This window comes from Mytilus edulis, chromosome 13 (genome assembly GCF_963676685.1).
Source record: "Mytilus edulis chromosome 13, xbMytEdul2.2, whole genome shotgun sequence".
NCBI lineage: Eukaryota > Metazoa > Mollusca > Bivalvia > Mytilida > Mytilidae > Mytilus > Mytilus edulis.
The window spans coordinates 8527412-8649307 of NC_092356.1; the positions used below are offsets into that span (position 1 = coordinate 8527412).

A 121896-nucleotide genomic window follows, 5' to 3' on the forward strand; every position below is an offset into this window, starting at 1 on the left:
GATTACACACAGTCAATGCATTGTCTGTGCTTCCCAGATACAGTCTGTATGCATTTTCTTTGTTGTAAATTAAATTAAGTTTATGTATTGTACGTCGTTCTTAGTCTTTATACATTGTTTATATGCTTTGACTATGAGTCTAAGATACTTCTATTGTCGGTATATCTTAGATTTAGTCGGTTAACACTGTCTATGGATCAGAGACACAGTATGTATGCATTGTAAGTTGTTCCAAGTTGAAATAAAAGTCTGTATGTTTTGCCTGTTACTGCAAGATAAAGTGTGTGCACTGCCTGTGGCTCTTATATACAGTCTGTATGCATTTTCTGTATGCTTTATCTATGGGTCTAATTTTTAGATTCAGTCTGTATACAAACTGTATCTCTGACCCATATACAGTGTCCAAAAAAACTCTGTTTTAAGATCTCTAACCCATATACAGTGTGAAAATGATCGTTGGTTCTAAGATGCATTTTGTTTGATTGGCTGAATGCTTAGTATATATTGGTTTCGATATATGGTCTGTATGTATTGTATGGATCTTATATATTTGTATTTTTTTCCATCTGATGAGTAAGCCTTTTTCAACTGATTTTTATAGTTCGTTCTTATGTTGTACTGTTACATCAAAGTCCCAGGTTTTTGGAGGTTTGGGATCCCGCTAACATGTTTAACCCCGCCACATTCTGTATGTATGTGCCTGTCCCAAGTTAGGAGACTGTAATTCAGTGGTTGTCGTTTGTTTATATGTTACATATTTGTTTTTCGTTCATTTTTTGTATATAAATTAGGTCGTTAGTTTTTTCGTTTAAATTGTTTCACATTGTCATTTCGGGACTTGTTATAGATGACTATGCGGTATGGGCTGTGCTCATTGTTGAAGGCCGTACGGTGACCTATAGTTGTTAATTTCTGTGCCATTTTGGTCTCTTGTGGAGAGTTGTCAGTAGTGTTTGTGGGACAGAATGAACCCATAAAGGTGGAAGTCGGACGCTGACGCTATATTTGGACCTGGGTGTGAACGCCGACGCCATATTTGGGCCTTAACGCGGACGCCATGGTCGACCATGAAATCGGGACGCGAATTTGAGGTTGGACCGTATGATTCGGACATCGAGACACCGACGTCATATTTGGGCTTTAAACTTGGACGCTATACCTTAATGTTGCATCAGACTACCCTTTAAAGTGACGTCATACCCTTAAAAGTGGACGGTATATTCTCGAAAATGGACGAGAATTTGTCTTTGATAAACGCTTACCCAACCCCTAGGTAATAAGTCTGTGATAATTCTGAAAAGAATCTTCTACCTCTTAAATAATTAACTGCTTATAATTCCATTCTCAATTTTATTATAACAACTGTAAGAATTCTCCAAGATATACTATTTATATTAATCAGAAAAACTGTCACTCAATGCAGTAGGCGGAACTTTTCCCGTGTAAAGAGAATTGGATTAAAATGTTTGATATCAATACATAAAATATTTGTCTTTATCTTTTTAATTTTTGGATTTCTCATCTTATTAACATGACAATCGTGAAACATTCAGTAGTATTGCTTTCTACGGAAGCCCATTTAGGACCTCCCAAAAATATAAAATTATTTGAATTCGAAATCACGAATTTAAATTGTTATCTCGAATTTTATAATTCGTTTTAACAGATTAAATTTGTGATAATGAATTGGTGAAAATCGTTTTAACAGATCTTGTAATTCGTTATTAAGAATTAAATTCCTTATCACAATTTTTTGTAATTTGTGATAACGATAAATTCGTTATAACGATTTTATCGTTATAACGAATTGTAGAATTTGTTTAAACTGATTAAATTTGTGATAACGAATTTGTGGAATTCGTTATCACAGTTTTTATTGTAATTGGTAATTTCAGATTAAAATTCATTATCACAGATTTTTAGCTCACATGGCACACAGAATAAAGAGAGCTTTCTTCCTCACTCTGCACCTATCGCTGTTTATTACTTTTACAAAAATCTTCTTCATTAAAACCTTTTTGACAAAGTGAAACAAACTTGACCGCAATCAATTTAGTTTTAACGCATTTTACACTATACCTAGAAATTTTTGTCGTGTAAACGGGTGGGTTTATTAGCCAGTGACCCAGTTTACACACCGAAACTCTCCGGGGGAAAATATGTCTAATTCTCATATTTCTTGACCGAAATATTTTTATTTTTTATTTTCTACCAAAGTTTTTTTAAGCGGTGAATATCATTAGTGTGTGTACCTGGATACATTTTACACAGATGCAACGGAAATAGTTTCGCCAACATGGTTTATCGAAATGTAAACCTAGGGATGAAAATCTTAGGTATTACACTTCGATTAACCATGTTGCCGAAACTAATTCTTTTGCTTCTGTGTAAAATATATTAATTGGCGATACACACGAAGGAAATCGCCTGTCTGAGAAGACTTTAAATTAAGAAAAAGGAATACAAATGTTACTGTCACGAATTATGGGTATCAAACACATTTTTTATGCCCCCGCCGCTAGGCGTGGGAGAAGTTTAGTCTAGCCCTTGTCCGTCAGTCCAGTCCGTTTGTCGGGTACGTTCCCAGAAATGGTTTCCGTTTGCCTCAACCAAATGTTATAAATTCAACTTATACACTATGCCAATTACTAAAACACACAGATAAAATTTGAAATTGAAGGGCGTCTCTTTTATAGTTCGTGAGTTATGCCCCTTTACAAATGGTCAAAGACGTAGTGTTTATTCTGTAATTTCGGCTCTCTACATTTAGTTTGCCTCAACCAAATGTTATTGAATTAATACACAATGTTTATTAACACAAAACACTGAGTCTGATGATCAAGTTTGAAATTGGGTGACGTCACTTTTACCGTTCTGAACTTGTGCCCATTCAGCGCTAATTTACAAAAACAAAACAAAACCAACAAACAACCAAATTAAGTGTCCAATCAATTTTGCTAATTTTTAAAATAGAAATCGTTAAAACTAAATTGCTCGTGGTCAAGTTTGTTTAACTTTGACCAAAAGGTTTCAGTAAAGAGAAAAAAGCTAACTTAACCATGTGTGCCAGGTGAGGTAGTTCAAATTTAGGTGAAAATGTTTTTAATCTGGAATCACAAATTACATTAAAAAAAAATGTGATAACAAATTCCACAAATTCGTTATCACGAATTTAATCCGTAATAACCATTTATACAATTCGTTATAACGATTTTAATTCGGTATCACACATTACAAAAAATTGTGATAACGAATTTAATTCGTAATAATTCGTAACGAATTACAAAATCTGATATAACGATTTCCAACAATTCTTTCTCACAAATTTAAGCTGTTATAACGAATTATAAAATTCGTAATAACGATTTAAATTCGTGATATTGAATTCAAATTATATTTGTGGGAGGTCCTATGGGCGTCCGTAGCTTTCCGACTTATTTGAACCACTTAATTAATATCCTATGGTCCTGTTTAACATGACATCTCAAATAATTAGATTAAGAGATAAAGCACATGTGGTGATTAAAAATAAGTATCTTTATACACTTTCTTTCAATAACATGTTTACAGGTGTACACTTTTTTATTTGGTTCTAATTAACGGACACCAATTATAAAAATATAGTCTGTGACATTAAATAATTATCTTTATCTTTTAGATAAGAATGACAACCGTAAACATTGAGTAGTATTGCATTCCAACTCATTTCAACCACATATAATTACTATCATATGATTAGGATTTCAACCCAAATGATTAACTAAAACCACGTCTGGTCATTTAAAATTGTTTCTCATTTAACATAATCTTGCCACGGTAACCAGGAATGAATTTGAAAATTCCACGGTCGTAGTTGGTTTTTATCTTCAAAAATACACGGATAATATATTTAATCAATCAATATTTATATACAAGGAGTTTGGATTGGGTTTATAGAATAGAGAATAATGGACGAAAAAATAAATAAAGAATGATATGGGCGAGAAAAATAAAGAATAAAGAAATATGACCAAAATAAATATAAAGAATAGTGAAATAGGGACTGGTAAAATATATCGAATAGAGAAATATACGGCTGCTTTAATATAAGGAATTAAAAATTATGGGATGTTAAACTAAAAAAAAATTATAAAGGAATACAAACAAATACGACTGTTACAGTATATAATTACAGTAGCATTTTTGTTTGTTTGTGCACGTGCAAGAATTATGTCCGTGCAGAGAAACAAGAACCGGTTTGAACCGGTATAAATGAGATGATTCTGGCTCTGTAGGTGGACGGCTCTTAGCATACGGTCCAATCAAACAAGTTTTATGTCTATATAGTCCTTAACATAAAATTATGATGAAGATTACTAAATGCTTAAGGAAGAAAGATGATCAGGAGGATTCATTAATTATACAGAAACACAAAAAATTGTATTGACTATAAAAATTATTTCAACCGTATAGAAGATAAATTAGTCTACTGTACTTATACACAACACATTTTAGCCTATTACAAGGCAAAATTTATGTTCCTATCCAATATTCCCTTTATCCCGCGGAGTGGCCTCTTTTACAAGACCTATACCTATTGTATTTATGGTTAACGTGTTCTAAACATTCATGAATTATTTGCCACTGGACGTTAAGCAATCAATTACTATTTCCGTTTATTTCCTTAAATACTGCTTTGAGTATAACAAAGCTGTAAGAGAGATACTAAAGGTTTCACTGGAATTAACACTATGGACGAATTTTGTTTATTTATTAATAGCGAAAACTCGCTTTCATCCATCGTTTGAAAATAACGTACGTGGCAATTTCAAAGTGCGCCTTGCAAAACGCTATACGTTGGATGGATCGTGGGCATGTGCATTGAAGGTGTCGTTCATACCGGAATTAGAAGCCTAAACGAGACGTATGTACTTCTGTTCCGATTTCGTGCACCAGTCGTACGTTAGGGAAAATCTCTCCATATTCTCCAGTCGATACGATTAAATGAAGATATCACGGACGTGACGTTTGGGAAACCAGTCTATTTCACGGTAACAGGAATGAATTGTATCACATCGAATTTGTTTTGAGATACGATCATCTTCAAATATGTCGTCTAAAAGATGACTATGTATTTCTCTTGCTATATTTTCGAAGGAAGTGAAGTAAATCTATAAGAGGAAACTACTCACTGTCATTTAGGAAATTACGAGTATGTTTAATTGCAATATTTGCTGTAAAGTGTATGTGTGGCCGCACGATCTTCAAAGACATATAAGGAGTAAGCATTCTTCCGATGAGCCACTATACCACCCAGGTGTTACCCAGCAGCAGCAAAAGCAGTAACAGCAGCAGCAGAAAAAGAAGCAGCAGCAGCAAAAGCAGCAGCAGAAGGCTTTCGTGTTTAGACACCCTTTCACCATGATTGTGTCCGGTCCAACCTCCTGCGATAAAACTTATTTTATTTGTTTCAACACATAAAAAAACTGTGAAGTCCTAGTCCAGACAGGATCGTTTGGTTGTATAAAAGGTGGCAACCTCTTTACGAGGAAATACAACGAACATGCAGTGCTTCCACGCGTTGAATTCATTCGTGGAATTCCTTTTGATCTCGAAAGGGACGATTTTTTCGATCCCAACATTCGAAACATGATCCTATTAGATGACCTCATGTCGACATCTGACAAAGACTCCAGAATAAACGATTTGTTTACGGAAGGGTGTCACCATAGGAATTTATCGGTCGTCGTTTTTTATCAGAATTTATACTTTGGCAAAGACCCCACCCAGAGACGAAACTGTCATTATCTCATTCTCTTTAATAACCCCATTGATCGACAGCCCATCGTGACTCTTGGCCTACAGATGTATCCTTCTCGAGGGGACTTCTTTCTCCGGAAATATGAAGAGGCAAAGAGGACACCTTTCGGGTACTTTCTTGTTGACCTAAAAGCTAGAACCCCAGAAGCCTCCAGATTGCACACAGAGGTCTTGCAGGTCGGTCAAGGAGAGACACCAGACGGACAGAGGGATGACGACCGTCTCTCGAATACTTTTGAAGACGATAGTTCGGTCTCATCAGACGAAGATATTGCCGACGAGACAACACATATTTCGTCAGAGGATGCTGAAACACGGAAAGATCTCATCGCCTGTCAGGATTGCGGAGTACTTAGTGTTTGCTCACCTACGTGGATGAGAAGCCCAACGTCAGCAAGGTTGTGGGAATAAAAACGGCATTGCCCTTAACGATGACCGGGAAAGATGTAGAGGATGCTTTGAGTGGATTGCCCGTGACCGTTTGCTGTGCAGAAGACTTGCCTAGATATGTGAGCGACAGGCGTAGAAGATTTGTGGTCAATACGGACAACTGTGATCAAAAGGGGAGTCATTGGGTTGCATTTCATTTCCCCGCATCGGGTCCATCAGAATTTTTCGACTCCTTAGGACGATTACCGGAAAAGTACCAACGCTATTTCAGAAATGTACTCATCGTCAATGGACCGAAATACTGTGTGGTTTGCAATCAAATCTAACCCGATGATTCAGATACATGTGGCCTGTATTGTATTTATTACGTCAAATTGAGATGTCGGGACTCGAGATGAAGGACATTATCAACAACTTTTCATCCACTGACACGATTCAGAATGACAGTAAACTCGTAGCACTATTTGGTTAAATGAAAAATAATGATACAAAAAAAAAAATAATGAAAAAAGAAAGAAAAAAACAGAAGAAAAGAAAAAAAAATCTTAAAACACCTACATGGATGTATAGCAGGTCTCAAGTCTTGAAAAACTCTTTCTAGGGTCACTAAAAGTATTCACCCTGGAGGGTAGCCTGGTCAAACATTAAGATATAGCGTCCAGGATTTAAGCCCAAATATGGCGTCGGCGTCTCGATGTTCGAGTAACATGGTCCAACCCGAAGTTTGCGTCTTGATTTCAGGGTCGACTATGGCGTCCGCTTTAAGGCCCAAATATGGCGTCGGCGTCTGCGCCAACTTTCGAATATGGCGTCAGCGTCCGACGTCCACCTTAATGGGGGTCATTCTGTCCCACAAACACTACTGTTGTCTCATTGACAATCATACAACATCTACTTTTTTATATTATATATGTATTATCTATACGTATATATTTTCTATATACGAATTTTACATGTTTAGATGATGCAATGAAAATTCAGAAGATATGTGGTAATATTGCCAATGGAAAACTTATCCACCAAAGACAAACGAATGTGAATCAGCCATGCGTTACACATATGTATTCATGTAAAATGCAATTAAAACCCATTCCTGACTAGATGTGACGAAAAACGAAAACTAACAGCCCGATTAATGCTGAAACGATAAACGTAAAATTAATATCAAAGACAGCAACCAATAACAATACAGTGCTCCTATATATCGTCTACCAACAGTATTTATCTATACCTAACGTCGGTGGTTAACAGGCAATACAGTACTCCTATTTACCGTTTATCAACAGTATTTGTCTATACCTACCGTCAGTGGTTAACATACAATATAGTGTTCCTATATACCGTCTATCAACAGTATTTGTCTATACCTTCTGTCGATAGTTAACATACAGTATAGTGCTCCTATACACCGTATATCAACAGTATTTGTCTGTACCTACCATCGGTGGTTAACATACAATACAGTGCTCCATTACACAGTCTATTGACAGTTGTCTATACCTACCGTCGGTGATTAACATGCAATATAGTGCTCCTATATACCGTCTATCAACATAATTTATCTATACCTACCGTCGGTGATTAACATGCAATAAAATGCTTCTACATGTATATACCGTCTATTATTTTTTTTTTCTAAACCTACCGTCGGTAGTTTACATGCGATATAGTGCTCCTATATTCCGTCTACCAACAGTATTTATCCATATCTACCGTCGGTGGTTAACATGCAATACAGTACTCCTATTCACCGTATATCAACAGTATTTGTCTATACCTACCGTCGGTGGTTAACATACAATATAGTGCTCCTATATAACGTCTATCAACAGTATTTGTCTATACCTGCTGTCGGTAGTTAACATACAATATAGTGCTCCTATATACCGTCTATCAACAGTATGTGTCTATACCTACTGTCGGTAGTTAACATACAATATAGTGCTCCTATATACCGTCTATCAACAGTATTTGTCTATACCTACTGTAGGTAGTTAACATACAATATAGTGCTCCTATATACCGTCTATTAACAGTATTTGTCTATACCTACCGTCGGTGATTAACATACGATATAGTGCTATTACACATACCGTCTATCAAAAGTTTTAGTCTTTACCTACTGTTGGTACTTAACATACAATATAGTGCTCCTATATACCGTCTATCAACAGTATTTGTCTATACCTACTGTCGGTAGTTAACATACAATATAGTGCTCCTACATGTGTATATACCGTCTATCAACAGTATTTGTCTATACCTACTGTCGGTAGTTAACAGTCAATATAGTGCTCCTATATACCGTCTACCAACAGTATTTGTCTAATACCTACTGTCGGTAGTTAACATACAATATAGTGCTTCTATATACCGTCTATCAACAGTATGTGTCTATACCTACCGTCGGTAGTTAAAATACAATATAGAGCTCCTATATACCGTCTATCAACAGTATTTGTCTATACCTACTGTCGGTAGTTAACATACAGTATAGTTTTCCTATACACCGTATATCAACAGTATTTGTCTGTACCTACCGTCGGTGGTTAACATACAATACAGTGCTCCATTACACAGTCTATTGACAGTTGTCTATACCTACCGTCGGTGATTAACATGCAAGATAGTGCTCCTATATACCATCTATCAACAGAATTTATCTATACCTACCGTCGGTGATTAACATGCAATAAAATGCTCCTATATACCGTCTATAATTATTTTTTTTTCTATACCTACTGTCGGTGGTTAACATGCAATACAGTACTCCTATTCACCGTATATCAACAGTATTTGTCTATACCTACCGTCGGTGGTTAACATACAATATAGTGCTCCTATATAACGTCTATCAACAGTATTTGTCTATACCTACTGTCGGTAGTTAACATACAATATAGTGCTCCTATATACCGTCTATCAACAGTATGTGTCTATACATACCGTCGGTGGTTAACATACAATATAGTGCTCCTATATACCGTCTATCAACAGTATTTGTCTATACCTACTGTAGGTAGTTAACATACAATATAGTGCTCCTATATACCGTCTATCAACAGTATTTGTCTATACATACCGTCGGTGGTTAACATACAATATAGTGCTCCTATATACCGTCTATCAGCAGTATTTGTCTATACCTACCGTCGGTGGTTAACATACAATATAGTGCTCCTATATACCGTCTATCACCAATATTTGTCTATACCTACTGTCGGGTAATTAACATACAATATAGTGCTCCTATATACCGTCTATCACAAGTATTTGTCTATACCTACCGTCGGTGATTAACATACGATATAGTGCTATTACATATACCGTCTATCTAGAGTTTTAGTCTTTACCTAATGTTGGTAGTTAACATACAATAAAGTGCTCCTATATACCGTCTATCAACAGTATTTGTCTATACCTACCGTCGGTGATTAACATACGATATAGTGCTATTACACATACCGTCTATCAAAAGTTTTAGTCTTTACCTACTGTTGGTACTTAACATACAATATAGTGCTCCTATATACCGTCTATCAACAGTATTTGTTTATACCTACTGTCGGTAGTTAACATACAATATAGTGCTCCTACATGTGTATATACCGTCTGTCAACAGTATTTGTCTATACCTACTGTCGGTAGTTAACAGTCAATATAGTGCTCCTATATACCGTCTACCAACAGTATTTGTCTAATACCTACTGTCGGTAGTTAACATACAATATAGTGCTTCTATATACCGTCTATCAACAGTATGTGTCTATACCTACCGTCGGTAGTTAACATACAATATAGAGCTCCTATATACCGTCTATCAACAGTATTTGTCTATACCTACTGTCGGTAGTTAACATACAGTATAGTTTTCCTATACACCGTATATCAACAGTATTTGTCTGTACCTACCGTCGGTGGTTAACATACAATACAGTGCTCCATTACACAGTCTATTGACAGTTGTCTATACCTACCGTCGGTGATTAACATGCAAGATAGTGCTCCTATATACCGTCTATCAACAGAATTTTTCTATACCTACCGTCGGTGATTAACATGCAATAAAATGCTCCTATATACCGTCTATTATTATTTTTTTTTTCTAAACCTACCGTCGGTAGTTAACATGCGATATAGTGCTCCTATATACCGTCTACCAACAGTATTTATCTATACCTACTGTCGGTGGTTAACATTCAATACAGTACTCCTTTTCACCGTATATCAACAGTATTTGTCTATACCTACCGTCGGTGGTTAACATACAATATAGTGCTCCTATATAACGTCTATCAACAGTATTTGTCTATACCTACTGTCGGTAGTTAACATACAATATAGTGCTCCTATATACCGTCTATCAACAGTATGTGTCTATACATACCGTCGGTGGTTAACATACAATATAGTGCTCCTATATACCGTCTATCAACAGTATTTGTCTATACCTACTGTAGGTAGTTAACATACAATATAGTGCTCCTATATACCGTCTATCAACAGTATTTGTCTATACATACCGTCGGTGGTTAACATACAATATAGTGCTCCTATATACCGTCTATCAGCAGTATTTGTCTATACCTACCGTCGGTGGTTAACATACAATATAGTGCTCCTATATACCGTCTATCACCAATATTTGTCTATACCTACTGTCGGTAATTAACATACAATATAGTGCTCCTATATACCGTCTATCACAAGTATTTGTCTATACCTACCGTCGGTGATTAACATACGATATAGTGCTATTACATATACCGTCTATCTAGAGTTTTAGTCTTTACCTAATGTTGGTAGTTAACATACAATATAGTGCTCCTATATACCGTCTATCAACAGTATTTGTCTATACCTACTGTCGGTAGTTAACATACAATATAGTGCTCCTACATGTGTATATACCGTCTGTCAACAGTATTTGTCTATACCTACCGTCGGTGGTTAACATACAATATAGTGCTCCTATATACCGTCTATCAAGAGTTTTAGTCTATACCTACTGTTGGTAGTTAACATACAATATAGTGCTCCTATATACCGTCTATAAACAGTATTTGTCTATACCTACCGTCGGTGGTTAACATGCAATATAGTCCTCCTATATACTGTCTATCAACAGTATTTGTCTATACCTACCGTTGGTGGTTATCATGCCATACAGTTCTCCTATATATCGTCTATCAACAGTATTTGTCTGTACCTACCGTCGGTGGTTAACATACCATACAGTACTCCTATATACCGTATATCAACAGTACCTGTCTATACCTATCATCGGTGGTTAACAAGCATTACAGTACTCCTATATACCGTCTATCAATACTATTTTTCTCTACCTACCGTAGGTGGTTAACATATAATACAGTGCACCTATATACCGTCTATTATCAGTATTTTTCTAAACCTACCATAGGTGGTTAAATTGCAATATAGTGCTGCTATATACCGTCTATCAACACTATGTTTCTAACCTGTTTCTATACCCACCGTCGGTGGTTAACATGCAATACAGTGCACCTATATACCGTATATCAACAGTATTTGTCTATACCTATCGTCGGTGGTTAACATGCAATATAGTCCTCCTATATACTGTCTATCAACAGTATTTAGTCTATACCTACCGTCGGTGGTTAACATGACATATAGTACTCCTATATACCGTCTATCAACAGTACCTGTTTATACCTACCATCGGTGGTTAACAAGGAATACAGTACTCCTATATACCGTATATCAAAAGTATTTGTCTATACCTACCGTCGGTGGTTAATGTAAAATATAGTGCTGTCTATTAAAATTATGTGTCTATACATACTGTCGGTGGTTAACATACAATAAAGTGCTCCTATAAACCGTCTATCAACAGTTTTCATTTATACCTACCGTCGATGGTCAATATAACGTATTATATGGTCCGTATATAGTGCTCATATATACCGTAGATGTCAAAAGTATCTGAATTTACCTACCGTCGGTGGTTAACATACAATATAGTGCTCCTATATACCGTCTAATAACAGTATTTCTTTATACCTACCGTCGGTGGTTAACGTAAAATATAGTGCTCCTTTATATACTGTCTTTCAATAGTATTTCTTTATACCTACTGTCGGTGGTTAACATAGAATTTAGTGCTCCTATATACCGTCTATCAACCGTATTTGTCTATACCTACCGGCGGTTGTTATCAAAACAAACTATTTTCAATCGACAGTCCAAAGTTTCGTATCTATACTTCACTCTGAATGACTGATGACATTTATTTGACCAGTAACATTCCCTATTGTATTCATTATTTAGTTTTCTCCCTGAACTTGTCTGAAATATTTGCGGCTGTACTGATGGCAAACAACAATCAATCAATTTCTTAAAGTACTTCTTAATCTAAATATATTATTTTTTAATCTAACCAGTAATATGTGATCGGTGAATGTACGTATGACAATTACGCCAATTTTGAAAAAGCATATTTTTTTTCATTTGCGCACATTGGCATTTTTTAATTTGCGCCAAATTGATTCGAAAGGTTAGGTCTGGTAAATTTAGATGATAAAATTTAACTTGTTTAACCAAACGCATCAATTCAATGAACACAAGCTACAATATAGATAAATGTGTGTATAGACACATGTTGAGCTCATGGGTATCATCATTTAATCACACTTCTGGTACCCGAACATTTACTTTCATATATGGAACCGATGCCATAAAGAAAAAAAACAGGCTTTAACTTATAAAAATTTTGATAAAAAAGGGGATGCTTTATTGTAGTGAAGATATCACAAGGTTGCAGTTCAACAGAAGTGTTGCATGACAATACTCAGTTAAAAAAGATTTGTGCATATGCAAATGTGCTTTTTATGTCAAACTGTTACAATCTTATTTTATAAAGTGCTACTTCAAGTGTGATGTACACTTGCAATAAACTTATCCTGCTTTCAATCCCCCTCCTCCTCCTCGTCACGTGTGAGCAAGTGGCAGGTGGCAAAAGACCAGAAGGAATATTTTTGTTATTATATAAATAAATTCTATACATCTTATATGCCTCATGACTTGTGTTTACCTGTTAATTTGTGCAAATGAAGAAAATAAATTTGGCGCAAAGAAATAAAAAAAAAATAGGCGCTAATTAAGTGCAGATTGGCGCAAATGGAAAAAGCCGAAGCAAATATAATCTTTTCTCGTATCAAGATTTCAAGATTTTATTCATAACCTCAGACACATACTTGTGTACAAGAGGACAATAATATATACAACCATATTAAGATAATACATAGCGAGACAGGACAAACGAAACACAAATACATAGTATATTTTAAAAGACAATTGGTATAATTAGATTAAGTATTTTATGATTTTCTTCACGAAAATTGATAATTTCCTTTGAACTTGTACGTTACATATAGACAACAAGCCAGTGAATTTCTTCTTGCTTGGATTCATTACATAGTAATTTGGTACAAACTTTGATCTAAGAGCAGAAACATCAGCATTTTTACAGGTAAACAATATATGAAACTCATCCCCTATTCCCTCATTACATAATGTACATATTCTATTTTCCCTCGCGATCCCCGCCCATCTACCCGTCTCAATAGGTAACTTCAAATTCGAGCATCGAAGTTCAGATATGTAATATCTGTCCTTGGGTAATAATCGCAATAGATACGGTTCCAAACCAAACTCGAGTTTGAATTAATAAAGAATAGAATTCACCCCTATCAGATCAAATTGGTGTTTTCTTTCTTTTTTTCGTTCAGTTTCATCTAGTCCATTTGTTCATTTGACTCTGTCTCCATCACGACTAGGATGCATTTTAATTTATAATGTAAAGTCGTTCAGGTTTTTGTTTTATTATATAAAAAAAAAAGATATAGCATGATTGCCAATGAGACAACTCTCTAAAAGAGACAAAGTGACACCGGAATTAACTATTAAAAAAAAGCTTTAACAGATCACGGTACGCTGACAGTACAGATGTCTGTAAATTCAGAAATTAATGCGAGGTTTTTATTATTGCGACTATAATTAAGACTCGCATTTTGAAGTATTGCGTTTGAATTTTTTCTTAATCGTTGTAATCAAAATCTCATTTCAGGCTATAATGACACTCATCGTATTAAATATTTAACAATTGCACGCAACAAATTTATATTCAAAAGACTATGAATTTGATGTATATTTGACAAGATTAGTTCGTTTAAGTTGCTAAAAATTCTATAATTACTGTATTATTCTCCCAAGTTTATTTGAAAAGGTATAATTCCTCTATACAAATGGCAAAATCTTTCATAAAATATCCAGTAAGTTGGATAAACGTTTACCAAATCATCCCAATACAGTTTGATTTATATATTCACTTTGCTATTCCGTTCTTGCACAGTGATATAGTTCATTTTGCGTCATCCCATATTCTAGCAAAGGGAGATTATCTCAGCATCACCGTTACATTAGTAATAGCTGTCGTACATAAAATAGTTAGCTCGAACTGTATGATCCTGTGTGAATCTGATCTTTATATTAAAAGTGCATAAATGGTTCACATATGGGTCTTATTTAAACATTAAACAGTATCAAAACAATTAGTGCATTATAATATAACCAAATAGGCATGCAAAAAAGAATCAATAGGCAAAATATGCTTGTCTACCGTCTAATTCTAATTGCTAATATTTACTGTATTGTACATAGCTCAATTCCATTCCATTCCATTCCATTCCATTCAATTTTATTTATTTTTTTAATTTTCAGCAGAAAACAGTATTTCTAACAATTAAATTGAATTAATTTGATATGACGTTGACACACGGTAATCACTCTCATGTTTTTATTTACATCGCTGTCAATCATCCGGTAAAGATGAATATTCATTACTACCCTCGGTAGTTAACGTCCCTCGATGGTTAACTTTAAGTGCCTACCGTCGTTTTAACCGCTTGACATAAGGACACAGTGAAAAAAAAAAAACATTTACATTCCGATACTGTTAGCACGGGTGTCATTCGGTTTAACGAGAGAAATGATTGTGAAAGAATATCTAACGGCGGTCAAAATCTTAGGTCCGAGAACACAATTATTTCGTAGTGCATTTCTTTTAGAACATAAATGAAAATAAAAAAAATCCCACCTGCGCTTTCTCAAAGAAACTTTTACAGTGTGTTGTACTACTTTTGGGACAAATTATATCAAAATTATAGAAAACTTCATCGGCTCTAACTCAAAAAATGGACAATTTTATGTTTAGGGCGTCTTGAAATCTTTTGACAGCTTCCGAAGTGCTAATTTTCAAGCTTTTTCAGCTGAACCAAATCATTACTTTCCTTTAAAATTCTGGACCCAAATTTTTTTACAGTGTAATTTCACCCCCATACTTGCAATTTGAGGCAATAAATAAATTTGGAAGGGGTATAAAAAATAGTGGCAAGTAACCCACTGTCAACAAGAGGGACTATACAAGGGACGACAATTGTGGTCTCGGACCAAGTATTGAGAGACGATCGTGAAAGCTCTGGTAACGGATCATCGTGAAAGACATTTAATGTAAAAATTGTAGTTCAGAATCTTTGATAAAATCGCTTAATTTTCAAAACGCGGAACAAATCCGAACAAAAAAATATGTCTGTCAAAATGGTTTAACTTCCTCAACATAACTGTGAAATAAGATAAAGAAAATATGCAGTATTTTATGAAAAAACACCAAAGGCGCAATGCATGTCTTTGAAATTAATTACAAATCACACGCTTTTTGTACCTATACTGGTCATATTTCAGTTTATCATGATATATTTGAAATTTAATCTTTGGTGTATTTGATAATACAGTAAAATTAAAGTATGTTATTCCCTTAAAAGCATTAATTTGTAAATGAAAACCTTGAATTTGTTGAATTTCCATCAAACTTAATCGTGAAAGATCAGGCAACGCATTATTTTGATTGTGAAAGATAATGCGTGACCAGACTTACTACTAGTAATTACACGGCCGACACTCGGCTAACCGAGAGTTTGGTCGGTTAATCTATATTGAGTATGTGGCTATATCGGCGGTTGATCTGTTAATCGGGTTGGCTAAAGTCTGTTAATCAGGTGTTATCGAGAAAATCATTGCAAGGTCAGTATGTTTCATTGTATAACTTTTTAATTATATTTATATCATAAAAACTATTCATGTCTGACAAAACGATTTTGAGTACTGAATCCAGTGGTGTAATTATTTTTTTTCTAGCTTCAATAAACGATCTATAAAATGAAAAGGCGAGTTACTCATCAGTAAATTTATACACATTTTACACACACAAAATGTACACAAAAATGACAAGTTGGTTGAGTTTACTTGCATGCAATATTTTGAACATCGAAAAAAGACAGGCATTTGTTTGTTTACCATATTAACATCAATATGTAAAAAATCTACACGAAAAACTGTATTTTGGTGACATAAATCAATTTTTGATAAAAATGTGGTCTGTTAATGGGTCGGATGTATAAAACTCGGTCTGTTAATTGGTCTGTTAAGAGTTATGAATGACATTACAAGCATAATTTAATTGCTATATGGGGTGTTATCTGAATAAAGGGATAGACTCAAGATTAGTGGCTAGAATATATGGAAACAACACATGAAACATAAGTTTAGACAATGGAATCTGAAAATTGATAGAAATGGTTTCAAAAAGTGTAATATCAAAGTAATATTAATTTCAAAAGACAATACATACCGGAAATAAACTCCTCATAGATACCAGGATTGAAATTTTATATGTACGCCTTATATTTACGCCAGACACGCGTTTCGTCTACGAAAAACTCATCAGTGACGAAAAAAATGTTTAAAAGGCCAAATTAAATACTAAGTTGAAAAGCATTGAGGAAACACAACTAATACCGGCGTCACACATCAGCGTATAGCACTGGCGTGTTCAAAATCATTTACGCTGCCAATACGCTAGTAATTTTGGATGCATTTAACCTGTCAATCATATTTGTAACGTGTGCAAAACGAGCTTTAAGCGTGTATTTGGCGTACTAGAAAGGTATGTTGTATGTTTTTTTTTATGCTGCATACAAATTTCCTGGGATTGTAGCGTTCATCAAGCGTATTTACTTTCCTTCATTGGCTAGAGGAATAGGGGGAGGGTTGATATCTCATAAACATGTTTATCCCCGCCGCAATTTTGCGCCTGTCCCAAGTCAGGAGCCTCTGGCCTTTGTTAGTCTTGTGTGATCTAGTATACATATTTTTTAAGGGGCCAGCTGAAGGACGCCTACGGGTGTGGGAGGTTCTCTCTACATTGAAGACCCATTGGTGGCCTTGGCCTGCTCTATGGTCGGGTTGTTGTCGCTTTGAAACATTCCCCATTTCCTTTCTCAATTTTACCTTTGTAATTCGACGTACTACAAACTTATGCAACGCGCTTTGAACGATTGCTAAGCGTTCCTATGGCATGCAACTAACGTATACCGACTTTGTCAATTTTCTCTGTACGTTTGGTGGACGCCGGTCTATACGCCAATGTGTGACGCCGGTAAGGTAATCTATTCCTGAGGTAGAAAAGCATTAGTATTTCAAAGAAAACGCATGGAATTTAACCAGCTGCATTGCAACACATGACAGATTCATAGATGTAACAGACTTTGAACAGACAAAAACAAATAAGGCTGATTGATAACTTGGCGTAAATAATAAATTCGTGCGAATTCGAGCGACCAATCAGTCCATATAACGCTATATTGAAGTGACACACCCTTCAATGAAATGCAAAGAAATAAAATTAAAATAAAAGTTCTCTTTCTATAAGGATACTGTTGCACCGTATTGTAATTTTTTCGTCACAAGTAAATCTCATTTTTTTCAATGTGAAAATATGAACTAAAGGTAGTAAGACTATTGTCGTGGCTAAATAACTCTTAACTGACACGATTTAAATTGTCCAACCCATTAACAGACTGTATTCCCCTAATATTCATTAAAATGTGGTATTACTCAACTTATATAATAATTATGAAATATATACCAATGACAATTATTTTTTTAGAACCAAAGTACTATTTTGTGTCCTTTAAATCATATATAAAAATGTTTTTTAGCCTTTTATCCAAAATATTGCTATGCGTACAAGCATAAAAACCACATACTTGCGAGACGCCTTTTCATTTTACTTAAAACTGCGCAGGCTATGCATTTTTTTTACTGGTGGAAAATGTTCTATGATAGATATCACTTTGTCAGACACTTTTCTTTTTTTGATGTGGTTCTCATAATATGGCAAAAATCTGTATATTTAACAGAGTTTAACATTAAATTGCGAGTTTTACTCTTAACAGACGTATAACCAACCCGATTAACAGACCAACCGCCGATATAGCCGCATACTCAATATAGATTAACCGACCAAACTCTCGGTTAGCCGAGTGTCGGCCGTGAATTAGAAATCAGTATTTCTTTTACCATTTGATAAACATCCAACTGGTTGAAGCCTGTAACTATTTTGATAAGGATGAACATTAAAGCTATTAATTTTTTCTATTCAACACTTTACCTCGAAAGCAAAAAAAACAACAACTAAAAACGTGTCTAAATAAGTGTGAAAGATTCAGCTCTGAGAATTGGTCATGTGCAATTCAGGCACACCGACACTATTTAGCCAATAATATGGATATGCAACGTTTAAACCAAAATGATATCCATCAAACAAAAAATTACAGCAAAACGGCATCTTTCATGAGTAATTTGAGATTGAACGATAACCAACATTTTGTGCAACAGTACGTTCTTTTTAAAAAGTTCTTTATATACAATGCAGATGTGGAGCGATTTAACTATATACTACAGACTAAAGAATACCAGAGCGCAAATGCTGTAATGTCTCGTCTGCTTTACTTATGATAGTATATTTGTTGAACGTCTAAAATATCAAGGGTTTTACAAGAAGTGTCAAATGCGCTTAGGATTAATTACAATAGTTCATAAAAAGAGTTCATGGTCAGATGAACCATGCCATACAGATATCTACAAATATCCCGTACATCAAATTAATGTGTTCCGATCCTTACAGTACCTTAGAAACTGACAAATGTAAAAGTTATGCTTGGCCAATTAATTCGGAACATAAGGTCAAAATGAACCCTGCCCGACAGCCAGACATAGACATCTTCCTATTATTCAATATATCAAATACAATTGACATCATCATGGTCATATATGAAACATGCAGATATTTACAGGTACACCATACACGAAATACCTTGGCGCTATAGCATACAGGTATATATCAACAGAAAACGAACATTGCCGAATGATGCATGATAATGAGTTCGATTTTGAAACCTTGCAGAAGTCGAAAATGTACACCTTACAATCATAACAACAGACAGTTATCCTAAAGCTTAACGAATCCGCGATACGGACTTGACCACAAAAAATGAATTTTCATCCATGAAATGAGGCAAATCCGGGGTCAGGTGAATTCTGTCTGACGTACATGTAGTTTATAGGATCCAATATACAAAATGTGGGTATCCTGTAACTCGTGATAAGTGAGTACTTCACATGACAATAAAAAGCTCCATCATACAATCATCCAACTATTTTACAGTTCATTTTCTGAAAATATTAATACTTTGAAATGCTTAATTAAACCTATTGAGAATGTTGACCTATCTAGCTTTTCTCAATACCAATAACAAATATTAATAATGATATAATTGAAGAATAATTTGAACGTCTTCGTAGCATCAGATCTTTCAAGATCCTTTTCACGATCTTCAAAAATGCGGTACGTGATCTTTCACGATCCGAAAAATCAATTTTTGTGTAAATAGTTCTTTATTGACCAAGTTTCAGATTATGTTTATACAAAATAACTATGAGAGCCATTTGATTAATTCAAATAAAATGCCCTTATTTGGAATTTTTATGAGATATCTTATATATTATATGCATGAGATATCTCAAATAGTTTAAAGGTATCTCATATAGTTTATCAGATATCTTAAAGTATATGAGATATCATATAACTATTTTTAGATAAGATAGCTTATTTATTTATAAGATATTTAAAATAGTTTGTAAGATATCTCATATAATTTATTAGATATCTTATAAGGAAAATAATATTTCCGATATCTTATAAATATTTGCTATATTAGATATCTTATATACTTTATAAGATATCTCATATGGTTTATGAGATATCTTGAAGTTAGAATAAATTTGATTGAGTATAACCATTTCAATTGGTATTTTATAGTGTGTCTTTCTATGTAGTGATGTTACACTATTGTTTTAGATAAAGGCGAAGGTTGGTACCTATTAAAACGTTTAAAACCGCTGCATTTGTTTGCACCTTTCCTAAGTCAGAAATCTTATGTTCAACAGTTGTCGTATGTTGATGTGGTTTATAATTGTTTCTTGTTCTGATTTATTTATATAGATTAAACAGTTGGTTATCCTTGATGTTTGGTCTGTAGTAGATATTTATCTCATTGAGGATTTTACATCCTTGTTATTTGGTCTGTGATGGATGTTTATCTCATTGGGGACTTTACATCCTTGTTATTTGGTTTGTGGTGGATGTTTATCTCATTGAGGATTTTACATCCTTGTTATTTGGTCTGTGATGGATGTTTTACTCATTGTGGACTTTACATCCTTGTTATTTGGTCTGTAGTGGATGTTTATCTCATTGGTGACTTTACATCCTTGTTATTTGGTCTGTGATGAATGTTTATCTCATTGGGGACTTTACATCCTTGTTATTTGGTTTGTGGTGGAAGTTTATCTCATTGGGGACTTTACATCCTTGTTATTTGGTCTGTGATGAATGTTTATCTCATTGGTGACTTTACATCCTTGTTATTTGGTCTGTGATGGATGTTTATCTCATTGGTGACTTTACATCCTTGTTATTTGGTCTGTGGTGGAAGTTTATCTCATTGGGGACTTTACATCCTTGTTATTTGGTCTGTGATGAATGTTTATCTCATTGGTGACTTTACATCCTTGTTATTTGGTGTGTGATGGATGTTTATCTCATTGGTGACTTTACATCCTTGTTATTTGGTGTGTGATGGATGTTTATCTCATTGGGGACTTTACATCCTTGTTATTAGGTCTGTGATGGATGTTTATCTCATTGGGGACTTTACATCCTTGTTATGTGGTCTGTGGTGGATGTTTATCTCATTGGGGACTTTACATCCTTGTTATTTGGTATGTGATGGATGTTTATCTCATTGGGGACTTTACATCCTTGTTATTTGGTGTGTGATGGATGTTTATCTCATTGGGGACTTTACATCCTTGTTATTTGGTGTGTGGTGGATGTTTATTTCATTGGGGACTTTACATCCTTGTTATTTGGTCTGTAGTGGATGTTTATCTCATTGGTGACTTTACATCCTTGTTATTTGGTGTGTGATGGATGTTTATCTCATTGGGGACTTTACGTCCTTGTTATTTGGTCTGTGGTGGACGTTTATCTCATTGGGGACTTTACATCGTTGTTATTTGGTCTGTGGTGGATGTTTATCTCATTGTGGACTTTACATCCTTGTTATTTGGTGTGTGATGGATGTTTATCTCATTGGGGACTTTACATCCTTGTTATTTGGTCTGTGGTGGATGTTTATCTCATTGGGGACTTTACATCCTTGTTATTTGGTGTGCGATGGATGTTTATATCATTGGGGACTTTACATCCTTGTTATTTGGTGTGTGATGGATGTTTATATCATTGGGGACTTTACATCCTTGTTATTTGGTGTGTGATGGATGTTTATATCATTGGGGACTTTACATCCTTGTTTTTTGGTGTGTGGTGGATGTTTATCTCATTGGGGACTTTACATCCTTGTTATTTGGTGTGTGATGGATGTTTATCTCATTGGGGACTTTACATCCTTGTTATTTGGTCTGTGGTGGATGTTTATCTCATTGGGGACTTTACATCCTTGTTATTTGGTGTGTGATGGATGTTTATATCATTGGGGACTTTACATCCTTGTTATTTGGTGTGTGATGGATGTTTATCTCATTGGGGACTTTACATCCTTGTTATTTGGTGTGTGATGGATGTTTATATCATTGGGGACTTTACATCCTTGTTATTTGGTCTGTGATGAATGTTTATCTCATTGGTGACTTTACATCCTTGTTATTTGGTCTGTGATGGATGTTTATCTCATTGGGGACTTTACATCCTTGTTATTTGGTGTGTGGTGGATGTTTATTTCATTGGGGACTTTACATCCTTGTTATTTGGTCTGTGGTGGAAGTTTATCTCATTGGGGACTTTACATCCTTGTTATTTGGTCTGTGATGAATGTTTATCTCATTGGTGACTTTACATCCTTGTTATTTGGTGTGTGATGGATGTTTATCTCATTGGTGACTTTACATCCTTGTTATTTGGTGTGTGATGGATGTTTATCTCATTGGGGACTTTACATCCTTGTTATTTGGTGTGTGGTGGATGTTTATCTCATTGGGGACTTTACATCCTTGTTATTTGGTATGTGATGGATGTTTATCTCATTGGGGACTTTACATCCTTGTTATTTGGTGTGTGATGGATGTTTATCTCATTGGGGACTTTACGTCCTTGTTATTTGGTCTGTGGTGGACGTTTATCTCATTGGGGACTTTACATCGTTGTTATTTGGTCTGTGGTGGATGTTTATCTCATTGTGGACTTTACATCCTTGTTATTTGGTGTGTGATGGATGTTTATCTCATTGGGGACTTTACATCCTTGTTATTTGGTCTGTGGTGGATGTTTATCTCATTGGGGACTTTACATCCTTGTTATTTGGTGTGCGATGGATGTTTATATCATTGGGGACTTTACATCCTTGTTATTTGGTGTGTGATGGATGTTTATATCATTGGGGACTTTACATCCTTGTTATTTGGTGTGTGATGGATGTTTATATCATTGGGGACTTTACATCCTTGTTTTTTGGTGTGTGGTGGATGTTTATCTCATTGGGGACTTTACATCCTTGTTATTTGGTGTGTGATGGATGTTTATCTCATTGGGGACTTTACATCCTTGTTATTTGGTCTGTGGTGGATGTTTATCTCATTGGGGACTTTACATCCTTGTTATTTGGTGTGTGATGGATGTTTATATCATTGGGGACTTTACATCCTTGTTATTTGGTGTGTGATGGATGTTTATATCATTGGGGACTTTACATCCTTGTTATTTGGTGTGTGATGGATGTTTATATCATTGGGGACTTTACATCCTTGTTTTTTGGTGTGTGGTGGATGTTTATCTCATTGAGGACTTTACATCCTTGTTTTTTGGTGTGTGGTGGATGTTTATCTCATTGTGGACTTTACAGCCTTGTTATTAGGTCTGTGGTGGATGTTTATCTCATTGGGAACTTTACATCCTTGTTATTTGGTCTGTGATGGATGTTTATTTCATTGGGGACTTTACATCCTTGTTTTTTGGTGTGTGGTTGATGTTTATCTCATTGGGGACTGTACATCCTTGTTATTTGGTCTGTGGTGGATGTTTATCTCATTGGTGACTTTACATCCTTGTTATTTGGTGTATGATGGATGTTTATCTCATTGGGGACTTTACATCCTTGTTATTTGGTGTGTGGTGGATGTTTATTTCATTGGGGACTTTACATCCTTGTTATTTGGTCTGTAGTGGATGTTTATCTCATTGGTGACTTTACATCCTTGTTATTTGGTGTGTGATGGATGTTTATCTCATTGGGGACTTTACATCCTTGATATTTGGTCTGTGGTGGATGTTTATCTCATTGAGGACTTGACATGGTTGTTATCTGGTCTGTGTTGGATGTTTATCTCATTGGGGACTTTACATCCTTGTTATTTGGTCTGTGGTGGATGTTTATCTCATTGGGGACTATACATCCTTGTTATTAGGTCTGTGGTGGATGTTTATCTCATTTGGGACTTTACATCCTTGTTATTTGGTCTGTAGTGGATGTTTATCTCATTGGGGACTTTACATCCTTGTTATTTGGTCTGTGGTTGATGTGTATTTCATTTGGGACTTTACATCCTTGTTATTTGGTCTGTAGTGGATGTTTATCTCATTTGGGACTTTACATCCTTGTTATTTGGTCTGTAGTGGATGTTTATCTCATTTGGGACTTTACATCCTTGTTATTTGGTCTGTAGTGGATGTTTATCTCATTGGGGACTTTACATCCTAGTTATTTGATCTGTATTGGATGTTTATCTCATTTGGGACTTTACATCCTTGTTATTTGGTCTGTGGTGGATGTTTATCTCATTGAGAACTTTACATGGTTGTTATCTGGTCTGTGGTGGATGTTTATCTCATTGGGGACTTTACATCCTTGTTATTTGGTGTGTGGTGGATGTTTAATTCATTGGGGACTTTACATCCTTGTTATTTGGTGTGTGGTGGATGTTTAATTCATTGGGGACTTTACATCCTTGATATTTGGTCTGTGGTTGATGTTTATCTCATTGAGAACTTTACATGGTTGTTATCTGGTCTGTGGTGGATGTTTATCTCATTGGGGACTTTACATCCTTGTTATTTGGTGTGTGGTGGATGTTTAATTCATTGGGGACTTAACATCCTTGTTATTTGGTGTGTGGTGGATGTTTAATTCATTGGGGACTTTACATCCTTGTTATTTGGTCTGTGGTAGATGTTTATCTCATTGGGGACTTTACATCCTTGATATTTGATCTGTAGTGGATATTTATCTCATTGGGGACTTTACATCCTTGTTATTTGGTCTGTAGTGGATGTTTAGCTCATTTGGGACTTTACATCCCTGATATTTGGTCTGTAGTGGATGTTTAGCTCATTTGGGACTTTACATCCCTGATATTTGGTCTGTAGTGGATGTTTATCTCATTGGGGACTTTACATCCTTGTTATTTGGTCTGTGGTAAATGTTTATCTCATTGGGGACTTTACATCCTTGTTATTTGGTCTGTGGTGGATGTTCATCTTATTAGGGAGTTTACATCCTTGTAATTTGGTCTGTGATAGATGTTTATCTCATTGGAGACTTTACATCTTTGTTATTAGGTCTGTGGTGAATGTTCATCTTATTGGGGAGTTTACATCCTTATTATTTGGTCTGTGATGGTTGTTTATCTCATTGAGGACTTTACATCCTTGTTATTTGGTGTGTGGTGGATGTTTATTTCATTGGGGACTTTACATCCTTGGTTTTTGGTTTGTGATGGTTGTTTATCTCATTGGGGACTTTACATCCTTGTTATGTGGTGTGTGGTGGATGTTTATCTCATTGGGGACTTTACATCCTTGTTGTTTGGTCTGTGGTGGATGTTTATCTCATTGGGGACTTTACATCCTTGTTATTTGGTGTGTGATTGTTGTTTATCTCATTGGAGACTTTACATCCTTGTTATTTGGTCTGTGATGGATGTTTATCTCATTGGGGACTTTACATCCTTGTTATTTTGTGTGTGATGGTTGTTTATCTCATTGGAGACTTTACATCCTTGTTATTTGGTCTGTGGTGAATGTTTATGCATGTCATTGGGGACTTTACAGCCTTGTTATTTGGTGTGTGGTGGATGTTTATCTCATTGGGGACTTTACATCCTTGTTATTAGGTCTGTGGTGGATGTTTATCTCATTGGGGACTTTACATCCTTGTTATTTGATCTGTGATGGATGTTTATCTCATTGGGGACTTTACATCCTTGTTATTTTGTCTGTGATGGATGTCTATCTCATTGGGGACTTTACATCCTTGTTGTTAGGTCTGTGATGGTTGTTTATCTCATTGGAGACTTTACATCCTTATTATTTGGTCTGTGATGGTTGTTTATCTCAGTGGGGACTTTACATCCTTGTTGTTAGGTCTGTGATGGTTGTTTATCTCATTGGAGACTTTACATCCTTATTATTTGGTCTGTGATGGTTGTTTATCTCATTGGGGACTTTACATCCTTGTTATTTGGTCTGTGGGGGATTTTTATCTCATTGGGGACATTGGTATTCCCGTTTGAATGGCTGTTCACTGGTAATTTTTGGGACCCTTAATAGCTTGCTGTTAGGTGTGAACCAAGGCTCTGTGTTGAAGGCTGTATCTTGACCTATAATGGTATACTTTAAATTTATAAATTGCTACTTGGATGGAGAGTTGATTCATTGGCACTCATACCACATCTTCCTATATCTACATACAGTTATAAGTATATTTTAAAAATCATTAGACTTTGACACAATATGTTACCAGAAGAAACACTTGCATGCAAAATTAGACATATTTCTAAATTTTTGGGATTTTGGTCCAAAACACACAGATGGTACCAAATAAATTGACTCCAAGATAACTAGTACAGGGTTAGCTAAGAGCTTACAGCCATCAGACTCTAAACTGTATTACGCAGTTTATCATCAGCCTCAAGCAGTAAACCATTTACAGCCGAATTTATTGAGAATGTATGGAAAGGTAGAATTCTTGGTTTGCTTTCTTGATAGCTGAACAGTGAAGTCATTATTAGGAAAGGTATACTACCCTCCGTTCGAAGTATTCTAGCCTTACAGACAAATAAGACTGGTTATCTGTTGGACTAATCTACACTTAAAGGAAGGTAGTTTACCTAACCTAATAATGACTTCACGGTTCACCTAACAAGCAAGCTAATCAAGGATTCTCCTTTTCCCTACACACTCAATGAAATCAGCTGTAAGCATAACACAAGATATTATGACACCTTAACAAAAGTAAATGTTGAAAAGAATAATTCAATAAGTATAATATTTTATTGCAAAATTGAAATGAAAAATTCACAAATGTTTCATAAATAGAGCAAAATAACAATTTACAGTTCAGATGAAAATAGTGAAATAAGTTTCTCCTTCAGGTTTTGGATGATGCTGTAATATCTAGATATCAAAGGAGTATGCAATGAGGATCACAATAAACATTTAAGGTGGTACCCAACACTTTCACTAACATTAATTTGGCTCGTTTAATTTTCATAAAATTTGGTCAAAGTAAATACTTTTAACAAAAATATAATAATTTTTAAAAAATTGAACCAACCATTTTGTCAGAAAATTTACACTGGTTATATAGCAATTTGACAACCACCAATTTTGATCATTGAGAAGCTTAATATTCTTTTTACAACACAACGTAATTAAAACGTTTAGCTGACTTTACAGAGTTATCTCCCTGTAGTGTTAGGTACCACCTTAATACAGTAAATATGGTACTGCTAATATCATTTCAAATTAACGATAAAATTTAATCGTTCTACGATAAAAAAATTGCAGTTTTTAAACTCATCAGCTGGATGTAAGCAAAAAGGCAATAGTTAAACATCTGATATGTAATAGCAAATTATAGTAATACACAAATACATGGTACGAAATGTGGAATGTCAAATAACCATTTACTGTAAGGGTAGGGAATTTCATGACATTTATACAAAGTGGTAGTACCTTTGAATAACCTTGAAAAAAGGCATAAGTACTACAAGCACATTTTAGTGTAACCTGTGTTATTCAACACACTGGGGGACCAGAAAAAAATGTCGGATTAAGCAGGGTGTCGGAATACTAAGGGTTTTTCAGCAAAGATACGCATATTTTGGAACACTGAAAATGTGTTGGTTAAAGCAAGATGTTGGAATACTCAAGTGTCGAATTAGACAGGTTACACTGTATGTAATATTTGAATTTGCAGTGGTAACAAATTTTGAAAATCAATTTGTTTTGATGTTATCAGCCATTTATCAGTGTATCAAAGTTAGTATTTAAGATATCTTAAAATGTAGGCTCCTGTATATATATGGTTTTCTTTATATTAGACAACAAGGAAAAGTAAAGTTCTAGTTTGTATTTTATTTCATCCACTTTTATAGAAATAAAGGATACATAATGAAGTTAAACATTCTTATATCAAAATGTTTAATAGCATGTGTACAAAAGCTTCTGTATAACTGGGTTATAATCTTTCTTGCTGTTATTGTATCGGCTAAAATACGTATAATTCAAGCTAGATTACATTTAGCAATAAATATTTCTATATTCTATAAAATGTTCTAACTATGATGTATGATTTATAGAAAATGAAAACGGTAAGTTTTTTGTTTTCATACTTGATTTGAAAAAAATGAAGTAACATTTGATTGGTCAAACACCTCTCAAATATTCAAGTTAAAATATTCAATATTGCACATAATTGTATTAGTTGAAACATTAATTTCTATCTATTTAGAGTTTTTATCACATACTTCAAGAAAATATGCTGAATTTTACAAATGTAATACAGGTGGAATTAAGCAGCCCCAGGGCTGATATTTGCCTTATTCAAGAACTCTGATATATTCTAGTAGTAACTGGTAGGAAATTCAACTGGTATACTTAATTACATTTTCAAAAAAAAATAGTATTTAATACCATAAATCCTGGGAAAATTGGGAATATGCAAAGAGATATTAATAAAAGAAAGTACCCAGTAGCCAACATCAATGACAAACACTCTCAAGGTTATATCTCGAAAAGTAGTTGAGTGAATTCGATAGACTAACAAGACTTAAGGATTTACTTATCAATTTTAAGGATCATCATGAACACATAGGAACATAATAATTTACAAATATCATATATACAATCATAATCGAGGAATGATAATCTTAACAGAACAAAATCGTGACTAAAAGCATCAACAAAACACCACATGACATTAGATCAATGAAATATCACATGACATAGATCAATCACATATCACATGACATTAGATCAATCACATATTACATGACATTAGATCAATTAAATATCACATGACATAGATCAATCACATATCACATGACATTAGATCAATCAAATATCACATGACATAGATCAATCACATATCACATGTCATAGGTCAATCAAATATCACATGACATTAGAACAATCACATATCACATGACATAGATCAATCACACATCACATGACATGGATCAATCACATATCACATGACATTAGAACAATCACATATCACATGACATAGGAATTATAAGAATGATCATAAAAAAATAATGATAACAACAGCAAAAAAAAGTAAAACAACATTTGACACATGGGAAAATGAAAGTAGTTTTACAAACTGTAACAACAGAGATATGTATATTATATGTAATGGACTATAGACTCGTTCGTGTTTGATCTTGGACTATAGACTCGCTCGTGTTTGATCTTGGACTATAGACTCGTTCCTGTTTGATCTTGGACTATAGACTCGTTCGTGTTTGATCTTGGACTATAGACTCGTTCGTGTTTGATCTTGGACTATAGACTCGCTCGTGTTTGATCTTGGACTATAGACTCGTTAGTGTTTGATCTTGGACTATAGACTCGTTCGTGTTTGATCTTGGACTATAGACTCGTTAGTGTTTGATCTTGGACTATAGACTCGCTCGTGTTTGATCTTGGACTATAGACTCGTTCGTGTTTGATCTTGGACTATAGACTCGTTCGTGTTTGATCTTGGACTATAGACTCGTTCGTGTTTGATCTTGGACTATAGACTCGTTCGTGTTTGATCTTGGACTATAGACTCGCTCATGTTTGATCTTGGACTATAGACTCGTTAGTGTTTGATCTTGGACTATAGACTCGTTCGTGTTTGATCTTGGACTATAGACTCGTTCGTGTTTGATCTTGGACTATAGACTCGTTCGTGTTTGATCTTGAACTATAGACTCGTTCGTGTTTGATCTTGGACTATAGACTCGCTCGTGTTTGATCTTGGACTATAGACTCGTTCGTGTTTGATCTTGGACTATAGACTCGCTCATGTTTGATCTTGGACTATAGACTCGTTCGTGTTTGATCTCCTGTCAGAAGGAACAAACAGCTAACCACTGTTTATCTTAGAAAAGAGTACTAGATTGAATATTCATCAAATTAGAAGAACTCCAGTTAAAAATTATTTCTACACAGGTTATATGAATTACATTGCAACATGACTGAGGTAATTGTTCTGAAAGATGAAATGTTTTGAAAGATTCCAATGACAAGCCCTCTCAAGACTCCAGTCTTGTAAAGTATTTAGTTTAGTGAACATGGTAGACTAACCAGATTTGAGGATTTACTTATCAATTTTATTTTTGGGGGGATTAATTTAAGGTAAACCAGTCTGATCACATTGTTAGGAATTATTTTAAAATCTTAAATTTCAGATGTTTTCTGGAGTAAAGCAGAAAACTCCTCCAGTTTACATTTTTATACCAACAAACATTAGAAATCTACAAACAAATAAAATAAATAGGATAGTCCATTACACATAGTACATGTAGTATATTAAATGACAACAATAATTTATACAAATAGTATTTACACATATTAAATCTTGTTTACAATTGTTCCTTTTTATACAAGCTCAATGCATATGATGCCAATAATTACCTTAAATGCAATAATGCATTGACATTTGAAACTTTATACCTTAATGCAATATAACATGAGCTGTGTTGGATAGAAAAATGAATATCAATACATCTAGAACTGTTACAGAGGCAGATTTAGAGGGTTTCCTAGGAGGTACCTCCTCCTCCTTTTGTGGGAAAAATTAGGTTGATTATTTAGGGAATCACTGAAGCATGACCGGAGCCAGTCAGTGTGCCCCCCCCCCCTCCCTTAAAGAATTTCTGGATCCGCCACTGTGTTAACATATATTGAAAAAATGTCTACAGAAATTCTGTAACTGTTTTAAAGTTGAGGTAATAAGAGAACCTTATAAAACAGACAAAAAATCATCTTTTACTTCAAATTGAATATTCCAAAATTAATCAAAGTCTTATGCATGTACATGTATACGAGCACATGCATAAGATGTACATGTATACGAGCACATGCATAAGGTCAATTTTTATCCAATTCAGCTCACATTCAAATGATAAATTTATTGATACATGAATAATAAATGCAGCCATACACATCTTCCTATATCTATATACATCAATTATGAATGGGGATGATAAACTTTCTTATATACACTATTGTACTGGGATGATAATTTTAGTTATAGTGTAGCAAGATAAACTCTGCCATTTCTATACTTCATAACAGCAAGTGTGGAATGATCAAAACTGAAAAATATACACCGTGTAAAAATCACTGTTCAACAGTTTGGTCTGTAATAGTAAAATATAATTGCTCCCAATATAATAATGTAAACCAACTTATTTTCGAGAGCGATTTATTTTCGACTTCTTTCGCGAGTAAAAAAAATAATGCGAATTTAAATCGTCGCGAATATGTAAAGCTTGGATATTTCCTTTTTAAACTTCATCAAGTCAATCAGAAAATCGCGAAATTAAATAGCCGTAAAGTGGTCATGAAAGGTTAAAACGCGAAAATAAATATCCGCGAAAATAAGTTGGTTTACAGTAATGTGCCCATTTATTTCTAAACTATGTATCTTCTTAGTTAGAGTATACATATATATATATTCCTCCTTAATTCACAACCAATTTTATAATCCTTTACACACAATGAAATGAACAAAACAGACTACATTCTTGAGAGTTTTACAGCTGAGCTGTCTTCTAATTACTTATCATTGAAAAACTAGCAAAATTAGTTTGGAGGTCTTTTTTTTCAAGATATGCAAAACAAACTCATAATAACAAAAAATAAGTGACCAGATATAAATATATAAGCACCATGATATGTTACAACAAAAATATCATTTCTTGAGTATAAAAAATTATTACACAAAGATTTACTCTAAATATGTTTGGTTTAGTCCTATGCAATATGAAATACATTGATATTGAATATGTTTTAACTGTACAATCTAAAAAAAAAAAGCAGACAATTCACTATATTTTGTACCCCTTAACACAAATTATTGCTATTTAAAATAAGTCCTAATTCAAGCTTCTGTAAAAAAAAGTTTCTAGATACTGTTTCCCTATACAGGGAACCAGTAACAAAATACTGTAATACTTATAATTACGTACTGTGGATTCATTATTATTCGTTGGATACCAATTTTCGTGGATTTCGTGGGTACCGGAAAACCATGAATTTAAATATTCAACGAATTGCAAATTTTCTAAAGGAATATATGCATACTTTGTTAAAACCATGAAATTAAATACCCACGATTATGCAAGTTTTCTTCAAACCACGAAAATTGGTACCCACGAAAATAAATGAATCCACAGTATACCATTTGCACATAAAGCATGTTTAAATTATACAAGATGATTTACACAATAATAATTCATTAATCTTTTGCATTTTTAGGTTAAGCAATACATATATTCATATTTCAATATGAATACTGGTGTTACAAAGATACTTAATCATACTGTTAACATATTTATATTCTTTTATTCCATCATTGAAGATTTCTGCTCAGTTAATTGGTTTTCAAAATTGTGGTTTAAATTTCAAAAATAAAAAACAATGGAAAATATGCATATTATTGGATGGTTAATGACCACTTAATAAATAAACAAGAGTTTTGGTCCAGTGGTCACAGAGGATGTTTATGACTATAATGGTCAGGATGGACACCAAGTTATGGCAATAGCTCAAATTGTCCATAGGTTCGTGCAAGCTAAAAATTGTGTAAAAGTTGTTTTAGTAAATAATTATAGATCTGTAAAATAGGGACCAACATATGGCACTATGAGAATATAAAACAGTCCAGTCTCTTAATTTTCTTTTTATGGAGTATTATCATACAGACTTATAAAAAAAATCAAAACTAAATAGTAAAATATAGGACAATCAAAACATTGTAAAAGTCAAGAACTAAATAAAAACAAATAAAAAAATTGTTTAACAAGTCTGAAAAAAAAGAAAGAAAGAAAATTAAACTTTTTATACAACAAATGCACATTTCTCATTAATCAAACAAATTTTGTTGTAACAAAATTTTATATTTAATAAAGATCACAAATTAAAACTCAAAAGCCAATACAATGTAGAAAAAAATCCACATTTTTCATAATTCATCCTTAAAATTGTTTCGGTGGACCAGACCTTGTTTTCTGTCAATGGATTACAAAAGTGCAATCAGGTTTAAGCTATTAACTTTATCAATTTTCTATTATTATGCATTAGCCGTATCTAAATACCATTTTAAATTTGATAGTGCTTTTCAAAGCCATGACAAAATCCACAAATAGAAAATCTTAATCCAAATGTTAAAAGTATCACAGAAACTGAACTGGTTCTTAACAGATCATATACTGATACTGAATCAATCTCAGAAGAAGCAGATAAGACACTGATTTTACAATATTTCTTAATTATGCTTTAGTAGTCATGTTATTATAAGAAGAATATTCTTCTGAGGCAGCTAGCAGTCTATATCGTAATCTCAGATTTCTGGCTCGGACATGAGAGTTGACTATCTCCTCTGTACAGTTGGCTGGGAACCAGCCCCTTTCTCCATCTCTGATTCTTTCCCCTTCATACCAACCTGTCAAAGATAAAAGCAATTTATTAGACTGTAAAAATTTAAAAGTTACCAATGAGACCACTGTGCACCAGAGACCAAGGATGAGATTCGAAACAACTAGAGGCCACTAAATGGCCCCATAATCATTTATACCATGTAGTGAGCTATAAAGGCCATTCAATGACAAATCATGGTTTTTCTACAATTATAAAGTTATAATGTTATGGATTGAGGGTTTTCTACAAATTTAAAGTTAAATTGTTATGATTTGAGGACTGCTTCCTCATTACAATAATCATATTTCATCTGCCAAACTTGGAGAGTTTTGTCTGATTTAATGATCAAATTCTAAATGATAAAGGATTTATTTTAAAACATCCTAAATTAAAATGAAAGTGAGTTGTGAAAAGTAAATTCACAAAAATACTGAACTCAGAGGAAAATCTAATCGGAAACAGTTCTCAGCCATAAGGCAACTGTATATCTGGCCTTGAAGGCATAAAACTTTGGTCAGTGCTCGGAGCACAAAAATCATGCTCGAAACATGAAATCCTGCAATTTGATTGGTTGATTTTCGAGTCTGAGTACACAAATCATGCTCGAAAGTTTTTTGACCGTGAGGCCAGATATGGATTATCAAGCTCTTCTAATTTTGGCAATATGAAGCTGAAAAACAAAAAGATCTATCTGCTGCCACTAGTACAGATTAACATCCAAATTTCTTGCATTTTGTGACATTCATCAGAGGAAATAAAATAAAATAAAATTGTGATTTAAGCATGAAATTAAAGTTGGTTGGCTTAATGAATGCAAAATTAGCCATTTGCACAGAACACTTTACATATTCCTTCAGTCTTTATTTTCTAGTTTCAGCATTATACAATCTGGACTGTAAAGATTTAATGCTGATAGATTGTAAGTTTACCCTGAGATTTGTAAGTTTATCACAAAAAACCACTACACATTGCTGTTTATCATTTCATTACCATTATTTGCACCATAATCTAAAGAAGCACACTACAGTTTTCTACTAATATAGTTAAGCTTGAACTGAAAGAAGTATGTGGAACATAAATATAAGTGTTAGTTAAGATTTAAGAGATGCCCTGCTTTTCACTAAATAGAAATTTTCTTGTAGTAGTAAAAGAAATAATAATAATCGAAGACTTATACAGACATAATTCCCACACTTTTATTCATACTGAGAATGACCAGATTCAGTCATACATGAATATTATGATATACTAGTTTTTCCTGTATTGTTGACTTTTAAATCAGAGACTCCAAGGAGCCTACAACATTCAGTTGGCAAAATTATGATATATTATTATTATGTATAAAACAAGGATTTCTATTTCAGATATGAACCCTTATAATCCTAATTCTTTCTCTAAGTCTCCATTTTAAGGTTTTAAGCTTTGTTTTGAGCATAAAAAAATAAATGTTGAAATTAATTACGAACTTTTGAGACAATCACAAAACAGAAACAAACAGATCGGCTATAATCAACAAACAAAGCAATATAAGAAGTTTTGCAGCTCTGGATAACTGTGATATATATATTTAGCAATTAGGAGTACATGTATTGTGGTGTGAGGGGTAAACTTCATTGAGATAATATATATATATCATAACACATTTAATATGACACAGTTCAACTTCTTACACAACAAAGAAATCACATCAGTGATTATTTATGGTTAAAAAAGCAATAGAAAATACAACATGTTTGTGATACCCAGGAACCTTGAGGGTTTGGATGGGGTTAAATGATTAAAGAATAATACCCTAAAAAAATAAAGATTAGAGAATAACGGGCAAAATAAATGATGATTAGAGAAATATGTGGTCTAATTTTTTGAAGATTAGAGAAAAAAGGGGTTAATTTTTTGAAGATTAGAGAAAAAAGGGGTGAAAATTAAATGTTTACAGAATAACAGACCCCCCATCCAGACCCTCAACCTTGGTGTCAGAGCAATAGAAAGTACAAAATGTACTGACAGGTAATATTCAAGTAGAACACTGATGACATTTTTTAATTTGATCCAGAAACATTGACATCTTTAGGATTTATAATAATTAAAATGAATTTGTTTAACTTGACTTATATCACAAACAAACAACACATACACACCCATTAATGTTATTTCAAGTTATTTTAATGGTGACTCAGCAAAACCTGTTGTTAACATTTGTTAAGAATCATATAAAGTAAACACACACACACTATGCATCAAAATATTAGGCTGTAGTATCAAACATTTTGTTAAAATCCTTTTTCTACTTTGAATGATCACAACCCTTTCTACCCCATATACCAAAATGATAGTAAAACCCTTATGAAGCAAGTTTGGCTGTGATAAGTGTAAGCAGTGTGTATACCTTCTGAATATTCTGAAAATAGTACATCAATAAATATCAATAATTATTCATGTTATTACAAATAAGACATCTTTATTTTCGATATCTTGTATTTCATTCTTGAAATGTACCCCACAAAAAATTTTAAAATCAAAATGCTTATGATCACTGAAGGGTAAAAATTGCATTCATTTTGCAATGGAAACTAAAAATTAAACATTGAAAATTTGCAATGTATTTTAGCATTGGGGAAGGCAATACTGTGAATTGTAGATGTAATTGTTTAAATTATGTATAAAGGAAGATAACTCCAACTGTAAATATTGACTCCCACAATGACATCACTGACATGTCTGGCTGATTATAAAGGGAATCACTGAAGCATGACTAGAGGCCCCCCCCTTTTCCCTTATGAAAAGTTCTTGATCTGCCACTGTGCACTATGTTTTGTGTACTGTGGAATTATTTTCGTGGCAAAAATGCCAAAAAGTAATGCCAAAGAGTCTTTAACTTCAGATGATTTCATTTTATACCAAATTTTACTCTAAATTTACTCAATTTTACTCTGTATCAATATCAAACACATTTTTTTCCTCATTTTTTTTATTATATTCCTAGAAAGCCAAAGTGTGACCTTTGTAAATATGCAGTAACTTTTAAGATGGTATCACCTGGTTTAGACAACTCAAGCCTCTGTTGAGGGATTTTCAGTGTAGACACCACTAAAGCAGAAGGTTAATGGGGTATTGTACTCACTGCTACTGTGGTCAGCTGGGCAGTCTAAATGGTCAATTAACATTATTTAAAAGTGGCATATCTTTGCCTCAGTAATGCAAAAGTCTTTTTCTTCACATGGTGTCAGAGCAAAGAAGCCATTGAGCGAGGGGAGGTACAAATATATCTAAATGATTATTTCAACAGGAAAACTATTACAAGAAAATTGACAGCCTTCAGATAATATAATTTCTCTGAAAAGTTCTCATAAAAATTCCTCTGCAAATAAAATTTGATAACACCTAATGTCTAATGCTATGTAAAAGCCATTCCTAAACAACAAAAATAGCAACACATGCATATTTATGGTATTTACATGCAATGACTTCTTATGAGTATAACATTTCCACCAATAAAATTCATTGCATTTTAAGGGGTAGACCTCGGTTCAGGGAGATAACTCTTTAAATCAGTTATGTGTTTGTAAAAGCCAAGTTTGTCAATAAATTTTAAGCATTTACATGAAACAGATTAGAAATAATCTATGTATCCTAGAAGCTTAGAACATATTTATGAAAATGGTTGACACAAATGTACTGAGGATTTTAAGAGTTATTTCTCTTAACCTAGGTCTACCTCCTTAACATCTCTCAATAAACTTACCATCTGCCATTTTCTTGAACACATTGACGACATCTGATTCCTCTAATGATAACTCGTCTGGTTCTGTTGATATATACTTCCTTGTACACTGTACTTGGGGGCAATCTACAATCATAGTCAATAAGGCTAGATTATCAAATGAATGAATGAATGAATCTTTATTGCATTAGCAACAACATTGTTTTAGCATAATACAAGGTATATACATATATGACAAATATGACAGAATACAGAGAACAATTAAATAAATTAAATAATGCAGAGATAACTTATAATAATATGAATAATATATTAACTGATAATTTGCAATCTTAGTTTCCATGCAGCTTTAAGATAATTACATAGATTTTGAGTTAAGCTTTTTGACCCAGCTTGTAACAGAAAAATTAGCTTTCGTGTATTTGGCCATGAACAATAATACTTTGGAAAAAAATTACATCTAAGTGTTTTATATGCAGGACAAATCAACACAAAATGATAATCATCTTCAATATTATTCATTTTACAACATCTACAAATACGCTTAAAGATGAATGTGACCAAGTTTGGCCCATTAGTTACAGAGAAGATATTTTTGTATAAGTTAATGGACAACGATGACAACTGATGATGGATGTCAAGTAATGAGAAAAGTTCACATGGCCCTGTAGCCAAGTCAACTAAAACGACAAATCTATTACTTCTATAAGTTATGTTAAACATCTTTGATATAATCAAAAGTTACAATGACATAAGGAACATATGTAATAGTTTTGGGTTACAAACTATAAATATTAAACATATGATTCGTGTTGTTTTGATAAAGATTTTATAATGTTTTCTTAGTACTATATCATTTACTTACCCCACTCTTCATATATCTTTTCATTGTCTGTCTCCTTGGTAACAGGACTTAAGGCATCTATCCATCTAGATTTGTCACTCCTGAAAAAAAATCAGCAAACAATTTGATGTCTTTTGAAACTTTTCTCTTTGAACATTTATACTAAAACAGGCGTTTTCAATCATCAGTATATAACAGGGTATGACATTAAAAAAAAAAGTGCAATAAATTCTATAAGGAATCTGACAATTTAGCCACCTTGACTTATATTAACGACAGACGGACAGACAGCAACTGACATTAAGTTATGGCAAAAGCACAAAAGGTACAATGTGGCAAATCAAAGAGATTTTTCAAAAGAAAGATAATAGGAAGTTTTTTTTTTCTTCACCATTCTAATGTATCAGTGTTGTCTCTTCTCATAAACTCTCTATTATAACATAGTTATCAAAGGTACCAGGATTATAATGTAATACGCCAGACGCGCGTTTTGTCTACATAAAGACTGATCGGTGACGCTCAGATCAAAATAGTTTTAAAGCCAAACAATTACTAATTTGAAGAGCATTGAGGATCCAAAATTCCAAAAAATTGTGCTAAATACTGCTAAGGTAAACATAAACTTACGGTGATTTACAAGTTAATACTAATTCCACTTGTCTGTGTTCATAATTCTCTAGCAGTACAACAACAAATATGTTTTTACACCCACTGGGTGCCCCCTGAGGAAGATGGCGGGACTTGTCCGTGTGGTCTACATTCTCAACATGTAGGGCGTTACGTAAAGCATAGTCTGTCACTACATACTGGTTATTGCTGGAATAATGTTAAAACACAGATATAGAAAATTATACTTTACATATAAAAAGATGACTAAATGTTGAACTGCAATAAGATAATGAAGCAGAGATTAATATTATACATGTGTGTGTGTGTATAAAATATACAAATTAATGATATTAAGCATGTTCTTGAAATGTGAATGTGAAATATAAAAGTATTTGAAATTTCCCAAATGTGCCGAAACCTTTAACCAGAGATTATAGTTAGCATGATGTTAAGGTGGTACCCAACACCTTAACAAAAATTTAGTTGGTTGTTTAATTTTCTTGAAATTTTGATAAAGTATTTACTTTGACCCTTTGACAAAAATATTAAAATTCTACAAAATTTGAACCAACCGTTTTATCAGAAAAATTACACTGGTTATATAACAGTTTGACAAACACATATTTTGATCATTGAGAAGCTTAACATTCCCTTAACAACACAATGTAATTAAAACATATAGCTGATTTTACAGAGTTATCTCCCTGTAGTGTTAGGTACCACCTTAAGCTGTAATTTATTATTCTTGTTTAAAGTGTTATACTGTTAGTGTCTCATTAGTCAGTATTTACCACTGGATACTGATTGTTTTATGTGATTATGATTAGCATCAATATTCAAGATGAAATTCACTGAAGTAATGTGGAGAAAAATTTTCATGAAAATGAATTGTTTTACATGGTCATTTAGGGGCCTTTTATAGCTGACTATTCGGTATGGGCTTTCCTCATTGTTGAAGGCCATAGGGTGACCTATAGTTGTTAATTTCTGTGTAATTTTGGTCTCTTGTGGAGAGTTGTCTCATTGGCAATCATACCACATCTTCTTTTTAATATAGATTTATAATTATCTTAGAAAAATTCAACTTTTTCAGATGAGATAAGCTGACTTTTAGTTTATGTTTCAATAGAATATAAGACAAATTAGAGTTATGAATTTTATTTGTAAAAATAATGAAGAAATATTTAACCAATATGAATACATGCAATGACAGATTTGTTTGCCATTAGTAAACAAGTTGTGTAGAAATGCATTGTTTTCATACGTTCAGAACAGAGTTAACCCATGCAATGCAGTTAGCAGATAACTTTTCAAAATATTTCAATACTGACTGCTTTAGGGAAAACAAATGTTATATATCAAAGCTTGATCATATTATAATCATACAAATCAGGGATATCATTCTTATCATACAAATCAGGGATATCATTATTCAAGAGAGATTATTCAATAATAAATTAGTCCAGGATGGAATTTCAGTCAAAACAAAATTCTTGCAAATGTACAAATCAACAGACAAAATATTTATATATGTTAGTCAGGCCTATTTCATTTTACTTACAGTTTGTTAAAAAAATCACATGTTCTAAAAGCAAGCACAGTTTTTTCAAATATTCATTTTTAATTCAGTTGTTAGTATGTTTTCACAGTATCCTTGAAACAACAAGCTTCTCCATTCACACTCGTACCAAAAATTTAAACATTGTACAAATAATAAAAAACTGCAGGCATCACTGGAGAGACAGTATTTCTCACAAAAAAGCTGCAATCAAGTCTTATATGCCTGAAAGCTTTTAAACTGTGCATAACATTGTATTTTTTACAAGTATAACATTTGTTACAAATTGAAAAAAATACCATGCGTTAATTAGCACTTTCTGAATTGTAAATGGTAATTTCAGTATTTGTGAATCAAAGTTAAAATATTGTTATGTCCTTCATTGAATTTTGAGTAATGTTTAAAAAACTAGCCAATCCCAGCATGTAAGTGTACATATTTAAAAATATGACCCAGAATGCATCAGATTTTTAAATAGTGAATTTGAATGCATACAAGCATATAAATATCACTTGATATTGCAGGTATTTGATTGTAATGAGAACTACTTTCTTACCAGTAATAAGTCATAGAAACCTACACAGTAATGTAGAAAATGCAGGGAGAACCAAATGATATAGTTCACAATGCAGGGGGGACTACTTACAACAATAAATTTAAATTCTGTGGTGTGAAAGGATAGGAAAATCTAACTCTGAAATTATGGATATTTATGATAATTATTGGATGTGCATACGTTAAAGCTTGGTGAATATGTGAAAAAAATACATATTGTAAATAGATGCTGCTGCCAAGAACCAGTTAAAACCAGTTTCGTTTTTAAATATTCTTCAACAGAATGGGTATCTGATGAGTTTATCACTTATGAATCCTATCAAATCATGGCTTCTAAAACAGTAGTATTTGCTGGTCATGCCATGCAAATTTCATTTCTGTCTGCATGAGGTCTGTTGACAAATGTGTTGGTTTCTAAATAATACCAGTAGCTTTTTCAAAATTGTGGACATCAATAAGCATTGACCTCATGTCCCAACGGACTGAACTTCCAACAATGTGTTATAATGTGTCAGCTAACTATGAATGTTCTAACTTAAGTTAGTTGTAATAAGCATGACAAAAAATAAGGTTACTTTTTCACAGAATATGAAATTGGACAGAACTCAAGTAGCAAGTATCTTAAGAAAGATACATTGGTGCATTTGATATCACCCCTAATAATGACTCAGTGTTTTTGAGGTGGGTTTAATATCACCCCTTTTAAAATATCCATTTTATTAATTGTTCTCTTTCAAATTGTAACCTCAGGGCAGTTGCATGTTAAACAAAAACACTTCAAAGTTTGCAATAAAAGTACCTTTTCTGTATTTTTCAAATTTGAATATCAAAAGTCTTTTTTGTCCTTTTGATGTCATTTATATGTACTACATATATTATGAAATGTTAAAGTTATTTAATTATTTAACTTTTGGTGATTTTCAAGTACTTTGACTTAAAATAAATGATTAAACATGTGTTTATTTAAAGTTGATTTGTTATCTATCTTTACAAAAAGTTATAAACTTACCCCTTCTTTTTACTGACTAATAATAAATCACTAAATAAGTACAGGTAAATGGATTGTTTACTGGGTTTCCCTTTACCAAAGGGGAGACGACTTGATGTCTCTGTTACTAGTCTGGTTAGCTCCCCTTGTTTGACCAGATATCTTGAAGCTGATATCAAAGGAATTTCCTAAAATTAAAATTAGACAATAGTTTAAAAAAAAAAAATCTATTTCATTGCCCTTGTCATTTTGTTATGGGATATAAGAATCATAAAATGACAAAGAAAATAAAGATGCAGTTTATACCTAAAACATTATGAATGCTAGTATGTTTCTTGTTTGGAAAAATGTATCTTTGATTATACTTTACAACTGTTTGAAAAGGGTCAGAAAAATGTTTTACATTCATTCTGTTTTCTATCTAAAATTAACTTATCATGGCAGTTCTTTTTTAACTTATTTGATATGTTTAATGATTTATCTTGACCTTGAACTCTAAGTTCTGTACAATTTATTATAGTTTTAATGTTTTGATGTCTTACCTTGACCTAGAATCCAAGTTCTGTACATATAAAAAGAAGATGTGGTGTCCTATCTTGACCTTAAACTCATAACTTCTGTACAACTTTTTACAGTTGTAATGCTGGATGTCTTACCTTGACCTTGAAATGTTTGATATCTTACCTTGACCTTGAACTCTAAGTTCTGTACCACTAAACACATTTGTTCAGTTTGCTGCATTCTTCTGGCTCCTTCATTACATTTTTTCACAACCTGAAACACGACATAAATGTCTAGAATTACCTCAAATAGCTAAATGAAATACTATGAAATAATAATCCTTTTTTTTTTTTTTTTTATCTTGATCCAGGTGAGCAACATCTAAAATAAAGTGATTCATGGGGTTTTCAACAGAATCAATGTAAAAAGTCTATATTTGGCTAGGTACTAGTCCAATGTTCTGTCAGTTTTCCATTCAAAATTTTCCTAAGTCTATAATTGAGTCCTCATACTGATGACCTTTCTGTACTGAAAAACTAATTGAACAAGAATGTGTGAAGTACATGGATGCCCCACTACTCACATGATTTTCTGTGTTCAGTGGAACGTAAAAATTGGGGTCAAAACTCTAATTTGGCATTAAAATAAGAAAGAATATATCATAGGGAACATGTGTACTAAGTTTCAAGTAGATCAGACTTCAACTTCATCAAAAACTACCTTGACCGAAAACTTAAACCTGAAGCAGGAAAGATGGACGGATAGACCAAAGGAAGCACAGACCAAAAAACATAATGCTCATTATCATACATAATACATGGTTCTTTATATGGATATTAAACACCTTTATAGTGTTATGAAATTGTTTGTTATATCACTTACCCGACTAAGAGCATCTAATGCCCTGGAAGCAGATTTATGTCTCTCTGTCCCTGGAGACAGTCTATGACAAATTGCATCCACAAGAAGTGGTAATCGTGTTATCCTTTGCATCGGCAGTAACAGGAATGAAGTCATAGGTAAACCCTGACATTCAGGACTTCTCTCTATTCTTCTTAAGGCCTCATTAAATTCCTGTCTTTTGCTGTTATAAAGAAAATTAAGTAAACATTATAGTGAAATGTTTTTTAGCCATTTTCCTGTGATATAATTTTTAGATAATTTGGTTGAGGCAAACTATAGTTAAGAGAATGGAACCAAAAATTCAGCAATTATATTTTATTTTGTAAAAGGGAATAACTATAGAACAGTTAAAGTGATAACACCAAAATTCAAACTTGATCTGTATTTTGTGGTAATAAGCATTGTGTATGAGATGGAGGTATTTAGTTAGAGAATGGAAATGAAAAATTCAAAAATTTATCCATTTATTAAGGGACATAACTCTAGAACAACATAAGTGACGCCAACAAAATTCACACTTGATCTGTGTTTTATGGTTATAAGCATTGTGTATAAGTTTCTTCACCAAATAACAATTTTGGGAATTACAGACAAATTTTACATCAGTTCTTCCATTGTTCTTTTTGAGAGGATCAATTGCAAAATTACAAAGAGAACTCATATTACTACAGAAACAAAATGTAACTTTAAGATGAAGAACAGCACTGTTCCTTTGCTTTTTGTGGTTTTTTGTTTGTTTGTTGTGAATATACTAATTTTGTGTCATTGATGGAAACCCAATATCCTTTGTTTAACTCTTATATACTTACACAAGTTCCTGAATGGCTCGTTCTTGGAATGTTTGGTTGCTACAGTAACAGACGTAACATTCAAATTTGTTTATACCATGGAGGTATATTATATCACAGACATCAGACAATAAACAAGACTTCTGCCATCGGGCTTCTAAATCAGATAAAAAACTACAAATAAACAAAATAAATAAATATAAATCATAGTTTAGAAAAGTTTGAGTTCTCAAGTGAAGACATGTGTAGCCTTCCATCTCCAATAATATAATCCATATAAAAATAGTGAGAGGTGATATGATTGCCAAAGAGACAATTATCATCCAAGACTAAAGTCGCTTGATTTCTGTCCACCTATATTAAGGAGGCTCGAGGGTATAAAAATTTCAGAAAAAATTAAACATTTGTTTTTCACTACAAATTTTATTTATTACCTTTTGTAGTTGTTACTTTATCATATGGTACAAAAATAATTCAAAACAATCAATTTGTGTTGGCCCCAGATGACATTTAAAATGTGTACATCATTGAAAAAGTTCTAAATTATCTCCCTTTGGTGGAAAAATGCCCTTTTTTGGCTTTAAAATTGAAATATCTTTTTTAACTCATCGGTGACATATATTTTTTAATATAATTTCCATATAAGCTGTACTTAAACTAAATTATTGTAAAATTTGAGCGATTTCTGTAATAAATTTCTTTTTTTATTTCGATATTACCTATATTTCTCCTATTATTTCAACCACCTTTACACAAATGTATGCTTCTTTCGAAGGCAGATTGTGAGCGCAAATGAACGGTGACCACACTTTTTTATTTTTATTTTCTATTAACTATAAGATAAAGTTCATTTATAGAAAAATATAGAGAAATCCTATATAAATGATTTAGACCCGCGAACCCCCTTAAAGGTGTTTTGGTTGCGATTATCTAATTATTGTTAGTAGAAATAAGCACGTTCATGATTTGGTATTAGAAATTAAAAAATCACTAATAAAAGAAAACCAGACAAAGCATGTGTACAACCTCATGTTCTGCCAAAAAAAAAAGAAGTTCAAGATGTACTTTATGGAATAATAAAAATACGAGTGAACCAACACCTTGTGTGGTGATTGTGCGGTAGGGTAAAAACAATGGATACTGCTAGGTATTCACAGTCATCTTGAAAATAAAGAATATGTCGACAATAAAGACAACAACACTCATGTTTTTACCGCATAGTATCTGTTTATTGGGTCTACATGTTTCGCCTAGTAGATAGGCATCATCAGGACAATTGTACAAAGAAAAATGACAGTGAAGTACGAATCTTGCGGTTTAGCGGTTTCTTGAATGGTAACAGCATCTAGTGTGGTTGACATCTATCCCGTTTTGTGTAGTTAATCTCATGGGAGGTCATTTATGGAATAATGTACACATTCATCCTTAGTTAAGAATTGAAATTGTGTTGTTCTTAATAAATTGGCTTTCTGTGAGAATGTTTTGCAGACTAGTTATTTGTCTTCTGCAGGTTCAAACTGTGATTTTATTCCTCTGATTTTTTTTCCACACATGAAGGAATAGTGATAAAAAAAAATACTGGTCAAAATAAAAAATTACAAAATTTAAATACCATGCCTTTGTCATCCCTTTTTAAAAAAGTCGTTATCCGTGAACCATAAAAATTATTTGGCATGGCCGACCTAATAAATTTGTTTCAAAATCTGTTTTTTCTGAAGTGGGTAACAGCTCCTTACCTTTCACTTGCCTCTCTAACAGCACCAATGTTAGAAAACAACACATGTCTCTCTTGGCGATTGATGACACATTTATCCGACAGTTCAGCAGAGAATTCCTGTGACTTCAGAAATGTGTCAATCAAAATATTTAAACTCTTCAGATAGGAAGCTTCAGAGGTAATGATTTCAAACATGGACTATAAGTAAAGAAAAGAAAATATTTAAACTCTTCAGTTAGGAGGTTCCAGAGGTGATGATTTCAAACATGGCCTAAAAGTAAAAAAAACCAAAATGTTTAAACTCTTCAGTTAGGAGGTTCCAGAGGTGATGATTTTAAACATGGCCTTAAAGTAAAGAAAACAAAATGTTTAAACTCTTCAGTTAGGAGGTTTTAAAGGAGATAATTTCAAACATGGCCTAAAAGTAAAGAAAACAAAATATTTAAACTCTTCAGTTAGGAGGCTTCAGAGGTGATGATTTCAAACATGGCCTAAAAGTAAAGAAAACAAAATATTTAAACTCTTCAGATAGGAGGCTTCAGAGGTGATGTTTTCAAACATGGCCTAAAAGTAAAGAAAAAGAAAATGTTACATATTTTTTTCATAATATATATTTATAAGATGTTCCTAGCAATCAACTTTTAAATCAAAATATTTATTTCATTTTCATTTTTGGTGTTTTAATGCCAATTTTAAGCACCGCATTTAGGCTATTTCGTAGTGGCCCAGTTTTTATTTGTGGAGGAAGCCGGAGTGCCCAGAAAAACAACCTACCTTCGATAGGAAACCTGACAATCATATAGTCAATTAAGATTTGAGTCAAGTGCACCCGCACGAGTGGGATTCGACCTCACAACTTCAGTATTGAAAATAAATAAAAGCTTTTCATGTTTTTTCTTATTTACACAATGAACAACACTTTACCTCTTGTATCTTCCTTTCTTGACTTGATATTGAATTTAAAAATCCACTTTCTTTTACCTAAAAGGAAAAAAAACCAAATAAAAATCTGGCACTAGAACCAAAGTCTAAGACGGTACATTTCTACAAATAACAATGCATATAACAACATTGCACAAAACAAGAAAATTGGCTAGAACGTTGGAAAAAAAAGAATACACCCTATTCCCTTTTTATTCCATTCTGTTACTTTTATTAGCAACATTTTTTAGACTAAGATGAAAACTATTTAGTGTTTGACATTGATAGAATTCTAAAATAACAATTAACCCTTACCATGCTGAATTGTTTTCAGAAAATGTTTGTAATATCATCACTTTTTTTTAATATGTCATTTTTACTTATTTGTACATTTTGAAAAAAAATGGTTGCCATGGTATCAGTTCAATGATTAAAATTATGATTTTTTTCAACATATGCATAGTTTCATGTGTTATATAAGTTGCTCAGACATCCCAGTTTAATGTAAAATGAAAGAAATAATAAATATATCCTGATTTTAAAATAGAGTTCAGTAGATGTGCTTAATTATATCCATGATAATTACTTTAGTTGGTAAAAAGCAACTACTAAAGTAAAAAAAAAAAAAAAAAAAAAAAAAAAAAAAAATTACAGGTTAACAAATTATTATTTTTTCATTCAGTAAAATAGTGTAAATGGTTCCTGTTGTTAAACTTATTTTTAATAAGAGGAAAGGGTTACCATGTCAACCATAATATAAATTCAAGTAAGCCGATGAAATCAAACTAAATAGTAATTGCAGATACATGTATCTGAGCCTTCTTTAGTGAAAAAAATGTTCTTTGTTTTGTTGCAGTTATATTTCTTGCATGTTTTTATTATCTTGGTGATTTTTTTCTCAGAAAACTCAAATTTATGCATTTAACCAAATACCAGTACACATACCTAAGTCAATATCTAATAAGCAACTTCACTGCAAAACACAACTCCTTGTTTCCCCAATAGAATACAAATCAGTGAAGGTATCTTTATACAAACAAATTCAAACTAACCAATTAATTAATGTATATGATGTAACTGAATTAAGTCACAAAACAGGAGTGGAGGAGCATCATTTATAAACCCAACAACAATAACAAATCCAATACCGTACAACAAATCTAGAGAACCTATTTTTTTTTAAATGCGTTACATTTTATGAACACATTGTGTATTAGTTGGATGCCTTGTCTTCACACCAGACTGAAGAAACAGATGAGACATGTTGGATGCCTTGTCTGCACACAAGACGTAGAGAAACCCATATGACCAGAATAAAGATATTAATGTCATGTTTTTGTTGATTGATATTTGTCCTGAACCTCAAATTGTAGTCCGTTCATATACTTAAATATGAAAATGATTAAATAATAAGTTAATTATGCAGAGAAAATATATTTTAAAATTGAACATTTAAAGATCAACTTCACAACTTGAACATTTCAATACATTCAAATTATTTAATCATTAAAATAAGTGTTAGACAACAAATTGGCTTCATTCCTCTGTATTATTTTCATTTACATTTCGGGCTGCCTCAGCTGCAAGTTTTTGCCTTTTGTAAGCGAGATTGTACTCTTTGTATTTGTGATAGAGCTTGAAACAAGGATCAATACAAAGCGCAACATTGCACTCTGCACAATTAAAGGAAGTGTCACGTCCTGGCCTTCTACGTTTTTCTCCTGCAGAGGCTAATAGTTCTCTTTCTGCAGGTGTACACACTATGCACCTACAAGTTAAATTTAGTTTTGTTCCAGTTGGAATAATTTTTTCTGCGAAATGTCTTTTTAACTGTTTACCAGAGGGACGGCCAGCTGATTTTTTAGCTTCATGTAGTCCAACATCATTGGATTTTTCAATTAACTGTTTAATCAATTTTCTACGATAATTCCTAAACAATAAGGGTGATCTTTCAGTAGTTGTACTTTTGTAAATTAAATATGAGTTCAAGGCTGCCATTGAGAACATGTGGAATATTACCTTTTTCCACCATTTCAATGTTTTAATAGGAATTTTACAATAGGAAATCATTTGATCTGATCGATCAACGCCACCCATTTTAGAATTGTATTCAAATACAACTTTTGGACGAATTATATTTTCCCCAGTCCAAGGGTCTTTCCTATTTGTGTCTATGTTTTCGGATGTGCTGACTGTGGATAGCATATAAACAGGTTTATGATCTAAATATTTTGTCAAGTTTAAGGGTCCTTTATTTACCACTGCTGTTTCTCCTTTTGCTCTCAATTTTAAGTTTTTTAATTCATCAGGTACACCTTTTCTGTTTGGTCTAACAGTACCTGTAGCACCAACACCAAGTTCCCAAAGATCGGAAAATAGTTGTGGAGAGCTGTAATAATTGTCGCAATAGAGTATATGACCTTTTCCAAAATGTCCCCTTAGCAAGTCCATTGTAAGGTCGTAGGTTGCCCCGTTTGAACTATGTGGTATTAGTGGTTTTCCAGTGTATAGTTTGAATTTAGAACAAAATCCGTTTTTCGAGTCACACAACATATATGCCTTGAGTCCATATTTGCTCGGTTTATCAGGATTGTAAGTTTTAAATGACAAATTTCCTCGCCATGGAACCATGCATTCATCTATGGTTAAGTTTTGGCCTGGGTAATAATATGATTGAAATCTATGTAATATGTTATGATATAGTGTTCCAAGTTTAAACAATGGGTCATGGCCATCTTGTCCTCTAGGTATATTGTTCTCATTATTGTTCAAATGAAAGAATGTTAACAAGAGATATAAACGATTGCGTGCCATAATGTCTCTAAAAAATGGTGTTGATGTAACTGGGTCGGTAGTCCAGTATTCACTTATGTCCAACTGACAAACAAGAGTCATGGTAAATAATAGGGCAATAAACCGCCTCATTTCATTTAAGGTTGTGTCAATCCACTTATTAAATCTTGAATATGCACTCACATTTTTGGATGCAATAGATTGAGCTGCATATAAGTTTGTCTCTTGGACTATTTCTTGAATGTCCTGATCATTTATAAAATTTTCAAAATATTCTATGGGAGATGTTTTATCATTTATTTCTCTGAAGAAACCCTGTGATCCACTGAAATTCAATGGTAGTGGGACATGTTCCCCTGCAACCCAGTTCTCGTTTGTAATGCGCTCGTTTATAACTACTTCAGGGTTTTCATTAACATCATCTAGGTCAAATCCTTCAAATTCATAATCACTATCTTCATCAGCAAATATTTCATCTAAGTATTCCCCGAAATTAAGGTTATCTGCCATTTATGTATTAAAAGAATGCCTCGTTGCCAATGTAAACTATGGTGTCACATGATCTTTTTTACACCGGATGTTTATAAAGTTTGTTAAAGTGTTTTGTTTTACAGTTTCTGACATGTTTTTCTTCACAAATACTTTTGAAAAGCAGAAAATTAACTTAAATATATAATTCTTAATGAAATTTAATAATTAATTTGAACTTCTATTGATCAAAATCCGATGTGCACTTCGTACGACTGGCACACGACTACTGACGATTTGCACACGACTACTGACGATTTGCACACGACTTGCAAATTTTCATGTTTGCCTTTGCACCGTCTTTATTTAGATTGAGGAAAATTATTAAATAATGTTCTTAGCACATTTTAATACAGATACACTCATAACACAATTTATTCCACGAAAAATGCAACCTTTAATGCACAAAGACACGGTGAATCTACATGCAACTGCATTGGGAAATCCCATGAAACAAGGTGCTCGCTGTGAAATGCCTCGTTTTCAACTTTTTATGATCCAGAAATAGACTGCCCATAAAATACCATTCTTTTTTTTGGGTAAATCGCAGATTTTTTGTACAACAAAATTTTGGTGATATTTTAAATAATATAAGTTTTCAAAAATACTGTTTTTATTGAAATCCGATTGTTTCTTAGTCAATCATTTCTGTGTCAAACTTACGTCAATCGAAACTGATTGGATGCTAAAAATAAGTGCTTGTTTTGGTTTGTCGAAAAATTACCTTGACAAAGTATACAATTTTTAAAAGTTAAAGCGATGCTCATGAAAGACAATGTTATGGTTTTCCCACTGTTATACTTATAATTTTATTGCTGTTGGCCCCAAAAAACGTCTATTGGGAAATGGGTATTTCCCAATTTATTCGTATGAAACCCTGCAAGGTAATTCCCACCCACATTCTTTCGTTTCTTTCATTTATTTGTCAACACAAATTCAAAATTTGTATCGTGATGAAAGATTTAACTCTTTTCTACAAAAGACAGTATTTGAAATTGGAGTAATTTGTTTTCATACTTCTTAATTCTGACACCAAAAATGTGAAGCGCCATTTTTCATTGAGGCCGTAATATTACGGCCCCCGCACGAGACTGGAGAAGTTTCAAGGCCGTAATATTACGGCCCCCGCATGACAAGGGTTAACAGTAAGATAAATTCATAAATATTTTTTTCGTTGCATAACAAACATATTCGTTAATTTTTGCTTAGACACCAATAAAAAACATAATTTTGGAGGGTTTCACATCTTAAAGAATTATATGTCTTTTTAAAATTTAATGGACTAATTTCTTTCACAATAAACTAATGTAATGACTTAAAATCACCAGTAAATTTTTGTCACCATTCTAATGAAAGGGACAGAAAACAATCTGTCATATATTGTCTGCATTTGCCCATACTTTTTCATAGCACCAATCGTCAATTGATGTCATGAAAATAAGGGATGTTATCCAATCAAAATGAATTTAACAAAAGTTTTGCATTAGAATCTCAATTTCATACCTGTTAACCTGTGATGATGAAAATGCAGGTCATGACCTGCATTGAAGAATGAAATCTCAGGTCATAACCCGTACAAACTTTTTCAAGCTAAATTTCAGTAATTAGGGGACTTTTTTTTTATAATTAAAATAAAAGTTTCCAAAACATGTTCACTTGGTTAAGTAATTTAAAATTTTAATACTCATTATTTCATTGCACTTTGAAAAGCTTTTGATAACTTTCCTCTCCTTTTGGTGATGAAATAATTAACATTTCTACATTGTTTTCTATGTAAAGTGTTTCACCCTCAAGTTGTGTCTGGCTATTCAGCCTTTCAAGCCTTGCTCAACAGTTTTTTCATTAGATGTTTGTAATTAGAGTATAGTAAAATAAAGTTAAACTGTTAAAGGAAGTACATGTATAGAAATAATTTTCAACTTTTTTTTATAATTATATTAAGGTATGAATTTAATGAAAAATTATATTTCAATATGTATTTGAATTCTATTAGTAGTAGATTTAATCTTTTTTACCCCAAAAACGTAAATATAAGGAAAAATTTTGAATGGTGACAAAAAAGGGGAAGTAACTCAAGTTGGAAAATGTTTGTAAATCGTGACAACAGTGAAATTTATTTAAGACCTAAAGCTGAGGTAATTGGTGTTAATTAACAGTGTGTTCGAAACCAAAGCTGTCAAGTGAAGCCATGCACTTAATGGGTCACTTAATTTGACAGTTTACACAGGTAGCTGAACTTCTGTTGATGGAAGAATAACGAATTTGTGGATATTTCAAAGGAAAATCACTTATGAAATCAATCTCAAGGCTAAGAAATCCAGGTGAAAACAGGTCATTTTTTAAATTCCCAGGTTATTCAGTGACCCAGCGGGTGTCCCGGGTGATCCCTCAGAATTGTGAAAATCTCGGGTCACACCTGCAGAATACAGGTCAGTTGACAGGTATGCAATTTTATATTATACCAAATGTCCCTAACATGATTATCTCCCTTACCTCTGGCATTTCACTCCACAGAGCTCTGAGTACTGACCCAGTTTTACCAAACATCTCTAACGTGGACATCTTAGGTTTATCTGGCATTGATTGGTCACCTTTAGCTTTCTCTAGTATCTCATCCACTGCTTCATATATTCCTTCATCTCCTAAAACACAAAAATATTATACTATACAAACTTGGTTCTCTAATCAACATACTTTTTTAAAATAACACCATTATATTATTTATATTTTGAAGGAGTAAAAAACAAATAAACAATGAGTGTTAAAAACAATGAAGTGAATATTTGTGACTGACCCCAAAACGACAGAATGTAGGATCACTATGTCTCGCTTTTGCAACAGAAGTCGTAGCCTCGACCAAAACCGGGTTTAATCCACTTTTCTACATAAGAAAATGCCTGTAACAAACCAGAATATGACAGTTGTTATCCATTCGTTTGTTTGATGTGTTTGATCTTTTTTGTCACTTGCTTAGACCATTGGACGTTAAGCAACTGACAATCAATCAATCATTTGCTGAAGAACTTTCTGTTTAGAATTTTCCTTGGAGTTTGGTATTTATTTTTTTAAACTATTTTTTTCTAAACGTACCCGACTCAACCTCACTATCACTGGAAATAGCAGGAGTGAACTTTCTACTGGCTCTTGTTACTTTATCCTTGTTATAAACTTGATAGAGAGGCTCTGACTCAAACTTGGTGGTATATCTTCTGTCCATTGTACCATACAACATGTCGTCATTCTGTGAAGTATAGAGTTAAAAGAAACTTTGTGAATACATGGGTAATTTTTAAATAACTTTTGTCATTGTTCAGGAAAATAATATGCAGTTATAATCTTTTTCTTTTCTTCCAATATTTTTGTATAGATAATAGAAAAATTAACAATAAGAGAAATAAATTAACCAATACCTGACTTGCTTTGTCAAAAAAGTACACTTACACATTTGATGGAAAGATTTCCTATAAAATTTTAATAATGAAACAATTAATAAAAGTTTTGGAAAAATTAAGGAATATTTAGTTTTCACACTGGAATTTATACAATTGATCACATGAAAAATCCTGGATGTTAGTAAGAAATGTTTAACTCAAGTTTGGCTACTCAATCAATATCTGATACAAACTATCGTAAGACCATATACAATTATATTTAAGATGTTCATGATTTTTCTATTATTACAAAGTGAATAAGAAATTAAACATAAACAACACAAACCAGTTCAATATAGAGTTGATTGCCTTCATCGTCATCTTTTAACTGATTTTTGAATTTATACAGATGACTGAAGGGTGCTTGTATATCAGTACTGGATTCTCCTGATATATCACCAAATCTTAAGTACCCCGATGATGGCCTCTTGTCCAATGGCTGTTTCCTGTAACAAATAAAAGTATCTCCATTTATATCTGTTATTTAATATGCACTCTTTAGAATAGACTGGCATACCTGCCAACTTTTCAAAATGCCCATGGGGGTTTTGCCTGCAAGATGGCTGTCATAGTCCTAAAAAACGTTCAAGGGGACCTGCAAATATATTCTAATGTTGTTTTTTGGCTTCTTCATACTTTTATAAGCCTATAGTCATTGTACAATTAATTGTTTTTTTTAAATTGTAGACAAAATTGCTCTTTCAAAATTTCAATTTGGGAGCCTCCATGGGGGAAATCCCCCACTAATAGTGACAGTTGGCAGGTATGGACTGGAATATTTTTTATTTCCATAAGAGGTAAATCACATGTAGCTTGAATTCTTTGATGAACTTCTAATTTGAAATACCTCCCAGTTTCAATTTTGAATCTATGAGAAGAAATCCTGAATTTTGTAATAGCTTTTCTCAAATCAAAATTATTCAAGATATCTAAATAATTTTCTTTACAAAATGGTTTTAAATTGACAATTTGTTCTTAATTTTCCTTGGCTATTTTGGCTATAAGCATTTTCCTATTGAATTGATAAACAGATAATGTATGTTGAAAGCCAATAAAAATATGAAGTATGGTTGGTGTACTAAACAATAAACCCTAAGGAGCCTGAATCACACACTTTGGTATTTAGGGTCGCCTTCAACTGTTTTTTACTTTGACACATTCCATGTTTCCATTCTCAGTTCTAATATTAAATCCAATGTTCATATTTTTTGTGTATTTATTTTCACAAACAGCAAATTTAAAAAGTCTTGGGATGTACATTAACTACCTGATGTGTTATTTAATTTCTGTCCATGAAGAAATAACATAAAAAATGTGATGCACACTGAATAATTGTAAATTGTGAATTGGTGTTATTTCGAATAGACAGAAAAAATGTTACAGTCATTCCTTATAATTTAATTCTAAATTCCATTTTGAGATAGAGTAAATCATGAAAAAACGTTGATGACTTCATTGTCACATGACAAAATAATGTCTATGAGCTAATAGACAAAACATTTGCAGCCAATCAGAAGACGTGTTACATCCAAAATTAAATAAAATTTAAATAAACAGAAATACTCAGTTCCATCATTTATTGTACTCTTCTAGGCACCATTCTTGCCTTTAAAATTATTCTAAAAGTTTAAATAAAAGGGAACTAACCCATTAACAATATCTGTTTTTTTATCATCAACTCCTGGGTCAGGCAAGATGTAGTCCTCTTTACCTGTTGAAAGTACAAAACAAACATATTACAATAGCCTATCAAACATTTCCCTTTTTAAATTTGCTATTCTCATGGGGACCTACTCATTTGTAAACTTTACAAAGAATAACTCAAATTTCTATAAAGTAAGAAAACTGCATAATTAGAAGGCATAATCAAATTAAAACTTAACATTTCTATGCAACAACCAAATGCTGTATAAATGAGAATTTAAATTGTGTATTACAAGGTGTCTTTATAGTACATTAGTCAACATATGGTCCCAATATTCTGAATAAAATAGTCACATCAAAATAGTGGTATAATATGGTCAATTACATATACAAAATATAATATGAAAACAATTCTACCAAGTATGGTAGCTTTCTGTCAAATGTTCAACAAAATGCAAACACTTACTAAACAATTGTGATGTATTTCTTATGATCATATACAAAAAATTATTACAGATTCTTTGGTCATAACTGAAACAGGATTTCAAAATGATGAAATTTTTAAATATTGGATATGTTCCTTGTGTCGTAACTACAACACCCTTCTCTTTTGAGGAATGTGAACTACCTAATTAGACTAGTTACCAGATTTGTAATAAAATGAGCAACATGACGGGTGCCACATGTGGAGCAGGATCTGCATACCCTTCCCAAGCACCTGAGATCACCCCCAGTTTTTGGTGAGGTTGGTGTTGCTTAGACTTTAGTTTTCTATGTTGTGTCTTCTGTACTATTATTTGTCTGTCTTTTATTTTTAGCCATGGCGTTGTAAGTTTATTTTTAATCTATGAGTTTGACTATCCCTCTGGCATCTTAAGTCCTGTTTTCCCACCTATCCTACGTCAGGAACTGTACAAAAAATTTCACTTCAGTGAGCACAAACTAAAAGGGGTGCTTATATGTACAAACATTTGTTTGCACCTGTCCTAAGTAAGGAACCTGATGTTTATAATAATTGTATACTTTAAATACATTATGACTTTGTCGCAGATACTCCTCATTGGCACTCATACCATATCTTCTTACATATAATAAGTTACCTTTTTTCCTCCTGTGTATAGGAGGGCTTGGTCGAGGAGGTGGTGTGTCTTCTGTGTTACTTTTCACTGGTTCATCACAAACCTGAAGGTCAGATGCACTTTTAACATGGTGACCATGGAGGTAACTGTCTCGACCGCCAGGCCATGTTTTCCTGCAAATAAAAAAATCAAATGTTTTTATTTTGTATCAGAACTTTTTAAATTGACTTAATTATTACACCTTTTCAGTTCTCACCAAACATGCAGAAATGAATCTATTTGAAATGTTCCCCTCTTCAGAATGAGAACCTTTTATATTGTTGAATGTAATACAGCTGCTAATAATTGCTAATATCAACAAAATTTGAACTCAGGTGAATAGTTTTCTCATTGAAAATAATGTCACATCTTGTATATTTATATATTTAAAAAAAATGGTATAAATGGCACTCAGTTGTAGTCTGTATTCCCTTCAGATCAGGAAAACTTATATCACACAACATTATTTAGATGGTTGATAAGTCGCTTTAAATAGGATTTCTGTATTTGTCCACTGCCTAAACTTGTGTAGTTTTAACTATTTTCATGACATTCAAAATTGGAAAAAAAAACATGTGTTCTTGCTTGGTGGTTGGTAACATCTTTCTGTGAATTCATTTCAGCTTCTTTTTCTTTTTCTGTATTATAAAACTTGTAACTATACAATCCACTTAAAGCAGAAAAGGATTGTTTTGCTCTTTTAACTTTAAAATTGAATAAACTGAAAAAAATATGTTGGTGGTGCCAGCTTCAAGTGCATTCAAAGAACTATGGGAAAACTTTAACCTTCACTGAGCTGACATGAAGTTGTATATTTAGAATGGGAACTATCAAAAACACAGTGACATACAAATCTCTCTAAAAGAAAAAAACAAAAATACAGCAAAATTAAAAAAAAAGAAGATAAAAAGTCATAAGCTTTGGCAATATTGAAGCTAAATCAGAAAAATGTTTGTCTGTTCCTCAGCACATACATTCCAACATCCCAATATCCGATGCTCATCCCTCTTTATCATTCTAATGCTTTTTTTATATATAGCTTACAGCAGATTGTATAATGAATTTTCATGTTTTTTGTCCTTTGATTCTGCGTTGATTGCAGATCTTTGATATGGTCACTGACTTTTTGATATACATGATATAGTCACAACTTTTGTAGAAAAAATATTATTTAGTCCTTGACCACTTGGATAGACACTTCTATTGTTGAAAACTGTGTGTTGACCTCTAGATGCCATTTGGTTTATTGGGTCTCGTCTCATTGGCATATATACCTGAGCCACATATCTTTGTCTTCAAATAATAAGATTGAAAATAAAAATTTAAAGAAAAAATGCAGGGTTGAAGCATCTATCTTGATGTTAGAATTGAAAAGATTTTTCTCCACTACCAGGAAATGATTGCACAAAATTACCTTGATGCTTTGACCAAATCATCTTGAAAATGACCGGCCCAAAATTCCAGCAAGTCTTTGCTGAAGGTGTCCCTGATTGCATTAGAACAAAATATTAAATTCATTAAGGAGCAAAAATTAATACTAAGATTATGTGGGTATCTAAAAAAAAAGATGTTTAAAAGGTCATATCTCATCAATTATTATCGAAAGAAAAACACACAGAGGTAAAAGGAAAAACATATTTCTTCATCAAGATACCGTGGATTCATTATACCAATTTTCGTGGGTTTTGTGGGTACAGGTGAACTGCAAATTTAAACGTTCAATGAAATACATGGTATGCAGACTGACAAAACACATGATCACATATACACAAAAATACACTTTTAAGTAATCCATGAAAATTGGTAAAATAAATGAATTCACAGTAAGTTAGGATTTTAAAATTTTTGTTTATCAATGACACTCTTAGTTAAGGTAGATGGGGTGTCCATAGAATATTTTAATAATTTGCCAAAATGTAGTTTATAATATGCTTTTAAAAACAAGAGGCTATCAAGAGCCTGAATCGCTCACCTGAATTTTTTCGGTTAAATCTCTCATCAATGATTATTTTGGCTTTTAAATTTATTTAAATGTTCTTTGAATCGTCCTATTTTCTTCAAAAGCAAAAAAAAAATCATTTTCTCCTATGTTCTTTTTTAGCCATAGGAGCTATGTTTCTGACATACAAGGAAATGAAATATAAAATTTATACTAGATACTCTAAAACTCATTTAGCCTAAGTTTGGCTGAAATTGATGCAGCAGTTTCAAAGGAGAAGATTTTTTAAAGTAAGTCAACATGATGAACAAATTGTGAAAAAAGTCTTTAAAGGGCAATAACTCCTTAAGGGGTCAATTGACAATTTTGGTCAAATTGACTTATTTGTTGATCTTACTTTGCTTAACATTTTTGCTATTAACAGTTTATCTTTATCTATAATAATATTCAAGATAATAACCAAAAACTGCAAAATTTCTTTAAAATCATCAATTCAGGGGCATTATACCTGAAAAACCAGTTACCCAATTCGGCTGAAAATTTCAGGACAGGTAGACCTTGACCTAATAAATACTTTAACTTCTTGTCTTATTTGCTCTAAATGCTGGAGTTTTTGAGATATAAGCCAAAAACTGCATTTTACTCTGTGTTCTATTTTTAGCCATGACGGCCATGTTTTTTGACGAAATAAAAAATAAAGCACAAACTTTATTTTATACACCCTACTGATCATTCAGTTGAAGTTTAGTTGAATTTGTTTTAGTAGTTTTAGAGGAGAAGATTTTTTAAAGTTAGCAAATATGATGAACAAATTGTGAAAAATTGTCATTAAAGGACAATAACCCCTTAAGGGGTCAATTGACAATTTTGGTCATATTAACTTATTTGTAGATCTTACTTTGCTGATCATTTTTGCTGTTTACAGTTTATCTTTATCTATAATAATATTCAAGATAATGACCAAAAACTGCAAAATTTCCTTAAAATTACCAATTAAGTGGCAGCAACCCAACAATGGTTTGTTTGATTCATCTGAAAACTTCAGGGCTGATAGATCTTGACCTAATGAACATTTTTACCCCATGTCAGATTTGCTCTAAATGCTTTCGTTTTTGAGATATAAGCCAAAAACTGCATTTGACCCCTATGTTCTATTTTAAGTAACAGCGGCCATGTTTTTTGACGGATCAAAAATCGAAGCACACACTTTGTGCAGGATAATCTAAGGAACAATCATGCTAAGTTTCATTCAAATCCATTCAGTAGTTTCAGAGGAGAAGATTTTTTAAAGTTAGCAAATATGATGAACAAATTGTGAAAAATTGTCATTAAAGGACAATAACCCCTTAAGGAGTCAATTGACAATTTTGGTCATATTAACTTATTTGTAGATCTTACTTTGCTGATCATTTTTGCTATTTACAGTTTATCTTTATGTATAATAATATTCAAGATAATGACCAAAAACTGCAAAATTTCCTTAAAATTACCAATTAAGTGGCAGCAACCCAACAATGGTTTGTTTGATTCATCTGAAAATTTCAGGGCTGATAGATCTTGACCTAATGAACATTTTTACCCCATGTCAGATTTGCTCTAAATGCTTTCGTTTTTGAGATATAAGCCAAAAACTGCATTTGACCCCTATGTTCTATTTTAAGTAACGGCGGCCATGTTTTTTGACGGATCAAAAATCGAAGCACACACTTTGTGCAGGATAATCTAAGGAACAATCATGCTAAGTTTCATTCAAATCCATTCAGTAGTTTCAGAGGAGAAGATGTTTGAAAAATTGTTAACGACGACGACGACGACGGACGCCAAGTGATGAGAAAAGCTCACATGGCCTTTTAGGCCAGGTGAGCTAAAAAAGTAATAAAAAGGATGGGTCACAGGGCTTATTTTCACGCTACAAGATGTTCAAAATTGACATATTTTGTAAAGATTATGCATGGAAAACCCAATTTTCTGCAAAAAAGGGTAAACAAAACCATATCATTTTGAATTAACATACGAGAAGATAGCTTTAAAAGTATGCTTTCAGTCAAGAAAAAGAAAAAATGGGGTCACCAGACCCGTTTTCTTGCCAAATTATAAAAAAGGTAAATTCCTAACACATTCTATTGTAAAATTACCTTAATCTGAATTATCTGCCCTTGCATTTGAGATGCCTCCCCTTATGTGGCAAAGTTGGAAAAAATTTAATCAAACAAAAGTTGTCTGTCTTTTGTAAAATGCAACCATAAATATGATAAAGCATGTCATTTTCTATATTGAAATGAAAGTTCTCACACATGAATTACCTACTACTCTAAAAATTTGAACATTTGATGTAGGATGACACCCTATCTTCCTTAAATTTAGACTTATTTATCAACAGACAATAACATTTCTTCACAAAACAGCTGAAATCAGTATAACAATTGTTCCCAGAAATAATGATGTGAAATAGATTAGACCATAGAAGGCATGAAATTCTGATACATACCCGTCTTCAGATTTCTTTCCTAGTGAAATTGGTACTATTGTATCTAGGTCAAAGGTCATGGATAATCTTTCTCTTGGTGGCAGTGGTGGTGAGCTGAGGAGGTCATCTTCTGGTATTGAACTGGGACCTATACTTAGTCTTGGTGGTAATGGAGGTGGGGGAACAGCAGCCTCACCTATAGTATAAACATCTGATTAATCACCATTATCATGGTTATCGCTTAAATTTGATTTTGATATTTCTGTGTGATCATTTTCCATTTGAAATACTTCATCTATAAGAATTGACCTTAGGAAAACCAGGTTAATATAAAACAGTACTTTAAAGCATGCAACAATAAAACACTTTTAATTTACCAACAGAATTTGTTTTAAACTCATCAACACTGAAATTTCTTATTGACTTAAGCTTCTACTTTTATAATTTTTGCCTCTGTTCATAGAATGAATGAATTGAATCTTCTTTAAAAAGTCTGTAGCAACACATACAATTTGAAATTTTTAGTATTATTTTTGAGTCTTTTCATAGAATCAATGAATTAAATCTTCCAACAAAAAGTCTGCAGCCACAATTTGTATTACATGTACCTGTTCTTGGTGGAGGGGGGATAGGTGGCTCATCTTTTTGTGGTTTAGGTGGTAACGGTGGCTCCACTTCCACCTTGGGTGGTGGCTGCGGTAGATTGTCTAATGTGGACGAAGCATCAATATAATCAATGTCATGCATAGATATTCCATCACTGTCCTCCTCCAAGATTTCCGTGTTTTCCTCAATGGGATTTGTATCACTGCCGTCGTAATCACTACTAGAAATAACCACTTCTTCTTGTTCGTTCTGCTCGTTGATCATTTTATTCTCAGATTTCACACGCTTGTAAAATTTCCCCAGTTTATTAAGCATGCCCGATGACCCTTGACTTGGAAGGGCAGGGTCTGATGTCACATGTTTCATTTTTGTCTTTTTACCGTCCTTCACCCCATCCTTTGGTTTTGACTTATACATCTGTTTAAGTTTAGAACCAAACGTTTTGCCTTGTTTGTCTTTATCTTTATCTTTTTTCTTTTTCTTTCTATCTGCAGGTAATTCTGGGGGTAAGTTTGATGATTTTTCTTCCTGACGTTTTTTCTGATCAGGGTTTATAGGTTCGTAGATTCCAGAATTTCCACTGCTATCTGTATCGTATTCTATATCACCATCTACGCCACATCTCTACAAAATAAAATGATGGTATTGAGTAAATGCATATAAATATTATATATAAATAAATTGTAGAAAACTTACAAATATCATGAATATATTTTGATTTGTGCTTGGAATTTCACCTTCAAACCAATATCCTGAGTATGAAATTCAAGTTTTTTTCTGTCTTAGCAGACATATTATATGATTTGGAAACTGTACTATGGGTTAGTACCATGGACTAGTTTTAATATAAGATTTAGAAGATGTGGTATGATTGCCAATGAGACAACTCTCCACCAGAGAATTTGAAAGCAATTAAATTCTACTGAACGGTCCTCAAATTTTATTCTCAAATGTACTTCAGTTTGCAACAAACTTTTATAGGGTTTGTCTGACCGAATTTTTTTTTTACCTTTTTTTTCTGAAATATTGTCAACTAAGAAAGCAAACAATATCTGACTTTATGATTTTTTTTTGCCTGACATTTTGTCAGTCAGACAGAGTTTGGGATACATTCGTACTTTCCATTGTGTCTTTCTTATTTCTAACTAAATATTTCCCTCCTAGTCAGCTTAATGATTTTGTAAATTGGAAATTTTTAGTGCAACTGTGAATATCTACAAATTTGAATTTTTTTTGTTAAATGTTAAATTAGGAGATAACTGTATTGTATCTTAAGCTCCAACGACATCAATTGGTGATTTGATGGTCGCAAATTAAGTTTACTGGCAACATGTTAGCAGATATAGTAAACAGGTATTTGCGACCATCAAATCACCAATTAATGGCGTCCGATCTTAAAATACAATATTGTTATCTCCATTCTAATGAAACTGACAGAAAATAACATTAAAACATGTACTTAAAATATGTCTTATATCGTCTGCGCTTGTGAGTACGTTCCATAGCATCAATTGTCAATTGATGACATGAAAATTAGCGACGTTGTCATATAAAAATGAACGTTACAAACATTGTTGCATTAGAATTGATGATCTTCTTCCTTACCTCATCAGTACTCTCCATAGTCCCCTCCTTACTGCTACCCTCGGTGATTTCTGACGAACTTGGATCATGATGGTTGACATCTTGGTCTTTATTAAAACTTGGTCTACTTGTTCCCTTCCTGTAAAATAAGTTTATTTATACGATCTTGTCATATCTATTTAATTCTGAAAGAGGAAATATCAGTCACTCACAATGAGCTAATTAAACCTCTCCAGGATGTTGCTTTGTCAAACTCTAATCAATTATTATATCTTAGCTTTTTCATGAAAGTTCAGACCAAAGCTGAGCATCCTTTTTACAAACCCACAATTTTTACGACTTTCCTTATACTGTTATCCATATAGCATTTTCAAACAAGACTGTGTCCATAGTACACGGATGCCCCACTCACACTATCATTTTCTATCTTTAGTTGACCATGAAATTGGGGTAAAAACTCTAATTTGGCATTAAAATTAGAAAGATAATATCATAGGGAACATGTATACTAAGTTTCAAGTTGATTGGACTTCAAATTCATCCAAAACTACCTTGACCAAAAACTTTAACCTGAAACTAGCACTATCATTTTCTGTGTTCAGTGGACCATGAAATTGGGGGTCCAAACTCTAATTTGGCATTAAAATTAGAAGGATCATATCATAGGGAACATGTGTACTAAGTTTCAAGTTGATTGGACTTCAACTTCATGAAAAAACTACCTTGACCAAAAACTTTAACCTGAAGTGGGATGAACGGACGGACAGACGCACAGACCAGAAAACATAATGCTCCTCTACTATATCGTAGGTGGGGCATAAAAAATTAACTGTCATTAATTTTGCTGGAATGGAAAATTACCAAGTTCCCATTTAAGAATTCCTTACCCACATCTTCAATAGTGTGCACAATTTCTATTAATTTGCCAAGGTCTTGAAGGAAAACAGTACAAGGTACATAAAGTTGATACCCTCTTTTGTAAATTTTGCAAAAAAACCCAACTTTTTTTAAGCCTCAGTTTGAAAATTTATCAAGGACTATAACTCCTGAATTGTAAAAGTGAAAATTATCAATATCAAGCTTCAGACTTCCATTTTGTCAAAAGTATAAGTAACAACACATCAAAATTTGAAAGGCATTGGTTGAACAGTTCATTATTTTTTAACACAGAAACTGTTGACGGCTGCCTGTCGTACATCAACATTTCAATGACTTAATTCTTCCTTAGAAAAATCTATTTAAAATCAAAGTGGCAGAAAATAGCTGTTAAAATTTAAGTAGACACAAAGACAAAATGTTGAATATTAAAACTTAATGTTTAGTGTTTTAGAAGATAAATCTTCTGAGTAAAATAACAAATGAATGTATTTTACAGTTCGTTTGATATACCATGACAGCAACTGTATGTTTTCAATATATACAAGTATATACAAGAATATGCACATATATACAGACATACAGAACATCTATTTCCTGACAGCTATAGGCAGAATTAAGGTATAAAATATTCATATGTTAGCCTTGTAATCCCATGTTATTGCCGTTAGTAAGTTACACCTGAGCAATTTTGGTTTTTATTAATTTGCTGCTGAAAACCTTAAAATTAGAATGACCATTGCATGAATAATTGTTAAAGCATTGTAAAATAGAACTATACACCAATTAATTATACCATGTTATATACATAAATAAGGCTGTTACTTTTCCTGTTGAATTGTTTTACATTGTCTTATCGGGGCCTTTTATAGCTGACTATGCCGTATGGGCTTTGCTCATTGTTGAAGGTCATACAGTGACCTATAGTTGTTAATTTCTGTGTCATTTTGGTATCTTGTGGAGAGCTGTCTCATTGGCAATCATACCACATCTTCTTTTTTTATATTGAGTCTAGTAACTTAATTTGATATAACTGTTAGACTGTCACATGGCTATGTAGATACATGTGGTGATGAGAAATCCAGATATAAACAGCCTGAAGAATGTTATATATAGATATATACAAGATATATAATAATCTTCTCTAGCTTCTTAACAGATAATTGTATATGCATGCCATATATGTTTGATATTTAAAACATTTAACGAAAAATTGGAGACCATCAAAAATCAAAAAACACACCTTCTGTATCATGTGTATGGCAAGGTGTAAAAATATAACAATTTGAAGGCATCAGATCCATACAATTTAAACATTTAAATTGCATTTTAAAGAAAAATAAAAGTAAATACTCTGAATTTTTTCCAGATGGAATATCATAAAATGTGGATTACAGTGGTCAATAGACCTTGCCACAGGTTATCATAACAGATCATGCTAAATAAAAAACCTCAGTCCAACATTAATTAAACAAACAACAATGGTTCCATAATTTCATCCAGATACTCCTCATGCTCTATGAACTAAAATCAGGTCAGTAATGAGGGGGGATAGGACCTTTATGGGGATCCTGGAATTCTCGTTTCAAATTTTTCAGGATGTTGAGATTTAAATTTATTTAAATATGGGACCTCTGGTAATTTTTATTAAAAAAAAACCCAAAAAGACACTTTTTAACATTTTTTAATCTGTTGTTAGGAATCATTTAAGCCAGTAGTTTAAGAATTACTGCATGAACACATAATTAAATGGATTAATGCTGATAAAGCTAATTTAAATCCAGAAAAGTGCTAATAAATATATATATACTGTAAATTTGTTGTGTGCATTTAGTATTGTTTTTTTTTAATTTTTAAATGAGCAATAATTAATGCAGGTTTCATTCATGTGATTGTAGGAAAAGCTACATACATATATATGTGTCAGATATCAGAATGAAAGTTCTTATGTCATGGATGTATGCGATACTCAAAGAGTCGTATTTACTTAAATTAGAAAAAAAAAATCATGATAATTTCTGAATTTACAGTATTCAAATAGCAGGGATTAAAACATAAAAGGGGGATATTCATAAAAAAACAATCAGGTGTTTATCCTAAAAACAAGTGAAGTGCTGCTTGAATTGGAATGACAAATCTGAAGAGCATTTGGGTTTTCATGACAGGGGATTTGAAAAGCAAGGAAACACTGCAGTTTTGGTTTTACATTCCATGTAATACAGATGATATGAAACAATATAAAAAACAGAACATGCATCTTAATGATATCTTACCCTACTGAAGAACTGTAAAAGTACATTACATATATATACAAAATACCATTATATATTACAGACAGTATAAAAAATGTAACAGTGAAACCATTCTACTGAAACCAATATGCACAACCAAAACTAAGGTGCAACCATAAAAATCAAAATCATTAATTTAAATTGGCTCAGAATGATGTTCAAAAGTATCTAAACATGCTAAAAGGCAAGAAAGAATATTTCATTTTACACCCCAAACATAAGATTCTGTGGTCTATTTACTGTTAACCTATAAACATGATAAAATTGAGAATGGAAATGAGGAATATGTCAAAGAGACAACAGCCAAAGACCACCAATGGATCTTTAACACATCGAGAAAATCCTGTACCCAGTGGCAGTCCTCAGCTGCCCCCTTAATAAAATTGTGTACTATGCATTTATTTTACAGATCAGAGGTAATGGTTTCACTGTGTACATACAGTAGGTAGGCAAAGTATGGTAATTTTATTCAGTTGTTAGTGAAAGAAATTCATGGTAATAGAGCACACCTAATAGTTATAATTAGTTTTCTAAAATTATGTTCTACTCCTACAAACTTCAAATTCTATCTAAACATTCATTATATGTGTATATAGGCTATGGTTTTCAATCAAATGAAAAGAAATTAACCAAATCAGATCACATATTTTTCTTGTTAAAAAAGTTATGCTTCTGGGCACCACTTGGAATGTTCTTACAAGACTATGTAGTAAACAAACTACTATGGTTAACCAGTCTAACAGTTTGTTCCCATGAACATCACACCATTAAAGAACATCACCTAATTATGACAGTATTGCCTTTAGATGATACTACCCTATGTGTCAATGTATACTATCATCTAACAAAGGATTAAGTTCATATACATGTACATGATAGATGGGGGTTCAAATCAGAATGCTATATTGAACTTCCAGTGATGTCTTCCTCTGTACAAGACCTGAATGTATAGTGTCTCATTAAGCTGAAGAACATCAATGACAATACTATTCCTTTGCTTGGGTTATGTTAAAAGTGTGTGCAGAGATTTTATGTCATACCAAATTTCCCTTCTTTTCCAATTCAGAGAAAAAAATCTTGAGCATGAAGTTTTTTCTAACTAACACAGGTACTCAATTTGAGAATTAGAAAAATCCTATTTTAAAATGCAAGCATGTTTTCTTGTACTGTGGATTCATTAATATTCGTTGGATACCAATTTTCTAAATTTGGTAGGTACAGGCCTAGGGGAACCACAAATTTAAATGTTGGAACGAATTACAAATTTTCAAGGGAATGTTTGCAGATTTTGCCAAAACCACAAAATTTAATACACACAAAAATGCAAGTTTTCTTCAATCCACAAAAATTGATACCCACGAAAATAAATGAATCCATAGTAATTAAGAAGCTTCCTTCATTTGTTCTTAAACCATGTGAACTGTACCTAAGCTTTAATTCATTATAAAGAGTAACCATATGAGGATATCTGTTGGTTAGTTCACACTTGATCAAACCTGATTATAAATATTAGTACCAACCTTTTCTGACCATATCTCCTTGCTGGTGTTTTAGATTGAACTTTTTTCTCAACTTTTCCTTTTGGATCTAGAAATGGAAAAGAAACTTACCACTTAAATATAAAAGTATAAATTATCCAATATTCTAGTAAAATCTACAGTCCATCAAGAAGTGTTCTACGTTGTCCTCAGCACAAGTTTTTTTCGTGATCTGTGTTGTACAAATATGCTATATCTTTTTTACAAGAAACTAATTCCACGCTTCCTAAATTAATCTGGTGGTCAATTTACACACTTTGTCATGTTATAGGTCAGCAAATTTTTAATACTATCATAAATGTACTTATTTCATCAATTTTCAAATAAATATAGTTCACTTAAAATTTGAAATTTCACATATATCATGTATATCCTCAGATCTATTGTGACCATACACCTATACACTTATTCCAAATTACTGTCGGAATTGAAGAAGATAAAGTTCCTACCGCAATGATATATCCGTTCATAAATCAATCCAAGTGAAAACTAAACATCTGGTTTTTATTTACATGTACGTGTATGTTGTCATGCTAAAGGCCATATTCCCATAATATTTTGTAATGTTTACATGAATTTCATTGATAAAATCAAAATTACAGATAACAATTTAGATAAATTGTCCTCATCTGACCATTTCAATACATAAATGACATCTGAAGTGAGAGTTATATTCTCTGTGGCAAAAATGGGACAGTGGTCATCTGGATAGGAAATTACTGCATTGTTATCTTGAAGGTTGTGTCATTTCATAAAACCAAAGCACAGCAAAAACGACAGATAACATGCAAACACTACGGTAGTTTCAATTCTGACATGAAATAAATACACTGAAGAGCCAAGATCACAGGATAAGCCTTTCCCTATCATTGAAAATTGTTCTTTGAAATAACAATAGCAACATGTTCAGAACATATATATATATATACTGTTTCAAACCACCATTCCTTATTTTATTATTTGGGGAGGAGACCCAGAAATAGACACTGGCTGTCATCAATCCTATTTTATTAAATGCTGTCATGCAGATTTAAATGAATTTAATTGCATTTCTATTGATGAAGACCTTGAATACTGTAAATTCAGAAATTATTGCGATGTGTTTAAATTTGCGAAAAATGCTACGGGATTATAATCGCAATAATTTAAACTCACATTTTGAATTTGTTTTTATAAATTAAACAGGATTGTTCTCAATATCACAAAAACTAAAACCGCATTTTACTCTAAAATGGCAAAATCGCAATAATAAATCCACCCAATATAAGTTTACAGTCAAAGAAGGACAACTTATACCATCTAAAGTGTATACATGGTATACCTGTATCTTTTATATAGTCGTAAATTCCTTCATTATCAGAGCTAGTACTGTCTGTGTCCGGCCAAGCCTTTGGTTCATACTTCTCAAATCCTTCAAAGTCGTGATATTCTTCACCCATGGCCTCATAAATATTATCAGTATATAAATCAGCAGTAATACTCCCTGTACTAGCAGCTCTTGGTCTTCCAAACTCTAAATTTAAAGCAGAAGAAACAGCCCTGACATTTGGTATTTGACCTTCGTCCTGTAAACGTCTCAAGGTCTGTAGTTTTGACTTTGGTGAAGTAGGTGACCTTGGCGATTCAAATGAATGTTTTTGTTCATCAAATGTTCTACTGGTCTTCACATTTTGAAGCTTTGGTTTCCTGCCCTGTTTGGCATCGGCTACAGCAGCTATATGTTCAAAGTCACTTTTTAATTTTTGGAAATAATCTGCTGTCATTTTTTTAGATGTATAATCTACCTGTTTTGTTGTCTCCAAAGAATGGCTTCGGTCAATAACCATATCCTTATTACTCTCCCGCCTTTTGAAAATATTTTTACGAATTTCGTTGAATTCATCAATTTCTGAAGCTGTGCTGTCTCTTGGACTCAAGCTTCCTCTTGGTGATTGAAGACCTTTTGGAGACATGCTCCCTGTTGGAGAGTTAGTTCCCCTAGGTGACTGGTATCCTCTTGGAGATTGAGGCTCTGGGGAGGAAGAATCTTTATGTTTTCTCACATTTCGATCAACATCAAGTGTTCGTGTTAGTTTTTTCTGTTTAGAAACGCCATTAGAAGTGAATTTGTCTCCCTCAGATTTCATTTCCTTAACTTTGGTATGAAGTTCTGAAGATGAGTTCTTTGTTTCGGTTTTAGTTTCTACTGGTTTGTGTTTTAAACGAGTTTGAAAATTAGAAACCAGCACCTCCCTTTTCTTGAGCCATTCAGGGCGTGCATCTTCAGACCCCGCAGAGGAAGTCCTTGTCAGACTACTTTGTTTTTTAACTATCTGTGTCACACTTGTTTCTGAAGTCTTTTTTGAATTTGGACTGAAAGGACGTGGTTTAGAATTGGCACTGATTTTATTAAAACTATTATTCCTTGATACATTTGACCTTGTGTCTGACAAGTCAGAACCAGAGGAATTATTCCGACTTAATTTATCATGACTGGATTCCAATGTATCTTTTGAAAAACTTAATCCTGGTTCCTTTGGAAGAGAACTTTGTGAGGAAGAAGATGAATATTTGCTAGTATATGATCGAGACTCTGTTTTTGTTCCTGATGTATTTGTCTCCCTGTGGGAACTTGTCGTTGTGACACTGCTTTGAGAGTTTTTGGACAAAACATTAAAACTTTGTTGTATATTACCAGTCAAATTGTCCTCTTTCTTACCACCAGAACCTGGCCGAATTCTTGCTAAAGCTAAATTAGTACTTAGAATTGACATAGCAGCATTCTTATTTGATGGCGCTAAAGACATTTCACCAGAATCATGCCGTTGAAGTTTATTTTCCACCGTTGCCTGACAAACTTTGTTCCCACTTCCACGGAAAACTTTTGAAACAGCCATCTTTGGCTCAACCGTTTCACCTTCAGCACCTATTGTAAATTTAGTATGTGACAATAAATCTTTCAAATCATCATCTGTTTTTTCTTTTGATGCTCTTAAAGCTGAATTTCTTTGGAAACGCTGTGTTGTCTGTACTTCTTGTTTACTTGTTGTGGTGGTCGAAATTTTAGTGTTCTTTACATTAGTGGCGTTCACACCACCAGCAGAGTCAAATTTAGCTTTCAGATCACTAAAATTGGCAGGTTTTGTCTTGGTCATTCTATATCTAATTCCTGTTTTAGCATCCTCTCTACTTTCTGTTTTTGTTGATTTTGAATCTAAATTTTCCATTGTTGTATTTTTTATAAACTATTTATTGCACTATCATCTAAATAAATTTGAATTATAATTAAACGTCACATAATTAGAGTATCTCATCCATATTACTAGGTCACATGACTACTGGGGTCAAAAGCTCTTGAAATCTTTCCTTTATTCATTGTCTGCATGGTCTTAAGTTACACAAGGAAATATTGAAATCTTTCTTATCTGAAAAAAAAATGTATAATGTTACAGAAGGTATAAATGCTATTTATAATTACTTCTGAAATGTATGTAACAGTAGTTATAGAACCATATCTCCATTTTTATCAAACAATGATTTAGCTATTTTAATTTTTTTTTAAACATGGGTACAAAGTAACTGAAAGTAAACATGTCAACACAGAATGGATTATTATTTGAATAAACTTCTTAGAAAATTTAGGGTACAACTTCTGCTTACCTGTATCTTAACTTATATCTACCTTGACCTATAATGGTTTACTTTTAAAATTTTGACTTTGATGGAGAGTTGTCTCATTGGCAATCATAGTCAAACCACATCTTCCTAAATCTATTTTATGAATGTTATTATTTTGCATTTTATTCATCCATCATTCAAAATTTATAAGTGAAATAAAATTAATTTTGATGACTACAATTTGTAATTCAAATTGAATTAGCCTAAACGATGATACTAAAACCGGATAAGGTTGAGTAATCACACTTAGTAATGTAAAGTACACATCACAAGTATATAATTACTTTAAATTAACCAAAAAAATGAACCTATCTTGTGCAGATGTTATCTTAACAGATAAGTTACATAGTAATGATAGTAAATCCTGCCATGATAGTCATGCTAAACAACTGATCAGACACTTGGTTTTTTTGTCGCTTTTCTGATTTACAGAAGTCATGAAGTTAAAATATTTATTCATCTATTGTATTGCTATAATTGACATCATTAGTATGTGCAGTTAAAAATATATTTTTCACATTTTCTTTAGAAAAAAACAATCAAAATTTCAATGGAATTATGCATTCATCAGGACAAATTCCTGATAGTAAGCATGGTTTAGGTTATAACCTCTTCTTCAGTTTAATCTGGTTTTTAGTGACTCTGTTGTCCATATTTTCATTGATTTCCAGGAAGTTGACTCCATGGAATAAAACTTTTTTTTTACTCTTATATTTTATTTAAGCCATGTTGCCCATGCTGTTTGACAGGCTGGTCTGAGGACACATTTTTAAACTAGATAACCCAGTGATGATTGTGGCAAAGTTTGAATCAGTTCGACTTTAATTTGGATCAGTAATTTCAGAGAAGAAGTATTTTGTGATCAGTTAAAGAAGAGAAGTACTTGTCAGATTGAAGTGAATGGAAAAGCACTGCTGACACAGGCCCTTTGGGTTATGTGAGAAAGAAAATTAATTTCTCAAAAACAGCTCGTTGTAAATACACAATTTGTTCACAAAGTGAAGTTTGATTATAATGTTTTTTAAATTCCTTGATATTTTCTACTTGTATCAATGTTTTGGAAATAATTTCAGAATGAGATTTCAATGAGACTGAAATGTCAGAAGAATACACCCTTAAGGATGTCTGCTTGTCATGTTTTGGAATTTTTGTCAGATTTTCGGAATCCTCTGGTTTTATCCATTTGGATGCCTTAAAACAATTTCCCCATGAACCCCCATTTTTCTTTTTATAAATCTTTCACAAGTATAATTATAAGTCATTTGTAAAAGTGTTATAAAATTTTATTTATTTTTTAATAGTATTTGAGAACTTTAACGGTCAATGATAAAGCTATGAAAAATCAAGAGCATGAAGAGAGAACATTTACCCGCCAAAATTCCAATGGCTAATATCTCGATAACAAGCACATTGACCCCTATATTTTTTTTGCTTTTTTGATTCCTCAATTTATTTGCTATCAATACATACTAGTTTCATGAAAAGTTATTTATTTTGAAACTGAGCAGCGAACATCCTTAAATTGATTCTCATTTGGTCAATTTTAAGCATTTTAAAAGCTTACTATATGAAGACAGTATGATGACCTTTAGTTGCAAAATCACATCCACATCTTTTTGTCTATGGTTAATAGTTATATCATATTGGCAATCATACCACATCTCTTTCTTTTTAAATTATAATTTTTCAAATTCCAAAATAAAAGTGAGATGAAGTTTTCATTTATAACACTTTTCATAAACTAAATCTTCTAAACAGAGGATATCCATTTACCATCATAGTTATTTTAGATGCCACATTATTAATCCTGATTGAGTACAAATGTATATTTGAATCCTTCCACAATTTCTCACATATAACATGTATACTAACCCCCTTTTTAACCTTAAATTAAATGTCCTTACCTTTTAGTAAACAAAGTTGTTACAAGTCAAAATAAACATTTTATGGAGAGGAAACTCTTAACATCCTTCCCCTAATGAGAACCTAAGATTCAATATCCGTATGACATCAGATTACCGTACGTTACAAACTACTCTCGCTAAAAAGTGACGAAAATAAATTTACTTAAGCTTTCAAATCTTTTATTGTTTTATCTTAAAAGAGAGGTGATTCATTGTAAATAAGACGGTCTGTCATATTATTAGATAGTGTAATTTACAATATATTTTGAAGTAAGATATTTACAAAACAGAATTTAATTTTCAACTGTTTGTTTAGAATGACAGAATAATATACTAAGACTCTGGTCATTGACCTACAACAATTGGATTCCCGTAAACTGACCATACATGTAAACTTATCAAAGTTTCATAGTCGATACTTCAGTAGGGAACCAGAGGGGGGGAGGGGGGTGTTCTGGGATTGGACCCCCCCCCCTTACTTTTTTATTGACGATTAATGCATTTGAATGGGGACATATGGTTGGAACCCTCCCCCTTTTTATCCTGGGTTTGGAACCCCCCTTTTGAAGCTGGCTGGATCCAACCATGTACTTGTACTAGTTTTTAATTCTAAGATTATATATAATATCAAATAATTATTACATATATAATCAGCACTATAATTCCATTGTATCTACTTGGTAATATTGTACTTTTCTATATACTGAAAACCCTCCCAACTCTAACCTCCATCCAAAACAAAATGCTCATGCAGCTATATGATAAACATAAAGTAAAATTAATGTTTAAATAATGTTTACAACTTAACATTTACTTAAAACAAAATAGGTGGTTCATTGTTCTAAAGGCAAATGTGAGTGCATTAAAACATAATCTGAGCCCTTAAGTTACTTGTGTCTTACTGTTATTTAATACTTCATAGATAAAACTGTTTACAGTCAAGTTTTCTAAACAATACTGGAATTATCTTTGATAAACATGCACTGGGAATCAAATTCAGATCATAAGAGTGCATGTGAATGTTCTTCACTGAGGGTGGAAAAGGGTTATTTTCGTGCAATGTGTTTTGCCATTTTTAATTTCACGTGCAGCCACGAAAAAGGTTTGGTATTCACTGTGTTTTGTTAAATTGGTAAAAAGATCAACATGCAGTACATTTTTAATTGGTCGTTCATCACGAAATGGCAATTTTATTTCGCATTCTTCCATGCAGATACCCCCCTTTAGACCCCTCTTCACTGATACAGCCACTCTTTGTCATATTACATACATGTGGGAGTCAAATGTTTTATGTGAAATGTTTCACTACCGGGTAATAAACTGTATACATGTTTGAACTTAGTTCTTATAATGACATTCAACTTTCATCACATGATCTAGTGCCACTTTACAAACTGTTGAAGAAATCTTGAAAATAAATCCTCTAATGTGGCTGTGGGGGAGGGGAATAAGGTGTCATAAGTCTCCATCTAAAGATTATTCCTTAGCTTATCATTTCATTATAATGTTGACAGTAAGATTTTTTATTAAACATTTTCAATTGATTGGTGTTTAATAATACCACTTTCAAGAACAATTTTTTGAGGTTGTCAGTTTTCATGGGTGTAGCAAGCCTGAGCACTAGAAAGAAAACAATAACCTTACATTCAGGCTTTGGCAAAATAAGTGACAGTCCTAGTCCTAGTCAATCAAGATTGAATTGAAATGTGCCAGTGCCATGTGTGGAGTTCCCACTCACAACCCCAGTGTTGACAGGCTAGTGTCATATAGAAGTTGAACTGCTGAAACCACTCGGCCACCAGTAAGGCCCTCGATTTCCCCTCAAGAGAGATCCCACTTTGAAAATTTATGCTATGTACAAATTCAAGTTTTCATAAGTACTTTTTTGTGTGTGCACTTTTAAGCTTTAACCAAAAAGGGAAAGCGTATGTTAAGAATTAGTACTTTTAAATTAACAGTATGAGTGTCTATTCAATTTCCTGCAACACCTACCAGTACTAAAGACGAAAGTGAACACATTCTATGAATAGAGTACAAGAACTATTTCCTGAAGACTCTCTTCCTGTGATATAATACATGTATATAATAAGCAATATATATATATTTAATACATCCTTCACTTTCAATAACCTTAATTTGAACTGCTGATTTCTGAAATGCAATCCACTTAAGATTATGTGCATCTCAGGTTATAATACCTAACTTAATATAGGCAGATGTGGTGTGAGTGCCAATGAGACAACTCTCCATCCAAGTAACAATTCATAAAAGTAAACCATTATAGCTCAAAGTCTAGTCTCTCTGTTTTTAAACCTTATTCAATGAAAACTTTTTATACTTTCTACAATGAACTTTTTATTCTTTTAAATTTAGAATAAATAAAAAAGTTGCCATGAAAAAATATTCACCCATTATATTTGTTTTTATCCATTGTTTTTCACATATATGACATGTATGATTTAGATTAAAACCTGCTTTTTTTAGATAACAATTCTGCTTAGTTTAAGTTTAGAATGATGTTCATACTCCAGACTGAGTTATCAACCAATCAAAATAGCTAGGATTTGGTGTTTCCAGCACAAATTTTGTTCTCTAATAACCATTGAGTAAAGTTGTTTATTGAAAGATCAGGCCTTGCAGTCATAAAAATTTTAAGCATGATTATCGTACCCAGACTCAAAAATCAACCAATCAAATTATCATATTTATTTATTTGAGTACAAGTTTTGTTTTCTGAGTACCGAGTAAAGTTTTATGACAGCACAGGTGTGTTATTCTTAAAAGAGCCTCCTTTTGAGAATAAGAAGAGACATAGATTTGGCAGTTTCTCTTCCTTTGATCTTTGATGGGTAATTATCTTGTTGGTATTATCTTGTCATTACTGGTTAGTTCCATCATTTGTCACATTCTTATAAAACATCATACCTACAGACTCTGTATAACAGCTGTCCATCATAGAAATAAGCTGCTTTTACCCTATAAAAACTAAATGATTGCACCACAAAGAAAACTGTGCCAGTCCCAAGTCAGGAGCCTGTAATTCAGTGTTTATCGTTTATTTATGTGTTGCCTATTTGTTTTCCGTTCATTTTTTGTACATAAATAAGGCCATTAGTTTTCTGGTTTGAATTGTTTTACATTGTCATTTCGAGGCCTTTTATAGCCCACTATGCTGTATTGGCTTTGCTCATTGTTGAAGGCCATACAGTGACCTACATGTACAGTTGTTAATTTCTGTGTCATTTTGGTCTATTGTGGAGAGTTGTCTCATTGGCAATCATACCACATCTTCTTTTTTTTTTTTATATAAACACTAATATAAACATGCCAGGAGTTGTCACTAAGAATAGAGGTTTGACTTAAAAACATATACATAACTAATTTAATATACTTACAAAGTTTAAGGACGTTCACAATGAGAGTATATCAGCTACATCTGTAAAACACAAATAAATTCTATTAAGGAATACAACAATGCATGATTCATATACAGTTCATCTTAATTTAATTATATAGTCAAAATCTGGCCATGTTAACCTATACCACAGATGATGAAAAGTTTGAAATAAGAAAATATAGAGGGAAGCATGAACGCCCTTTACTTTTAATGCTGAATAACTTTTACCATGCATTGAATAGATCAAACTGTTTAAAGTAGCAATTTTTTGAACTTTCAATTTTTTAAATTCAATTTTTTCATACCACTGTTTTTTATTTTTGTAAGGTAAAATAATTTTTTTGTCCTGTCTTGGGACAAAACATTTATTTTCAGTTCTTAAACCAGAAAACATAATGCCCCTCTACTATCGTAGGTGGGGCATAAAAACAGTACTATGCATATTTATTTCCACAATTTAAACTTTTTTCTAAATTGTAAAAGTATGACCTCTATCTATAGATGGCAGCTTTTGTCGTTAGAGGAAAAAGTATTGCTTCCTGTGAAATATTTAAGACTTTTAAAAAAAAAACCACAATGCAAAACATTTGTTTCCTTGCGTTAGAAATTTGTGGTTTTGGTTTTACAACAAAATTTTATCACTAAAAACCCATATATATTCGTTGTATAAATGTCAGTATCACATTCAGGGGCAAATAGGGATGGTAAAATGTTTGTGTCAAAGTAATATACCCTGCTACATGTTGAGCCGGTATAGCTAATTGAAAGTTGAATCTTTAACATGCTAAAGTAAACATGTAAAGCCTAGCCCAAAAGAGTGCCAGTCCTGCAGGAAGACACATCAATCATCCAACCGTGACTCCTACATGTAGATGAAGAAGTAGTATGATTGCTAATGAGACAATTCAATGAACAGTGCACTCCTTCTAATGGTACCCCCTTCCATTCCCCTGTGGATCCATGGTTCCAAGATAGGAGTGTAAATGTCCAAAATGGTTCCTGTATCTTTGAGGGGGGTATTTAGGGTTAATTGGCACATTGACTTTAATAATCAAACTTAACCCTCTTGCTGCCGACCGTTTTTCAAGGTTGCATTTCATATGCCGGAAAATACGACAGCTCAACGTCTGTGACGTAACATGCCAAACAACCACGTCATTCGATATATGACGTCACGACAAAATGACCACTACATTTGGGACCAATTGGAGAAAAACATGACCCTGTTTATTCTTCTGTATTTTAATTGAAAGAGATACAGCATTGATAAGAAGCTTGCATAAATTTATCCATGGACATATGTGTCCCTCCGGCAGCAAGAGGGTTAAATCTGAATCTCAACATTTTATTGGTCTAGATCTGTAATAATATTTTTTGTTTTACATGTATGGGACAGGTTTGACAATCTCTTATTGTGACATGCGTTATCAAAGTTTACAAGCCTATCAAGTAATAACATATAAACTAAGATCCACATTGTTTCCTTAATTCTTAGCATAACTCATTTTGCCTTGAAAAATAATTCACATACCAAAACATATGATACCATGCAAAAAAACTAAAATTTCCAAACCATCTTACCTTGTAAAATATATTAACACAGCCAATTTTATCCAATAACTCACTATTGTTTACAATCTCTGAACTGTCAATCTTAATTTTACATCAATTTAACCTGAACTTCTTGTTGAGATATCATTCAAAAAAAGGGTAATGCCGTTACGTAACATTATTCAAGATAAAACAACTTCACCAACATTCAATTTTCTGCCATGAAATATTTGTGTATTGTTTTTGCATCATATATATATTTAATCTAATCCCCAATTATAAATATCTTCTGATTATTTAGATTAATGTTCCCTGTTTAAATGTTTTACCATCTGTTTTTTGTTTCTGGTTTACCTAATTAAAGATGTATGTATAATAATGCATCATTTTTAACTTCAAAGTACAAATAGTTCACTTAATTCTTCTGTCTCTGGACTGTCATAAATAATGCCAGAATCTGAGGCCAGAATGAATGCTATGTGCTACAGCTGCTTTCAAGGTGCATATGGTGTAAAATGTACATATCATATTAGGCTGTTGGTTTTCTTGTTTGAATTTATTTTACATTGTCATTTCGTTTTTTTATAGCTCACTATGTGGTATGGGCTTTGCTCAGTGTTGAAGGCCTTAGGATGTCCTATAGTTTTTAATTTCTGCACAATTTTGTCTCTTGTGGAGAGTAATGTCACATTGGCAATCATACCACATCTTCTTTTTTATATTTACATCAATATGAAAAGGTGGAAGTGGCTTCTTCTGTAGATATATTTGTTTCAGTCTATATTAAAGAGGGTAGGAATACCTGTTACTGTCAGGGAGTCAAAATGTCATTTTCAGCTAATATTAGCGTCAAGTTGTTTAAAATTTTACCCAAATTGGTTAAAATATTACTGTGTTTCTTCAAAATATTCTTATTGTAATTCAACAGTCTCGGAACAATTATCGTTACTGTTATTTTTAGAGGAAAAAGTTAACATGATCCATCAAAATCTGTCTTTACTTATGGTCTAAAAGAAAGGGATAATTTTATCCTCATGAACACAAATTTATCATTATTGTCATTTAGCAAGAGTTTTTACTGTAATTTGTCATGAAGGTACCTCCATTACAACCCTCATATAAGAGTTTATCAAAATATATATTTAAGTATATCAAATATTTTATTTTTATCTTTTTTCTTTAATGTTAAAAATTACAAATGTTTTTTTTTTCATGTGATTTAAAGCTCATATCCTATTGAACACAAAAATATATGGATGTTAGGCACTTTTATATCTTTGCTTTTTCAATTTTGTTACACAAGTTGCAGTTTGATGTCTGTAACATTTTTAACTGGCAATTTTCGTTATCTTTTACTATTTTTTATGGTCACATCCATTCACATGTTAAGAAGTACAATGGTGTAGAATTAAAGTCATGAAAGTCCTTACTTATCATTTTTGAAATATGTCCACCTATACTAGAACTAGAATGCTGAATCGGGATTATCTCCCTTACAGAGAGCTTTTCAGAAAAATGCTCAATCAGATTATCTCCCTTACAGAGGGTTTCAGCTTATCAGAAAAATAAAAAAAGTTGCAGACAGATGACTCAAACACTTTTCACTATTTTAACTTTTCTATAAATATTGCAAGTTCCAAGATAATACATAAAACCGTGAACATGGTGAAACAAACATAAAAAAAATGCCAATTAAAGCTAATTATTCCTTGATGACTTCGACTTTGTTGACTTATTTGTAAATTTTGTCTAGTTCGTCTATGTTGCCATCAACTTCTATCCATCTATTATAGTATTAAAGTGACCTCAAACTTGAAAGTCTTGCCACATACTGAAAGGGTTTGAAAAAATATCACAGGCTGGAAATAATTTTTCTGTTTCCAAAATATTTCCACCAAACTTTTACTGACATGACTGAATATGAACAGTTTTTAAACAGAGGCTGTTGGTACTGTATAGCTGAAGTTTGATCTTTGAAAGTGTATTTCTGGGGTACATTGTACCATAAAATACTTGTTTGGTAAATGTTTATTAAGAGTGTCCCTGACTTAGGCGGGTTTAAATATTACATGCCTTATAAAAAATTGAACTTTGAATTCAGGGATATATAATAAATTCAACTTTCTTAATTTGAATTTCTACTGTTTTACATACATAGGAATTTATTTGCATCGCCTCTAAATTTTACATTAACGTTATAAGTATTGAACACAAATATTTGGAATTGTTTGTAGTGACAGATGAAGATTTATGTGTATTATATACAATATCTTGTAAATATGTGGATATAATAACTTGTGTCAGATCTATATCTCTATATCTTACATAATATAACAGAGAATGTATTATAGGGGACTGAATAAAACCAGGTCGACTCTTGACATGATTTTTACCACACTCAATAATGCTTATCAATTTACTTTCAATCTAAAAACCTACATTGTACATGCATCCTCCAAAAGCAAAGGAAAATTTTCCAAAACTAAGGCAATTTTAAAGTGATCATGAAGGCAGCACGTGTAGAATGTATGAAAATAAACAATGAATATAAATTTAAATTGTTTTGTTGTCAAGACCTCAGGCCAAGACATGCAAGAGGGGGGATATTTCATACCAGGGACATGATCATATCAAAGGGAAATTCATATTCATAAGAGCTGAAGACAAACTGACAACTCCATTCATAATAGCAAAGAAACAACAAAAAGCCAAATAACTTTCAAACACAATACATGTACATGTATATATAGAGAACACAAAAGACTGAGCAACTAAAACCCCACCAAAAACTACTAGGGTATCTCAGGATAAGCACATCTTGCTCATTATGTGGCACCAGTCAATCGACTTTTATATATATAGCAATTACAAGAAGTTCTGAACAGTCCTTAAATTCCAAAGAACAAACTTCACACCACAACATGTTGGTATAAAACTGTTTTCTTATTCCTAAACTATTTATTTTTGTGTATCTTTTCCATCACACAAGCCTCTCATTGTTACAAATACAATACAATCTTTCTGGCTGTATATATAAGGTCTCTCCTGATCATGACCCTACCAATACACTATATTTGTTGTTTGAAATACCTTTCTGAGAACATTAGTGTGACTTATTAGTGTGACTGGACATGTAATATGTACTCCCCCAGGTGAAATCTGACAATGTTACCTGACATTACCTGTCACAAATGTCATTCATTACACCGAAACTTACAATATGTACTGTAATAAGTAGATAAATCAATCAAAATAATTATATGCTTCATTGGTGTTTGATCTCTGATTGGAGATCGGTTTACTTTCTTACAAGTTCAAAAGGACTGATTTCCTCATTTTAATTGACTAGGTTTTATACTAAATGAGTATTTCTAAGTACTGAATGCATGTACATGAAATTATTAATGTTGTAAATAATTAAAGTCTATGTAGTTCTTGAATATTGATTATTTTCAAAAAGAATTTACAGCAAACTTAATAAAAATGTACGTCATGTTATTATAATTGTTGCATAGAACGAAATAAAATTGAGAATGGAAATGGGGAATGAGTCCAAGCGATATTAACCTGACCAAAGAGCAGAAAGTTTTTGTAGTTCTTTATTGATACTGATCATTTCCAATAAGAATTTACAGAAAGTTTATTAATGAACATTTTTTTTCATATATTCATGTATGTTACTAATAACATTAGCATAACATGTATATTAATATAAAGAAAATAATTCCTGGAACACTCCAAAAATCATTTTCACTTTAGTCCACAACAATACATGTACCTATTTAGCTTGTTTTGTCAAAGTTCTGAATTACCTTTGGACAAAAAAGGAGATTAAAAGTTTATGAAAATGCAACACATCTCCTCCTTTCCAACATACTTGTGCATACTTTATTGACATACAATGATGGTGATGATGTAAACATTTATATTATAATACATTGTATCTTCTTTAAATCTATGTACAATGATGTACAATAAATGTAGACTTCTATTTTCTTATTTAAACAACATTGTATTGGTCATGCTGGTAATGTTTATGAAATAAATTTTACAAAATAAACACATGGTAAATCTTTATGTAAACAATTGTTCAGTACAATTGATTATTTGAAAGTGTAAAGCAAATTAACAAATATGAGTTTTAAATTTAAACTTCATTTGAAAATCACCAGAAAATCAGGCTAAAAATTAACAAATTAAATGTCTTGCTGCCTTTCATAAAAGTACATGTATACATGAAGAGCCTGCTTATTTATTTTGTGGTGATAAAAATCCCTTAAGTGTACACCGATGGTATGCAGGGTTGTCAAATAAAAATGATTAAATACTGCTTCATAGATTACAACAATAAGCTTCTTAGGTCAATGTACAGTAAATGGGCTATGTCACAGATTTGCTTAAAAGTTGAACTATTACTTAAAATAAAAAAAATATTGCTTTATGGAGTTAAATTAATTTTGCTACTCAAGTCAACTTTCTCTTCACAATGAACTTTTAATTCTACCAGAACTCTATTTTGAGAAAATTTAAATAAGATACTCAGTGTTGGACTAGTATGTACTTTAGATGATTTTTACAGGCATGAATGCCATTTTACAAGCCTGGGCTGCTGGCCTGTGGTTAAGCATAAAGACTGCAAGTGTTTACATTTAGCTTTATGAAAAATAAACAAATATGTCAGATAGCAAATATAAACAAATATGTTGTAGACTGTACTTTGACCTATAATCATGATAATGGTTTACTTTTTAAGTTTTAATACATTTTATTGTGACTTGGATGGAGAATTGTCTCATTAGCAATCATACCACATCGTCTTATCATGCTTATATCTAACAACATACAACAACCACAGTAGGCTTTATATACATGTGGAGGCTTTTGTCTTGGAAAACTATAGCTATAATTATCCAACAAATATATCAAAATGTGGATGGGTTAATACAATAACTAAGAAAATTTGGATAAACATGTTTGTTTGAGCTAGACCCTCCTCTAACCTCACCTGGGACAATAGGTTGTGGTATTAAAATAGTTAATCCAACATACATGTATATAACCCCTCACCATTATTTATGAAACCAGAAACCAGTATATTCCACAGATACAGATACTCTCACCTCTGACTCTTAAACAGGACTCATGAAGTATGTTAATTCTGAATATCTGAAGGAGTTCTAACACCCATTTCAATTAAGATGTCATGAAAATCTCATCAATTCGTAATCTTTTAAAAATTTTGCCATGGCATATTACAAGTACTAACTACCGGTATATAGCTATATATTTGAAATATAATTCGAAGATTTGATTTAAATTCTTAACAGACAAAATTTAGACTACACTGTACTACTGTAAGAAACTCTGAACATAATTATGTTATCATCTTCTTTGAGATTGTGTAAGAAATAAAAAACTTGCTCAGACTCAGAGCTTTTGAGTTGCACATGTATTTCTCTAATTGTTTGACAGAATTGCAAGATCTTGATGGATGCATTATATACAATGCATTAGAGAACTGAATGTGTAACAATAACTGTTGACCATGATGTCTGTATGATGTTTCAAAGCATGCAATGACTGTTAAACTTCATCAGAAGTCCTTTATAGCACAGAACAATACAAACATGACCAAGTCTTTTAGTAACTTTTTAGGACAATATGATGACAAGTAACTTATGGCAGTTTAAAAAGCATGTAGACTGAATTCAAAAAAGCTACAATGTATACATGTACATGTACATGTTTATAAATGTACTGGTATTAAGCAAGGGGATGGTTGGGATCCAGCTAACATGTTTATAACCCCACCACATCATTTATGTATGTGCCTGTCCAAAGTCAGGAGCCTGTAATTCAGTGGTTGTCGTTTGTTTATGATCGAGTTACATACATTTTGTATATTTGTTTTTCGTTCATGTTTTTATATAATTAAGGTCGTTAGTTTTCTCGTTTTAATTGTTTTACATTGTCATATCTGGGCCTTTTATAGCTGACTATGCAGTATGGGCTTTGCTCATTGTTGAAGGCCGTACAGTAGTTGTTAATTTCTGTGTCATTTGGTCTCTTGTGGACAGTTGTCTCATTGGCAATCATACCATATCTTCTTTTTTATATATGTTGAATTAAATCAGAATAATAATAACATGATTAAAATATGAATCAAGTTTAATATATAAGTTGATCATGTTGATACAGTGTGTGCATGTTAGGTCCATAAAGGTCCCCTTTAGCTTAAATCAATCTTGCTAGCAATCATTTGTTACTAATTAGTACAAGTTAAATAACAAAATTTAAATCTTGTATTATCTCATGTACTTATTTGCTACATGTATATATATATGCTATTTACAAACCGGCTGAGTTCGATGTGACATTATCTACATTAATTATTATGTTACTGTCACGGTAATATTTTAACTATTTTCAAAGTGTTGACCTATTTTTAACCAAAACAAAAATATGAAATTTCCGCATTTTCAAATTTTTATTACAATGGCATTGTTTTCGTGTGGGAAAATCGTGAGGAAGAATATATGGGAAAGTGTGTTCTCACCTAATTAAACATTCTAATGATGCACATTTATAATCTTCTTACTGTAATCAAATTTGAACATTGTATCTCTTAAATATATCCGGAAGAAAGATGTCTTATTGACTCACAATATAATTTTGACAAGGTGCGACATGGGTCAACTAGACGTTTGCATTGTCGTCAAATATTCGAGAAAAATCAAACACTTGAAGGACGGAGACATTTCAATGTGTATTGCAGTTCGCGAGGCTCCTTATGGGAAATTTATTTCATCCAGAGACAGACATTTCACATGTGTATATATGTCTTTGATGCAGGGGCGGATCGAGGAATTTGGAAAAGGGGGGGGGGGCCGAAGTTTGCAAAGTTATCCGAGCGTAGCGATGCGAAAAAATTTTGGACTTTTTTTTGGCTTCAAAACATATAATAAGTGTAAAATGCACTTTTTAAACGGTTCCTAACGTGGGGCATGTATGTTTTATAGTTAAAGGTTGGACTTTTTTTTATGCCGTATTCTCCCCATTAATTGTCTATTATAAAATGATTGGATGGATCCAAGCTATGTACTAATATAATATATTTGATGTGGGATTTGTCTGAAAAAAATGGACATGGAAAATTAAGATTAAATATTTTTATTGAGCCAAAAGTGCCTTTTAGAGGCGGATTTAGAGGGGGCAGGGGGCTAAGTCCGTCTTTTGTGGGGAAAATGTTGTTGATTATTTAGGGGATCACTAAAGCATGACTGGAGCGGCGAGGGACGTATGTGTTTTTTCATAGTATATTTGTGCCCTATTTAATGGACATTTGCGCTTCAATCATGGAACATATATATATGCGCTTTTTGAATATCGAGAGAAACTCCCGCACCCAGAAGCGTCCTTCATAATTTTGGACTGACTGCAGCGATGCTTGTTCATCAATATAACGAATGTTTATGTAATAAACCAACTGTTGTTCAATGATAAAACTGCATGCTTCGTGACATACATATAAATTCTTTTTTTATGAACAGGCATCCTTGTCAGTCAAAAATTACATTTTCCCGTTACCTTTCTTTTTAACTTTAAACTATACATGTTTATAAGTCGATAAATATAAGAAGATATGAATGTACTATGACCCCCTAATATGAGTGACAATGAGACAGCTCTCCATCCAAGTCAGAATTTGTAAAAATAAACCATTATAGGTCAAAGTCCGGTCTTTAAAACGGAACCTTGGCTCAAACCAAACTTCAAGCAGAATTTATTTCGTAACAAAAAGACGACTATAAGTGACATAAGTAAAAAGCGCAAATGTCCGGTCAATCTACTACACGGGTGTATCACATTAAAAGCGCAAATGAGGCTATAGTGTTTGGAGCGCATACGGCGTATCGTGTTACATGTTAAAAAAAGCGCAAACGTCATGTGCCCATGACTGGAGCAACCCCCCCTCATAGGCAGTCAGCGGGCCCTCCCTTTATGAAAATATCCGGATCTGCCACTGCCTTTTGTTAGGGAAATCTGAATTCGAACTATTTTTCAAATAATTTGATAAGGATTTAGATTATGTCGTGAGAATACTTGTTGACAACAATGGTCATGTGATTTATATATATAATTACTTGTCAGCATACAAACGGTACATAGAGTGAATGGTGTCATCCTGGTTTGCCCACTTTTAATTACATGTATGTGTAAACATATAGGGAATTGTTGTTTTAACAATTATAGTTTATTTCTGAATTATAGTCATATTTTTTACCTTATATTTTACCTGTAAAATTTAAAAAGAATATTATATTCTGCTATTAAATCAAGGAAAATGTGTAAAAAAATTCTATATTTCATATATATTTGGCAGGATAATGTATTTTATTCAAAAAAATAGGGAAAATGTGTACTAAAATGAATAAATATTTCGATTTATCAACAAATATTTTTAATTATTGGTACATTCTGAAAAAAAGGTGAAAAGTAAAATAATGAAACTAAAGATTAAATAGAATAAATCTCATTTAAATATATTAAATTTACTCAACTTATTTTTTTTTTAATTTCAATACAATACAATGTTTCAAAATTTAGTAAAATATAAAATTATCCAATAAAATTTAACAGCTAGAATATAAATGCAACTGTTCAGTAGCCATTGATCAACAACACCAGTTTCAGCTTGTTGACTACGAGACAGCAACCAACAACGCAACACAGACAGTATGTCCAGGGGTAACCGTGAAAGGATGATTCTTCCACTTCACCCAGTGTATATGGCGAAAGGCACAGAAATATGGACTACAGTCCTATTATAAAGAAAATGAAGACATTACTTAACTGATACGACGAGCCGCAGTACTACTGGTACCTCTTGTTCCACCCCACCTTGTTGACGATGTTTGGCTAAACACTTTAGAAGACATTAGAGAAACTGAAAACATACCTGCTACAAGTTCATTTACAGATTACGTGACAGAGTTTTGGGTTGAAAACTACCGCTTTCTATGGAACCACTATTACACAGAAGGACCCCGCACCATGCACAAATCACCTGGAAGGATGGCACAACAAACATAAGAAGCGACTCAAACACGCCCACCCAAACATCTACGAGATCATTGAGCTACTGAAGAAGACAAAAGCACTAACAGAATGCAACATTATCCAGTATGCAGCAGGAGGAACCCGCTCACCTTAAAGACGACCATACAGAGTAATAGACACCAGACTCATATACAAATACCAACAAGGACCCATCAACGTAGTAGATTACTCTGACGCAACATTCCATCTTCTCCATTTGAACTGAACAATGAAGTGAATTATTGTTAATTGTGACTTTGCAAATATATTAAATGTTTTGTTACTTTTGATGTATATATAAAAGATTGTATTTCTCATCATTTTACATGTAGTGTATTTACTTTTCTGTGCTTAATTGATTTCCTTATGCAATGCATTTATAAAATTAATTAATTTATTAAATAAAGTTTGCAATAAAAGAGTACTCAGTGTATAAATGAAAATCATTCAGAAACTAATGAACACAAAGACACTTTTATAAGTCAATATCATTTTTTAGTTATTTGCTGTATATGTATGTTGAATTAATTGATTGAATTGATATTAAATTACTGAGAAAAAATATTTGATTTTTTTATAATTTTGCTATACAATAAAACAACCTGAATATTTGGAAAACACTTACAAACTATTTACCTAAGTTGGAACAGACTATACAATCGTGCTCATTAAACCTTTTGTCTTTTTTGTTTTCATAACCAATAGATAATTGGTAGAATTAAAAGTGGGCAAACCAGGAGTAAACCGAGTGAATAATGTCAATTAAGACTTAACTTAATCTGCTGTGATAATTCATTGCTTGGATACAACTTGTTTATTTAACCCTTTGTCTGTTGTCTTTTCTTATTTGTGCAACGTTTCTACGGTCATGTGTTTCAACACGGAGTCATTTTGCAAAGAAAAGGCGTTATTAAAGGTCAATGAACAGTAAATGAACTATGTGACAGATTTGAGTAAAATTTTGCATATAGTTTGGGATCGTTAAATTATATATGAAAATTGAACAAAAACAAAACATTTATCTCTCTTATTTTAAAAAAAAATATTACTGATTAAATCTTTTCAAAATAGGTGAAAATTTGTATAGGAAGCACACGAAATCGACAAAAATTTAAAGTTCATAGTTTTACCTTAAAATCAACAAATTCATTTAAAAAAACTACATAGTTTACTTTTATAAATTGTGGCATAAATGGAGAGTTGTCTCATTGGCACCCATACCTCATTTTCCTATATCTATATGTTATTGATACATAAATTTCTGTTTAATAATATACAATAACAATATGGTCACCAACTTCGTCTTTGAGTTATTAACCATCCCATTACTTCGTATACATATGTAGACTGTCTGTGTACAGTAGTATAAAAAAAGGTCAACAGTAGCTAGCACACACGCTGAAATGTCGCCTTCTTTACTATTCATTGATAATATTCGTTGATGGTCTGGAATTTAAAACTTTACAACAACTATCTTATAAACTTAACATTGAAGAAAATGAAGTCAAGGTCAAATTTACCAAAAAGAAATACATGTACACCTTATGTAATCATTCAATACACTAAATACAGTTGACCTATTGCTTATGGTTTCTAAGAAAAAACTTAATCAAGAAAACTAAACATTAACCAATGCACCATGAAAATAAGGTCAAGGTCAGATGACACATACCAGGCAGACATGTACAATTCTTCCATACAACAAATATACGTGACCTAACAGACCAAACCACAAAAACTTAAAACTGCGAGACTGACATGTACATCCTAAAATATTTCCATACACCCAAAATAGCTGACCTATTTCATATAGTATTAGATAAAAAGACAAAACTCAAAAACTCAAAAACTTAACTTTGACCACTGAACCATGAAAATGAGGTCAAGATCACTGATGACACTTGCCAGTTGGACATGTACAGCTAACAGTCCTTTCATACACCAAATATACTAGACCTATTTGTTTATAGAATCTAAGACATGGGCTTGACCACCAAAACTTGACCTTGTTCACTGATCCATGAAATGAGATCAAGATCACGTGAAAACGTCTGATGGGCAAGGAACACACATACCAAATATAGTTATGCTTTTTGTCGAGCCTTCGACTTTTGCTAAAAATGCGAGACATAGCGATCATACATTCCGTCGTCGGCGTTGTCTTCGTATGCGTCCACAAATATTCACTCTGTGGTTAAAGTTTTTGAAAGGCCGAGTATGTCCGGTTTAAGGCCCATTCTGTCCTCAAATTTAAGGTTCATCTGAAGAAAGATTTGTACACTTTTAGACAGTGTCTACTTTGGTCAATTCAATCAGTTTGTGTGAAATTTTTGAACTGATTTAGTCATTTCTGACGCTCATATTCAAGCTTTAATAACAATGAAAATCTATCAATTATGCCATAAAAAATAGTTTTTGTCAAAAATTAAAGTGGCCGCATCCGTGTTCACCCTCAACCTTTATATAGTTATGTATTACCATGAAATACAACTTATATTTAAATATAAAAAATAAGCACGAATGGGTCACTTCTATTTAAGACGAAAACCGTCTAAAATTTAACACACATGCTGAAATTGTAAAGATTTCAGTTATTTAGCATCATGCAATTACCCGATATTTGTGCATTTTATTGTGAAAAATAGCCCATATTTATGAAGCAGAAGTATTCTGCTTTCCAATAGATAGCTAAAATTTACATTATAACAATTTTGTAAAACAAATATATTTGGGGCCAAAATAGGCTCTTCCTTTGCATATCTTTCTAAAACTATCCTAACAGAAGCTTGTTTATGATCATAAGATAGTATCCAGAAAATAAATTAAAAAACAAATCCTGTTTATCCGTATTGACTTAGTTTTATTCTGCCAGAAAACATTACATTCACTCTGAGGTTACAGTTTTTAAAATGTAAATAACTTTCTTAAACTATCCTGGAATTGTACCAAACTTGGACAGAAGATTGCTTATGATCAAAAGCTAGTATCTAGAAGGAAATTTTGTACCTGTTTTTCTGTATTTTACTTATAAATGGACTTAGTTTTTCTTCCTATTAACAATGTTTAACATTACTTACAGTCTGCACTTTAAGTTTTTCAAACATTTATTACATAAATCATATATATCTTCGATTATGACCAAACTTGGACAGAATCTTCCTACAATCAAAAGATAGTATCAAGAGGAATATTTTTATTTTTTTCCCCTCATTTTTGTTGAGCCGGCAATTAACAGTAAAAGAAGGCTAGACACTGGGTTCCGCGGAACCCTCACAATTTTTCTCATAATAAGAGAGAAATTAACGTTACAAAAATATAATAAACTTTTATTTCAAGTAGTCACTGAACCATGAAAATAAGGTCAAGGACAATGGACGTGTGACATACTGAAACTTCGTAGCATATACAAAGTATGAAGCATCCCGATCTTCCACATGTTAAAATAAAGCTTTTAAGAAGTTATTTAACGCCGCTGCCGCATTACTATCAAATGTGTCGAGCTATTCCAGACAAAAGTCGCAGCCTCGACAAACAATCGACGATTTATTGTCTACAACGTGATGTCTTAATTGTTACGATTATTTCGACGTTTTTTTATGTATTTTTTCAACAAGTATACCACTTTGCTTGATGTATACTGAACAAACGAAGTCGATTAACCTATTGTTATTTTACATCATTAAATCGAAAATCTATGTATCAACAACATGTAGTTTTTTTTTTTTAAATCTATGGAGTGAAAATTGGACTTTTGATGATTTAGAGACAAATTCAGTAAGAACATTTTTCGGCGATTTTATGTGCATTCTATACAAAAACCACCTCTTTTGAAAGAATTCAATCAGTAATACTTAAGTTAAAAAAGAGATAAATGTTTTATATTTTCGATTTTCATACACAGTTCAACGAACCAAAGTGTACACAAAATTTGAAGAAAATCTCTGACATAGCCACAAGCACTTGTCTCAGATTTTTCTTCATATAATTTTTATACCTTATTATAAATTAAGGTATATATGGGAAAACAAATCTAAGACAAGTGCCTGTGAGTCTGACACATGAGGCGGACTACGTACAAGAGCCTCTAGTAATAGGAAAAAATGAAAAGAAGATTGGATTCCTTAACTTCACGTTCCGCAATCACCTTTTCCTATATCGTGACATCATCGTATTTGTACTTGCAGAAGCAACACGACAGATGCCACAAAAAGAAACATGATCTGTCTACTATTCTGGTGCACATGAGTTAAAGCCCGATTTTTAGTGGGATTCATGTTGCTTAATCTTTAGCGTTATGCTGTTTTATCATTTTGTGCACCCTTTTTTTTTGTTTTTGTCTCGGCTGCAAAACTCACAGAATGCAAGGCATACGGATTACAATCCGGCGGCGACAGTGTTAACTATTTAAAAAAAATTCTTTATATCACAGAAGGTACCTTATATGCAGATGCCTTATGTTGCAAAGTTTTCGTCTGTCGTATATTCAGAATGTTTTGTTCTTGACCTCATTTTTATGGTCCAATGACTCTCTGGACAATGACTGCTTTAAAAAAAATGTTGTTTGGTATATGGGTTCCGTTTCTAAGTTACTATATGCAATAGATCAACTAAATTTGGTATATAGGATGATTATCAGATTTATATGTTTGTCTGGCAGGATTCGTCTGACTTTGACCTCAGATTTCATGGCTCAGTTGTCATGATTATGTTTCTATTTCAGATACCTTAAGCTTTATGTTTTCAATTGATTTCACTGTGTATATGTTTTCTGACATGGTTCGTCTAACACGAACCTGATTTTTACGGTACATTGTTCAATGTTCAATTTTGTAATTGTTCTTCTCATATACTGTGGATTCATTTATTTTTCTTGGGTATCAATTTTCGTGGATAGCTGAAAATTTGCACATTCGTGGATCCTGACATCAGGATAATTTCCTGAGACCAGGACCTAATGAATCCCGAGCACAGGATTATCACAGGATTTTCTACTACCTATTTATGGTCTGAATGGTCCCTGGATATCCCTGGATATATCCTTGTTCCAAAACCGTCCAATGTTTAACCCTATCTCAGGATCAGGATATCTAAAGATTTCCCTGTGATATTTCTCAAGATTATCATGAGATATCCTGGGGATATCTTGTGATATCTTGCACCATTTTCGCAAGGGCAGTATTTGATTTCGCGGTTTTGACAATCTCTGTATACAAAGTCGATTGAAAACATGGTTTTTGTTGAACACTTGAAATTGGGTTCACTTATACACATGAAACCCATACAAATTGGTGTCTAACGAATAACAATTAATCCACAGCACCACAAATAAAAGTCTACTATAGTTGGTGTATGGTGGGATTGTAAGATGTACATGTTCTACTATAGTTGGTGTATGGTGTGATTGTAAGATGTACATGCCTGTCTTGCAGAGTTCATAGGACTCCCTAAACATGTGAAATCAAATTCCTCCTTGGGGACTGTTTTTGGTTATAAATAGAAACATAGCAATCTAAAATCTAATAAGTATGAAAGTTCCATGCAGAACAGGGTCTGGCTGTGCAAGATATATAAATGTTTAACCTTGTTAAAATAGGAACTTCCCTTTAATTAAATGATTGAGCTCCATGCTTTCAAAACTTGAAGAACTCTTGTAACAACTCTTCAAGGTATCTGTTACATTGCTTAATTTCTGCCTTTATCTGAACTACCTACTTTTCTAGTGGCAATCCTAATTTACTGCCCTTCAGCCAGGTCTATTCAATTTGCAGAACCTATAGTTCATTGGTTTACTTGTTAATTTGTTCTTTTCCTGAATGGGCATGCAATATTTGCTTCTTATATTTAGCCAACAGTTTAAGATTGGAGTCTAGCACACCTGACATATGTGGGGTTCAAACTCACAATCTCAGTGTTGACTGGCTAGTGATACAGTAGTTAAACTACTTACACCACTAGTCACAAAAGCTCCTCTGTTTTAATGAAACACAGACAAGTCAACAAAGTGCAAGGTGATAAAATTAGGCATACTTACATATACATTTTACAATCCTTCCATTAAACACATATAGGTGATCCATTGCTTATAGTTAAAGAAAAACAGACCAAAACAAAAAAACTCAACACTGAGAAATGAACCTTGAAAATGAGGTCAAAGTCAAATAATATGTGAAACTGACATGTACATCATAAAATATTTTCATACACCAAATATAGGTGACCTTTGCATATATTATTTAGAAAAAAGACCAAAACTCAAAAACTTAACTTTGACCACTGAACCATGAATATCAGGTCAAGGTCAGATGACATCTACCAGATGGACATGTACACATTACAATCATTCCATATACCAAAAATAATAGACCTATTGCTTATAGTATCTGATATATGGACCATGAAAACTTAACCTTGTTCACTGATCTATGAAAGGAGGTCAAGGTCAAATGAAAATTGTATGAAAATTGTCTGATGTGCATCAGGACATTACAAGTTAGGCACATACTAAATATAGTTACCCTATTACTAAGACAGAAATTAACATTTTACAAAAAAATCTTAACCTTTTTTTCAAGAAGTCACTGACCCATGAAAATGAGGCCACGTACAATGGACATATGACAGACAGAAACTGTGTAAACACAAGGCATCTATACACAAAGCATGAAGCATCCAAGCATTCTAACTTCTAAAATATAAAGGTTTTAAGAAGTTGAAATGAGACTACTCCATTCAGATATTTTGCATTATACAACTAAAACATGATTCACCTTGTTCTCCGTTTATTATTCATTTATATTTGATCTAGAATAAATTATATAAATTAATTATTATTTACATTTTGGTAAGAGGCCATATATATCAATATTACAGTTAAAAAAATCCTTAAATAATATTCACAACCTTTGAATGAGATATGTTTGGTGAAATATACTTCAAATATACAACAGGACTTATATACATATACATATATACAATTATAAATAAACTTTTAACATGTTAACTTAATTTCACATTTTTGTACAATTCATTAATTTTTTCATTCAACTACTTACAGTACCATGCAATCCTCACATAGGAAGAAAATCAATTAATAAATTGAATTATACTGCAATCAGCTATTTTACTATACAGATAAAGCTATACGTATAAACGTTAGCTTTATACGTCAATGACCTCAACTAACCTATAAGCCCCGCCTCCTTACCGGAACTACTGTATTTCATCAACAACGTCACGTCACGACCATGACAACGTAAAGTAACAATGGTCAAACTTTTATGAATTTAAACTTTTATGTCTTCAAATTGGTTATTTATATACCATATTTATCAAATGTTATTAATTAAGTTCATTTTCCCTTTCTAATCCCTTAATATGTCAATGTTTTACCGCCTGGACTACGCTCATAGGGAAATACCCCAAAATGGTACCCTAAGAGGGAAATTCAAAACACTTTTTTTAACAATATTTGTTACATATTTTTTTATTTTTTTATTTTTTTTTATCGATTTCAGTATAAAAACAATATACGTATAGTGTCTTGAAATATGAAATTTATTTGTATTCGGCACGAAACGTTTCTAAGCCTCATACAAATAAATTTCATATTTCAAGACACTATACGTATATTGTCTAAGTATGTCCATAAACTCATCATAGAGACAAGGAATAACACTGTATATGCCAGACACATGTTTCGTCTTCAAAGACTTATCAGTTATGCTTGAATCAAAATGAGTAAAAAGGCCAAAAAAAAGTATGAAGTTGAAGACCATTGAGGACCAAAACCTCTGAAAAAATTCTTATCCCAGGCATAGATTACCTTAGCTGTATTTGGCACAACTTTTTGAAATTTTGGATCCTCAATGCTCTTCAACTTTGTACTTGTTTGACTTTGTAAATATTTTGATGTGAGCGTCACTGATGTTTCTTATGTAGACAAAACGCGCGTCTGGCGTACTAAATTATTATCCTGCTACCTTTGATAAATATTGCCAAAAACAGTTTAAGCAATGTAAGCATGTAAACATGTCAAAGAAATCATTTGTACCAAGTTCAAGATGATTATGTTAAACTACCATAAACCAAATCTGTAATCTTTCTTAAACTAAAACTGACCATAAACCAAAACTATACCTTCTTCAACCAAACTGTAAACTTTACAATAAATTATTGAGGTCCAAACAGTGCAATCGAAATCCTAATTTATATAATCTTCAAAGTTCACAGAATAATGAACATGAGAACTTAGTTTTAGTTCATGCGACTACAAATGTATAAACCTACCCTTAAACAAAATTTAACCTTATATGGGACAGACATAAAGAGCCCTAATCAGGCAAGGGGTTAAAACAGCTAACAACTTTGGTTGAATGGGAAATGATAAGGAAGTGAAGTGCAAAAAAAGCCTTCAACTGTGAAATTTCCTTCAACATTCAGTCACAACATGCAAAATAAAATTGAAATCATTCAAAATCCTGTAAAGTTGTCATGGTACATAATATTCTCTTTTGCTTATTCTGGCAGTGATTGTTTAATTCTAAAAATTAGACAGCTGGAAACTAAACAAATATATACAATGTATATATATATTTTGCTTGTTCAACATTGAATCCATAAATGATGAACATGATTCAGTGTGAATCACTCTACAATCATAACAATCATAACAATCTTGTATACCATACAATTATTCTTAACAAGAAGTAAGATATGAGCAATAGTAACAAAGGGGTAGATGTTATATAACTTAATACTGATTCCATAATAAGAAGATAGGAATGTTGAACCCCACATAACCAACTTCGTAAGAATCACACAATTTTGAAAAAAAAAAAACACCAACCTAAGCATCCTGTTTTAAAGTTACCCTTATAGTGAATTAGAAATGGTAGATCTTTAGTTTGTCTGGTGATTGGAGAAATCTCTTGATAACTTTTGGTTTTAATGATTACAGAGTTAGCTCCCATTAATTGTTAATTTCTAGTGCATTTCAAACTCAAAGGCTTATTTAGAGGGGTCAGGTGGTTCCCCCCTTTTGTTGGAAACAAAAATGGTTGACTATATAGGAAATCACTGAAGCATGACTTGCATCGCCCCCTCTTATACAATCAGAGGGCCCCCATTTATGTCAATAAAATATCAAAACAAATTAAGTTCAAAAGGTTTTGAGCAAGTTATCGACAAAACCATATTTTATGCATAGAATCAACCAAATGTGAAACCCAAATAAATAAATCAGTTGCCTTTGAGTACACATTATACAATATCATTTCAATACAACTTATTTGGTGCAGAGAATTCTTCCTCCTTGTGTCAAAGCAATGAACTTATCAATTCCTGTTACAGAGAAAGTTCTATTTCTTGCATTGTCTTCAAAAGGAATGTACGAAAAAAAAGTCTAAATCTAAATGCCTTATTATTCTGATAATACAAAAGATGCAATATAGTTCTGTGGTAAACTATTAGTCATCATCAAAATTCCAAACTTTTTTCCGTGTTTTGCAATCTTTCATTCTTTCAGCGATACATCATGTTTGGTAAATTCAGTTATGATGGTTACCTGAAAAAGATAACATAGCAAATTTTAAATGAAAAATTACACAGTTTTTATTGTTGATCACTGTCTCATATAAAACAAAGAGTTTTTAATGAACTGAGAAAATATTTAATGGGCTTTTATGCACTGGCCATTTTCTGCAACTTTGTGAGACTTTGACAAATACTTTTATACATAATTAAGTTTATTTTTTTTCATTGCTGATTGAAATTAATTATCAATCAATGATTAATAAGTTATATTTGTAGATCAATGCAATATACAAGATTTTGTTTGGAAAATAGAACAGAAACAGATAGGGTCAGTGTAGATTAAACTGGACAAATTTAGACAGTCCACCTCAGTTAGTGGGATTCATGTTCCTAAACCTGTAGCCCTATTAATATTATTTCAAAGACACCTTATTCATGTTCCTAAACCTGTAGCCCTATTAATTTTATTTCAAAGACACCTTATTCATGTTCCTAAACCTGTAGCCCTATTAATATTATGTCAAAGACACCTTATTCATGTTCCTAAACCTGTAGTCCTATTAATATTATTTCAAAGACACCTTATTCATGTTCCTAAACCTGTAGCCCTATTAATATCATTTCAAAGACACCTTATTCATGTTCCTAAACCTATAGTCCTATTAATATCATTTCAAAGACACCTTATTCATGTTCCTAAACCTGTAGCCCTATTAATATTATTTCAGAGACACCTTATTCATGTTCCTAAACCTGCAGCCCTATTAATATTATTTCAAAGACACCTTATTCATGTTCCTAAACCTGTAGCCCTATTAATTTAATTTCAAAGACACCTTATTCATGTTCCTAAACCTGTAGCCCTATTAATAATATCATTTCAAAGACACCTTATTCATGTTCCTAAACATGTAGCCCTATTAATATCATTTCAAAGACACCTTATTCATGTTCCTAAACCTGTAGCCCTATTAATATTATTTCAAAGACACCTTATTCATGTTCCTAAACCTGTAGCACTATGAATTTTATTTCAAAGACACCTTATTCATGTTCCTAAACCTGTAGCCCTATTAATATTATGTCAAAGACACCTTATTCATGTTCCTAAACCTGTAGTCCTATTTATATTATTTCAAAGACACCTTATTCATGTTCCTAAACCTGTAGCCCTATTAATATCATTTCAAAGACACCTTATTCATGTTCCTAAACCTATAGCCCTATTAATATCATTTCAAAGACACCTTATTCATGTTCCTAAACCTGTAGCCCTATTAATATTATTTCAGAGACACCTTATTCATGTTCCTAAACCTGCAGCCCTATTAATATTATTTCAAAGACACCTTATTCATGTTCCTAAACCTGTAGCCCTATTAATTTTATTTCAAAGACACCTTATTCATGTTCCTAAACCTGTAGCCCTATTAATTTATTTCAAAGACACCTTATTCATGTTCCTAAACCTGTAGCCCTATTAATATAATTTCAAAGACACCTTATTCATGTTCCTAAACCTGTAGTCCTAATAATATTATTTCAAAGACACCTTATTCATGTTCCTAAACCTGTAGTCCTATTAATATTATTTCAAAGACACCTTATTCATGTTCCTTAACCTGTAGCCCTAATAATATCATTTCAAAGACACCTTATTCATGTTCCTAAACCTGTAGCCCTATTAATATCATTTCAAAGACACCTTATTCATGTTCCTAAACCTGTAGCCCTATTAATATTATTTCAAAGACACCTTATTCATGTTCCTAAACCTGTAGCCCTATTAATATTATTTCAAAGACACCTTATTCATGTTCCTTAACCTGTAGCCCTATTAATATTATCTCAAAGACACCTTATTCATGTTCCTTAACCTGTAGCCCTATTAATATTATTTCAAAGACACCTTATTCATGTTCCTTAACCTGTAGCCCTATTAATATTATTTCAAAGACACCTTATTCATGTTCCTTAACCTGTAGCCCTATTAATATTATCTCAAAGACACCTTATTCATGTTCCTAAACCTGTAGCCCTATTAATATTATTTCAAAGACACCTTATTCATGTTCCTAAACCTGTAGCCCTATTAATATTATTTCAAAGACACCTTATTCATGTTCCTTAACCTGTAACCCTATTAATATTATTTCAAAGACACCTTATTCATGTTCCTTAACCTGTAGCCCTATTAATATTATCTCAAAGACACCTTGTTCATGTTCCTTAACCTGTAGCCCTATTAATATTATTTCAAAGACACCTTATTCATGTTCCTTAACCTGTAGCCCTATTAATATTATTTCAAAGACACCTTATTCATGTTCCTTAACCTGTAGCCCTATTAATATTATCTCAAAGACACCTTATTCATGTTCCTTAACCTGTAGCCCTATTAATATTATCTCAAAGACACCTTATTCATGTTCCTGTAGCCCTATTAATATTATTTCAAAGACACCTTATTCATGTTCCTTAACCTGTAGCCCTATTAATATTATTTCAAAGACACCTTATTCATGTTCCTTAACCTGTAGCCCTATTAATATTATTTCAAAGACACCTTATTCATGTTCCTTAACCTGTAGCCCTATTAATATTATCTCAAAGACACCTTATTCATGTTCCTAAACCTGTAGCCCTATTAATATTATTTCAAAGACACCTTATTCATGTTCCTAAACCTGTAGCCCTATTAATATTATTTCAAAGACACCTTATTCATGTTCCTTAACCTGTAACCCTATTAATATTATTTCAAAGACACCTTATTCATGTTCCTTAACCTGTAGCCCTATTAATATTATCTCAAAGACACCTTGTTCATGTTCCTTAACCTGTAGCCCTATTAATATTATTTCAAAGACACCTTATTCATGTTCCTTAACCTGTAGCCCTATTAATATTATTTCAAAGACACCTTATTCATGTTCCTTAACCTGTAGCCCTATTAATATTATCTCAAAGACACCTTATTCATGTTCCTTAACCTGTAGCCCTATTAATATTATCTCAAAGACACCTTATTCATGTTCCTGTAGCCCTATTAATATTATTTCAAAGACACCTTATTCATGTTCCTTAACCTGTAGCCCTATTAATATGATCTCAAAGACACCTTATTCATGTTCCTTCACCTGTAGCCCTATTAATATTATCTCAAAGACACCTTATTCATGTTCCTGCAGCCCTAAAATTATAACAAGTTACAATCTTTAACATATTAACCATCATTTATAGACATCTGAATAATTTGAAATAAATATCATAAATAATTCATTTGATCAGACTTTGTAAATGTTTCCCCAAAATATAGACAAGTTATCAGCTGATGAAATATATTGACATTACATCTTACATTCAGAAGCTCATGTTTGCATAGGCCGACCATTAATAAGAGCATTGAGGACTCGACAAATTCAAAAAAGTGGTGCCAAACACGGCTGAGGTAATCTATGCCTGGAATAAGAAAATCCTTAGAATTTCGAATAACTCATCCTTTTGCAAACAATGAATTTATAAAAATGACCATATAATGACCATATAATTGATATTCATGACAATGTCTTGTGTCATATAACTGAACAAAACTTTGACATTGACTCGTCAGTGAGATTTATAAATAGATTACATATCAGCTGCATTCTCAATAAAAAGTAACAGCCTTAAGATGAGATGCAACCTAAAAACTTGCTCCAGACTGAAAGACCATAAATGGTTAATCTGTAATTTTTTTTCACATATGTCTAATTTTCGCGGCAGCTTCAGAAATGGAAGTCTGTCAAAACATAGTCCCCAACCAGTTAAAAACTCATTGTAATTGTACACAACTCTAACTTGATCTATGACTTGTCATGGTTTAAACTCCATAATTTAACGGACAAACCTTCCACTAAATTCTTCAAAATAATTTACTAAAGAAAAGGGAAAAAAAATCCAAAATGTCATTTATCCTAATACAATGTCTCTTACAATTTAAAAAAAGAGAGTTATTTCCCTTTGAACAGAAGTCTAGTAGTTAATAAGTATTTCATCATAAATTTAATTCTAGGGAAAGTAAAAATTTTTGAGTTTTTTTCCCTTTGAGCAGAAATTTAGTAATTTTAAAATAAGTATTTTATCAAAAAATTATTTCTAGGGAAAGGGCTTTAACTTAACGAGGAGATAAGCTAAAATCATGAAAATCGAACTTGACCTGTAACTTGTAATGATTAAACAATACATCAAAATATCAAATCAATATCTTCAAGTATGAAGGAAAAAAGTCTAGAAAATTTGCCGGACTCATTGATGGACATGAGACAGACAGACAGAGTGCAAACCTGAAGTCCCCTTCAATTTTATCGATAGGGGACTTATAAAAGAAATACCAGGTGCACAACTTTATGTCTTGTAAAGGGTCTGTGTAATTTTAGTTGAATTCTGATGATAGCCATTGAAGGATTTGACACAGACGATGCCATACTAAACCGCAAGCTGTCTCTTATGAAAACTGGAAATTGCTAGGCAACATAAAAAAAGGGAAAATTAGGAAATAAAATTGAGAATTGGAAAGGGGAATATGTCAAAGAGACAACAACCCGACCAAAGAGCAGACAAAGAAAAGCAATATCGCATAGGGAGGTCTGAGAGACATGTCAATATTGCTACTTTGAGGAAGATACCAATACGATTTAATAAATATTTGAAGGCTTTATGGGATACCTGGAGAAATAGATCCTGTATTTCAAAATGTTTCAGATGTTAATAGCAATTCTCTGTATTACCACCAACCAAGTTGCAGCATGCAGAGTCTCAGATTTTTCTTGAAATTTTGTTTGTTGGTAGCAAGAGATAAACAAACAATCCTTATTATCACAAAATACAGATCAAGTTTGCATTTTGGTAGTGTCACTCTACATGAATATGTGTTTTGGCTAAGTTTCAGGAAAATGGATGACAATGTGTGACGACCCCCCCCCCCCTATGAAAAATGGTTGGTGGTTACAGAGAATTGCTCTTAATACTTAAATAAAAAGATTATCAATGATCAGTGTACAATGAAAAGTAGGTAACAGCATCCTTCTATAACATATACTTTTTTGTAATTGAGATTTGGATTATAAAATTTGTATGTGTTTTATGATGACTGCATATTTTCGTAACATCATCCAATCTTAATCAGAACTTTGTTTATGTAAATCATGTTGTAAATGGAAAACACCTACAAATAAATAGACAGGAAAGGTTTGAAAGCCAACATGCACTTCATGACACAAGTCAGGGCATAAAACAAAATAAACACTCAAAATGCAAACAAGAGCTACTAGATTCATTCCTCTAAATCTATTACTATATCTATGTACAAGTGCAAAAGAAATCTTTGAGCAAGTGTTTAAATTATTCTATGTTCAAATTAGGCAGTCATACCATTACCTCCTTTGTGGTCTAAAATTCATAAAGAAATCGAATAATTTGGAATAAAACCTACATAAAATTTAGCAAATTTAGATGATACAAGCATAGAGAATAGTCTTTTTTACATCTTTTCATTTCTTGTATTGCCAGTCTAAGGAAACTATATAATGGTTTACTTTTACAAATTGTGACTTGGTTTAAAAGTTGTCTTATTGGCACTCATATCACATCTTCTTATATCTATATGCTCCGTGTCGTCTGTTACAAAAACATATATATTCCCAGGCTGAAGATACCAGTGAAATGGTTTGGTTCAGGTATTATGTTTACATTTCTGCAAGAGCGATTCATATTTTAAACTTGTTAATTTGTTTAAACAGTTTTCCTAACAAGCTTAACAGACTTGACAACTAAAATTTTAAACATAATTTATCTGTCTAAATAAGGAAAATGAATGATACACAAGTTATTCAAATTGTCTCTCTTAATCATTGCCCTTACACCTGGGGACAATTAAATGCATGCTTAAAAAATAAATTATAATAAGTAGATTATTAAAATGAATAGAACAAGGAGAATATATATAAATTTAAATATCACATTCAAAATACTAAATAAAAAATAAAATGGAAGATGCACAAAACCAAGTAGGAGGCTAAATTTCATTCCTAAAGATATACCTATATTTATATGGGGAAGTTAGGGCTTGCTTGTTGATCTTTGTAACCAGTTTCTACAAAGAGTATATAACATGTCTTTACAAATAAAAAAAAATATAGCTTTCCTCAAAATCATTGTACATCGATTTCTAGTAATAGTTCAACGATAAAAGATATATTAATAAATACACACCAAGTTTAATGATTTAAAAAATCAAAAAACACTATTGTCATACAAAAAAAGCCTGCAAAACTGAAGGATAGATTTTAGGGAAAAAAGGGAATATATGCTAAACAAGCAAAATACTAGCAAAAGAAGCAAAAAAGATTTATAAACTGCTGAGTCACACAAACATTGATATGTCAAAATCTATTTTTACATTGGAACAAAAAGGTCAAGGTGGATAGACAGACATATTACAATTCTAAAAGACTTTTTTTCATCAATTCTACAGAATTGTTGAACATATACTTTACATACATATAAGTCTAAATCACTCACCTATAAAAAAATAAAATAGTTTTCAAAATCTTGTGAAAAGGCAAAAAACTAGAAACTAGACAAAAATTGTCAATTAAGGGAAATAACTCTACAGTTATCAAATAGATTTAGTTAAACTGGCATTTGTTTGTAAATCTTGATTATCAATTTTGCTTTTTTAAAGTTTTTGACTTTCTATAAATTTTTCAGAGATATTAGACAAACACTCAAAAAGAAGTCCATTAAAAGTAAAAAAAACATCATTAACCCTTTAACCCCCAATCCCGCCTGTAGGCGTGATGGCGACAAACATTTTTTGATGGCCCGTATGACCCTCCATACCTTTTTGGAACTGCCCCACCTGAACTGTCATGATATCAGGGACTTGAACCAAGCAGTTCATGGTCCATAAACTCTTTTCAGATGTCTGTTTATGAAAATATGACACTTTGAAAGCTGTTTAAGAGTTAAAAATCGTAAAAACGTGAAAAGTAGCCAAAATCAGGTGGGGGTGGGGTTATTTTCATGGCCACTACGTAACTGGTAGACATTGTAGGTATAAACTATTATCGAAAATGCATGCATAGGTGGTAAAGGAACACAAAGAGGTATAATATGGTTAATAGGAAACTAGTCTGTAAAATATAAGTCACCGTTTTGTCAAAAATCCGTAAAACCAGATATTTAGGCAGACATAATTCGCCAGCAAGAGACTTAAGTCCAATATACTCCCAGTTAGCATGAATTGACTGCAGAACTACAGGGTAAGACTTGAATGACAAAGAAACACAGTTCACCCCTCAAGGTCGTTTTAAAATCGGAAAATAGACGGAAAATGACAATTTTTCAGTGGGGGTGGGTTCAAACCAACAAGAAAATCTTCCACCTCCCATCCCACCCCACCCATGCCATCCGCCCCCAAATCTCAATATATCATATGATTGCAAATTTTGGAAAATGTCTGATTTTCCAGAAACCTCTTGGGGGGCGAATGAGTTAAAGGGCAATAAGTCCTTTTAGGACTTATTGAATGGTTTTGATCATATTGGTTATTTCATTGGTCTTGTTTTTCTGATCAATTTGGAGTTAACAGTTTCTACCTTCCAATCATAGTTTTTAAGACAATAGACATAAACATTAAAATAAGTAAAACATTGTCATTAACAGGCAATATCTCCTTCAGGATTCATGAAAATGAAGTCAAAATGTCAGAATGAACTTCAAATTGTTTGAATAATATATATTTCAAGTGATCAAAAATGGTATGACTGAAGGTAAAAAAAAACATGCACATGTACTACTATTGCTAATTTTTCACCTGTAAAAATGTGTTACAATTCAGAGCAGCTTTATACCTTCCCAAAATGTTCAAATCCAAATTAAAATAAACATATCTACTCACAAAATGACAATAACAAACACATTCATATAAGATGATACTTTTGTTTTATTATACCTCATATTACTTTCTTTCTTAAGTTTTGGTGAGTTTCCTAAAATCTTGTCTAACTCTTGCATAATACTTCCTGATAGTTTGGGTACATACTAAAAGAACAAAAATAGAAAAAGATATCCATAATCGTTCAAATATAACCTTTCCGAGATCTTGCTGTTAACCTACAGTATAAGTTTGATAAAAATCTGGCAAGAATTGAACCTTTGAGAGCGCTAACAGATGGAATGGATGGACTGACACCCGGTAATTCCATGAAAGCTCTTTATCCAATTACCAATATATATTCAGTGGTTGTCGTTTATATATGTCTTACATATTTGTTTTTTGTTCATTTTTTGTACAAAAATTAGGCCCTTAGTTTTTGCTTTTGAATTGTTTTACATTGTCATTTCGATGCCTTTTATAGCTGACTATGCAGTATGGGCTTTATTCATTGTTGAAGGCTCTACAGTGACCTATAGTTGTTGATTTCTGTGTCATTTGGTCTCTTGTGGAGAGTCATCTACTTGGCAATCATACCACATCTTCTTTTTATGTACCGGTATATAACTTTTGTGCCATGTAAATTTTCTTTATCATTGTGAATGAAAAAGATTGGTTATGGAATAATTACCTGTAAAGCCTGAATGTTAAGATAAAGTTGATCTACTGTAGAAGCTCCTAGTAATACACACTGAACATTTTCATTTTTTAATACCCAAGCTACAAAGCAGAAAAGTTATATTTTGTAAAAGGAAGTAGGAAATTATTTCCCTCATTTGAAGCAAATGTATATTGAAACATATATTTTCATTTTCATTTTTCAATACCCAAGCTTCAAAGCAGAAAAGTGATATATTGTAAAAAGGAAGTAGTAACTTATCTCCCTTATTTAAAGCAAAAGTATATAGAAACCATATATTTCTTGAGTCAGTGCAATGTAATCCATTAGATGACACTGCAATGTTTGAAACAGGAAGTAGCAGATTATCTCCCTTATCTAAAAAAAAAAGAAAGAAATACAAGCTATCATCACTTGTAAACTGTTGTGTTTACAAACATTCAAGAAATTCTTTTGGAAAAGCAATAAGTGATTTAGTGATTTGGCAGTAATAAGGATATTTTATAGAATTTGTCCTGTTTGTACATTAAACCTTTTTAACCTAATGAAGTGGGTGGCATAACAGCTTGTTGTGATGAAGAACAGCTATTTGTCTGTTATAATTAAGACTAGGATTGTTAACTTCAGCTTCAGAGTTTATACTCTTAAGATTTTGTATACCTATCTAAAGCTAACTGAGATATGTAAACTTGCCAAGTAATATGACTGCCTCTCTATAGCTACCATTAGACTTGTTAACCTCAGCTTTTAAATACCTACCTAATGCTAACTGTGACATAGAACAACCTAATCTGTCTGCTATGATGGCCGCCTCTCTTAACCTGGCCTACCTACCTAATGCTAACTGTGACATAGAACAACCTAATTTGTCTACTATGATGGACGCCTCTCTTTACCTGGCCTACCTACCTAATGCTAACTGTGACATAGAACAACCTAATTTGTCTGCTATGATGGACGCCTCTCTTAACCTGGCCTACCTACCTAATGCTAACTATGACATAGAGCAACCTAATCTGTCTGCAATAATGGCTGCCTTTCTTAACCTGGCCTACCTACCTAATGCTAACTGTGACATAGAGCAACCTAATCTGTCTGCAATAATGGCTGCCTCTCTTAACCTGGCCTGTTGCCTTCTTCCCTCCTCACCTAGAATTTTGTCTTTAAACCATGAATAACCCTGTTCATAGAAATATAAATCTTTCATGATCATACAATTAAGTTAGAAACAAGAGGCTCTCAAGAGCCTGAATCGCTCACCTGAATTTTTTTGGTTTAATCTCTAATCAATGATTATTTTGGCTTTTCAATTTATTTAAATGTTCTTTGAATCGTCCTATTTTCTTCAAAAGCAAAAAAAAATCATTTTCTCCTATGTTCTATTTTAGCCATAGGAGCTATGTTTCTTGACATACAAGGAAATGAAATATAAAATTTATACTAGATACTCTGAAACTCTGAAACTCATTTAGCCTAAGTTTGGCTGAAATTGATACAGCAGTTTCATAAGAGAAGATTTTTTAAAGTAAGTCAACATGATGAACAAATTGTGAAAAAAGTCTTTAAAGGGCAATAACTCCTAAAGAGGTCAATTGACAATTTTGGTCAAATTGACTTATTTGTAGATCTTACTTTGCTGATCATATTTGCTGTTTACAGTTTATCTTTATCTATAATAATATTCAAGATAATGACCAAAAACTGCAAAATTTCCTTAAAATTACCAATTAAGTGGCAGCAACCCAACAATTGGATGTTTGATTCATCTGAAAATTTCAGGGCTGATAGATATTGACCTAATGAACATTTTTACTCCATGTCAGATTTGCTCTTAATGCTTTCGTTTTTGAGATATAAGCCAAAAACTGCATTTGACCCCTATGTTCTATTTTAAGTAACCGTGGCCATGTTTTTTGACGGATCAAAAATCAAAGCACACACTTTGTGCAGGATAATTTAAGGAACAATCATGCTAAGTTTTAACCAAATCCATTCAGTAGTTTCAGAGGAGAAGATTTTTTAAAGTTAGCAAATATGATGAACAAATTGTGAAAAATTGTCATTAAAGGACAATAACCCCTTAAGGGGTCAATTGACAATTTTGGTCATATTAACTTATTTGTAGATCTTACTTTGCTGATCTTTTTTGCTGTTTACAGTTTATCTTTATCTATAATAATATTCAAGATAATGACCAAAAACTGCAAAATTTCCTTAAAATTACCAATTAAGTGGCAGCAACCCAACAATTGGATGTTTGATTCATCTGAAAATTTCAGGGCTGATAGATATTGACCTAATGAACATTTTTACTCCATGTCAGATTTGCTCTTAATGCTTTCGTTTTTGAGATATAAGCCAAAAACTGCATTTGACCCCTATGTTCTATTTTAAGTAACGGCGGCCATGTTTTTTGACGGATCAAAAATCAAAGCACACACTTTGTGCAGGATAATCTAAGGAACAACCATGCTAAGTTTTAACCAAATCCATTCAGTAGTTTCAGAGGAGAAGATTTTTTAAAGTTAGCAAATATGATGAACAAATTGTGAAAAATTGTCATTAAAGGACAATAACCCCTTAAGGGGTCAATTGACAATTTTGGTCATATAAACTTATTTGTAGATCTTACTTTGCTGATCTTTTTTGCTGTTTACAGTTTATCTTTATCTATAATAATATTCAAGATAATGACCAAAAACTGCAAAATTTCCTTAAAATTACCAATTAAGTGGCAGCAACCCAACAATGGTTTGTTTGATTCATCTGAAAATTTTACGGCTGATAGATCTTGACCTAATGATAATTTTTACCCCATGTCAGATTTGCTCTAAATGCTTTCGTTTTTGAGATATAAGCCAAAAACTGCATTTGACCCCTATGTTCTATTTTAAGTAACGGCGGCCATGTTTTTTGACGGATCAAAAATCGAAGCGCACATTTTGTGCAGGATATACTAAGGAACAATCATGTTAAGTTTCATTCAAATCCATTCAGTAGTTTCAGAGGAGAAGATGTTTGAAAAATTGTTAACGACGACAGACGACGACGACGACGACGACGTCGACGACGACGACGACGGACGCCAAGTGATGAGAAAAGCTCACATGGCCTTTTAGGCCAGGTGAGCTAATAAAAAGGGAGGACTACATCAACTGAATCTTTGCTTTTAATGGTTTGACTGATTTTCTAATGGTGAGTTAACAATTGCAAATGAAAGTTTTTAACGACCTTGACTGGCTATACAGCCCTTGCAGGGTTAACAATTGTTAGAGGTCCAAATGCTTTTATAATGCTGTGGGTAAAGTTTAACTAACATGTTTTGATTGGTTTAAAGCTGTCACCTGGTGACCCCTATGGATCCGTAGGGGTTTTGTAAATTTCATAGGGGGTTTAAGATGTCTTGTCTACTGTTTATGGTGACGTCATCTATTAATGTTGTGTTTCATTGTTTTTTTTCTTCAACAAAAAGCAGTAGAAAAAGTCCAGCATGTGATAAATTCGTTATACGGTTAACTACTGAGCTATCCTCCATACATATGATTAAAATAAATAGGGCAACTTACCTTCAAAGCTGCTCTGGAATAAATAGGTACACCATCATCATATTTCCCTGTCAGTATACCACCAGCCAATGGTGACCAGGTTATCGTACCAACACCTAGGGAAAGTAACATTGGATGTATATCATATCTGGTTTTCTTTGTTTTGTACATAAATCAGGCTGTTAGTTTTCTCTTAAGTGTTGTTTTACATTTGTCATTTCATGGCCTTTTATAGCTAATGCCATGCTGCATGGGTTTTGATAATTGTTGAAGGCTGTACAGTGACAAACATATATATAACACATCATTTGGATTCTGTAGAAAGAAACTATAAAGTCAGGTTTTTTAGTCTGATTTTGTACTTTTTTTCGCGGGTATATATTTTTTCGAAAATTGTGTATTTCAAACAAGTTCACAGGTATTAATTTTCACAATTTTTTATTGTTATTTTTTATTGTTAGATGTTTAACAGCTATAGTTATTGCCATGTGTGTCAGGGGCGGATCCAGCCATTTTAAAAAGGTGGGGGTTTTCAACCCAGGACAATGGGGGGGGGGGGGGGGGGGGTTCCAACTATATATCCTCATTCAAATGCATTGATCGTCCAAAAAAAAGGGGGGGTTCCAACCCCCGGAACCCTCCCCCTGGATCCGTTGGATTTAGATTCGTGTGTATTTATTTTCGCAACAATAAACTGACTACGAAATTCGTGAAAATAAATACACTGCGAAAATAAGTGCAATTACAATATTCCTTATGTGAATGTTTCAGTTGATGGGTCAAAAAAATAATCTTATATGACATTGTTGCATATCCTTTGTTTTCCAAAACCGTCCTTTACCCTAAATTGGTCATCTCTTAGATTATTAGGAATATGTAAATCCAACAGAATCCAAATGATGTAAGAAGGAAAATACCGAAATTGAAGAAGGCTAATGGCTGAAATGTCTAAAATAATGGTTTATCACTATAATAATGGAATATGTTTTGTTCATCTTATGATTATTTTGGATTTTTTAATTACTGAATTTCGCACCAAATCCTTATTCACTTAGGAGTATGAACTTACCTATAAATGATCAAAAAAGGTTGACTTTTATTGAATATGGCAGTTTTTCATTCGTTTGATGTGTTTGAGCTTTTTATTTTGCCCCTTGATAAAGGAATTTTCGTTTTGAACTTTCGTTAAGAGGACTGTATTTTTGCTAGTTTACTATTATTGGCAAGCTCTAAATAGTCCTGAGTGTAGCTTGAGTTGTGAATCATTTCAAAAGAGCCTACAAGTGAAGTGTGATATAAACAAAATAACTTAATGAACAAAATTAATATACAAGCATCAACCAGACATCTATTCCTCAAACCATACCTATTTTCTGATAGAGTTCTGGCATTTGAAGTTCTACCTTCTCTCTCTGTAGTAAGTGATATTCAGCTTGCTCAGCTATTGGAGGGATCTGATTAAATTGTCGAGCTACAGAATAGGCCTCCATTATCTCTGTAGGGGACCAACGTGATGTACCCCAGTACATAGCCCAACCTTGGTTTATAACATATGTAAAAGCCCGAACAATTTCTAAAAGAAAATTTACAACAATTATTAGTTTAAAGTTACAATAATCATACAGACTTTATTTTACTCACACAAAAAATAATAATTAAATGAATTAAAAAAATTTCTTTCATGCATTTCCAAAAATGGCAGGAAAAGGCTGACTCAGACTTTTTCTTTATATTTGCATTGGTAATTTTTGTGTCTCAAATCAAAAATTTGTTTATAAGTTTCAAGGCATTATATCATGGCAAAGTAAAGACAGAGTGGAAACGACAAATTCACCATGATACAAATTAAAGTTAGAGAAAGGAAACCAATTTTGGGATGTATGAACTAACAGATGAAAACCAGGCGGCAGGGCACAGTTAAATATTTAATTATTCAATTCATATTGCTTTTTCTTAAAAACAAGTCTTATGAATTTTCTTTTAAAATCATATGTCATTGACACTTAAACTTCTGTTTTGTTTAAATATGAAATTTATAGGTGGTAACAGAATTTGTGTCTGCAGGATAAATCATCCAAATGTCCTGTTATATCTATGAACAAAGCAAGCCAGGTTATGAAAATATCCCTTTTTACCATTTTGGTCAGGTGAGCTCAGAACTTTATAATTTTGGTTCTTTTACACATACATACCTTCCATTGGAGTGTGTGAGTCTGGTCGGTTAGCAAATACTATATCTACATAATCTAATTGAAGTCTTTCTAACGAACATTTTAAACCTAGAATGTAAAAATTTACAGAAATTGGATTAGTTAAAGGTACATGTATCAATACTATCACCTCATAGTTAATAACAATGAATCATAATGTTGAATTACTGAAACATCCGTTAGAGGTATACTTCAGCAATATGAATGTAAAGTTGTGTCATCAAAATTATTTGAATATTAATCTTTCTTGAAAACTAGAGGCTCTAAAGAGCCTGTGTCGCTCACCTTGTCTATGTGCTTATATATCAAACAAAGGACACTCTCCAACACTACATGAGAATAGACTTCATGACGAAAATCTCTGATTACCGCTGTCCTATTTTAAGCCATGCCTGCCATCTTGGTAGGCAGGCAGGGTCATAAGACACATGTTAAAACTAAATACTCTAATGATGAATGTGGCCAGTTTGGTTAGGAGAAGATTTTTGAAAATATTGTTTAAAATTGACACTAAAAGGCAATAATTTCTCAAGGTGTTGATTGAACATTTTAGTGTGAACTTATTTGTAGAAATTACTTTGCTGAACATTATTGCTGTTTATTGTTTATCTCCACATCTATAATTACATTCAAGATAATGACCAATAAATTGCTTCCCTGAGCACAGCTGAATACGACCGAAGAGGTCCAACTGTGAACAGTTGGGACACAATTGGACGCAATATTTGCGCTTGAAACAGGTCTGAATTTGGATTGTAATTAAATATTTGACATATAACAGGTTTCTGACACAGACTAAATGTAGTCAAAGAACTAAAGTGCAATTCACTATGCCGTTATGAATTGCCCCCCCCCCCCCAAAAAAAAAAAGAAGGTTAAACTTCCCTTTTTTGCTGTTGTGCAATACACTATCATGTTGTGAATTGACCTCCCAAAACCCACCCCTAAAAAAAATTGTTTTTCCCCCTCTTTTTGCTTTTGTGCAATACACTCTGCTGTGATCCCCCCTTTTTTTTTGGCAAATAGTCCAAAACCTGACATTTCTTTATACATAATTTACAAGTAGTGTAAGGGAGGTAAATCCAAACATACAGCACTTCGGTGTTGACATGAATATCAATTATGTGGTCATTTTTATAAATTTCCTGTTTACAAAACTTTGAATTTTTTGAAAAACTAAGGATTTTCTTGTTCCAAGAATGGATGACCTTAGCCGTATTTGGCACAACTTTTTGGAATTTTCTATCCTCAATACTCTTCAACTTTGTACTTGTCTGGCTTTATAATTATTTTGATATATGCGTCACTGATGAGTCTTATGTAGACGAAACGCGCGTCTGGCGTACTAAATTATAATCCTGGTACTTTAGATAACTATATACAGAACATTGTATTTTAAATGTAATCGAATTACCTCCCTTCTCCCTTACACTGCTTTTAAATTAACCAGACAAAACATAGTCCCCCCCCAAAAAATCTGCATTTTATCTTCATGTTCTATTTTAAGCCATGGTGGCCATCTTATTTGGCAGGCCCGGCCATCCGACACACTTTCCAACTAAATACCTCAATGATGATTGTGGTCAAGTATTGCTTAATTTGGCCCAATTATTTCAGAGGAAGATTTTGTAAAAGTTAAAGACGATGGATGACAACAACAGACCACAAGTGATGAGAAAGCTCACTTGGCCCTGTGGGCCAGGTGAGCTTAAAAGAGAATTTAAACTAAATAATTTTTTTTTTAATAAATTGAATGAAATCAGATTATGGAGATGTACAGAAATACTTAAAATCAGGTGATACAATTATTAACCTAATAGTCAGGTTTTTATCTATTTAATCAATTTAGTAATAAGTGTTTAAACAAATCATGCAACTGGGTATCTAACAACCTTGACTTCCCATTATCATATCACTTATCAAAGTACAATATATGTAGTATTATTTAAAGGAAGAAAATATATCATATATTTATATATACAGATATAATGGCCTTCTCTCAGTCTGTTATAAGGAGTCAAGCTCCAGCCAAATGTGGAATATGTGATAATGATCGACCAATAAAGTGGAAGTGTATTGACTGCAGTAAATTACTGTGTGATCACTGTAAAGAAAAGGTTCATCCAGAATTAAAAAACACAGAGAAACATCAGGTAATAAACATCAAAGATATTGGACAACTGACTAGTGTAGAATTGAACATTAATAAACAATATAAAACTACACTATCTACAGTAACTTGTTTGTCTTATTGTCATGATGATTCGTTGTGGATAAGTAGTAACAGAGATAAAGTATTACAAAGAGTAAAACCTGAAGGAACCAAACTAAACATACTATCAAGCTTTAATATCAAGGTCTATGGTATGGCTGTTACTCAATCAAATAATCTACTTACATCTACAGGGGGATCAAGACTAAAACAAATTAGTAGTAATACAGGTACACTAACAGACTCCATATATAATGTGTCACCATTCCTCTCTATAGCAGTCCATATCACCAGTGACAATAACATTCTAGTAGGAGGTGTTAATAAAGACTACCCTAAACCAGGAAGAAGAGTTGTAATACTAATGAATCAGAATGGAGACCATGAGAGAGTGTATGAACATGATCAACATAAACAACCTATATTCACATTTCCCATGAGAGTTACCAGTACCAGGAATGGGAATATTCATGTGGTAGATGTGGTAAGTGATGACAGAGGCAGAGTAGTAGTGTTAGGACAGGGTGGTGATATAATCAATATCTATACAGGAGATACAGAGATCAACAAGGATGAACCATTCCTACCAACAGACATAGTGACAACACCTAAAGACAATGTTATTATAGCTGATATTAAGACTTGTACACTTCATATCCTGAACAATGTTGGCCTGTTGATGGCATATTATAAAACAAGTGACATAAACATAAGGTTTCTACGGTCTCTTGCATTCTTTCCAACAGGTCAACTCTATATAGGATGTACGACACCGAAAAGCAGTACAATCAATGATGCCAAGATATATGAAGTGACCATATCAGGATGTTAATCATGTGAATGTAATGAAGAAACAAATTGTTTACATTTTATTGTTATTATACAGGAGACCCACAGAAAAACAATTCTATCCAACAGACATAGTGTTAAACATTGTATAAAGAGATAATATTATAATAACAGATGTGAAAACTCATATAATTTAATTTTGGTTGTAATGTTTCTTTTGATTGGCTCACATTGTATTGTTTATCAGCCAAAAGACATAATTTCGTCATGTGAACGTGATGTCAACAATGTTTTTCATGATTTACGCTGGTTATAATTAAATTTAGAATTAAATAGTTAGAAATGACTGTAATATTTTTCTGTCTATTCAAAATAACATAAAAAATGTGGTGCACACTTAATAATAAGCCGCTACGCCAGTGTTATTCAGTGTGCACCACATTATTGATGTTATTTCTTCATAAGACAGAAAAAATATAACAGTCATTCCTTAAATAAGGTAATTCAGGTGATCTGAGAACACATTATTACACAAAGAACATTACATGGATACTTCCAAATTCTCTGGTATTTACATCAAAAACTAACTTTACGTAGGAGGGAGTAGACAGGCAGTACAGACAAGAAAGCCCAGATAAATATTCCCATACCTCTTCAGGTTATTAAAACAATTAAAATAATTATTGAATTTATGCAATTGGTTTTTAATTATTAAATTGTGTTTCTTTTCATTTATGCATAAGGAATGAGCTGTTAAATTAACCAAAAAACTGGGTTTCAAGGAAGATAGTCTTAAACTGATAAATATTTTAACATGTCAGATTTGTCATATATGCTTTAGTTTCAGAGATATAAGCCAAAAACTACATTTTACCCCAAATGTTCTATTTTAAGCCATGTCAGCCATGTCAGCCATGTTGGTTGGCAGGCAGGGTCATCGGACACATTAAACTAGATACCCTTATGATGATTGTTGCCAAGTTTGGTTAAATTTGGCTCAGTTGTTTCAGAGGAGAAGATTTATGTAAAAGTTAACAACGACCAGGGATGGGGTAATTGAAAATGTAATGGTAATTAAGTGTAATGCATTACAATTTTCCATGTAATTGAATGTAATGTGTAATTGAGCATTTTTTTAATTACATGTAATGGTAATTTAATTAATTACAATGAAAAAAGCATGTAATGCTCAATTACTTTTGAGTTACATTTCAATTACATGCACTTTTATGGTGTAAATGTTTAATAATATAAATTGTAAAATTATATTTATTTTCAAATATTGATATCACATACTTTTTATGCCCCACCTACGATAGTAGAGGGGCATTATGTTTTCTGGTCTGTGCGTCCGTTCGTTCGTTCATCCTTCTGTGCGTCCGTTTGCTTCAGGTTTAAGTTTTTGGTCAAGGTAGTTTTTGATGAAGTTGAAGTCCAATCAACTTCAAACTTAGTACACATGTTCCCCATGATATGATATTTCTAATTTTTATTCCAAATTAAAGTTTTTACCCAATTTCACGGTCCACTGAACATAGAAAATGATAGTGCGAGTGGGGCATCCATGTACTATGGACACATTCTTGTTTAATATATGAAGTCTGTAATTTAATGTGATTTTTTTTTTATCATTTATTTGGACCTACATGAATAGTCTTATAATTAACAAAAAATTTGTGATAATCTTTTATTAGTGTTGTTCAGTTTTTAAGAAAGATCTTAAACTAAATAGATTGGTATGTAATTTATAATCGCCTTGTTAAACAAAAATAAAAATAAATGTGTGGAAAATATTACTTAGACAGTTCATTCAGAATTTAAAATCACTGCACACAATCATTTTGTCAAATTAGTATACACAAAAGGATTAAAGAAAAAAATTAACAGCTGTAACCAGGTGCTCCGCAGGGCGCAGCTTTATACGATCGCAGAGGTCGAACCCTGAACAGTTGGGGCAAGTATGGACAAAACATTCAAGCTCTGAATTTGGATTGTGATCAAATTTTTGACAATACATGTTTTTTTTTTACACAAAACAAATGTCAAGATTTTACAAATCAATTAAAGATTTCTTCTTCAAACTTTTTAAATCTAAAATTAAATAGTTGACACAGCATAGGTTTCTGACACAGAATGAATGTGGTCTAATGAACTTAAAAGGTTTTTTTTTGCCTTTGAGCAATTCATTATGCTGTTGAATATTAATCCTCTCAAAAAAATGTTTGAAGAAATTTTCTTTTTATTTATGAAATCTGAAATGAGAAAAATTTAAACCCCCCCCTTTTTTTTTCACATCCCCGTTTCCCTTTTTCTTAAACTGATATCAATTCAAATTTCTAATGGAGTTTGCAACAATAACTACTCTTTTAAATACGTCATAAAATATTAAAATGTAAAATAAAGTGCTTGTTATCATGAATAGTAAAGATTGGTTGGTAGTAAAAGTGAATATACATTGTTTATTGTATAAAACAATAAAAAAAACTTTATCAGAAACATTTTATATTGGCAAATTTCCAATGAAGTTATTTACATAAAGTTATTGGCAAATAAAAATAGAAAATGACATCATAGTCATGTCTGGCAAATGTCCAACATACACTATCTAAAAACATTTTAGATAAGATAAGGAAAAAAAGCTTCATCAGCAACATTTTATATTGGCAAATTTCCAATGAAGTTATTTACATAAAGTTATTGGCAAATAAAAATAGAAAATGACATCATAGTCATGTCTGGCAAATTTCCAACATATATTATCAACTACTATTCTATACAAAGAAAGATAACTCCAATTGACAATTAATTGCTATATATAGCACAATATTGTGCAATTAGATATTTCTTGCTATTGTGCAATACTGTGCAATTGAAAATTTCTTGCTATTGCACAATACTTGATATGGAATCCTGATTTGGACCAACTTGAAAACTGGGCCCATAATCAAAAATCAAAGTACATATTTAGATAAAGCATATCAAATAAGCCCAAGAATTTAATTTTTGTTGAAATCAAACTTAGTTTAATTTTGGACCCTTTGGACCTTAATGTAGACCAATTTGAAAACTGGACCAAAAATTAAGAATCTATATACACAGTTAGATTTGGCATATCAAAGAACCCATTTATTCAATTTTTGATGAAATCAAACAAAGTTTAATTTTGGACCCCCATTTGGACCAACTTGAAAACTAGGCCAATAATTAAAAATCTAAGTATATTTTTAAATTCAGCATATCAAAGAACCCCAAGGATGCATTTTTTGTTAAAATCAAACTAAGTTTAATTTTGGACCCTTTGAACCTTAATGTAGACCAATTTGAAAACGGGACCAAAAATTAAGAATCTACATATATAGTTAGATTCAGCATATCAAAGAACCCATTTATTCAATTTTTGATGAAATCAAACAAAGTTTAATTTTGGACCCCCATTTGGACCAACTTGAAAACTAGGCCATAATTAAAAATCTAAGTATATTTTTAAATTCAGCATATCAAAGAACCCCAAGGATGCATTTTTTGTTAAAATCAAACTAAGTTTAATTTTGGACCCTTTGGACCTTAATGTAGACCAATTTGAAAACGGGACCAAAAATTAAGAATCTACATATATAGTTAGATTCAGCATATCAAAGAACCCCAATTATTCAATTTTTGATGAAATCACACAAAGTTCAATTTTGGACCCTTTGGGCCCCTTATTCCTAAACCGTTAAGACCAAAACTCCCAAAATCAAACCCAACCTTCCTTTTATGGTCATAAACCTTGTGTTTAAATTTCATAGATTTCTATTTACTTATACTAAAGTTATTGTGCAAAAACCAAGAATAATGCTTATTTAGGCCCCTTTTTGGCCCCTAATTCATAAACTGTTGTGACCTCAACTCCAAATATCAATCCCAACCTTCCTTTTGTGGTCATAAACCTTGTGTTTAAATTTCATAGATTTCTATTTACCTATACTAAAGTTATTGTGCAAAAACCAAGAATAATGCTTATTTGGGCCCCTTTTTGGCCCCTAATTCCTAAAATGTTGGGACCAAAACTCCCAAAATCAATCCCAACCTTACTTTTGTGGTCATAAACCTTGTGTTAAAATTTCATAGATTTCTATTCACTTTTACTAAAGTTAGAGTGCGAAAACTAAAAGTATTCGGACGACGACGACGCAGACGACGACGCCAACGTGATAGCAATATACGACCAAAAAAATTAAAATTTTTGCGGTCGTATAAAAACAAACAGCAATTAATCAGATTAAAACCATACGATACGCAGTGCAAAATATATAAACTTACTTTCCACCCCAGTAGAGTTTTGTTGATATAATATAACTTGACCTTCTCCAGGTTTTCTTTTTCAGTATTTTTCCCAAAAGGATTTCTGCCCTGAAATAGCAAAAAAAAATAATATTAGAATGAAGAAGCATGAATGTGATACTTTTTGTCAAGCCTACGAAAACTGAGCCCAGCATTCCTCAATCCCATGGTCGGTGACTGCCTAGGCTGGGTCATCATTTAGGTTCAAACTCAAATTTTGAAAAGATTTATTTTTGTTTATCCATATTTTAATGATTAGTATCTCGTTTTTAAAATAGATATGACTTTTGGTTTTCCTGTTTGAATGGTTTAACACTTGTTATCTTTTGGGGCCTTTTATAGCTTGCTGTTTAGTGTTAGTCAAGGCTCCGTGATGAAAACCCTACTTTGACCTATAATTCTTCACTTTTATAAATTATGACTTGGATGGAGAGTTGGCACTCATACCGCATCTTCCTATATCTATTCACCATTTTATCTTGAATTTTCCTTTGGAAAAACAGGTTAAATTCCTAAAGTCCTATCTCTATTACAACAATTAAGAATTCAAAAAGTATTACAGTATTGTCAAGTACAAATAATGTCTATTACAACAATTAAGGTGGTACATAACACTACAGGGAGATAACTCTGTAAAACTCAACTCAACGTTTTAATTACGTTGGGTTGTCAAGGCGATACTTAACTTCTCAATGATCAAAATTTGTGTTTGTTATTCAGCTAAATATCCAACGCAAATTTTTAGATAAAGGATGTGGTTTAAATTTTTTTTAAATCTTTTATATTTTTTCAAAGGTCAATTTATTGTTTTGCCAATATTTTATGAAAATTAAACGAGCCAAATTAGTTTTAGTCAGGGTGTTTGGTACCACCCTAAGGATTCAAAAAGTGGTATAGTATTGTAACAGTCCTACTAAGTATGAAAGCTGATAGTAAACTTTTATGGAAATATGAATCACTTCATTGAGGCTAAGTAAATATGAATCACTTCATTGAGGCTAAGTAAATATGAATCACTTCATTGAGGCTAAGTAAATATGGGAAAATAAAAGGTTTTTTTGTCAAACCTTTGGGTCAGAACTTAAAATTTGAGGTTTTTGTTTGCTTTATTGTTGAACAGGTTTGTGAGCAAGACATTAAAGTGATGAATAATGAAAACTGTGAATCAATGGCTTTATAATGTTCACATACAAAGAAAAAATTAAGTTGACATTTACAATAACTACTATTGTATGACAGTAATGTACACTTTGTTTGTTTTACTGTCGAAACAATAATTTTTGTGGGGTTAAAATTTCATTGTCTTGTCTCTATATAAAATTTCATGGGGATTCAATTTCGTGGTTTCCTGTAAATGGAAGTGATATTATATGTAAGTTAAATTTTTGTGAGGATTTTAATTTCGTGGATATTTCTTTTCCATGATATAAATTAAATGAAATCCTCCAGGAAAATATCTGATTTAACAGTTTATCTTTTTCTGCAATAACTACCGGTATTGTGGTTCTACTTACTTTCCCGCTGCATACACCTCAGCTGTGTCAAAGAAATTGATTCCACTTTCATAGGCTAAGGTCAAAATCTCTTCAGCCATCTGAAGTACAAAACTTACTTTAGCAAATACAAATTTAAATTTTGTTTCTTTGTTGGTGGCAAGGTTATATATTTTATCTAAAAAGACACTTTACAAAATAAAAATAAACAAAGAGGTGAGGAGATTTTGATTTACAAATAGATGCATTATAACCCAAATAACAACGTTTAAGTGATGCAAGGGCACTAACTCTAAAATAGAAATGTAAAATGAGCCATAACAATTTCTCAAATATATTCAATAGTCCTGAATTATTTGAAATTATCTAATAAAAATTTATGATAAAATCATGAAGCTATGAAACAGATAGCTTTTAACTCTTTATTTGCAGAACCTATAGTCAGATCTGATTATATCACCTCTTAATCACAAGTTTTGTATGCGGCATATTCTTTAATTTCGTATGCAGTTTATTCTTTAATTTCAGTGTCAGTTCTTCAAATTTGAATTCTGATTTTTTTAATGTTTCGACTTCTAAGTTAATTCCTCATTTTTCTGTATCTTGGAAAAATGGAAATACTCATACGGTTCAATATAAGTACTAACCTCATCCGTAATCTGACCTCCAAAGGTCACCCATGTTCCTGAAACGAAAATATAAAGAGGTAAATAAAATGCAGCCAAATAAACATACAAGTTTAGTGATGATTTTTATTGAGGGTGGTAAAGGGTAATTTTTCATGCAACGTGTTTTGACATCTTTATTTCACATGCAGCCGTGAAAAAGGTTCGTAATTTACCATGTTTTATGAAATCGGTAAAAAGATCAACATGAAGAAATTTTTAATTGTTCCTTTATTGTGCAATGGCAACTTTATTTCGGGTTCTTCCGTGCAGATACCCCCCTTGACGCCTATCTGTATTTATTTAGGAATTTCATACAGTACAGTAAACTCTAGATTCCCCTCAGTAGAGTGGTAAAATGAGAATAGAAAAGTTTGACAATGATGTCTAAATATTCTTTAACCACAGACTCAATCTATATGTTGATGACCAATGTTGATATTAATACAAAAGTATAAACATGAAATTGATTAATTGTTGGTGTTTAATACTACTTTCAGCACAATGGCTATATCATGTCAACCAGCTATCATTGGAGAAAGAAGCCTAGATACCAGTGGCGGATCCAGCCATTTGAAAAAGGGGGGTTCCCAACCAAGGACAAAGGGGGGGGTTCCAACTATATACCCCATTTAAATGCATTAATCGTCCAAAAAAAAGGGGGTTTCAAACCCCGGAACCCTCCCCCTGGATCCGCCACTGGATACTCAGAGAGAAACCTGATCAACCGTTAGCATTTAACTGGAAATGCTTGTCAATATAGGTCATAGTCAAACGCATCTGCCTCATTGTTGGTAGGTTATTGTATTTTGTGTTGAAGGCCATACCTTAACCAATAATGGTTTACTTTTATAAATTGTGACTTGGATGGAGAGTTGTCTCATTGGCACTCATACCACATCTTAATTCCTATATCTATAGATCACTCGTCCCAATCTGACATTGAATTTCCCTGTCTGATAAAAGATTACACAGAACAAAAGTGCATTTATAGCAGCTTGTTTTAGCGAAAAAAAACTGAGCATCTATGGGTCTACAAGACTCTGCAGTACATTGATGGACGTCAATAGATTTCAGATAAAACAGATAGTAGTGCATTGCAGCTAATCTATCATACTCTGCCTGTCTTTAATGAGATAATCAACTTTTAGTTGTATAGTAAATAACAATGATGATTAAAACCCTTAAATAATACAGGTTAGAGTTCAAGGCAAAACACAGTGTGAAAACAACAACACCAATTGATTGCTTGTGTCTTCTTTTTCTTTAAGATTACCTTACAAAGAAAATATGATTGACAGATATACAAATATCAACAATTCCCCTGTTTCTATTTCTGGCAAAAATTGATTGTTTTCTTTAAGATTAGCTTATACATGTACTT

The 121896-nt window shown here is 32.5% G+C and overlaps 3 protein-coding genes across 10 annotated transcripts; all 3 read right to left on the minus strand.

Annotated features, from left to right (window-relative positions):
- Positions 1–33154: 33154 nt before the first annotated feature.
- LOC139501889 (uncharacterized) lies at positions 33155–84819 on the minus strand. 8 transcript variants are annotated; one of them, XM_071291127.1, is made up of 24 exons: positions 84605–84819; positions 76496–76536; positions 68861–70943; positions 67522–67588; positions 65984–65995; positions 62856–62973; positions 61253–61874; positions 60666–60840; positions 56221–56372; positions 55124–55187; positions 53763–53922; positions 53136–53286; positions 52539–52687; positions 46728–46784; positions 45823–46001; positions 44108–44260; positions 43278–43479; positions 42579–42668; positions 41916–42082; positions 40998–41045; positions 38812–39000; positions 38206–38285; positions 37362–37466; positions 33155–33644 (listed from the first exon to the last, which is right to left on the minus strand). In XM_071291127.1, exons 3-24 carry the CDS (start codon positions 70743–70745, stop codon positions 33472–33474), a joined length of 4998 nt encoding a protein of 1665 aa, XP_071147228.1. In that variant the 5' UTR covers positions 70746–70943; positions 76496–76536; positions 84605–84819; the 3' UTR covers positions 33155–33471. The 8 variants fall into 8 exon arrangements, with proteins under 8 accessions (XP_071147228.1, XP_071147231.1, XP_071147233.1 ...); XM_071291134.1 differs by lacking the exon at positions 33155–33644 and adding an exon at positions 35843–36017; XM_071291130.1 differs by lacking the exon at positions 65984–65995.
- Positions 47621–50403, minus strand: LOC139501890 (piggyBac transposable element-derived protein 4-like). Its single transcript, XM_071291136.1, has one exon. It carries the CDS (start codon positions 50025–50027, stop codon positions 48261–48263), a length of 1767 nt encoding a protein of 588 aa, XP_071147237.1. The 5' UTR covers positions 50028–50403; the 3' UTR covers positions 47621–48260.
- Positions 84820–94728: 9909 nt separating the features above from the next.
- On the minus strand, positions 94729–120573 carry LOC139502008 (voltage-gated potassium channel subunit beta-2-like). The gene is made up of 12 exons (XM_071291327.1): positions 120495–120573; positions 119869–119948; positions 118334–118423; positions 113429–113447; positions 111013–111160; positions 110187–110393; positions 108842–108936; positions 106335–106455; positions 105288–105376; positions 104675–104763; positions 102759–102811; positions 94729–96709 (listed from the first exon to the last, which is right to left on the minus strand). Exons 2-11 carry the CDS (start codon positions 119946–119948, stop codon positions 102778–102780), a joined length of 972 nt encoding a protein of 323 aa, XP_071147428.1. The 5' UTR covers positions 120495–120573; the 3' UTR covers positions 94729–96709; positions 102759–102777.
- Between the last annotated feature and the right edge of the window lie 1323 nt (positions 120574–121896).

Coding starts and splice junctions, on each gene's coding strand:
- LOC139501889 (XM_071291127.1), bottom strand. CDS start 70,745: ATGGAAAATTTAGATTCAAAATCAACAAAAACAGAAAGTAGAGAGGAT. Junction 56,373..60,665: donor GGAAAGAAATCTGAAGACGG/GTATGTATCAGA, acceptor TTTTATTTGCAG/GAAAACATGGCCTGGCGGTC. Junction 43,480..44,107: donor CGAGCCATTCAGGAACTTGT/GTAAGTATATAA, acceptor TCTTTATAACAG/CAAAAGACAGGAATTTAATG.
- LOC139502008 (XM_071291327.1), bottom strand. CDS start 119,948: ATGGCTGAAGAGATTTTGACCTTAGCCTATGAAAGTGGAATCAATTTC. Junction 118,424..119,868: donor GAGGTGTATGCAGCGGGAAA/GTAAGTAGAACC, acceptor TTGCTATTTCAG/GGCAGAAATCCTTTTGGGAA. Junction 104,764..105,287: donor TTAACATTCAGGCTTTACAG/GTAATTATTCCA, acceptor TTGTTCTTTTAG/TATGTACCCAAACTATCAGG.
- LOC139501890 (XM_071291136.1), bottom strand. CDS start 50,027: ATGGCAGATAACCTTAATTTCGGGGAATACTTAGATGAAATATTTGCT.